This window comes from Homo sapiens, chromosome 18 (genome assembly GCF_000001405.40).
Source record: "Homo sapiens chromosome 18, GRCh38.p14 Primary Assembly".
Classification (NCBI taxonomy): Eukaryota; Metazoa; Chordata; class Mammalia; order Primates; family Hominidae; genus Homo; species Homo sapiens.
This window is the reverse complement of record NC_000018.10, coordinates 63,697,589-63,819,484: the sequence shown is the minus strand read 5'-3', so window position 1 is coordinate 63,819,484 and position 121,896 is coordinate 63,697,589. Positions and strand designations below refer to the sequence as shown.

At 38.4% G+C, this 121,896-nt stretch overlaps 2 protein-coding genes and 1 long non-coding RNA gene across 11 annotated transcripts; 1 reads left to right on the top strand and 2 right to left on the bottom strand.

The window, feature by feature from the left end:
- On the bottom strand, positions 14,115-66,428 carry SERPINB7 (serpin family B member 7). 5 transcript variants are annotated; one of them, NM_001040147.3, is made up of 8 exons: positions 66,365-66,428; positions 36,945-37,130; positions 27,042-27,092; positions 26,208-26,324; positions 23,102-23,219; positions 20,739-20,881; positions 18,473-18,619; positions 14,115-15,248 (listed from the first exon to the last, which is right to left on the bottom strand). In NM_001040147.3, exons 2-8 carry the CDS (start codon positions 37,110-37,112, stop codon positions 14,850-14,852), a joined length of 1,143 nt encoding a protein of 380 aa, NP_001035237.1. In that variant the 5' UTR covers positions 37,113-37,130; positions 66,365-66,428; the 3' UTR covers positions 14,115-14,849. The 5 variants fall into 5 exon arrangements, with proteins under 5 accessions (NP_001035237.1, XP_024307046.1, NP_003775.1 ...); XM_024451278.1 differs by lacking the exon at positions 66,365-66,428 and adding an exon at positions 44,708-44,731; NM_003784.4 differs by lacking the exon at positions 66,365-66,428 and adding an exon at positions 43,769-44,067.
- Positions 81,651-94,575, top strand: LOC124904318 (uncharacterized). Of its 2 annotated transcripts, none has more exons than XR_007066401.1 (3): positions 81,651-81,712; positions 92,122-92,224; positions 94,500-94,575. It is a non-coding gene; the product is annotated as an uncharacterized LOC124904318 (long non-coding RNA). The 2 variants fall into 2 exon arrangements; XR_007066402.1 differs by lacking the exon at positions 81,651-81,712 and adding an exon at positions 91,929-92,016.
- A 1,016-nt stretch (positions 94,576-95,591) lies between these two features.
- On the bottom strand, positions 95,592-117,181 carry SERPINB11 (serpin family B member 11). Of its 4 annotated transcripts, NM_080475.5 has the most exons (9): positions 117,108-117,181; positions 116,479-116,634; positions 109,124-109,306; positions 108,091-108,150; positions 106,792-106,920; positions 103,333-103,450; positions 99,330-99,472; positions 98,499-98,654; positions 95,592-96,490 (listed from the first exon to the last, which is right to left on the bottom strand). In NM_080475.5, the coding sequence occupies exons 3-9, from the start codon at positions 109,289-109,291 to the stop codon at positions 96,086-96,088; spliced, it is 1,179 nt and encodes a 392-aa protein (NP_536723.2). In that variant the 5' UTR covers positions 109,292-109,306; positions 116,479-116,634; positions 117,108-117,181; the 3' UTR covers positions 95,592-96,085. The 4 variants fall into 4 exon arrangements, with proteins under 4 accessions (NP_536723.2, NP_001357404.1, NP_001278208.1 ...); NM_001370475.1 differs by lacking the exon at positions 117,108-117,181 and having other exon boundaries at positions 116,479-116,525; NM_001291279.2 differs by lacking the exons at positions 103,333-103,450; positions 117,108-117,181 and having other exon boundaries at positions 116,479-116,525.
- Positions 117,182-121,896: the final 4,715 nt, after the last annotated feature.

Genomic DNA, 121,896 nt, shown 5'->3' with positions numbered 1-121,896 from the left:
ATCTGTCTTTTGCTATGTATGTAGCAACTTACTTTTCTGCACCTGTACACATAAACTAGGGATAATAGAAGATACCTTACACTTTTACAAAGCTTGTTAAATGGTGACTAGAAAGCCTCTAAAGAGAAAAGTCACTCAATAATGTTATCTTCCTTTGCCCTTCTAAGAAATATAGATTTAACCCAAAGAGGAGTCATGGATTTGAAAAGAAAAGTGTCTACCCCCAAATCCTACAAATGGAGAAACTGAAGGGAGGGCTACCTGACTTGCTCAAGTCCACACATCCAGAAAACACCAAATTCAGAATAAAAAGCTAATTTTCCTCTAATTTTCCAGTACCTTTCCCTCTAATTTGACAGATAGAGACAAAATGGCCAGCTAAACACAGCCAGGAAACATTGCCCCCACTAAGAGAGAACAAAATAGTCGGTAAACCGACATACTTTGAGGAGACCTCTGGAGTGGCAACACCAACAGTTGATAGAGAAAAGATGCAGACACCAAGCCTGAAGAGGAGGAAGCTAGGAACCCTGCGTGGGGTTGCTGAATGCTAGGGCTAATTTCTAGGCCTGAGCAGTTTCTAGGGAAGGGGTGAGTGTAGGGTTGGAGGGGCTTCCCACTGTTGCCAAAGACCTCTGAGATATTAGCTACAAGAGATCTCATGCTCCTCATAAACATTTCAGCTGGCAGGAAGATCTCCCTGGAGAGTAGGCAGAGACCCAGCTCCAACCTGGGCAGAATCCAGGGACTTTGGCACATGTTGCAGCTGTAGCAGCATGCTGTCAGAGGTCCCCATCCCCAAGGGCACCCCATCTCCCTCTGAGTAGCTCTAGCCCCAGCAGACTGCAGGTCCAAGAGAGAGTGGGACCAGTTTCTCAGCAGGACTGGGGTGCTTCTGTTCTGCAGGCTCTCATGCCTGACAGGCCCTCCCAGGGACGCTGCCTGGCCACTCCCACAGAAGCCAGTGCACAACACAGCCTCCACTGCTCAGTATGAGTGCTCTACCAGAGGCTCTACCTGAGTACTTCCCTGTGGCCAGGAAGCACTTCACATCCCCCAGCATAACTGTTGCCTGATTCCAAGAGTCCAGAAGACAGAGCTTCAGTCCAGTCCTGGCACTCCAGGGCTGCAGTGTGCAGCTCAGGAGTGCCAAGCAGAGATCTATGGCTAACACTCAACTGGAGGAGGACACCCCCACTCTCAGAACACTGAGAGGGGTGAGACTCATGGGTTTGCAGACTGGCATGGGAACAGGATGTGCCTCCCTACATAAGACCAGACCAGGAAGGGTGTGGCCTGTCTCCTAGCCATGGCATCTACCTGAGGGAGCCCCACAGAGGGAGCCCTGTTAACCCAATAAAAGAAACACAGACAGTGCCAGTGTTTGGAGGGGGCTCTCCTGAGGCCCAGGAGTGAACCTAGTGAGGGGATCATCTCTCTGCATCCCCACCACAGAGCATGGCTACAAACGTGTGGAAATACAAAATAACCATGCAGCTGAGTAAGGGCCTATCTGCTAGCCATTACTCTTAAGCAACATCCACTGGATCACAGCCCAAATCACATAAAAAATTATTCTTCCAATAAACATTCCTATGACACTCAGGGCAAGAATCCAATCACAAATAAAGATCTTGTACAGAGACTTAGCCCTCTGAAAGCATCCAGAAATAAAGCCAATTGACTATACTCAACTTATGCCATAGTTAAAGATACATCAGCCCTTTCAGATGAAAAAGAATCAGTCCAAGATCTCTACAACTCAAAAATCCAAAGTATCCCCTTATCTACAAATGATTCCACTAGCTTCCCAACAGTGGTTCTTAGGCAGATTGGAATGACTGAAATGACAGACATAGAATTCAGAATATGGCTGCCAAGGCAGTTCATTGAGCTTCAGGAAAAAGTTGAAACCCAAACCAAGGAATCCAAAGAATCCAGTAAAACAATCCAAGAGCTGAAAGACAAAAATAGACATTTTAAGAAAGAACCAAACTGAACTTCTAGAATTGGACAATTCACTACAAGAATTTCATAATATAATTAGAAGTGTTAACAGCAGAATAGAATAGACCATGCCAAGAAAAGAATCTTAGAGCTCAAGGACTAGTTCTTTGAATCAATGGAGCCTTACAAAAATAAAGAAAAATAATTTAAAAAAATGAATAAAACCTCCAAGAAATATGGGATTTTGCAAAGAGATAGAATTTATGACTCACTGGCATTGCTGAAAGAGGGAAGAGGGTAAGCAACTTGGAAAACATATTTGAACATATAGTCCACAAAAATTTCCCCAATCTTGTTAGGTTGACATACAAATTCAAGAAATACAGAGAACCTTGGTGAGATACTATACAAGACCACCATCTCTGAGGCACATAGTCATCAGATTCATCAAGGAAAACATGAAAGAAAAAAATCTTAAAGGCAGCTAGAGAGAAGGGGCAGGTCATGTACAAAAAGAACTCCATCAGGCTAGAAGCAGAACTCTTAGCAGAAACCTTAATAAGTCAGAAGAGATTGGGGGCCTATTTTCAACATTCCTAAAGAAAAGAAATTCCAAGGCCGGGCATGGTGGCTCACGCCTGTAATTCCGGCACTTTGGGAGACAGAGGTGGGCAGATCATGAGGTCAGGAGATCGAGACCATCCTGGCTAACACAGTGAAACCCCGTCTCTACTAAAAATACAAAGAAATTAGCCAGGCTTGGTGGTGGTTGCCTGTAGTCCCAGCTACTCAGAAGGCTGAGGCAGGAAAATGGCATGAGCCCAGGAGGTGGAGCTTGCAGTGAGCCGAGATCGTGCCACTGCACTCTAGCCTGGGTGACAGAGCGAGACTCTTGTCTCAAAAAAGAAAGAACGAAAAAAGAAAAGAAAAGAAATTCCAAGCAAGAATTTCATATCCCACCAAACTAAACTTCCTAAGTGAAGGAGAAATAGAATCCTTTTCAGACAAGCAAATGCTGAGGGAATTCATTACAACTAGACCAGCCTTACAAGAGGTCCTAAGAGAGTGCTAAACATAGAAATGAAAGAATGACACCTGTTACCATAAAACTACACTTAAACACACAGCCCAGAGACACTATAATGCAACTACACAATCAAGTCTACAAAACAACCTGATATAAACACAATAACAAAATAAAACTCTCAGAAATCAATATTAACCCTGAATATAAATGGTCTAAATGCTGCACTTAAAAGGCATAGAATGGCAACTGGATAAAAAGGCAATACCAAACTGCCTGCTGTCTTCAAGAAACCCATCTTACATGTAAGGACACCCAAAGGCTCAGAGTAAGGGGATGGAGGAAGATCTACCATGCAAACAGAAAACAAAAAAAAAAAGGAGCAGGAGTCACTACTCTTATATCAGATGAAACAGATTTTAAATCAACAACATTCAGGAAGGACAAAGAAGGGCATTACATAATGATAAAGGGTTCAAGTCAACAAGAAGAGTTAGCTATCCTAAATATATATTCACCCAACACTGAAGCACCCAGATCTATAACCAGTCCTTCATGACCTATGAAAATATTTAGACAGCCACACAATAATGCTGGGAGACTTCAACATCCCATTGACTCTGTTAGACCAATCATTGACACAGAAATCTAACGACGAAATTCTGTACTTGAACTTGACACTCAACCAATTGGACCTAAAAGACATGCACAGAATGCTCTACCAATCAACCACAAACTATACATTCTTCTCATCTGCACACAGAACATATTCTAAGATCAACTACATGCTTGATCATAAAGCAAGTCTCAATAAATTCAAAAAATTGAAATTATAACAAGGACAATCTCAAACCACAGTGCATTAAAAACAGAAATCAATAGCAAGAAGATCTTTCAAACATACACATATACATGAAAATTAAACAACTTGCTTCTGAACAACTCTTTTAAGGCAGAAATAAAAAAAAATTGTTTGAAGTTAATGAAAATAGAGGCACAACTTAACCAACATCCTTGGAATGCAGCTAAAGCAGTGTTAATAGGAAAGTTTATAGCACTAAAATGCCTACATCAAACAGTTAGAAAGATCTCAAACTAACAAACTAAAATGGCACCTAGAGGACAAAGAGGAAAAAAAAAGAGAAAAAACCCCCCAAAGCTAGCCAAAGAAAAGAAGTATCTAAAACTATAGAGGAACTGAATGAAATTGAGATGCAAAAATCCATACAGAAGATCAATAAAACCAAGAGTTGGTTTTTTGAAAGAATACATAAGATTGCTAGACAACTAGCCAGATTAACACAATGAAGACTGAAGTAAGTACAACCAGCAATGACAAAGATGACATTACAACTGATCCTACAGAAATACAAAAGATCCTCAGGGGCTATTGTGAATGAGTCTATGCACACAAATTAGAAAATCTAGAGGAAACCAATAAATTCCTGGAAACACACAACCTTTCAAGACTGAATCAGAAAGAAAGTGAAAACTTGAACAGACCAATAACAAGTTCTGAAATTGAATCAGTAATAAAAAGCTACCAACTAAAAATAGTCGTGGGCCAGATAGATTCACAACCAAATTCTACCAGATGTACAAAGAATAACTGGTACCAATTTTATTGAAACTATTCCCAAAAATTGAGGAGGAGGGGCTCCTCCATAACTCATCCTATGAAGATAGCATCACCCTGACAGCAAAAGCTGGCAGAGACACAATGAAAAAAGAAAACTTCAGTTTAATATCTCTGCTGAACATAGACACAAAAATCCTCAACGAAACATTAGCAACCCAAATCCAGCAAAACATCAAGAAGTTAATACACCACAATCAAGTAGGCTTTATTCCTGGGATGCGAGGCTGTTTCGCATACACAAATCAATAAATATGATTCATCAGATAAACAAAATTATAGCAAAAACAGATAAATCTATCAAAAGTGGGCAAAAGACACGAACAGATTGCACAAAAGAAGACAAATGGCCAAAAAACATATGAAAAAATGTTAATCCTCACAAATCATCAGAGAAATGCAAATCAAAACAACAGGATACCATCTCACACCTGTCAGAATGGCTATTATTAAAAAGTCAAAAAATAGCAGATGCTGACAAGGCTGCAGAGAAAAGGAAACACTTATACACTGTTGGTGAGAATGTAAATTAGTTCAGCCACCGTAGAAAGCATGTTGGAGATTTCTCAAAGAGCTTAAAACACAGCTACCATTACCCAGCCATCCCATTATTGGATATATACTCAAAGGAAAATAAAGTGTTCTACCAAAAAGACACACACACTCAAATGTCCATCACAGTGCGATTCACAAAAGCAAAAACATGGAAGCAACCAAGATGACCAGCAACAGAGGACTGGATAAAGATTCCATGGTATATATACACCATGGAATCCTACACAGCCACAGAAATAAACAAAATCATGTCCTTTGCAGGAACATGGATTCAGCTGGAGGCCATTATCCTAAGTAAGTTAACCCAGAAACAGAAAACTAAATGTCATATGTTCTCACTTATAAGTGGGCACTAAACATTGAGTACACGTGGACATAGATGGGAACAATAGACCTTGGGGACTTCTGGGGGTAGTGGGGAGAAGGGGAGAATGAGTTGAAAAACGACCTGTTGAGTACTATGCTCACTACCTGAGTGATGGGATCCATACCCCAAACCTCAGCATCATGCAATATATCCATGTGATAAACATGTACACATACCCTCTGCATCTAAAATAAAACTTTAAGAGAAAAAAAACAGAATCTAAATTTTGGTACTGCATGGTACAATTTCTCCTTTGGGTATTCATAGGCATTTACAAAATTACTCATTCAGTCTTAGTTCTATCATCCTTTAAATCCTCACATTAACCTGAAAATGAAGATTGGCAACAGGAACAGCTCTCTACAGTATTGGAAACCATGACATCAACAAGCTCATTCAGTAACTTGAAAGTGAAGTATGCAGCATTCTTATAAATTTGTGTCTCCCTCTCCACACCTATAGCCCCCCACACCAGGTGCCTCACATTGCCCTTTTCCTTTGATTACAACTAAATATTTTATCCTGTATAAAATCATCACCAGTTACAAAAATCACCTCAAAGAAAGTACAATTTAGTGCTCACATTTTTACTTCATCTTCAAGTTTTCTCAAGTTCTGCTTGGTGAGCCCAGAGTTGAGTCTGAAATACACAGCTACACCAGCACTCAGCTGGCTCCTCCCTTGTCTTCTTAGAATTTGGTTCCACAAGTCTTTTTTCCTTGCATTGTGAAGCGATTTAAAGTATTTGTACAACGGGGTAGAGCATGAGCTAGCTGACGCATACATTGTGAGACACACAGTTTCCCTGGGTCAAAACAATGGCCCAAAAGATGTAGAAGAATATTAATGAAACATCTAATGTCATGCATTCTATACAACAAATCAAATGTTGTTTTATAATTATAAAATATATTAGGTGTTAAAAATTAAATGTGATACATACACACACAGAGACACACACATATTACATTATATACACCCTCTGACTATGACAATAAATTACTGGTGTTTAAAAGCCAGAGAGGAAGCACTTTGTCTTGGGAACTGGTAACAAATTGCTTTCCCTGAAATCTTTGTTGCATAAGGGTTTCAAACATATCTCACAACAAATGTAGGCAGGATTCCCACTTAAAGCAAACTACAAATCAGCTGCAGCCCCAACTCAGAGACCAATACTGTGTCTTCAAATATTAGAACTAAAGGCCTTAGAAAGCATTTCTTCAGGGATTTGGGATTCCAACTAAGAAATTCCAACAGTGATCCAGAATACATATTCAAGTGTTTTACAAAAAAACTTCTGCTAACTACTACTACTAATGCATTCTGATATTTCCTTTTCTACTGTATTATTTTATATTTTTAAAACACTGGTGGCAATTCTCTAAATTGTTTTTACAACCTACAGATAGGTTCCATCCCAACATTACAAAACACTGATATGGCCCAATTACCTCATGTTTTTTCGCTTATTATTATTATTTATTTATTTAAAGATGGTATCTTGCTCTGTCACCCAGGCTGGAGTACAGTGGCATAATCATAGCTCACTGCAGCCTTGAACTCCTGAAAGCAATCCTCCCTCCTCAGCCTCCTGTGTAGCTGGGACTACAGACATATGCCACCATACTCAGAGCACTTTTCAAAATGTTTTTTTTTTTTTTGTCAAGATGAGGTCTCTCTATGTTGCCCAGGCTAGTCTCCAACTCCTGGCCTCAAGCAATCCTCCTGCTTGGCCTCCCAAAGTGCTGGGATTATAAGCATGAGACACCATGAACAACTTCATTTTTCAAAAGAAGAATTAAGCACTAGGTAAGTCCTTTAACATAGTGCATGGATAGAAAGGATGGCCTGGTGTGGTGGCTCACATCTGTAATCCCAGCATTTTGGGAGTGGATGGATCAACTGAGGTCAGGAGTTCAAGACTAGCCTGGCCAGCATGGTGAAACCCCATCTCTAATAAAAATATAAAAATTAGCCAGGTGTGGTGGCACATGCCTGTAATCCCAGCTGAGGTAGGAGAATCACTTGAACCAGAGAGGCAGAGGTTGCAGTGAGCCGAGCTTGTGCCACTGCACTCCAGCCTGGATGACAGAGCAAGACTCTGTCTTAATAAAAAACCAAAAAAAGAAAAAAAGAAAAAAAAAGATTAGTCTTCTCAAATTGTTCAGTGCATAGCAGTTAACTTCTATAAGGGATAATTTTGTGTGTTTGTGTCCAATTGACCAACAGAAGATCCTATCTGTATGTTGATATTAGGCATCTTGATTGAGTTGTTTCATTTCATCTGTATTCCTTAAGAAGTTTTGTCTTTCATTTGACCCCTGTAAATTAAACAACTATATCCTGAACATATTTTTCTCTAAAATTAAAGATACATATTTTTGACTTTCTCATAAAGAATATCCCCAACAAATTATTAGCTAACACTAATTGGGTGTAATTAAAATCAAAGCCAGGCACTCATATTAACTCCTTTTAATCAAATTGCGCATGTATAAACATATACAGAAAGAAAAGCTTCTACTTTTTAAAAGGGAATCCAAACTATGGACATCTACAGAGGAAGAAGAGGTTAATTAATGGAAGAAAAAGATTCATGGAAATAAAAAGTAAAGAGAAAAGGCAAGATTTAGATATTTGTATTTTCATAAAATGAGCCTGATTTGTATAAATAATGTAAAAATAGGCACAAAGTATAGTTACAAAGGAAACTAACCCAATAGTTTCCTTTATAAAACTTTATGTAACTTGATAGTAAATATTACAAAATTATTGTACACACAAGAGTAAAAGCTTAAGTTATGGTTTTCAGAAAACAGAAATGACAAATGCCTTCCCTCTCAAACAATTAAGCACTGTTTGGCTTTACCCTAAGGAGTGTGAAAAGAAATGGCACAGAAGCCAGTAGAAAAATGCCTAATGGTTCGCTTGTTTCTGAAATTTTCAAAAGGGGAAGGGAAAAAAAAGGAAACAAACTAATCATTTACGACGTTAGTGAGAGACATCCAGGATGCATGGTCTATATTCTCAAGAAGACCTAGCTCTTTCAGAGAGCCAACTCACCTCACTGAAACACTCCAAATACCAGTACCCACTTCTAGCAAAGGAGCCATTTAAAACAGAGACAGGAGGCATGGGATCACTCGTTGAGGAGCTAAGGACTTGTGTGGAAACACTTGAGTAAGAAAAGGGGACAGTATTCATCTTGCTCTGGAGAGAGATGAACTATAAAACAACTATTAAAATCGTCTCTAGGCTCAAAGAAACACACCTTGAATCAGTCCAGCAGTTTGAAGAACCTGACTTCTCTCATCTACAGTCTTAAGGAGGATTTGGATTCAAGGACAAAGAGGGAAAAAAAAGGAATTCATAATGAAAGAATAAATGCTATCAACTTCTCAAAGACCCTGATGCCTCTAGAGACACTGTTCTCTGATAGACCCAAGGAACAGATACTTTTTAAAAGGTTAATATTCACTAAATGTCTAGTCACAGAACCAGAGGTTATTTGCAAAGAGGTGGCTGGGTGTGGTCAATGACATCTATGGTATTATCTTTAATGAAACATTTACCGGTTTCTCTTGCCTATAAAGTCTATTGTCTATAAAGACTCTAATTAATAGTTACGAGTGAGGTGGTGCATCCCTGCCTATTGTGCAGGATGTTTAAAGGCACAGATCATCCTAGAGCCCTAGTCCCATAGAAAGTGCATCTATCTAGTGGTCCATGGCTCTTACACTTCACTTTCTTTGTGCTACGATGGATGGTTCCCATCCGGTATGCCCTAATTTAGGTATAAGTGACAGGGATTTGTAACCTAGGGAATCTATGAATGGGATTCAGGAGCTCTTTGAACTTCTTAAAATTATATACCTAAATTCTTTCGTGTGCATTTTTGGATACCCCTAAATCTGATTTTCAAAAGGAGTGCTTAGTTCAAAAGTAAAGAACCGTTACAATAACAGCTCCAGTGGCCTTACAGGGATGCCCCTGCCATCCAGCTTCTCCCCTTCTTCTGTCTTCCCCTCCCCTCTGCTCTGGCTGGTGATGTTACAGTTGTTTAAAGATTGTGAAGTTGAATCTTGAGAAGTCCTCCCCTTTTACTGCCACATTCATCCAGTCGTTCACAGAGTCCTGACCAGTCAGGCTGCCTCCCAAATCTGTCACCTTCATTCACTATGCGCATTCCCAAGACCCATCTTCTAGGTTAGGCCACCATCGCTTCTCACCTGGACCACTGTCCATTTCTCCCTGTCAAGTCTCGTAACACTCTAGCCCCATGCCCACAAATCAGCAAACACAACCCTTCAGAAATTCAAAGCAGAGAGGTTCACTCCTCTCCTTAGAGCCCTTCAATGCCTTTGCAGTCATCTTAGAACCAAAGCAAACTCTTCATCCTACTGTCCAAGGCCCTCTGTGGCCTGCCTACTGCCCCTCCCCAACCCACCTTTCACTGCGCTTATGCCCTCTACATCCTTGCAGGAATCCGAGGAGACTGTATTCTCTCACTGTGGGCCCTGGATCATGCTGTTGCACCCACTGGAACCCTCTCTCCTTCTCCTCCCATTCCTCCTACTCCTACTCATTGTTCCACATCTGAGCCACAGCATCCCTTCCTCCAGGAAGTCTTCCCAAACTTCGGGAATAGTGTAGAAACCCCTGCTTCACATGTCCATAGCTCATCTGCCCTCACTCATCACATTTATTTCCCTGCTATGCCTGTGGAAATTGTGACCACTCCTTCTAGCCTAAGACTAAGACTCTTAGTCACACTGAAGAGTATTGTCTGAAGAGGCACAACCATGGGGTGGGAGAATGGTATAATGTAAAATAGATTGTTTTTAAAATATCTAGAAAGAATTTCTGCTCCATCCACACTTCCCTTTCCATTCGGATCACTTTTTCTTTCTTCTCAATGAACTGATAATATAGAGTTATGTTATTTTGCTTTGTTTAAATTATACAACATTCATTAAGAGTCAAACTATTTGTAAAGGTTTAGTCACTTTAGTTTCACTAAAGTATTCTTATATTTCAAGGACAGTGGTATTCTTGTTTTGGTTCACAATGCTATAGGCAAGGAACAAAGAGTAACAAGGAATGTCCAACTATGCAATTAAGTTTTGTTAACCAGGCTGTTACCTGTTTTATTAGGTAAGACTTCTGTGGCTTTCTCTTTTGAAGGTGCTGATGATATCTAACAGGAGGTTTAGGTTTATAAATACTATTCTAGCCATGGGTTTTCACACATTCTAGTTTTGTCTGCAGGAATAGAAATGAAACATTAGTGTCAAGAAATGTCCAAATGATTAAAGATACATATACTGCCTTTCCCTGGATAAGTAGCATCAATCAGTCAGTGAAGTTGTCTACAATGTGCCAGAGATTACAAAGGGAGCAGAAGCTGTCTCTTCTCTCAGTGAGTTTATACTTAAGAGTTTATTATTTGGAGAGTTTACAATATTATTCCTGTTATAGAAACTCTCAGGAAGATTATTATAAATAATATCAAGCCAAGGGAAATCACCTAAATGTCTAAACTACCCAAACACGAGAACACATAGCCATTATGGACTTGTCCAAATTTGTAAGAGGTGCGGTGTTCCAAGAAAATCTGAGGTCATCAACGATGCTTGATCAGTCAGTACGAATGCCAGGGAAGAAGTGAGCCATGTGACATTCTGGGGCATGAAATGAGAGGACTCTGAGCACAGCTGAGGCATAAGTAAGATTTGTAATGAAGTCCACAACAGCATGTTATGAGGGAAACAGCACACATGATCCTGGGAAATTGCCTCTCCTCTCTGAACATTATTTTTCTTATGAAATAGAAATAACAATAATAATCATAATAACTCCCACTTCACACAACTGTACTGACAATTGAGATGAAGCCTGGGAAATTGTTTTGTAAGTGATGAAGCAGGAATGGCAATGAAGAAAATGATTGTGAAGATGATGACAGTAATGCTTCGCCTGGGCATTGAGAGATGAATGAAACACACTTCCTCCTACCCCTCTAATAACAGAAGATCCAGTAGTGCTCCTTCGCCCACCTTAGAGATCAAGATTGTGCCTTCATATGGGCTTTGGCATATGACTAGCAGAACATAGAAAGTTCTCAGGAGCCCCTGGTGGAGGTGGGAATTAGGGCTGGATACAGTCTGCACTTGTACTCTGACTTTGTTCCTTTCTTAGGACTCTAAGGGAGTTTTTTCATTTGACATTTGAAAGGGATACCTACCATATGCCATTTTCTGTCCTTAAAGAGTTTGTTAGCTAGCGAGACACCACACAACATACATGCACATACATACGCATATAGACGTGCACACACACAAACAACACATAGCAAGAAATCTGAACACAGCTCTCATACAAGGATGCACAATGTGTTCTTTGAGTCCAGCTGAGTGAAAAGCTACACAGAGAACATGAACATGGCCAGTTTCTTGAACAATTAAATGAGTCTTATCAAACAAAGATAGAGAGAGCATCCCAGTCAGATGGGACAAGCTAAACAATGTGAGAGTAGTGGATTTGGTTTCCAAATAGTACAAGTTACCTCAGGTTAGAGTCTTTGGCAGAGAGTGGCAAAACAAATAGGAAAAGGAAGGTAGAGTAACCTTGTGGGAAGGCTTTGAATGTCGTATTAGAAAGTTTAGACTCTATCCTGAGAGGGTGAAGAGCTGTCAGTGTTTTATAAGAATATGAACTTGATCTGATCTGTGTTTTAGGTAGAAAACTGGCATTTATAGATGAAAACATAGAATATCTTCACAACTTTAAAAGTGAGAGAAAAGTAAGAGTCACAAGAGACAGGTAGAACAGATACGAGACGAATCCAGAGAAGAAATGCAGCCTAAACAAGGTCAGTGTTAATGAAAAAGAAGAAAACAGGATATATTCAAGAGTCATTTTCATGGTAACACCAATAAACAGTTCCATTGTGAAAAAGGAGGAAGATACAAGGATCATCTTGATGTTTCGTGTTTGAGTTTTAGTCAAAGGACCACAATGAGCACCGAAGACTGGATAACAAACTCAAGGAAAGGGGTATGTGTTTCCTCTTAGATGTGTTTAGTTTCACCCTAGGACATTCAGGTGGATTTATCAGGAGGCAATTGTGAATCAAGATGAAGTTAAGCATATAGATAGTTGTCACCAGCAATTATTGAAGCCATGTGACTGGATGGAATTATATATAGAAAGAATTTTGAAAAAGAGGAGAAGAACCCTGCAAATAACTGTGGTTAATAAACAGATTAAAGAATTATGAACCTGAAAGACGAAAAGTCATCTTTGTATAAAAAAGAATCCATTACAAGGTCAGTGACATGTCCTTATACTAAAGTGGTCCCTATGTTCTTCTTTCCAACTCAAATCATGTTCTTGAAACGAATGACTATATTTATTCTAAAGATATACTGAGTGCCTACCATATGTCAAGTATTGCTCTGGGATTGTGAGGATACAAAAACAAATCAGACACGAATCCTGTCCCAGGAAGCATGAACTTCAATGGTAAGAGAGGAGCTGAACAGATGTTACCTTTGCTGCTGTTGATCCTGATGTTTGACAACATTCAACAGAAAAGATCGATGATTCCACAGGCACCACAGTTTCAGAAGCTGTTTCAAGCTTATGAAAGTTCCACTAAACTAAAGCCTAGATCATGACTACACAATATAGCCATTCTCTGAATAAGTTGGGACCCTTAAACATGAGATGGACATATGGGCAGGACGAACCAACCAAAATTGCAGAGAAATTTTGTATTTAGTTTGTCTATAGTGCTACGTGTGAATGTTTGTGATCTCCCCAAGTCCGTATGTCGATACCTAACCCCCAACACAATATGGCCACCAGCCGAATGCATGTTCCCATCGCCTATTTCCTGAGGTCATGCTTTGAACGGTCATAGATTGGAATGGTGATCAGAAAAATCAATTCCTCTCTCAAAACATGCCACTGAAATTCACTCTCCATAAATGTCCTGAAAGCTGTAATAGTTCGGGTGCCACAGGTTAGTGGTTAAATTATTTTGGTCAAGAGATTTTCTACATATTTCAAGTCATGTCATATTTACTCATTTATATCATATTTTTAGATTCCACAATATTTGTTGAAAATTAGGTATCTGCCAGGTCTGGTATTAAGCACTGCAGAGACATGCAGTAGGCTATCATTGATTTATACAGTTCCTATTCAGGTAAAAGTGTTTTTTGATGAAAATATAATTCAATGGACTCATTGTTTACAAACTCATAAGTAAGTTCAGCATGATCTACTGATTCTCAATTTATTTTTCTTCTGTTTATAAAATTACAGATGGCTTATTATAAATATTCATATACACAAATCATTTCCCTCATGAATTTAAATACTACTGCTTAAAATTAGTTCATCAGTCTATATATCTGTATAAGCAATTTTATGTGTAATAAACGAGCCACATTGAATCAAATCAAACATATTATAAAAGAATTCTTGCTTGCTTGCTTGCTTGCTTGCTTTGCCTAGAAAACAAAGAAAGCCCTAGTTGTCCTACAATTGGTCAGAGGAAAACAATCACACTGTACAGGTATGTTGTATTTCTTTATTCTGATAAATAGAGAAAAAACTTATAAACTACACAGCATATGAGATATGATTCTGTAGATAACAACTGCCAACAGTTAAAAGATCTTTAATATTTGAAAAAACTATGTACATATTGTCTTATCAAAGAAAGACCAAAATTTGTCAATTGAAAGCATTAATGAAATATTTTGGTTGGTCCCTAATCCCAATTTCACATTTTTTACCATCTAGATTATACACTGATTTAAAATCAAACATATGAAGGTAAACTCTAAAATCTTCATAGGTCAACAAAGAAAATTTATCCTTCACACTTATTTCTAGAAAGCAGCAGGGCTTATTTCCTAGATTGCTTACAATGAAGCTAGAATATCTGCGATAACTGTAGAGTTTCAAAAAGGATCCCTAGGGCTACTTCTACGTTCTCCTTACCAGTTGAGCACTCTCCATAATTTCCAGACGGGTCATGGGGGAGAATGATAGAAATGAGCGTGGGAAGAAAGACAATGAAATTAGAAATGGGTGAGACACATGGTGGTAGAATGCTAAGAGCAGGGATCAGGACAATCAACCAGGTGTCTAGGAAGGGTCAAGTCACCAGTGTCATCTGCTGACCAATGTTAGGAAGAAATAAACTCAAAGGAAACACCACATTTTTCCAATTAAACTCAAATCTATTGACTTGTGGTGGTTCTTTGATGTTGTGGGGACTGCTATAACAGAAACCAATTGGATTTTCAAGGGCAAGAAACTTTGCCACTGAATAAGATGATGTCATCCTTCCTGATAACAAATAGGAATGGGTGGTCAGCTCTAAACAGCGTGGACTGAGGGAGTTGCTTTTCTACAATATTACTTCCTGTGGCAGCAGTAGCCTCGGTGCCCTCCTCAGTGACCTCTATGTAAGATTTGTGCATCATCCTTGATATATACAGACGACCCCCCGAAGCAATCCCAGAGAGATCTGCTTTGGATTCATCAAAGATATCTTTCAGCCCTAGGGCTCTCAAATATTGTTTCATTTCATAATTCTTCTCTATCTTGAACTGAGGAAAAAATACCTCAACATACTTAGAGGTCATTCGCCTTGGATTGGTCCATTCCATTAGATTCTGAAAGGTCAGTTTGTTTTCAATCTGTAAAAATAATTCAGAGATAATTTAGAATCATATGGTCAAGTGATAGATAAAACAATAGCTACAGAGATACATAGTTTTCTATAATTATCGCTTCCTGGATATTTGTGTTCAAGTACATGAATGTGTCTTGGGCAGTCTTGAAACAGAACATGAATAAAATGAATAGCTCAAGTACTTTTAAACAAATCCCATGTTTAATTTGCTCTACTATGAGAAGGCATGACTTATTTGCACCTTAGGGCAATTCCACTCTCTGCTCACCCATGAGCAGATACAGCCAACGTGGAGCAATAGACAGGTGAAGGAACCTGGGAATTTGAGACCATTAGAGGGAGAAAGGAGCCCAGTGGTCATTTAAATCAATATTTCCTAGCCATCTCCTCATCATGAAAGACAGATAAAATAATGTTTGCACAGCTTACTGGAGTAAACCAAAGGAACCCCACGTGGCCTGAGGCAAGGAGGCCAGAGCTCCAGCCTCAAAGGTTTGGGTGACCAATATCTCCCAGTGCAGTTACCCATACTGTCTGGGAAGCTTGAATTCAAATCAATTTCTTGTTCTCAACAGATGAGGCAACTGAAGTGCAGGAGGATGTAGCTGGATATGCCTGAATGCAAAGCAAGCAACCTTAGTTACACAGCTAGAAGAGTCCTTATCTCTCTCTCCAACAGCATCGCTGCCCACAAACAATTCACAAAGCCAATTCACCAGCTCTTGAATACTGAGAATTGATCATAAATTCTCAATTTAGAATAAGAAGATTTTTCATAAACATTGTTTAGAAATCTTACATAAGGACATTTCTTCCTAAATTCAGGCTCAACTTCAATCCTAAACAACTTTTTACTGATATTAAATTTAACTTGTATTCTTATCAAGGACCTAAATTTATACAATCAAATTTAGTCTAATTTGAATTTTTTGTTTTAGTTATCCAGTTTTGTGGTTAATCTGTAATATATTTTTACCCTGTTGGAATTTTTTTTTTCATTTAGTGCACTGAGATCCAACTTCCTCATCGTTATCTGGTTATGAAAGATTATGCAGGTATTTAAGATTGTATAGTATGTAGGTTTATAATAGTCAGATTCAAACATTATTAGGTAAATCTATTACTGAAAAGGAAAATTCAGACAGTAAGTGCAAGAATAAAACTATATTGTTAGCTTGCTTTATCTGGGCTACTTTTTCTGTTGCAGATTATTTCAAGTTAAACTAATTGCTGTATGCTAAAATCTGACTGTTATGAAGATTATCACGTGAATTATAGGTTTAATATGAGGACCAATATTTTATATGGTCATACTTTAGATTTAATAGTACCAATTTTATGACATTTCTCTTGCTTCTCATGTCAAAATAATTAAGATGAAAACGTAATGAAAGAAAGTTGTTGCTAAAATTCCGTAATCTTTGTCTATGCAGAAAGTGTCATTCCAAAGCTTTAAAGTCATGTTTTTAAATCATACTAATGCCCCTTGGATGGTAGGCATGTCTGTTTCTTTATATTCATTCCCCTGTCCTGTTATTCCACAGCAAATATTCATTATTTTCCAAGTCAAAACAAAACAAATACTTTTAAGTGTATGTAACTTTTCAGTATAGCTGACATACATATATGTGTGTGCACATACATACACACAAATATGCATATCTATACATATGTATCTATCAGAAAAATTGACCAAATTCTGTCAGCCTCCCTTCCCTATCTCACATGCTTGCTATAAACATCAAACAAGGTAATATAAATGAAGCTCAGAGCACATGGCCTGGGATGTAGTAGGTGCTCAATAAATGGCACCTATTATTCCTTTTTAATGAGAGAATAGAGAAGGGAGATGAGTCCAGGCCTCTGAGATTGCAGATCAAACTCAAAGAGCCAAGTTCAGGAGGAGGAAAAGCAGAAAAAGGGCTGAAAAAAGATCAGGCTCTGAGATTCAGTGGTGGTGTCTGGCTTGCACGGCCCCCACCGTCTCCCCATTGCACTGTGTTGGTCCATTTCTCCTGCCACATCAGTCACAGGGCAGTCCCTAAACTGTGCTTTTCACTTGAGACACAGCAGCATGGAGTGATGAAACTGCCTTTGCAAAATTATAACAGTAGGAAATCTGACATAGTTGACTTGATCTTGCTGCTAACCTCCAAGATGTTGTTGGTCATTATTTGGCATAGGCTAAGATAACTTTGGAAGAAATTTAGTTTATAGTTTGAATGTAAAGCAAGGATCATAGTAGCCCTTCCCAAAACTAAACCACCTTTGTAAAACTAATGAAAGACCACATGATTATGATTATGAGAGAGGCCTGAATTCCGCCACGATGTAGAGATAGTAAACATTAACCAATCATTGTTATGGAGGCCATAAAATTTGTAACCCCCTCAATGACTCTTGTAGATACTATCACTATTGTAGAACCTAAGACTGGCCTTTTGAGATGTCTTTTCAGACTTTTACATTTCTGACACTAACTCCACTTGGACTCATGACTCATGACTAAACCGGTCCTCTGGCCCCCACAGAGTCCAGAGGTGGACTCAGTGCATGAGGACAGTTTTACACACGCTTGTGACTGCATCCCCACCCAATCAACAGTGCTCATTCCCTAGACCGCTGCCCACCAAACTATCCTTGAAAACTCCTAACCTCCAAACCTTCAGGGAGATTGATTTGAGTAGTAGTGACTTCATCTCCCATGTGGCATGGTCGGCCTTGCATCAATTAAACTCTCTTTACTACAATGCTGTGCCCTCAGTGAATTGATTTTGTCTGTGCAGCAGGCAGGGAGACCCTCTTGTCCAATTACAGTGAGACCATACATTTTAATTCTAAAAGGCTCAGGACTCTATCATATCATACCTGCCTAAAGATGCTCAGTCTAGCAAAATTTCAATGACACGTAGAAGACTGTATTCATGGCCAAACACCAAAAAGGCCTAAACTCATGTCTTTTTAATTCCATAGCTGACATTTGAGAGAGTTCCAATTTGATCACTACTCAACTGAAATTATGCTAAACTGAGTTAAGTCAATCTCAGCAACTATAATGATGTCTGGCTCATACTAGGTACCCCTTAAATATTTGTCAAATAAATTAATAAGCAGGTAAGTCTCTAGTATCTCAATACCCTGAAATCTTACAGTTTATCAGTGAAAACTCAATCAACAGTATCCTAAAAGTCTTATTTCCCAATAGTGAAAATGACAGTCGTAACTTACTTCAGAGAGGTCATTCTCAGGCAGCAGAACGTACATGTTTATGCCACCATTGTATCTGAGCTCAAGAATCTTCATTGATGGGTCCTCAATAACAGACAAATTGAACTTCCGTTCCTGATGCATCATGGCGACTGCCTTCCCAGAGCACTGAAAGTCAAGTCACAAAAAATTATTTATGATCCCACCTCATTTTACTTTATTAACCAAATACATATAAGAATATTGTACTTGGTCAATAAATTTTTGCTCAGTTGACCCTGCAGATTTTTTCCTGACATGTTACCAATAGTGGTTGCATTGGTGCAAATCTTAGTGGTAAAGCCAAGACTTCAAATTTGATTCCTTGAGTTTAAAATTTCCTAACTATGTGACCTTGGGTGAGTTACTGTTCCTCTCTGTTCCTCCATTTCCTCATCTATAGAATGGGAATGACTATAATCCCTGCTGTACAGGATTGTTGTGAGGATTATGTGAATTAATATAGCTAGCACTTGGAACATTGCCTTGTACTTAGTATTTTAACTGAAAAGTCTCTATAATAAGTAATGAAAATTTACTAAATAACATTAAAATGAAAAATGAATGCTATAGGTTTTTTTTTCTTCTCAGAAGTAAAACACAGACTAGTACTAACAAAATTACATGATTTAAGACCAGGCGCTGTGGCTCATGCCTGTAATCCCAGCACTTTGGGAGGTCCAGGCAAGAGGACTACTTGAGCCCAAGAGCTCAAGACCAGGCTGAGCAACATGGCGAGACTGCATCTCTACTAAAAATAAAATAAAATAAAAAACAGCTGGGTGTGGTGGAACATGCCTGTACTCCCAGCTACTTGGGAGGCTGAGGTGGGAGGACCACCTGAGCCCAAGAGGTCAAGGCTAGAGTGAGCAGTGAGTTCACCACTACACTCCAGCCTGAGCAAGCTTAAGACCCTGTCTCAAAAAAAAAAAAAATACGCTATTTAAGCATGAGGTCTCAGAAAAATAGAGATTCCTGCAAGGTATTTGATAATGTCCCTCAAATTCACTAGGGCAAAAAATAAGTAGCTCTTATCTTGAGAATATCATTTATAGATTTAGAGACAACACTGAGGTGCAATAAATTTTCTCCTAGTAATATTACGATCTGCAAACTTGTCAACATTTCTGTAATATCCCCTTTTAGGAAAAAACATCCTACATGGGGAGGACAGATAATTCTCTGTCCTTGAACCAAAGGTCCTTCTCTGGAAAGGTTGCCTTTTTTGACTTAAAGTCCAATCCTCAGAAAGAACACACATGAAATCTACCTGCTTAGTGAGACAGGTCCCCAGAATTGAGCCTGATACACATGGGGACTGGGATGTGATAGACAGGATGTCTCACTGGGGCAGGGAAAGAATCACACATCTGGGTTATGCTGGAGAGATTATGTCACCAATTTTTAATATGATAGAACTAACATTGATATCAGAGATCTAGATTCAACAGCATATTACATTACAAGCTGTCTGCTATAGCTACATTACATAGGGTGTGTGGACTAGCAGGAAGAGTGTTTAAAACAATATTATGATATAGTAATGCTTTTTAAAATAAAAAGAAATTAGGAGAAAAAGAATAACACATGAAACAGGAATGCAGCTTCTGTGAAGCAAGGCAGGGGCCCCAATACAACATTCCTGACTGCAAGAGCTTTGTTGTTTCTGCTGTACTAAGATTACTGTGTACAAATTGATTTTAAAACCCAAGAATATATGTTTTATAAAGGTTGGCAATAAGATGTTTTAGATCAAAAACAGAACTAAATGAAGAAATACATATGGCTTGTACTTGGAAATGCATAACTTTACTAAATATAACTTTTCCCCTTGCAAAAGAGAACACATTCCCTGCTGTGACTCAGGAAAATCATTGATGGTAAATGATTTTAAGTATAGACCTCATGGTTAAAAAAATGAAAAATGAAAAATACACTTTTGTCATATATTTTCTTATAGGTCTCCAATTATAATATCTTAAGATACATTCATACCACTTCTTTCAATTTTGAATGTATTTTAAAGAATACCAATTTACAAGACACGTTTGGTGGTGTTTCATAGCCTGCATGACAGGGAAAATAGAAAGTTTGCTTTATAAAGCAACTGACCATATGATATTGGTAATGCAAAAGAAGAAATGGGTTTAAAACGGTGAACCTAGAGTTTACTATGTAACTATCACAGTCCTGCAAAGGAATACGATTGTGGAAAAGTTCTAAATTAAATAGGAGATTGACGACATACCTTGGGAGATTTGAAATGGCAATTTATGGTTTCGCTCTTGGTGAAGGCTGATTGCCACTTGCCTTTGAAGTACACAGCATTCACCAGCACCATTACAGCAGATGAGCTTATGCCACCTTCACCAATCACGTTCTTGATTTTGCCTTTTGAAAAAAAAATTGAGGGAAAAATGTTTATTTTAATATAATTTTAAAAATGATTTAAAAAGACCATTAATTGGTATGAAGTTTTTTTCTTAACACATAATAACACCAATAAGAATATTAAGAATAACCTATGAGCAATTAATGTGTCCAGCACTTTCTAGGCCCTTTAAAGGCAATCTTTGGTTTAATCCTTACATAATCCCTGTGAGGTAGGCACTATTATTGTTTCCATTTCCTGTTGAGGAAGCTAAGGCACAAAGAGATTAAGACACACAACAAGAAAGTGATAGCAATAGGATTCCAACCCAGGGAGACAACCCCAGGGTCCCTGCTCATAGGTACCAAAGTGCCTTTACTGCATTGACTAGGCCACCTTTTGCTACTACAGTACTTCAATCCATTGAAAGGTAATGCCCTCCTTCATTCCACATAAATGAAATTTTTGCTGGATGCTATGCACTATTCTGCATATTTGAATTACAAATATGAAAGACATAGCCTGTGCCATCATTGAGCTCCCAGTCCAGCACAGAAGAGTCAACATCCAAAGAGCAGTTGTAACCCACCAGTAACATAGAGGTCTGACCTCAGTGCACTGTGGGAGCACAGATTAAAGTCACCCAACTTTTTCTGTGGCTATCTGCTTTAGCTGAAGAACAGTGGGGAGCAGGAAGAGCTTCCATAAAGCAGAGACTATTTATTCAAAGGCACAGAAACCTGAAAGAGCAAGGTGTATTTGTCGGGGAGAATAAGGTTGGCAAGATTGGAAGCAAGGGCCTGATAATGAAGAGGCTTGAATGTCTGGTAAGAATTGTGGATTATTTTGAAGATGATGGGAAATAATTGCTCAGGATTCATTGAAAGACAAGAAAGGTCATGGTCATGATGGATCTGATTTGCCTTTCAAAAGGATGGCTCTGATATTGTGTAGAGGATGTGGGCTTCAAGACCTGGGTAGGGTTGTTTAGAATATTGGCAACATTTTAAAGTGCTTCCTCAAATAAATATTGAGTAGATATGCTTATGAAAAATTAGAGTAATTATGCATAGATTTACATGAGAAAGGAAGAGAAATAAATAACTAGTCTAAATAGAAAAAGTTGTTAGCAATCTGACACCCTTATGTTAAATATTAAATAGAATCCCACCTAGATTTTAGAAGAGTAATAATTACATAGTTTGTCTTGATTTATAAGTGCTATATATGAAACAGGTGATGGCTAAACATCAAAGTAACCCACTATGAATATAATGAGGAATGAATGAATAAAAAGAAAATTTATACACTGCATTCTTAGTCCCAGGACTAAGTGTATGCTGCTGAAAGTTTGCATTTAAAAGTGCAAGATATATTATATCATATTTCTGAGGCACAGCTAGGCTTAGTAAATACAGGTACAATATTTAGAGTACAAATCAAGGCCAACCCTTAGGTAATGAAACAACTACTAGCTTTGGAATTGGTTGATGAACAAAGCAAGGATTAATAAATTTCTTTATTTGCTTTGCACTAAACCAGAACATTAGCTGGAATTACGTTTTTAGTTGTGACAGAGACTTACCAATAAAGAGCTGTACTTTTTCTGGAAGGTACTACCTTTGTTACATAAATTATTTTGGTAAATAAAGAACATTTTTAAATGAGAGATATACTATACATCCTTGGAAAAAGCAATATCATGAAAATACATTTCTTTGACAGTAGAATGTTATAGCTTTAATAAGATTCAGTCCATAAAGCAATTATAAAGTATGAAAATCAGCCCTATCTTTAAAAAATAGGTTGATTATTAAATGAAATGTTATGCTGTGGTCATTGAAAATAATAATGTGGTCATTGAAAGTAATAAGAAAATAATAACTCTTAGTTTTTGTTCACTAACGAGGGTGAGATATTGAGGTTAATTTATCAAATTAACTCAGCTTGTTATTCATATATGAAGTGGTCACAATAATATGTTTGTCCTGCAGGGTTTTGCCAATTAAATGAGATAATGTAAAAGACTGAACTTCTGAAAAGTACAAAGCATTCAAATTATTAAGATTATTCCAAACCACATTGCAGACAAATACTAAAGCAATTTTAAGTAGCAGCAATCATTACTTTGAACTAGGAGGAGCTGTTCCTTGTATGTACAAAAGACTCCCAGCTTTTGTTCCCAGTATTCACATATAACTGACAAATCTTGTAGAAAAATAGGGTATTTCAATACTCACCATGTGTTTCATTTTCAACCCACTTATTAATATTACGTCTAGTGTCTTCTAAATGATTCGTAAAGTCAACTCGCTCCACTTTGGCATCGTATAATTTTTCGGCACACTCAATGTAGTCCTATAAAGAAGAATATAGTTCTCGTATTTACAAATCATCACCAACTAAGTATATAAGAAATGTATTTTTGAACTTTTAATTTCGACTGCTTTATTCAAAGGTTCAACTCTGCCTCAAAAATGAGTATGTAAATATAGGGATATATGGAAATGGGACTGGAAGGGGATCTGGTGTATCTGAAGTTGAATTTGTTCAGCAAATACTCTGTTTAAACTTAAGTTTATCTGAAATGGATTTGAGGAGGCTAATAGAGAATGGATAAAGCCCACCCTTTTACCACTGCGTTCTCATATTAAATAACTCAATAGCCTCCTAACCAGTCTCCCTTGCCTGTGTCATCCCTTCCTGCTGCAAATTTTTCAAGGCTACATTATTGCACTCAAGACAAAGCCCAAGCTCTTGAAACTTGCCGACAAGACTCTGCTGATCCCCACCCTGCTTACGTCATAGCCACTTTCTCCTTACTCTGCTGTCCCACGATACTACATTCCTGACAGTTGCTCAAAAATGCCATGTTTCCTCTCTCACTAGAGGTGTTTGAACAACATTCCTTCTGCCTGAAATGGCCCATATAGCTCATGATTATGTCTTACCCATTTTCTAGTTCCAAGTATGGCTGTCTCTCCTGGACAGATATCTTCTCTAGGTTCCACCCACACTTTCTTTTCTTTTCTTTTTTTTTTTTTTTTAATTCTTTTTTTGAGACGATGTCTCACTCTTGTCCCCTTGCAGGCTGGAGTGCAATGGCGTGATGTCAGCTCACTGCAACATCTGCCTCCTGGGTTCAAGTGATTCTCCTGCCTCAGCTTCCCAAGTAGCTGGGATTACAGGTGCCTGCCACCACGCTGGGCTAATTTTTGTATTTTTAGTAGAGATGGGGTTTCACCATGTTGGTCAGGCTGGTCTCAAACTCCTGACCTCAGGTGATCCTCCCGCCTCAGCCTCCCAAAGTGCTGGGATTACAGGCATGAGCTACCACGCCTGGTCCCACCTACATTTCCTAACAGTCTGTTTATCTTGATTTCTTTTCTTAACAGCTGTTATCATAATGCATCCTTTTTACCTTTGAGATTGTCTGAGTCCTTCACAAAACAGCAAATTCTGTGAAGTCAAGACTATATATGCCTTGCTTATTATTTTATTCCCAGTACCTAACACATTGCCTTGGACATAATAGTTGCCTAAGAAATACTTGCTGTTCTTAATACAAAAAAAGTCATAATGATCTAATTTATCAACACATTAGTAATTCAATGAATATACACAAATATATTTTTGTGGAAAGATGTTCAGAATTAGAAGAGAAAGATGTATTACAAACCATGTATTGTTAGTGGATTTCCTGTTAAAGTTTATAGGATTTTCATCCTAATAATGAAGATTCACTAGTTGTCCTTTGTCTATCTGCAGGATAAGACTAGCTCTCTAATGCAAGCTTTGTGTGTGATTTCCTTGGATACAGCTCTTTTCATCTACTGATTAATTCATTCTTCCATCCACACATCCATTCATCCATCCACTTTGACACAAAGAGTATTTTTTTTTTGTTTTTTTGTTTATTTGTTTTTTGTTTTTTGAGACAGAGTCTCGCTCTTTCGCCCAGGCCGGAGTGCAGTGGCGCTATCTTGGCTCACTGCAAGCTCCGCCTCCTGGGTTCATGCCATTCTCCTGCCTCAGCCTCCCGAGTAGCTGGGACTACAGGCGCCTGCCACCGCGCCCGGCTAATTTTTTGTATTTTTAGTAGAGACAGGGTTTCACCGTGTTAGCCAGGATGGTCTTGACCTCCTGACCTTGTGATCCGCCCGCCTCGGCCTCCCAAAGTGCTGGGATTACAGGCGTGAGCCACCGCACAAAGAGTAGTTTTAAGTAGTCCATGGCCTAGGAAGGTTGAAACATGCAAGAGATTGATACATGCAAGATGTCAGCAAGGAATAAAGATAGCAGTGGGGAGGGACAGGATAGTTATATAGATGTTGCTATTCTCTACCACTTCCAAGAAACTCAGGCCAGATGTAGTGGCTCATGCCTGTAATCCCAGCACTTTGGGCGGCTGATGTGGGCAGATCACCTGAGGTCAAGAGTTTGAGACCAGCCAGGCCAACATAGCAAATCCCCGTCTCTACTAAAAATACAAAAAAAAAAAAAAAAAAAAAAATTAGCAGGATGTGGTGGCACGTGCCTGTAATCCCAGCTACTTGGGAAGCTGAGGCAGGAGAATCGCTTGAACCCGAGACGCAGAGGTTGCAGTGAGCCGAGATTGCGCCAGTGCACTCCATCCCGGGCAACAGAGCTAGACTCTGTCTAAAAGAGAGAGAGAGAGAGAAGCTCTAGAAGAGCTAGAAGCCACTAAGCATTTATACTTTTTTAAAAAGTCCAACTAGTATGTCATGTTGATCTCCTTCTAAGACTTGTCTATGTCCTTAAAAAAAATACATAAAACTTAAGTGACATAAAAAATAAAATTTGGCCAGGCAAGATGGCTCATGCCTGTAGTTGCAGCAATTTGGGAGGCTGAAGAAAGAAGATCACTTGAGCCCAGGGGTTCAAGACCAATCTGGGCAACATAGAGAGACCCTTTCTCAACAACAAAAAAATTAGCTGGGCATAGTGGCATGCACCTGTGGTCACAGCGACTCAGGAAGCTGAGGTGGGATTATTGCTTGAACCCAGAATGTGTTTCCTGCCATGGACACCCCTAAATGGGCTGACTGCTCCTCCATTCCATTTACAGCTCAGCATCCCTACCAATAGACACGTTCTCTTCTGTTTTGAAGCCTATCAGTCTAATGAACCTGAATATGTGGATTAATTGGGTAAAAAGTTGAACTTTGGAAATGGTGATGATATATTCAAGACATCTGAGAACATAATAAGTAGCAATGAGAAACAAAACCATCTTTGTATTGCTCAGTAGAAAGACACAAGCCTTTGTTCAGATAATGGATTTAACAAGATTCAGGTCCTTCTAACAAAGGCAGTTTCACTTACCTTATGAAAGCCATACACTTTTTCAGCAAAAAGCCCATTCACAATGCTGAGATCATAATCCTTGTGGGATGCATTTATATCAGAAAAAACTCTTTTCAGTTGAGACTGGAGCCCTGACTGTTATTAAAAAGATGTATAAAAATTTATTTTTGGACTGCAAAGATATGCATAATCTCACTTACACATAAAACAAAACATGCAAATTATACCATAAAAGAATTTTTTTAAATACTATAAAAATGGCAAACAAGGCCACATACATCTATGTCTTACCCTTTCTCAAAATAGTGTCTGTGATCAAATGAAATAATTTACTAAATACTTGGACTTAAAATTGTTAACAGAAGGTAATGATTTTGCATAACATATATATTAATTAATTTTACCAATGTAAGTTGTCTATGAATATACAAAGAAAAAGGCAAAACATTTAACTTCATCCTTTCTTGCCCAAATATGGCCAATATGCAAATAAAATATTACTAAAGTAATAAATAACAAGTAAATTATCAAAAATTTTACTTGAAAAATTCACAATCTGGAAATCTGAATAAAGCATGTTTCTTTGCTTTGAAAGGATAGTTCCACATTCTCCAACTTCCATCTCTTGGGTTTAAGCTAACCTCCCACCATAGCCCCCCAAGTAGCTGGGATTATAAACTAATTTTTGTATATTTTGCAGAGATGGGGTTTTGCCATGTTGCCCAGGCTGGTCTTGAACTCCTGGGCTCCAGTCATCCACCCGCCTCAGCCTTCCAAAGTTCTGGTATTACAGGCTTGAGCCCCTGCACCTGGCTCACCTTCTCTTTTTCTAAAAGAACATATTGTCTTTACCTGACTATTAGAAGAGTTTCCATATCCTGAGGCAGTGTTAACATGAAGCAACTGTAAACAGGGCACAAGGAAAGCAATCATTAGAATCAGAGGTTACGAGAACAGTTTGCAAGAGGTTTTAAAAATAAAAATATTCTTTCCCAATAAATGTGTCTAATTGCCATTCCAAGTTCATTAGTATCTTAGAGCAGATTCTCCCCATGACTCTGAATGCACATCAACAGGCATACTTGGTTTTAATTTTTATTGCATTTTCTTTCTTTACCACAACTTGATTTTCTCTTAGGTTTACTAGGATTTTGGAATTTGTGCCAATTTACATAAATGCTATGGTGATATCGCTTCCAATTAAATCATGCTTGTCTGGTAGTCAGTCCACACACGGATATTAATGCCTCAGTGCACAGCTCTCCCAGTCTGACACTGAATGAAAAGCATATTTCAGCAGCGGAACTCTACAGTTTTCAATATAGTCAGTGAAATGTGACCACCTTCTTCACTATACAATGATGTAACTCAGAATACCTGTGGACTGGCCGGGTGCGGTGGCTCAGGCCTGTAATCTCAGCACTTTGGGAGGCCAAGGCGGGCAGATCACGAGGTCAGGAGATCGAGACCATCCTGGCTAACACGGTGAAAACCCGTCTCTACTAAAAATACAAAAAATTAGCTGGTTGTGGTGGTGGGCGCCTATAGTCCCAGCTACTCGGGAGGCTGAGGCAGGAGAATGGCGTGAACCCAGGAGGTAGAGCTTGCAGTGAGCCGAGATAGCACCACTGCACTCCAGCCTGGGCAACAGAGTGAGACGCCATCTCAAAAAAAAATAAAAATAAAAATACCTGTGGACTATTTTGTGATTTATGGAATGAATAAGCCTCTTTCTGAAGTGACTGGGCAGCTATAATTTTAACATTTGGGCCAATACAAATTAGGTCATCAATTCATGTGTTAATTTAATATTTGTTAAGTTTTACCTACCAGATTTTCCTGTTATTTTTTGTAATTTTGGAATCATGGAACCTATCAACATTTCCCACCAATGATTATTCCTAAATTTCTTGAAATGTCATTTTATGCAAAAAAGCACTGTTTTACTTAAATAGGCTCTAAAACTCTATGTCATCACCATTTTTAAAAAATATTTATTTATTTTTATTATTCTTTAAGTTCTGGGATACATATGTAGAATGTGCAGGTTTTTTACATAGGTATACACATGCCATGGTGGTTTGCTGCACCCATCAACCCATCATCTACATTAGGTATTTCTCCTAATGCTATCCCTTCCCTAGCCTCCCCAACCCACTGACAGGCCCTGGTTTATGATGTACCCCTCCCTGTGTCCATATGTTCTCATTGTTCAACTCCCACTTAAGAGTGAGAATATGCAGTGCTTGGTTTTCTGTTCCTGTGTTAGTTTGCTGAGAATGATGGTTTCCAGCTTCATCCATGTCCCTGCAAAGGACATGAACTCATCCTTTTTATGGCTGTATAGTATTCCATAGTGCATATGTGCCACATTTTCTTTATCCAGTCTATCATTGCTGGGCATTTGGGTTGGTTCCAAGTCTTTGCTATTGTGAATAGTGCTGCAATAAACATACGTGTGCATGCGTCTTTATAGTAGAATGATTTATAATCCTTTGGGTATATATCCAGTAATGGGATGGCTGGGTCAAATCCATATGAACACTTAAAACTCTTTCTTTCTCCCCTTCCCTCCCTACCCCATGTTTTACAGTGTTTTCAACATGTGGAGCTTCCCCTAACTTTCAGCTTATCGAGAATACAAACTCATAATTAGAATTTGTACTATCTCTAATATTCGATATTATCCCTTATATTTCTTTCTTATTGTTTATAACTACACATTGTCTCACACAAAGGAGGCACTATACAAATTGAGTTAAGGAAATCATTTGTACCAACCAAATTTAAAAACTATATTTTGTGTATCAGGCATAATTTTGACCATATTAGTCTGATAGAGGATTTTTCTCATAGCAGTGTATATACAGAATAACAGTGATTAAATGCTTCCTCCCCAAAGCTGACTGTTTTTAACTAATCCCACCATCATTGTTGTCATCAACCTCACCATGGTGGCTTCTGACAAAAGAAGAGAACTTTTCAGCACTTGCCCCCTCTGCTCCTTTAATTCAAAATTATTTTACGGAGGTTTATAAAATTTAAAATGTGTTTAATTTGGGGATTTTTATATTAAGTGGGCTTAGTTTAAAGAAAAATTTGTTAAATTCATAATATAATAAAACTGGAAAGCTTAATATTTTTCAGTTTAGAAACGTCCATACTTACAATAAAGCTCAAGAAGTCATTGCTGTTATTAAGTTGTAGTTTTTATCACCTAATTATTTGCAAGTGATTTTTATTTCAATAGTGACTATGCATGGCATGTTTTCACCTATGGAAAAATTCAAAATCCAAAATTTTGAACTAGAACCTGCAGTGACTGAGTGACAGAGACCCTTGAACAATTCTGGTTCAACAGCCTGGGAACATCAGCATTTGATTTATAGAAGAGCTTTCTTAGTCTTTAGATAAACTGTCACTGTGAGCATATGGTACTGAAGGACCTGTCATATCAGTCTATAAGAACATTTATGCATGTTATGATAAAGAAAAGATGATGAAAGCATAAGTCTTTTAATTTTCAACCTTTCACTATATTTTGAGAATCTTGCATCTTTGCAACATCTCTACTTGAAAATAGAATAAGCTCTTGGCCAATGTGGATTTTCAATACCTTTAAAAATATGGCAGTTATCTCTTCCCAATTGAGAGAAAGAATTCAGAGAGAGAATATACTGGGTACTCTGTATCCTTAATCCTCCCTCAGTTTTTTAGTCAATTTTATTGCAGCTGCGACTTCATTGGTGAGCAGTGGCGAACAGTGGAGTTGGTCACTTGTTACTAGGAAAGGGAGGTTCAACAGGGACCTTCCACTCCATGGAATTATTTATTTGGACTACTATAAGAAAGGAAATAAAAGCATGTATCTTTATACTTTGGACTACATCATTATAATTGTTTCATCCTATGTCAGAAAATAGATGAAGTTTGTCTCTCAGGGCTCCCAAAATGAAAAGTTTCAAATGAAAGTCATTACTGTCCATCATCTCAGTATAAGATGGAGAGAGAGATGAGCAGTGGCCAGCTTGAACTTAGGTGGTCCCTTTGTATCCTTCTTTCCTAAAATGAGGGGTCAGGAGTTGATGGGACCAGCTCGCTAATCTTTGAAACAGTTCAAGGAGGAAAGTTTAACCAGTAAAGGCTGAGAACATATTGGAAGTCATATTTGATTATGACATAATGTCTTGAGAAAAATATAAATGGCTATGTACATTTATATAAATATAAGTTATAAAATATAATTTGACTGATGTCTGCTCTTCAAAGTTTTAAACCTTCTACTTATTACAATCATGCATCACTTAACTACACGGATTCTTTCTGAGAAATGTATGGTTAGGTGATTTTGTCATTGTGTGAATGTTACAGTGTGTACTCATGCAAACCTAGATGGTATGGCCTACTATACAACTTGGCTACATGGTATAGCCTATTGCTCCCAAATACAAACCTGTATAGCATGTTACTGTACTGAAGACTGTAGGTAGTTGTAACACAATGGTAAATATCTGTGTATTAAATACATCTAAGAATAGAAAAGGTATAGTAAAAAACTGTATGAAAGATGAAAACTGGTAAAACAGTATAGGCACTTCCCATGAATGGCACTTGCAAGACAGGAAGTGGCACTGGGTGAGTCAGCGAGTGACTAATGAGTGTGAAGGCCTAGGATGTTACTGTACACCGCTGTAGACTTCACAAGCACTGTACACTTAGGCTACACTACATTTATAAAGAATATTTTTGTTTTCAGTAATAAGTTAACTTTGGCTTACTTTAACTTTTTTACTTTATAAACTTCTTATTTTTTAAAAACATTTTGATTCTTTTGTAACAACACTAGTCTTAAAACACAAAGACATCATACAACAGTACAATTATATTTTTTCTTTATATTCTTATCCTATGAGCTGTATTTATTTAATTTTTTAACTTTTTAAACTTTTTTGTGAATAAGTAAGACATAAACACTTTAGCCTAGGCCTACACAGAGTCAGGATTGTCAATATCACTGTCTTTTTCCTTCACGTCTTGTCCCACTGAAAGGTCTTCGGAGCATTACCACGCATGGCACCATCATATCCTATGATAACAATGCCTCCTTCTGGAATCACTCCTGAAGGGTCTGTCTGAGGCTGTTCCACAGCGAACTTTTATTTTTCGTAAGTAGAAGGAGTACACTTTAAAATAACTACTAAAAGTATACTGTTGTAAATGCATAAATCAGTAATAGTCACCATTATCAAGCATTACGTACTGTACATCATTGTATGTGTTGGGCTTTTCTACAACTGGCAGTCCAGTAGGTTGGCTTATGCCAGCATCACTACAAACACATGAGTAATGCATTTCGCTATGATATTATGATGGCTGCAACATCACTAGACAATAGTAATACCTCAGTTTCATTATAATTTGACGGTACTGCCCTCATATATGTGGTCCATCATAGACCAAAATGTCATTATGTGGACTGTGACTGTACCTCGTAAAAAGAATGTAGTAATTCATGTGAAGCCTTGCAGAGAAAGGAATCTCCCCTTCTCATTAGCCAAAATTTTTCTTAAGACAGACTGTAACTTTTTAACAACTCCCTGCAATTCTTTTTTGGTTTTTGTTTTGTTTTGTTTTGTTTTTAATAGTCCTAAAGCTACCATTGGAAAGAATTATTTAGGAATATGTGCATGGAACAAAAATATAAAATACCATGTTAAAGTGATTCAAACATACTAACATCTTTTCTGAGATAATGCTTGTGGCACCCAGGCAATAATTTTAAAATTATATAACTATCCAGAAGTCATTCTCCTTAACTTTTTGAATAAAGTTTTAATAAGTTTAAATATTTAACATCGTTCTTTGATCATTACTAATATTACTCTCTTTTGATATGAATTTGGTTGATTTTCTGATATTCCTAATTGAATCTTAGTAAACAGAAGTGTCAAATATTGAAATGATACATATCTGTTTTTATCTTTACAAAAATCCAAGAAATTGTAGATTCAACAGTAAAACTACCATGACTAAAGACACATAATGATGCTACAGGTGGAGCATCCTAATCCAAAATCCAAAATGCTCCAAATTCTGAAATTTTTGAGCATCAACATGACGCAAGTAGAAAATTCCATATGTGACCTCATGTGATGTGTCACGGTCAAAACTTTGTTTCATTAATAAAAAGATTTAAAATGTAGTATAAAATTACCTTCATGCTATATGTATAGGTTGTATATGAAACATAAATGAATTTCATGTTTATACCTGGGTCTTATCCCATCTCATGTATAAACAAACTTGCTGAAATCTAAAAAAATCCCAAATGGGAAAAAATCCAAAATCCAAAACACTTGGTCCCAGGCATTTTAGATAAGGGATATTCAACCTACAGTAAATATTTATGTGTGATAAATATTAGATAAAACTTCAAAGGGCTTGTTTATCACAATTCTTCCTCTTCTTACTTTTCTTATCTAATTCTTTGGTGTTTCTATCTGAAATACAAAGTGTGCTATACTTTCATGTTCCCTCATGTGCTTATGTAGGGAAATCAGAATTTTTCTTTCTGATAAATGGTTTATGAATTCAGATGATGGCAATGAGGAAAATCATGAGTCTATACAGTCTAAGAAATTTCAGGACATTTGGATTAAGGATTTTTTTTAAAAAAAAAGATACTATGAATCATCCTTGGGCTTCTACCTGCATATTCATGCCAAATTATGAAACTATTATTTCGTCTTAGAGAGTGGTAGAATACGTAATATATTATAGTGATTATTTTTAAATGCTTTTTGTAAAACTCAGTTGCATTTTAGAAAATACAAATTTGTACAACTTTTAAATAATATTGTAATCCAAACATAACTTTAGAAAAATATATATATGCGTGTGTGTATACGTATATATTTCATAATGTATTTCAATGGAAACGTTGAGAGAAGGAAGTCCAAACATATGGCTCTCATACATATATAATCCAAACGTGTAATCCAAACTATATATAATATATAAAATAATGCATTTCAAAGGAAATGTGTGGATGTGTGTGTGTGTATATATATATATATATATATATACACGTATGTGCCATGCTGGTGTGTGTGTGCCATGTGCCATGCTGGTGTGTGTGTGTGTGTGTGTGTGTATATATGTATATACGTATATATATACATATATACATATATATACTTATATTATATGTATATATGTATATATAAGTATATTATATATACATATATTATATATATGTGTATATATACGTATATTATATATGTGTATATATACGTATATTATATATGTGTATATATACGTATATTATATATGTGTATATATAAGTATATTATATATGTGTATATATACGTATATTATATATGTGTATATATACGTATATTATATATATATATAAAGCATTTCAATGGAAATGTCTTGTGAGAGAAGAGAGGAGTAAGTAGCTTACGAAATAGGAAAATCACTTTTTAATACTTTTATATTCAAACACTATAAGAAAGAACAGCATTATTAGATCTAAATGAAAATAAAAACACACACAAAAAAAACAAAACACAACAACAAAAAGAAACCATGAGTCTGAACCCATGACTTTGTCAGTAAATACGCTTTTCCAGCTCTTTCACTCAAATGGTGAGCAGCCTTCATGGCACTTCAACTGCATTGAACCTCAAGCACACTGATTCTTGACTTTAATCAAGTAAACATATATATTTACTCTATACTATATATTTAATAGAGTAAATGAGCCAGAGTTTCATGAGGAATAGCTGAGCTCCTTTTGGAGCTAAGATAACTCAAGACAAGCCCAGAACGTCTTGTCAGAAAGCAAAAATATTTTAAAGTTATTGGGAAGGATTGTTTAAAAAGATTGGGTTAAAGAGATATCTACTGGCGAAGCTATGACACTTTGAGCATCAAAAAGAAAAAGAAACACAGATCCATGGGAATGCTTAAAAGAGACACACAGATGGAAGCCATAAATTGAGCCGGGATTCATTTAAAATAGAAATGTGTGATTTATGGTGACAAGGGTCGAGTGTAGTAATGAGAAACCAACTGAAGCAGGGGAGAAGCTGAAAATTAATTTCCTAGAAGACATTTACAGAGGATTAAAAATGTGTGCAGATAAATTAGATGAATGTTTTTGTGTCTGTAGTTGCCTTTTCTCCTCTTACATGTTTCTTCATGCAAGATCATAATAGTAAGAGTTATAAAAAGTCACACATGAGAGTAATTGATGAGGCAGTAAAGAGTACAGAGCAAACTCCAGCAGAACAGCAGCTCTCTCAGTTCACCATGACTCATGAGCTGTTGACCCTGGCCCACCAGGCATGAGGTGCAGGGCAAGGAGACTTCAGAAGGTGTACCAGACAGGAGCTGAAAGATTGCTCCTGACATGAAAGCACACAGTAGGTAAGAGCCGTGTGTCTTCTGTTGCATTAAAATCAAGCTTTAGTCATAGGCATGGTGCCTGCACATCATTGTCTAACACATTGAACAGTGACAACTGTAAGGTTTTTTTCTTTATTTGTTTTATCATCAAATCAGCATCCTCCGTGCACAGGTGAGGACACTAGTGCCCACAGAGATGACATGATTTTCCCAAGGTCAGATCTTCGACCCAATCTTCTAACTCCCAGACCAAGGCTATGTTTCCATGATACCAAATCATCTCACTTGGTTCTGAAACATTATGCATTTTTATGAATGAATAAATTTTTATTTGTTGAATGTTTTTCAAGGGCTTTATATTTATTTATCAAAATACCCACTTTAAAATACTGAAGCTTCACAGTGATGTACTTTGAGCTATATTTCAGTTTGGTGGCTTCAGAGCAGTTCTCAACTGGAGACTGATTTTGCTTTTGAGGGCATTCTTTGGAAATATCTGGAAATGTTTTTGGTTGTCATGATGGGGGAGGGGTATGCTGCGGGTAGTTGTTGATGAGAGGCCAGGAATGCTGCTAAATGATGCATAGGACAGCCCCTCACAACAAAGATTTATCCAGCCAAAAATGTCAATAGTGCCAAAGTTGAGAAAACCAGTTGTAGAAGATCATCCTGAGTTTGAATCTCAGGTCCGCCATCTACCAGCACACAGTATGGTCACCCCTCCATAAAATCAGGGTAATATTCCCACTTCAGTGTGTCAATGTGAATATCAAATAAGATCATATTCTTAGGGCTTATCCCAGATCCTGAACACTGATTAAGTTCTCAGCAGATAGTTGTTACTATCATCTCATTAAAGTGTTGTATCCTATGTACTAGGTTGTAAACCGCTCTAGCGCTTGAAAAAAACAGCAGTCTAAGACTCTGTAGTTGTTCTCTAGCAATTAATATTTACTGAGCTATTCAGATAAAGGAAGGAATTATTCTAGCTTAAATTATCCCATAAATGGTTTTCCATATGACCTGAGGTATGACAGGTTACAACAGGCACCAGATTCCTCTGGCAAGCCCTTCAGAACTAAAATAATGGGAGGAATAGTGGGGCAAGAGGTGGGCACAGGGAGGTGGGGGCAGAAAGGGACGACATCAAGGCCTCTGCATGCAGCCTGGACCTGGCATCTCACCTGCTGTTGAGCTACTGAGTTTCAGTGGCAATTTTCTGAGAAGGGAGGGAAACGACCATTCCACTTCCCTATAAAGTGCTCCCAGAGCTGTGTGCACGGGTGTGTTAATAAGCACTCCCTGAAGGTGGCGGTGAAGGTGGTGATGATGACAATGTGAGGACTATTCAGGTAGGCTGCTATTATCTGGAATGTACTATGATGTTTTTGTGCCCCGGTAACCAGTGCTTAAACTGGGATGTCATTGGAATCTCCTTCTAACTCTCCTATCTCAACTGTATCTACTCAGGCAGTGGTTTTCAACCCTTCATGTGCACCTGGAGAGCTCATTAAAACCCAGAGTGCTGGGTCCAACACCCATAGTTTCTGATTCAGTACTTCTGGGGTAGAGCCCAAGCATTTGCATTTCTTTCTTTCTTTCTTTCTTTCTTTCTTTCTTTCTTTCTTTCTTTCTTTCTTTCTTTCTTTCTCTCTCTCTCTCTCTCTCTCTCTCTCTCTCTCTCTCTCTCTCTCTCTTTCTTTCTTTCTTTATTTTCTTTTTGTTTTGTTTGATCGTTTGTTTTCTGAGACGGAGTCTCGCTCTGTCGCCCAGGCTGGACTGCAGTAGCGCTATCTCGGCTCACTGCAAACTCCACCTCCCGGGTTCATGCCATTCTCCTGCCTCAGCCTCCCGAGTAGCTGGGACTACAGGCGCCCGCCACCATGCCCGGCTAATTTTTTGTATTTTTAGTAGAGACGGGGTTTCACCGTGTTAGCCAGGATGGTCTCGATCTCCTGACCTCGTGATCCGCCCGCCTCGGCCTCCCAAAGTGCTGGGATTACAGGCATGAGCCACCGCGCCCGGCCAGCATTTGCATTTCTAACAAGTTCTCCAGGCGGTGCTGATGATCCTGGTCTGGGAAACACACTTTGAGAACCACTGCACTGAGGGAAAACATCAAAGCTGCAGTACTTGGAATATTTCTGCTGCCTCTTGGCTCAAAAACAAGTACTGCAAGCTGTGTGCTTTCTTCACACCCAAAGAGGGCCTCGTGGAGATGTGTGAAGATGTGACACCTTGTGCCTCATGATGACCTCCATTAACATGGGGACCATTGCAACGAAATGTTCTCGTGGGAAAAACAATTTGTCCCAGTGATTAACTGCAAAAGCTGAGACTGACCTTATCAATCTGAGAGAGGGAGTCATCTTGAGCGCCCAAGCGGACCAGGGCCAGGGCAGCGAAGAGGCTCAGAGAGGAAAAGAACACATTTCCATTTCCTTGATTGTCATCCATCTCTCTGAACAGGTTGAAGCAAAACTCTGCATTTGCTGCAGCAAGGGAGGCCATTGCAAAATGGAGTGCAGCCTAGAGGACAATGAGAAAATGAAATTAGTTCCCGGTACATTTTCTAGGAATATTATATTTTTAGATTTATTTATTTTTTATAATTTAAAGCTTCATTTTTTTTCAGCCTTGGAGGTAATCATCAAATAACTCTAACAAAAAGGGAAAAGTTCCCTTGGCCCAGTATCCTTGTCACTAATACCCTAAAACTATCTCTTCTCGTTGGTGGACATTTCTGTCCTCAGTGGCCTGTGAGTGGCCTGTTTCCAACCCCCAAGCAGACACATTCATGGGGCTCACTATTTCTCAAATCACCCCAGATTTCTGAACTGAAATAGAGCAAAAGTAAATATTACAATATTAGACAGTCTATTTGAGGCACTACAGCCTTTGCTTTCTAAACCATCTGTAATTCAATACAATGTTAAATTTTTGAGGTTTAACACATCATTTTTAACCCATTCTTTCCATTAAGGCCTCTGTAAATTCTTAGAACAATCATACATTCTATTTTTTTTCAAAACTGTCCTAATTTTAAGTATTATGCATCATTGGTCCCATAAGTGCATTAATTTGTTTAAAACCATTTTCTGATTTTTTTGGAATGCAAAGTGTGATTATCAGAGTATGTATCAAGAACATGTACAAGACTTTTCAACACATAGGCCTATTTCTTCCTAGAGAACCCAGGGTGCAGTAACAAAGTGGAGATTATCTTCAAATTCATGATGTTGTTTCTGCAATACAGACGGTTGCTACCACCATGGAATTCTTCAGGGATCCACTTGGGTAATTTTTTTTGCAGAATTTCTCCTCAACTCAAATTGATCTCAAAATAGCAGTTGGGGTTGTCTCAGACTACATGAACTTACATGAATTCTCCAAATTATTCCTCATGAATGTCCAATGATATTACATCTGATGGTGTGGCAGGTGCCAGGTGTTGCAGATGCCAGGAGTCACAAACCCTTAGGGGACTTCATCCAAGTCTCAACCCTGTTGCTAATAGTTGTGTGAACTGGGTCAAGTCTTTAATTTCTCTGAACTTCTAAGTTTCATCTTGTTCAGTGAGATGATCTATGTACAGGATCTAGCATAGCGATTCTCAACAGAAAATCATGCTTCCTTGTACCTTTTGCTCCATAAGAAGAGCACACATAGGCATCTGGGGACTGGCATGTTGTGGGTGAGGAAGGGGGTCACAAGGAGGGAGAGCCATGCAGTCTGAAAGAAGAACATTCTAAAATTGCCATTGTGTTGGCTTTGTCACAGTTGCAAATACTTAAGGCCTTTTAAAATTGTAAATGAAATTAAAATAAGTTTTTTAACTTTTATTATGTCAAATGGGAGTTTGAGTTAAAAAATTAAAAAAAAACTTTTCTAGTACAATGCATGATCCAGAGTAGACGTTCAATGAGTTGAAGCTGCTGCATTTACTATTCTCTGTGAAGTGGTAATAGCCTGTTCTGTCCTAAAAGACAGCAAACATTTCCAGAAAGAATGTCCCTGAGGGACCCATACTCTGCTCTTTGGAATTCCAAGCACAGAGAACACCACTGAGGCATGACACCCTACATGATGCTGTTTTTCAGGGTCAAATTCAGCTATATAGAATTCGTTATAAGTCATACTCCTCAGTTACACCCTAGGCACATAAGGTGAGAAAATCATTCACACCCCACATATCTTTACTCTAAGAAAGAACACCTATGTTCTTTCAAAAGTTACCCAGAAAAAAATGTATGTTGATTTTATATCTAATCCAAGCAATCCCGGGTAAAAAGTTGTGGCAATTGTGATTAAAGCTACAGGAGAAACTCTTTGCAACAAAGGAGACGAGAAACAATGAAAGTTAGGACTAGGTATACAGGATGCGAGTTGGCAGGAAAAGGGCAGCTTTATACAGTGAGTGATACTAGCAGTGCTAAAGGCCCTCAAATGTTTAAGGGATTCAATTCATATTTTTGACCTAAAGATAAGTATTCCTTCTAAAATATGAAAAAATAAGATCAAAATTAACAAGTTTACAATTAAATATATGAAAATGAAATCTATGCTGATTTTTCTATTTAGTATTCATAAGAATTTCATTAATTTTAGAAGGAAATTGTGTGCTAGATTCTCTCCATCCTAAAGAATTTCCAAGGCTTCATGCTGGTTGCCGAAAATCAGACAGTAGTAAATGAAATGAATTGTTCTTGGGAAAGTAACTTCAAAAGCAAAGTCATATTAATCCTTTCAAAGTATTTACAGTGAAAAATATATTTAATAGAAGATTGGGTGTATTTTAATGTTTTCATAAAATGTGAGTTAGAGTTTTTAAAATAAGACCTGAAAGGTTTTTAAATGACCCTGTTTAGAAACCTGCTTGCACGGGCCAATGGGGGTCTGGAAGCTATCATTTCCCAAAGTGCAAAAATATACTTTAAGATACATTTTTCTTTGTTCAAGTTCCAATTCTTCTTGTTGTTTTACAAATTATGCCTTACTATTTTATCCTTTGGGGCAAAAAAAAATTATACTTTTGAATAGTATTCTTTAATTACTTTCTAAGCACCAATCACAAATTTTCATTTTCTAAAATTTCAGGCTTCCTATTTCCATGGTAAATTATTGATGAAATTATAATCTTATTGAACAAAAGAGAAGCTACACAAGAATGTATTCATTCAGGATACAGAGTACATAAATGTTTAGCTTAGGTAAGTTTTATGGCAGAGAAACCATACTAGAAAAAAAAAATCACGACAGAGAAACATGAGCCAAGACATTCCTAGATAATTATGAATTCTCAAGTCATAACTCTTAAAATGATAGGTGATACTAACTAGCATATACTTTAACATTCTTGTACAGACATGTTCATGTATGCTTAAAATAAATACCAAAAAGTATGTTCCATTTCACATAATTATTTTTATTATCTTTCTCTATGCAGGTGCACTGTTTAAGTTCCAGGAATAAAAGTAAGATTTGTTTCTCCTCTTCTGATATAAAGTCTGATTCTTATTGGCAAATAAACAATTATATTTAAGACTGAACTGATTGTTTTATACCTCCAAGTTTTCATCAGGTGACACATAAATAAAAATTAGCATGAGACCAAAACTGTGATTTTTCCTTTCCCTATAAATACTTTCAAAGCAACTTAAATAGATAAAACATTAACAAAAATAAACTAAGTTCAGGCAAGCCACCAACAGCCACCAACAGCTACCAATTGACTTGAGTCCCAGTTAAATAACTAAGGAAATTGAAAAGGAAAACAACCACATTAAAGCTACCTAAAGAAGATGTCAGTGTGACACCACCCAGTATTTCATTGTCTGGACATGGCAATGCAGGAAAGTTCTTTTCAAATCATAAAAGAACTTGGTTTTAAAGTCTGATTTTTCATTTTGCTAAAAATATACTATATTCTTATGTTTCTTGCATAAATATTTTAGCTTAACAAACAAGCATGCAATTAATTTATAATTTTAAAGTTAACACAAATTAGCACGTACTCATGGATGTTTTTACATCCCAAACTTCAGACTTGAGGGTCTAAAAGTCCATGGCAGCCTGAAGCCTATTTGATTCCTTATGGTCTATTTCAATCTGAGAACTTTTTTATCCCTTTCATCCTTTAGCTAATATATTATTAGCATCAAAACAACAATAAAAATAGATATTTTCTCACTAAACCTTCTTTTTAAAGTTTAATAAAAAGCAAAAAGTAGTTTTTAAATAAAGCATAAGAAAATTCAGGCACAAAACACATTCAATAAAACATAAAGTTATGATACTATTTTATGGACCTAAACTTATTACACCTAACTGATAAATTATGTGCCTTAAATGCTTGATAAAAGTATTATCTAGTCTTAGGATACTTTTGCCTGTATATAGAAAATTAATTATAGTTCATGACACATTATTTTTTAAAAAAGCTTTTATATTTACTGAATTAGGATATACATATAGGAAAGAAATGAATAATCCCTTGAATGTGATTAATTTTTATTCTTATCAATAAGTCAAATACGATGCTATACAGATACTCTTGGAAGAAATATTTTAAAATCTTTGTATTTCTTTTAAAAACATAGTTTCAAATTTTGATCAACCTCTAATCAAATTAGTATATTATGCACTTAAAAGAGTTCAATTCTAATCTCAAAATCTAGTATATTCCAACCTATAATGCCTTAAATAAGAACACAGGAAATATAGAATCTAGATTTGCACATAATCCCTACTTATCTCTTCAAAGATGGAACACAAATTTTTCAGCTGGCATCCGATTCCCATGCCATTCTCCCATGACACCACTTAAATCAGTCATAGACAAGCTGTAAGGTGGAGAAGCAGACAAGAGGACCATTATCCGATCTGGATGTTGTGTGATGAGTTTAATGTCTCAGACACAAAGTAACCAAGATTTATTTCTCTCTCTCTCTCTGTGTCTGTGTGTGTGTGTGTGTGTGTGTGTGTGTGTGTGTGTGTGTGTGTGTCTTTTTTCAAAGGATCTGGCCAGACTTTAAATTATGGACTTCAGAAGTATTTACCTTACTGTCTTCATAGAGGAAGTTGGCCGCTGGTTGGGTGAGTCTGAAAGAGTTCTTTGCATTACTCTGAAATATAAAGCCTCTGACTCAGACACTCCCTACTTTTTTTTTTATGATGGCCATGATAGTTTTAAATAATGTCATTAAAATAAATATATTCAGATGCTTTATAGAGCAATTTAAAAGAAGTCTGTAGAATATTAGCTATAGCTCTAATTCAAAGTAGTCAAATAGATATTTTTAATGAATCAAATTTTAGCATGAAATGTTATTTCATTTGATATTTAGTATCACATAGTATTTTTATGTAGTAAATTTAGATATCCTTACATTAAGGCACAACTGGCACTTCTTACATGTGGAAATGTAGTTACTGATTTTTGTTATTGTTTATTTGATTCCTCCCTGCTCTGATTTTGGTATTTGATGAATATGACCGAGCCCCACCTGGAATAATTCATATTCTGACATCTATAAATTCAACTGTCATAGAGGAGTAGCACTGCAGTCCCAGAGAGGTGAAGAAAGCAAAGTGCTATAGAATAGAGTGGGCCTTTTCTCATCCATAAAATAAAAATTCACACCAATTACATTTTCATTAGTACACACACACATATATATATGTGTGTGTTGCTATGTATGTGTATAATCACTAACATGGTATTTATGCTGTATTTGGGGAACATTGTATTTAAGGGAGGCAGGTGAGCTGTCCCTCTCAAGAGAAGTAGGGTTGTACCTCACATAGTGTTTCTGACTTTATCTTACACATTATTTCCCACAAGTGTTTGCCCATACTGCCTTTATTTTCGTTGTATGATTAATGCTAAAATTGAGTATGCTGACTGTTTGAAGCTCTCTAAGGTGAATATGCTATCAGAGAGAGAGATGCGTTAGAATATATTGAACACATGGAGAGGGATATCTACCCCCATCAGAAAAGAAATACATTAGTGATAGGAACTTAGAAACCAAATAAATATCCAAAAAATGAGCAAATTTGATAATTATTAACTCCAGAGAAAGCTTACATTGTGAAAAGTATATCATAGTACACTTTATAGATCAACTGTGGATAAAATTATCATAGTCTTAATGATTTAAACCCCCCAGTCCTTGTTAGACGTCCATTGGGACCCACTTCTTCCCTTTGTCTACCAGAGCTTCTCACAGACCTTGGTTTATCTAGTATACCCAAAAACTATGCTTCATACCAGGACATGGTCTTTCAATTCGCACTATCTTAAGGCACACAAGAAGGTTTCTGACCACAAAACTCTACCCTCATCTTCTCAAGACTGTCTGAAATCACCACAGCAGTAGCCATCAGCTCCCACGCCACTGATAGAAGTAAGGTTTAGAAGGCAAATAAATCAGGCACGAAAGAATACACACAGTAAGATGCCCTTCATGAAAAGATCAAACCAGACAAAACTGTTTTTTAATGGATGCTTACATGGGTGGATAGACTAAGCCACGGATATAACTGCTTTAGTTACCCCTAGTGGGTGGGGAGGTTTTGTTGGTGAAAGAATGGGGAGGGAGGTTTTAGAGGTTCTGGTGATGTTCTATTATTAAATTGTATGCATCTATTGAATTCATCTTTATGTAGCTACATTATATTTCATTATTTTAAAACTCAACAGCAACAACAAAAAAAACATGAAGCCAAATGACCTAATGCCTCTGGGATAGGGTCATGGCGCATTGTGTATAACTGATAATTGATCTATTCCTGATAGCAGGTTTTGATGGACAATGGGCTGGGACACCAAGCCAAGGATACACAGGCATCAGTGAGGTAAAGAATAGGATGCAAAATAAGTCCAAGACTGACTGACATGGCCCAAGGAAGAGACCACGGGTCACAGTGTTCTCTCCAGCAGAATCCAAACCCAAGCACATTTGTGTATGGTGATAAAAGCTGCCCCACCAGAAAAGCATCCCTCCAAGGAGGCGACCTGGAGAGATTTCAGGCCTCTGAGCATGATCATTGGCCATTTACATCTTCCTTGAGATTCGTTAGTGAACTTACCTCTTGCCTACAACAGAAGATAAGAGCAATAATGTAAATCAATAATTGGATAAGCAAATCAACAGTGTACTCACGCTAGCATCTGATACCCAGAAGCAGTGATGGGAATCTGGTCTCCTTTCTCTAGGTGATCTGTTCTCACTCACAAAGAAAATGTTTCCACACTTCTCAAGACTGTTGAGCCCTAGGTATTTTCCCCCATGCACTTAGGAAGGTGATGAAGGAGAGCTTCGAAGGGAGCCTGTTTTACCACTACCTAATGAACCAAAGTCAGCATTTCTAGACAAAAATTTGTTCTAAAATTCTGAGAATTCAGTTTTAAAGGCTGTCCAAAGGTGCAGCCTGCACTCTGCACAGGCAGCTGCTTATTGATGAGTAGACCTGGCTTCTGGGATGGCTTCCCTATGACTCAGAGCACAGCACTGTCTCTCAAGAATCTTATAAGCATTTAGGTTTTGAACCAGGTTTCAAAATAGTATCTGACTAAGGTGGTTGTTATGTAGTTCATTCAGTTTGTATGTGAATCAGATTTCAGGAGGCAATATTCCCATCTCTGTTTCTTATAATGACAATGGTTTTAACATAACCATAAAAACAAATTTCAGAATCAACAGTATCTGTCAGCCTGGGTCAAAACATACTCTTCTGTGAGAAACACACAAATAGACTAACTAGACATCAAATCAACTAAGGCAAGATAGCAGTGACAACAGTGACTTGGTGAGTTTAGGGTGCCATTTTATTGCAACTTGCCACTCATCTTATAGCCTAATTTCTTTCAACCCTATCCTGTGTAAATTTCCCTAGCATAATGACCTAAAATAGAATCTCACACAATGTTTTTTATCATTCTCCAATCTCAGATTTTCATCTGGACCTCTAACCTTTTGAGCTGGCTTCTCTTTGTACTGCTTTCCATCCTTCCCTCTTTTTCTCAATTTTCTCTGGCTTGGAATTTTCCAGAGAAACATTTGCCCTGTTAGTTATTGCAACTGGCTTCTCTAAATGCTTACCTGAACTGAGCAGCTTCAGATAGGAGCTGAAACTTGGTGTGTTCATTCATTCTTGTCATCCTGCCAGCCTCTCCTCCACCCTTCTGATCTGGCAATGGAAAGCCACGTCTGCACCACCCAGATCCTTCCTCCTATAATACAGGCTAGAGTTTGTTAAAGTGGGTTTGCACTTTGAAAAGTGACCAGGTGTAGGGAAAGGTAGGTTGGGCCCAGTTGGTTGCCTACACCTTTGCCATCAGAACATGCCACACAGGGGCAAAAACACATTTCAGTTTCTGGCCGTAGCATCATGAGGTTGAGCTGTATGTTGCACCTACCTTCACCTGCTATGCATGGAAATGACTGCAAGCCTGGTCCTTCTGCCTGAGTGTTTTCAAAAGTACAGCCAACATTTATCCAAGTAACTGGGTTCTCTATTGTAAAAAGCTATTGGAATTAGAAGGTACCATCATCTTACAGTTGCTCGCCTCTCAATTTTGTGCAATTTTGCCTCTTTCCCAGGAAGAAGGGGGTCCTGTTAACTTATCCAAAATCGAATAAAGTAGTTATTGCTCACCTCCATGATTGTTTATGAGTAGAATAATCATAGAGAAAAGTAAAGTTGCAGAAAATCCCTGAAATTTAATTTTGATTTAGCAGTTGTGGTGAACTTTCTGAAGGAGAAGGTTGTTGTTAATATAAAAAAAAAATGAGCCTACAAATGGATTCCCTGTTCTCCATATTCTAATTGCAGTGTTCATAGGCTGAATATTTTGAATCCCATATCCTTTCTATTTCTTACCTACTGAGGATATAAAGTACTTTCAAGTGGTGAAATGGTCAATAGGTAAAAGGCAAGGGACCCACGTGACACACATACTGGATAATCTTCTTGGAATTACCAAGAGTCATCCATAATTAAGGCTCTACTCACCATTGTTTTCTTCTTCACATTAACTCAGACATCCCTCCCACTACTGTGTTTGCAACAGTTGATTTACAATTAACCAATCCCAAAGTGACATAAGTATGAGAAGAAAGCAGTCATGTGGACTGGCGTGTTACATTAATTATTCTCCCTTGCCATACAATGATAATCCAAATTTCCATTGGCCTTGCCAGTTCATGCATATAGATGAGGAAACATGAACTGTAATAACCTACATTTTACTGTCTCTTGTCCTCACTTACCCAGGGCTGAAGAGGGATTTAAGGAAACTACTAGGGATTAATTCAGGATTACACGAGGTGTCAGTAGAGAAGGCTGTGAACTCTGGTTACATAGAGCTCTGTAGTTAGGCTGAAGATATAAGAATTCTTTGGTGACCGAATACTAATGGCGAGGGCATGGTAAGGGGTGCTAGATTTAGTGTAGTGCCCAGAAAATGGAAATGACCTGGGAATACTTAATGTTCCAAATTAGGGATATTCTTTGCACATCCTAAAAGATATAAACCTATTCCCTGGAAGCTGATGTCATTTGTGTTTTATTTGTTTGCTTGATATGGTTTTTGTTGGTCCAAATTCCAGACATTGAAATTTTTATATAAACTCTGTTTACCAAATCTAACCTTTCTAATCTATCTATTTGAAGAAAATCTTGTAGTGGCAAGTTCCATGGCTTAATTGCAGATTCTATCATGTGAATTCATTCTAAGTGATTGCATGTTAGGTCTATTTTTACTTCTTGATGTATTCTTTGTCGTTTTACTGTGGGCAGGACACAAAGGAATTCAGTTACTCTATGTCTCTTGTTTACATGTAAATATTTACCCTCTCTTCTCTTTTTGCTATAATTCCTCCTCCTTCTTCTGATTCTCTTTTACTTTTGACATGAATAATCGCAGCTTTCACTTGGCAATAAATAACATGATATAATATTGTCCTTATGCATTTAAATGAATGCAATCAGCGGAACTTCCTATCATCTCTCTGATCAGAATTCCAACTGCAGGAGGCCTTGTTGGTTTCCACTTATTTGTGCTACATCATTTCATCACGTTGTCGTGGCCCCAACCAACATAATAATAAATGGAAAATTCTTGAAGAATCACTATTGTTATCAGTGCTACCTTTTCTAGTTAAACCTTTTAGTTCTATGAGATTCATGAACAAACACAGGGAGGTTTTCTAAACAAAATCCAAATCTAATTTTAGAAGCAAATTAAAGTTCACTTTCTACCTCAGGATTTCAACTTCCCAAAGAAATGCAGTAATTGGTCCCATTTCACCTCCTAAATTATTTTATCATCACGTTTTGAATGTCATTATTTGTCATGAAAAAGTAAATATTCTAAACCTTTAAATTTATTAAGCTTTACCTTGACCAGTTTCAGTGGCAAAGTTAAATATAAATGATGTATCTAATTTTCCTACAAGCCTCTATTTTCTTATCCTTTAAAATTATTGTTGGGTTTGTAAATGGGAGCTTTAAAACCTCTACCTATATTCTTCCATTTGCAGAGTGATGCTTAAATCCTCACTTTAATTTTAATTAAATATGCAAATTCAGTGGCCTTGAAAGTAAATATATATCCAATTTTTTCCTTTATTAATAGATAGATAGATAGTAAGCTAAAGGAAACTTTAGACATTATTTAAGTTGAAGTCTCCCATTTTACAAATGAGAAAAGTAGGACTCAGAAAGTTTGTGTTGTGTCTTTCTCAAATAAGAAGCAGTTGATCCTCTCCCTTCTCCCGCCCTCCAGCCTCAAGTGTACGCTTATTACCTAAGAGAGGAAATAATCTCTATACAACGTCCCTGCCGACATGCAGTTTACCTGTATAACAAACCTGCACATGTATTCCTGAACTTAAAATAAAAGTTAAAAAAAAAAAGAAGCAGCTGAAATAGATCCTAGGGTGCCTATGATTTTTTTTTTCCTTTTTGAACCATGAAGCCTTCCTGATCATTTCTGGGCTTGTCTCCCACTACATCCTTTTAAACTTATCCTTAGAAGTCAGAAGACAATATGGCTACTATCTTGACTTATTCATAAATATCCCCACAAAATCTGCTTAAAAAAATCACAGTCCATCTGTTCTCATAAGGGTCTATGAGAAACAGAGAATCCCATATATAACCTTATCAAAAACAAAAGTAAACCCTTTCAACTCAGAGTAGTTTCCTGACTATTTTTGGAGTAATAAATTTCCAACCCGTGCGAACCCTTAGAAGGATGCCTTTAATTTACGGGCAGAGGTTGCAATAGCATGTATCAATTCTGTCTTTAAGAAAAAAACAATATGTTCTGTGTATGTGAAACATATAAGAACACATGAAATAAGTATAAGCTAATGGGAAGTCTAATAAGATTAGGAAACTATTAAAAGTTTATCTTATTGTGGTCATTTCATTTACAATTCTATCAATCATTATAAATAAGATATAAAATAAAAGTAAAACCTGAGAATAAAAACTGGGAGCCACCAGGATCCAGTCTATGCAGGAAACCATATTCAAAGAAAACACAAATCCCATTTCATTCACTTAGGCTTCCTTGAAGAGACCTCCCTAAGGATTTCACAAAGCATGCCAACATCGAAAGTACTTCCTACATTCTTTTAAAATATTTCTTCCCATCCCCGAACTTTCACTCACATCAGCAACTAAATACCTTTCGTCTCTCTTCAAATGCAGTTTCCTCACAACAATTATGCCTCCCTTTCCCTTTTGTCTCTTACTTTCTTGTACATGTTCACATTATCCCCATTCCTAAAGCACCCAGTGCCATGTGACCTACCCACCCCACCCCACCCCACCACGCAAACTGCATGCACATCTTTTGGAAGTTCAGTTTTTCTTCCACTCTGGCAACATCTCAGACTATCAGCCCCCTTTGTTCCAACGAAGATGAATAAAATTTTATGGAATCTCTCTGTGTGAGTGTGTGAGTGAGTGTGTGTGTGTGTGTGTGTGTGTGTGCATGTGCAGACTGGAAATAAAATAAAGTAAGGTTGTAAAAGATTTAAACAACATAATCATTATGTTAAATATGAATCTATTGAACTCTATACCCTAATAGTAGAGAACACATTCATCTCAAATGCCCATGGCTCATGCATAGAAATTCATCACATATAAGTCACAAATAAAATATCAGTAACTTTAATAAAGGAAAAATATTACAAACAATACTCTCTGATCACATTTAATAAAACTAGAGTTTACTATCAACAACAGCAGAAAAACTCACATGTTCCTTCACATGGACAGTAAAAATCCTGTCATTAATTCCTGAGTAAAAGTTAAATAGAAACTGAAATTACAAGAATTTAATAATAATAATAATGACAATAGCTTCCAGTTGGGGTCAAGATATGAAAAGCACACTCCACCATATTCTTTCCTGCTAATTACAACTAAAACTTCTGGACAAAAGCCATAGAGTAACTATGAGAAAACTCTAAAAGGGGAAGAAAAGAAGGAAGACTGGCCAGGAATCTCAGGACTTGAGGGGCCACTTAGTATTACATTTGTTGTTGTTGTTGTTGTTTTCCTTTACATTCCAGCCTAGGTGCTATTGCCAACCACACCCTGCAGCTATAATACTAATAGAGGCAGGGATAAAATCTCTCTAACCAGAGGTCCGGAAAGAAGAAGAATCCTTTGGATGATAATAACCCCACTACAAGCAGATGCCACAAGAGAAGCAACACCCTCTATCCTCCCCACTGGCCTGGTTGCTGTAAAAACTGTAGGGTAGAACCATAATGACAATCCCACTCTACACTAAGCAAACACAAGCAGAAGCGGCAATGTCCTGCCTCCATCCTTTGATGGTGACTGCAGACACAGATAACAAAGCCCTTCCCCTTCCACTCACACTGTGTGCACCAAGTCGTGAGGTGGGATCCTGTCAACTACCACCCTGAAGAAAGTAGACACTAGCAAAAGTGTAGCACCCCTTCCCCTCCCAGGTAGAGGGTTTGAGGACAATCATAAAGAAGTGAGAGATGGAGAAAAGAATGATTTAAATTTGTATATGAAGTCCTGAGTTCACCACTGTTCCATTAATCTGTGAAAATGAACAGAATCAATAGAGCAAAAGCTTTGTTGACTAAATTATGATACAGTTTCAGATTGACTGCTGGGTAGTGCAAAAACAGGGCAGATGAGAGTAGGACTACAAAGATTTTGACAATTAAATTGCCATTAAAACCAGAACTCACCAATTATCATTAAAACCATTGCTGTCTATTTAAAAAGTAGATTTAAACAGGAACCAGAGTCTCATTATATAATACTCAAAATGTCCAGGACATAATACAAAATACTTGTCAAACCAAAAACCAGGAAAGTCTCAATTCATATGGCAAAAGACAATCAGCAGATGTCAACACCAAGATGAGACAGATTTTAGAATTATCTGACAAGGATTTTAAAGCAGCTATTTTAAAAAGTCTCTAACAAGTGGTTTCAGACACTTTTATAATAAGTGGGAAAATAGAAAATAGATAGTAATAGCAAATAGAAATTTTAGAATAAAAAATACAATAATAAAAATCAAAATGTAGTAATGAAAATGATGGAAAAAATAAAGAAACTTTTAGAGAGATCAACAGAAATTTTTCAATCAATTTTTCTTTTTCATTTAATTTCAAATTTTCTGTTCATCTCTCTTTAAGAGCTTGTGAGACACCAATAAAACATCTAACATTATGTCATTGAGTTGTAACTCCAAGTTATTTACCCAAGGAAAAAGAAAGATTATTTGCACAAAAGTGCTTGTACATAAGTGTTACAGTACCTTCATTCATTCACGATAGCTAAAAACTTTAAACAAACCAAATATTCCTCAACAGGTGTTAAATAAAATAAAGATAAATTGTGGTATAGCCAAACAATGGAATACTAGTCCTTTTTTTAGAAGAGCAAATTATTGATACATTCAAAACTGTGGATGAATCTCAAAATCCCTAAAACAAAACCATAATCTGATTTATGGTAACAAAGAGCTTAGTAGTAGACTGGGGCCAGGGCTGGAGGGAGGACAGATGGCAAAGGGACCTTGGGGAGTTTTGGGGGTGATGGAAACATTCTATGAATTGATGGTGGCAGTGGTTTCCTGGGTGTGGCAATTTTTTTTGCATTTGTCAGAGCTCATTGAATTACATTTTAAATTGATGCAATTTATTATGCATAATTGTAGTTCAATAAAGCTGACTTTTCAAAACCTTAATAGGAAGAAAGACATGCAAAATGTAACAAAAATATCTAATTGTATCACAAATGTATGAAACAAACTCACTGAAAGGGAAAAGGCATGAACCTAAGTGACTTTGGAAATGAGTGGAGTTTGTAAGACTAAAGGCAAAAGAAACTGCACATAAGCACTGTGGTCCAGTAATAAAGGTGTTTCTCACAGGAGTATAGGTAAATAATTCTGATATCATTATACATGTATAGTGGAATGGAGTGATGAAATAAATGGATGAAAGATGGTGCGAGTCAAATTTTCTCACTATTGGAGCAGAAGGTTATAGATAAGCAAGAAAAAAAGGGTAGAATGATCTACAGAATAAAAAAAAATGAAGAACAGTCTCAAACCAATAATCTATACTTTCACTTAAAGAAACTAGGACAAGAGCAAAATAAACCAAAAACAAACAGAAACAAGAAAATCATAAAGAAAAGAGCAGTAATCAATAAAAACAATACAGAAAATCAATTAATCCAAAAGATAATTTCCTAAATTAATCAATAAGATTTAACCCCTAACGAGACTGTCACTAAAAAGAAAGAGAACATATAAATTCTCAATATCAGGAAGGGAAGAGACCTTCAGACTTCACAGACCTCACAGATATTAAAAGAATTTTTTTAAAAACACTAGGAATAACTTTAAGCACATAAATTTAACAACTTAGAAAAGCTAGACCAAAGCTGTGGAAAATCTCAAACTACCAAAACTCACCCCATATTAAACAAATCACCTGAATAGTTCTATACCTATCAAAATTAAATGTGTAGTTTTAAACTCCAAAAATAGAAATCTCAAGTCCCAGATGGTCTTCTTAGAGAATTCTACCAAATATTCAGAGAAGAGATAACACCAATATTACACAATCTTTTCCAGAAAATGAGAAATAACAGTTTCCAGCTCATTTATGAGCTGGAAAATCCAGAATAAAATATTAGTAAATCAAACCAGCAATATATAAAAATTATAATACATCACAACCAAGAAGGATTTATGTTAGTAATGCAAGGCTGGTTCAATATTAGAAAGCATGTTAGTATAATCTATTAACACTCCAAGGAAAAGGCGAGGGAGGAAACACAGTCTTTCTTTTATTTCCCACAGACTCAACTATAAGACCTGGACAGAATGTGTAGATGGATATTTGAAAACTCTAAAAAGCAAATATCAACAGATTGATCTGGGAAGAACAGAATTCTAAATACAATCAAGACAATGGTGAGCTTAACTTTTTTCCCCTCTATTATTCCCATCCTGAATAAATACATTTATTTATTTAACTTAGCCCACCCCAGAACTCTGAATTGAGTATTGTGAAGCAGACAGAGTGAAATCCAGGAGAAGCCCTCTGGTGCTGGCTTGAGTAGCAGAAAAGAGAGCTCTAAAAAGTTCGGCGAATGTGTGAGAAATCTCTGCATATTTTTTTTTCTCTCCATTGCCTCTATTCTTTCACATCACAGTCCCCAACTGGACCTGTGTAGGTCCATGGTTATCCAGCAAGAGTGGCCTGGAATGACAGCCTCTACTCTTACTCAGCATAGGACAGGAGAAGGCTAACCATGCTGTGAACAGAGATGTAGCAGTGGAGATGGAGAAAAGTAATGGATTTATGCAAAGTTGAAAGTGTATTTAGCAGAACTTGCTGATTGGATGTGGAAGGTAATGAAAGAAGTAGAAAAAAGAATCACTTCAAGTTTCTTTGGTTTATGTAACTAGTTGCCTTGCTTTTTACCAAAATGCAGATGACTAGAGGGAATTGAAAGTTGTTTTGATAATGGTTTGAGCAGCCTTTAGATGGTAATGTCAGACAGATAGTTTTATCCAGTTCAGGAAAGAAGTCAGGGCTGGGTTGGGAAGGTAGCAATCAGCATATAGATATATCTTTTTAAGTTGGGAGATCATAAGTCATCTTGTTTGCTTTGGGAATCATCTAGTGGAAGAATAATAGACGGTGAAGGAGAAAGAGAAAGACAATTTCAGAAGAACATTCCTGCAAAATGATCCCCAAGGGCATGAGCAAAAGTTTAGCCTTCAAGTGCAAACTAGACCACCTCAACATAGAACTGGAAAGTTCAGGAAGTGCTATGCCACGATTCTCAGTAAGTTTTATTTGTCGAACAATTTATTGAATGCTTACCCAAATGTAGGCCATGGGTATATACATTTTTGGAAAAAATAAAACATGATTTCTTCTTTTAAAAGTTAGGAAAAACAGGAATTTGGTAAACAAACATACACACTGTATCCAAGAATGTTAATACCCAAGATTCATTCTCCCTCTTTTTCTTTTAAAGGAAACTAAATTTTGTTTAGTTGAAAGAAAACTAATGGGAAACGGGAGAAGCCATTGTGCCCAGTTTAAAAACAAACGAAAGAATTCCCTCCTCCCTTGCAGATGGGGAGGAACATGTGTCTAGATTCTGACAAATAGTCATGCAAGTAGAAGCTTCTGTCTATGGCTTCCAGGAAACTTTTCCAAGAGAGGAGTTACACAGTTGTTAGGTGCCCATTTTATCCTATGCTCTTCACTGCTCTTCCCTGGAATGTAGGCTGCAGGAGGTAGAGCAGCATCCTTGTGATTGGGGACAGAGACACTGAAGGAAAGAACAAAGGTATTACAGAGACATCTGCCCTGATAGCCTTGAGCCACTAACGGCAAGACCAGCAACCCCTTACCTAACTCTAAACTTCTAATTACATGAAAAAATGCTGTTTTTCAGCTGCTTGAAACCTGTCAAATTAATCCTAATACATTAAACACACGCTATAAATAATAAGTGCTATGAAGGAAAAAAATCGGTTTCTAGAAAGAGAATAATAGGATGGGAATCACTTATTTAGATTGTAATGTCAATCGAGGCATTTCTAAGGAAATAAATCTAAGTCAGGATCTAAAATATAAGAATGGAGCTGCAGTATATGAGCAGGAGAGGAAGGGAGAGAGCATTCTAGAAATAAAGAACAGCAAGAAGAGTGGCATAGGATGAGGAAAACCAGGGACTGTGTAGAGGCTATAGGCCATCAGAAAGAATTTGAATTTTATCCTAAATGGGAAGGGAAGCTAGTGAAATATTTTAAGCAAGAGATGGCTTATTCTTATCTTACTTTTTAAAAAATAACACTCTAGCTGCTCTAGAAAACAAATCAGAGATGGACAAGAGTGGAAACAAAACAAACAAAAGACAGGTTATTTGAACAGACTAGGCCAGAAATAATAGTGATGTGGACCACGGAGTGCCATCAGAGATGGAGAAAATGTACTCCAGATAAATTTAGGAGGTAGAATCTTCAGGCTACACTGACGGATTTTATAAGGAAAGGGAAGAAAATGAAAAAAACAAGATAACATCTGGACTTATGGCTTTGGTAATTGAACAAGAGTTTGTAACATTTTTCTAAGATGTGGAATATTGCAGAGAATGAGATTTGGGGACTTAAGTTTGAGGTGCTTATGGCTATTCACACATAGTTGAATCTACAATTGTGGGAGGTGACTATGAAGGAAAAAACAAAGGAATCACAGAGAGCTCAGAAGATTTTATTTGTCATAAACAAATTCTGCAATTTGTTTATGGTCTTTTAAATTTCTGTTGATAATTTTAACATAGATGTAATTTATATGTTTACATAGTGAAAAATATATCATTTTTTCTGTGGTTTATGTTTAGAAACTCCTTTCCTACTCTGTGATCCAATGCCTAATTACTCACCTCTTCTGGTAGTTGATTTTGTTTTATTTTCTTGCCTTCTGTAGTCTTTAGATATGAGGTGATGATACACACATGTAATAATAATAATAGTGGTTAATCAAATATACCACTATTATTTCTTTAAGCTCTCTTTTCCCAAAAGATGTGTGATACCCATGCATCACAAGCTGTTTTAACTTTCTAACAGTCTATTTCTGAGTTACACTCTGCTCCATTCATATGTCCATTTTTTTTGCCAATTAAAATTGTTTAATAAGAGTATATTTCAGTGTTTATTTTTCGAGAGAAATACCTGACTGGAGAGTATAGTGGAATTATTAATTTCTATGATTTTAAAAACACATCGAGTCACCTGTTACCTAAGAATAGCCTTGGTGCTTGGGAACAGCCCCTCCTGAGAGATGAGTGAGAAGTTTCCTCTTGACTCTCCACTCAGCAGCCACATGGATAGGGACAGTCAGAGCTCAAATAAGCAGAAACCTGAGTTCCTTCAAGAAAGGGCCAAACCACTTTGTCACTCATATGTTTATTTGAATATGAATTAGTCAGAAAACAATTTGTTTTTGAAATCCCCAGACACAGTAATTGGGCTAAGGCCCACAGAACAGTAGAGTGGTAACACCTTCTTAGTTTAGCAAACCAAATCCCACTGCCCTCACATAATCCTACCCAAGATATTGGGAACCACGGCTGTAAGTGATAGAGAAAAATTCATCCAAGCCTATCAGGTTAACAATCACTTATAAGAATTCAACTCTTGGGAAAATTTGTTTCTTTACCCTGAAGGTTGAGTAAGCTTCACTCTAGGGCCTGCCTCTAATTTAGCTCATACCATAGAAATGGCATGCAGAGTTTCTGTTTTCATAACTTGGGAAATACTATACAATTGTATTGTAATGCAATTCTCTACAGTGACCCATTTAGTAACACAGGTCGAACTTGTTCTTTTCTGGGTTCATTGGCCTGAAATGCATTCCCAAGTCATGGAATTCTCAAAGAATAGCATGGTGAAATGTTAGGATTTAAGACATTAGAAATTTCCTTGATTTAGTAAAGTAATTAGTTCATGTTCACAGGACATGATTTTTAATAAAGAAAAGTAGCTACAATATTATTTACCCAATGGCCAATAATTTCTGCCTTATTAAACCCAAGTCAAAGGCACCAGTGAAAGCTGAAACTCATTCTTTAGCCTTTAACTTCATTCTCTGACTTTTTATTATTTAAGGTACTCTTTGTAAGTGCTTCATATTTCCATAACAGTTTAACATCAGATATTTAATTTTTGGATTAGTATCATCCTTTAGGCAGCACATGATGAATTTGACCACTACCAAATTTAGCTTCTGGCTGTGACTTCATCAGAATTATTTTAAAAGAAGACAAACCTATTTTTAGATTGTCTCATAAATGAAAGGTGGATTACTTACCAATTTTTTAAATATTACAATATTTAGACCAGCTCCAACATAAAACCATGTTAGATTGAAAATTATTAAATAGTTACATAATAACAGCAGAAATTCTAAGAACAGTTTATTCTAGTAACTAAATTACTTTCTGGACGATATATTAGTTGTTTCCATTGGTTAGCATAGTATTTCTGCTTGTTAAAAAAATAGTAGCAGGAAAGTTGAAGCACAAAACATGGTAGAGATATAGAATTTTCAACAATTTCCTGTAATAACTCAGAAAAATTATGTCAGCACTTTGATTACGAAAAGCAGAGGCTCATATGATATCAGCAATGGTGCCCAATCTCAGTCCAGAGCAAGATTTTCATCTACCTTGTAGTCTAACCCCAATTCACCCAAATCCACAGTTAAAGGAGTATGTTTTATGCTACACTATAGTAGCTGAAACCCCCCTTTTACTGAGGTAATCTAAAAATAGGAATATGACCTAACCTCAAGGCAAATGTCATCTACGTCTTAATCCACAATTATCTGCTAATATTAAGAACATGCAGGTAATTAAATTTAATGTTTACTTTAAAATATTATCTTGTTATATTTATATAACTCCTGTTTTATGATCAAATAGTGGTGATTGAGAAATAAAAATGAATCCAGAAGGCATTGCTGACTCTCATGAAAGATGTCATCACATTAAATGACTCTTCTCATAAACATTTGTACATGGAAAGTCAAAGATTAAAAAACTGCTCAAAACCACAGAACAAGTGAGTATCAAATGTGTCAGCAAAGATCAGGCCTTCTAACTCTTGTTAGTTTTCTGCTCTCGTCACTCCCCCAGAGCTATCATGGGGGGGAAATAAGGCAAATCAGATCCTTGGCATATGCAGTTCTCCTGACTGTGCCTGCAGCTAGAATCCTCAATACATATAATCTCTTCCCATTTCCTTTCATCTCATAAGCATATCCAGGAGGCCTCAGTGTCTTCAAGCACCTGATATGCATACCAATGCACGTAATCTGTAAATCAGACTCAATAATAGTGGAATGTTCTGGGCAAGTGAGTTCTGAATCAACCTACAAAGACTGTCTCTGCAGAGATAAGAAAAATATGACAATCTTATTTTAGAGACCAGCCTGCACATTAAACCAAAGAAGATAAGTGTAGTGGAATTAATTTTAATAAATTTGCCCTTTGAAATCCTTCATCCAGTGGCCTTTTCCCCCTCCAGTCAATAGATTCATTCATCCACTCATTGACTGAACGAATTTTCTTCACAGGCCTGGTGGGTGCTGGGCTTGGCACCACATTGCAGGGTTACTGTGGAGCAGAAGACCCAGTTCTTGCCCTCCATGGTCCCACAGTCCACTAAGGGAAACAACTCACAAGCAATTACGAGGTGGCATGAAAACTACCATAAGTGATGCTGTTTGGACAACATGGAAGTAGACGTCACTGAGTCCTAGAAGAATTAGAAACTGTTTTCCACAGAAATGTAGACCTGAAAGATAAGTTGGATCAGGTCAGACCTAGAAGACAGAGAGGTGGCCCCAGCAGGACACGCCAGGTGTATTAGTCTGTTTTTGCACGGCTGATAAAGACATACCTGAGATTGGGAAGAAAAAGAAAAAAAAGTTTAATTGAACTTACAGTTCCACATAGCTTGGGAGGCCTCATAATCATGGCAGGAGGTGAAAGGCACTTCTTACATGGCGGCAGCAAGAGAAAATGAGGAAGAAGCAAAAGCGGAAACCCCTGATAAATCCATCAGATCTTGTGAGACTTATTCACTATCACGAGAATAGCACAGGAAAGACTGGCCTCCATGATTCAATTGCCTCTCCCTGGGTCCCTCCCACAACATGTGGGAATTCTGGGAGATAAAATTTGAGTTGAGATTTGGATGGGGACACAGTCAAACCATATCATTTAGTCCCTGGCCCCTCCAAATCTCATGTCCTCACATTTTAAAACCAATCACGCCTTCCCAACAGTCCCCCAAAGTCTTAACTCATTTCAGCATTAACCCAAAAGTTCACAGTCCAAAGTCTCACTTGAGACAAGGCAAGTCCCTTCTGTCTATGAGCCTGTAAAATCAAAAGCAAGTTAGTTACTTCCTAGATACAATGGTGGCACAGGAATTGGGTAAATACAGCCATTCCAAATGGGAGAAATTGGACAAAACAAAGGGATTACAGGGCCCATGCAAGTTTGAAATCCAGCAGGGCAGTCAAATTTTAAAGCTCCAAAATAATCTCCTTTGCCTCCAGGTCTCACATCCAGGTCATGCTGATGCAAGAGGTGGGTTTCCATGGTCTTGGACAGCTCTGCCCCTGTGGCTTTGCAGGATACAGCCTGCCTCCCAGCTGCTTTCATGGCCTGGTGTTGAGTGTGTGTGGCTTTTCCAGGCGCAAAGTACAAGCTGTCAGTGGATCTTCCCATTCTGGGGTCTGAAGGACAGTGGCCCTCTTCTCACAGCCCCACTAGGCAGTAGCCCAGTAGGGACTCTATGTGGGGGCTTCAACCCCACATTTCCCTTCTGCACTGCCCTAGCAAAGGTTCTCCATGAGAGGACCACTCCTACAGCAAACTTTTGCCTGGGCATCCAGGAATTTCTATACATCTTCTGAAATCTAGGCAGAGGTTCCCAAACCTCAATTCTTGACTTCTGTGAACCTGCAGGCTCAACACCACATGGAAGCTGCCAAGGCTTGGGTCTTCCACCCTCTGAAGCCATAGCCCGAGCTGTACATTGGCCCCTTTCAGCCACTGCTGGAGCAGCTGGGACAGAGGGCACCAAGACCCTAGGCTGCACACAATACGAGGACCCTGGGCCCAGCCCACAAAACCACTTTTTCCTCCTGGGTCTCCAGGCCTGCAATGGGAGGGGCCACCATGAAGGTCTCTGACATGGTCTGGAGACATTTTCCCTATGATCTTGGGGATTAACATTAGGCTCCTTGCTACTTATGCAAATTTCTGCAGCCAGCTTGAATTTCTCCCCAGAAAATGGGTTTTTCTTTTCTATCACATAGTCAGGCTGCAAATTTTCCAAACTTTTTGCTCTGCTTCCCTTATAAAACAGAATGCCTTTAACAATACCCAAGTCACCTCTCGAATGCTTTGCTCCTTAGAAATTTCTTCCACCAGATATCCTAAATCATCATTTTCAAGTTCAAAGTTTCACAAATCTCTAGGGCAGGGGCAAAAAGCCACCAGTCTCTTTGCTAAAACATAACAAGAGTCACCTTTGCTCCAGTTCCCAACAAGTTCCTCATCTCCATCAGAGATCACCTCAGCCTGGACTTTATTGTCCATATTGCTATCAGCATTTTGGGCAAAGCCATTCATCAAGTCTCTAGGAAGTTCCAAACTTTCCCACATTTTCCTGTCTTCTGAGCCCTCCAAACTATTCCAACCTCTGCCTGTTACCCAGTTCCAAAGTCACTTCCACATTTTTGGGTATTTTTTCAGCAACACCCCACTCCTGGTACCAATTTACTGTATTAGTCTGTTTTCACGCTGCTGATAAAGACATACCTGAGACTGGGAAGAAAAAGAGGTTTCATTGGACTTACAGTTCCACATGGCTGTGGAGGCCTCAGAATCATGGGGGGAGGTGAGAAGCACTTCTTACATGGTAGTGACAAGAGAAAATGAGGAAGAAGCAAGAGCGGAAACCCCTGATAAACTCATACGATCTCATGAGACTTACTCACTATGACAAGAATAGCATGGGAAAGACCAACCACCTTGATTCAATTACCTCCCTCTGGGTCCTTCCACAACACATGGGAATTCTGGGAGATACAATTCAAGATGAGAATTTGGGTGGAGACACAGCCAAACCCCACTTCAGGGGTAGGAGAGAGCATGGGAGCCCTTCCAGTTACCAGATGAGCTACTGGTAAAAGGCAGAGAGGGAGAAAACAAATAGAAAGAAAAAAATAATAATGGAAGAGGAAAGCCTGGTACTACAATAAAAAAGAAAAGAAGGATTCTTAAAAATTGGTTTTGGAAGGAAAAAAACCTACATATGCACCCAGAGAGGCCTGTGTGCTCTCAGTTAAGCTCCTTTGTCATGTTCTTCTGTGAAGGAAAATAGACATTATTTTCCAATTGTCAATTTTAATTGGAAAATTTTTGAACAATTTTAATTCTTTAAACAGCAATGCTCCAGGTAATGGCATTACTGACCCTTGCCTACTCACTTTTTTTTTTTTAATTCAGATTACAAATCACTTGGAAAAACACAATACATTTAATAGTTAAACACCAGCTTTAAAAAACAAAAATGAGATGCATTAAAATATAAGATAGGATAGGATACATCAGAAGAGTAGAATAGAATAGGATAGACCATGAAGCCTACTCATAGCAGGAGCAAATATTCTTTTGTGTGTATGCACCCATGCATATGATCAAGTAGAAACGTATTAGGAGGTCATTATCAAAATTACTTGACAGCCACTCACCAAGAAGTGGGTCCACATTTAGTGATGATTCCACTCAAGGCTTGACATCCCTTTAAATTTCTTCTTAAACATTTAAGGCTTAATATGAAAACTCTTGGACCCCACCACTCAGCACAGTTCTTGCTCTTCACGCTTTAGTACACTTGGACTCTGTGAGGATGCTGTAGTGAGCTGGGCTTTCTGCCAAAGCAAAGAGTATAACTCTCAGAGTATTCATTCTTCTTGGTGAGGGGGTAGAGGGCTAGAAGGAGGTGGGACCATCACATGCTATCACCAAGATTGTCGTGAGGATTTCCTTTTTAAGCTTTATAGCAGAGACCCAGATAATATGACCTTCTGGTCATTGGAGGGAGCAGGGCCTAAAGAATTCTTTTCTTATTATAAAAAATATCCCTGAAATATCTTTCTACAGTCAACTGCTACCTCTCCAGGGGCCAGATACAGAGGATTTGAGACCAGCTGATAATAGACACATTATTCTTATTTAGAACCAGTTTCTACACGTGGGTAGATTTCCCAGTGCTTCAGCGAATCAGAGAGCATCTTTAAGAAAAGGGTTCATGAATTTTTGCTTCACTTTATATTACCTGATCTTTTCTAGACAGTAAAAAATTCAGTCACTATAAAATTGAAGTCCTATCAGGCAGAAAGTGAACAAGCATCTGAGGAAAAAGATATCTGTTCCATTGCTGTTGTTGATGTCTGCTTCTGGCCATAATTAGTTATTGGGATAAGTCATGGTAACAACGCTACTAAAAATTTCTGGGGGTTTATATCTTTTAACATTTTAAGATCACATTGATCATGCCTTTGTTATCTGCTATATAGGCCAAAGTTGGCAATGACAATGATACAGTATGTGTGTTTGTGCATGCATGCATGTACTTTAGAGAGAGAAAGAGGGAGAGCAGGAGTGATAGAGAGAGAGACACAGAGAGATACAGAGAAGCTACGCACCATGAGAATGTGGCAATGTGATAGTAACACAAAGTATGAAGAAATGCTTATTAAAATGGAAGGACAACACACCCTTCTGATCCTCCTGATGAAGCTACTTGTACTTGAGGGAGCAGATTAGGGATTCATAGGCAATCAAGAAAGGAACCCTTGGCAAAACCTAGGAAGGTAAACTAGATTCTGGACTTGAAGGGGTGCTCTGCTATTATTTTGTTTAGCATACTGCCAGTGCTTACAGTTAAATGAAAGATTAAGCAATGCATTGTAGAAGGTTACAGAATGTGTTTCATTAGGAACTCCCAAGAGCAGAGATTGGTCAACTTTTTCTGCAAGAAGCCAAATAGTAAATATGTCTGGCTTTGTGGGCCATGCATTCATCCAGCACAACTCAATTTTTCAGCAGTGACACTAAAGCAGACATAGGAAATATGTAAGCAAATAGACATGGCTGTGTTTCAATAAAATTTTATTTATAAAATCAGGTGTCCAGCCAGTTTTGGACCAATGACCAGAGTTTGCCAACCCCTACCCTAAAGTCCTTGGCAAACAACACAGTTAAATCTTGACAGATCTGTAACTGACCTTACAACTTTATTGCACCAGCTAAATCCAGCAACAGATAATAGCAAATTAGCATCTCTCTTGATTTTCACAAGCTTTGATATTATTAATACTACTTAGTTTTTGATTCCCATTTTGCAGCTGAGGATTGAGATTTCAAGTTATTCAATTGCTTTCCCAGGGCTATACATGTTATAATGGATGAGAGAGGATTTACACACCATTTTTTGGCTTTATAAGAATCAGAAAACCTGAGCTAAATTTTCATTTTGTGGCTGATTGAATTTCCTAGACAAAGAATGTGAAACTCAGAGTGAGAGAAAATTTTTGCAATCTATCCATCTTACAAAGGTCTCATATCCAGAAACCACAAGGGACTTTAACAAATTTACAAGAAAAAAAACAAACAACTCTATTAAACAGTGGGCTAAGCACATGAACAGATACTTCTCAAAAGAAGACATTCATGTACTACTAACTCTTAACATGGAATGGAAACTTTCAAAAATGGTGATAGCGATTGAAATAGGAAAAGGTATAGAATTTGAGTGAAAGAAGGCTTTTAATTCACTTTATTGCCAACTACAAAGAAATTAGAGTCTTTATAAGTTTCTTTATTTCTACTCACAGAACACACACACACACACACACACACACACACACACACACACAAGCTACCCCAAGACCCTGGAAACAACTGGCAAAACCCAAAATACACAATAGAAATATGGGAGGAAAATAAAGTGCCAGGCCTTCCCACCCTAGATGATCCAGATGCTTATTAATGCCCTCTAATCTCACAGAATCTTCTTCTCAAGCTCCTCAAATAATGCCGAGCATGAAGGTGGGAACCTCTACCTATCCTCCACCCTGATCTCTACCAGGATGGAGTGGAGACCTGGGCCCACTCTGTTGGATAAGAGTGAATGGCTGTGTGGCTTTAAAAAACCTTTAATAAGAGACTGGTTTGGGCTTATTGATGCATTGCTGTGTCCTCATTTGATCCCTCTGCTGAGTCCTGCACATGAGTCTGGAACTAAACCACTCACAAACTGGTATTCCGTGTTCCATGGACAGAAAGACAAGTTACTCTGTGATATCCAGGAAAATCCATTCCAGTTTGCCCAAACATTTTACACACCCACACAGTCTAATGATTTTCTGGTATCTGGTACATGGTAGAGTTTACAATTTCACATTGAAACAGGTAAAAACATGTGGAAGAAACATTTCTGGCCTTGGCTTTGTGTCTGCTAAGGCATGTTCTTGTTAGTTAATACCTGTGCACATTGAGGAAAAGCACCTACTTTTAAACCTCAAAAGTTCATGTGTAAACACTAAATATATTACATATATGAGTGTGTGTGTGTGTGTGTGTGTGTGTAAACCCTATATATAATATTTATATTATATTGTATTATGCTGTAAGTGATGTATATATATATTTATATATCAATGAACATTGTTACTATTTGTTTCCACCGTTCTTGACTCACTGTAATGACCTTATATAAGAACTTTATACTTTTTATTCACAAAATGATTCATTTAATGTCAACAGTTGAATAGAAGTTTTTGTTTTAGAGACAGGGTCTCACTTTGTTACCTAGGCTGGGGCACAGTGGCATCATCACAGCTCATTGCTGCCTCAAACTTCTGGGTTCAAGCAATTCTCACACCTCAGCCTTCCAAGCAGCTGGGACTACAAGTATACACCACCATATCTAGCTATTTTTTTTAATTTTTTGTAGAGACAGGGTCTTGCTATGTTGTCCAGGCTTGTCTCCAATTCCCGGGCTCAAGCAATCCTCCCACCTCAGTCTCCCAAAGTGCTGTGGTTACAGGACTGAGTCACTGAACCTGGCCTAAATAGGGACTTAAAATATTCTTCAAATTGCAGATCTGTTAAGCATAGCTTGCCTCACTAATTCACCTTTTAAAATGATACTTTTTCAAGCGAATTTTGCTCAGCTAAACCTCAAACTTCAGTGTCTGCTACTGAAACAAACTAGTTATGAAAAAAGAAGGCCAGTAGAAAGAAACTAAGCTCAGTTTCATGTTTGTCTTTAATTTTTGTCCCTATTCATGCCTCCTGCAATCCAAAAATTGCTCTTGACTTCTCATAAAGAAAAACTGAAAACAAGGAGGACACGAAATGAAAAGAATCCATGAAAAATGTATTTTTCATCCATTTCAGAAGAAATAGAAGAAAAAGAAAGTAAAGGCCTCTAACTATAGCCTGAAACACCACCTCAACTTAAGACCTCAGTTTAGGCCGGGCGCGGTGGCTCACGCCTGTAATCCCAGCACTTTGGGAGGCCGAGGCGGGTGGATCATGAGGTCAGGAGATCGAGACCATCCTGGCTAACAAGGTGAAACCCCGTCTCTACTAAAAAAAAAATACAAAAAATTAGCCGGGCGCGGTGGCGGGCGCCTGTAGTCCCAGCTACTCGGGAGGCTGAGGCAGGAGAATGGCGTGAACCCGGGAAGCGGAGCTTGCAGTGAGCCGAGATTGCGCCACTGCAGTCCGCAGTCCGGCCTGGGCGACAGAGCGAGACTCCGTCTCAAAAAAAAAAAAAAAAAAAAAAAAAAAAAAGACCTCAGTTTAAACAATGCTGGGCACTAGAAAATTGTTAGGACATTTTCCCTGCCTGTCCCTTCAAAGTCCGTGATCTAGAAATAAATTTGAAAATCAGACTACAGTGTGAAAACAGTGATGGTGGAAGTATTTCTAAAGTGCTTGAAGAAGTGCTTGAGAAAGCTTCGGAGTGGAAATGATGCTGAAACTCCATCTGGCAGAGGGAAGGAGAGAGACTAGCAAGGTCTGCTGGGTGGAGGGTGGGGCTCCAAGGGAGGGACTGATACCTGCGTGTCCTGCCCACCCTCCTAACCTGAGTCTCTCTCGGGACCACCCTAATGACTAGTGTTACCTCTGACCAGCGTCTTTGCTCCTCTAGGGACCACCCTTAGACGACAGGGCTCGTACCTACTAAATGCCTCTTATGATTATCTGTTTACCGGTGTTCTCCTCAGCATTACCTATGGCAACGAGACCAAGTTCAGACAGGAAAACATAATCTGATTAGTTCTCCAAGAATGAAGAAGACAATCTGTTTTCATTTTGTAACAAACCCGAACCCAGCCTTCATTCATTCAACATAAATGAAACTACATATTCCCTTGGCGTGAAATTTATTTCTTCCTAATTCTATCCTCTATCAATCTCTAAACCACATTTCAGACAAATGGTAGACTTCATAACTCTTTAAAAAATCTTCCAGAATAGATTTATTTAAACTCTGTCAAGAAATCAATGCGATTTTATTTATTAACATAAGTAAACTACTATGCTTATATATTAGCATTAAAAACCCTGCCAAAGACTTTGGATGAAAATCTTCCAGATACAACTATGATTAAATACAAGATGTTCTGCTGTTACCATTTCTGTTCCATCAGCCACAGGTTTTAGAATCTTTTCCCTTCCCATGAGCAGCCCACACTCTAGTTTGTTTATATTGAGGGCAAAAATATTAGCAGAGATGTCAAGGTTGTAAGTCATTGTAGAAGACAGTTATAAGATGGAGTTATTCTAAAGCTCAGCTATACATAGTTTGGGATTTGTTGGAGAACCTCTGATTCTGAATCATTCTATCAAGTACTCAAAAGTGCCTCATATTACTAAAAAATTTTTTTGAAACCTCAAACCTCTCAAAATTGTTGCTAAAGTTGCCAAATATCATTGATTATAATCAACAAGGAATGTCCAACACATAGAAGACCTTTTAGGGAATTATCATCATGGTTGTATTGTGATCGACCTGGGAGTTGGCATGTAACTTGTCACCTGGGTTCTGGATCATTTGCTTAACAAAAAAGTAAAACTAGCTTGTAAATATCAATTCATTCACTCACATATATTTAATCAGTAGGTCTGTGACACCAGAGATAGAAAGCCCAGACACAGGTAGTAGATATAGTTGGTGTATGAGCTATCTTGTATAAGCTTAGGGGTCTATTCAGCCGTCAGTAGGCACTTTTTTTTCATAAGGTAAGGAATAAAGCTGAATTTTCTCTATTAAATATGTTGGCCAATGTTATAGATGCGGCCGTCAATTGTCATTCTAATCCCCAAGATTAGTCTACAACAACCATGTGGAGAACAGAGATTGGCTGTGGTTACCCTGGAAAGGGGTATGTGTCTGCCAGAATCCCAGATGCCAGAGGTAAAGCTGTTACTTTGACAGCAGGTAAATGCTCAGGGCATGCAGCACCTCAGGCACTAGGGGCTGTCCATCCATCTTAGGGAATCTAAGCATACTCAGAAGCCTAGAATAACCCAGCATAAGCACTCACCTCCTCTCACTGCAGTCTGCGGCCTTCACAGCTGGGCTTCAGTTCCTCCTGCCTCCTACCTCCTAAGACTTCTCACTCCTCCCAGCACACCTATACCAAGGTTCAGGGAAAATTCCCAAGACTTCCCTTTGGCTCAACTCCCAAGGGAGAGGTTGATGACAGCAGCAGCACTGGTGACAGCACTGAATGAAAAGTCCCTCCTTCATCCCAGACTGCACAAAGAGGAAAATCATGGAGGGAACATCAGGAAGGGACTCCACAGGGGCTTTCCTGTCCAGCTCAGAAAGGCACTTGTCATCTCCCGACTCTGCAGGAAGCACAGAGGAGTGCCCCATGGTGTCGTGTTGCTCATCCTTCCATTGACCAACAAACCAGAGAAGTAAACATTCTAAAGATTGTCCTTTCACATTCCCTTTCCAACTGTGTGTGCCTGGACATATGGCAGGTTGTAGCCTTAGAGTCAGGAATCAGGGCCAGCAGGTTAGAACCAGGGAAGGACCCAGGAGGGAGCCAGAGCCAGGAGAACAGACTTTGGACAATCCAATCCTCCACCGAGGACCAAGGTTAGATGCCTGGGTTTTATCTATTTCCATGGCAGTCATTGACTAGGGTTCAAATGGTCTCCCCAAAAGAGGAGGTGACTCAAGTCACAGATCTCATGATAAGTTTGCAACATACAGATGGTTTTTACCAATATCAAGTGGCAATATACAGCTCTGGAGAAGCACTGACAGCCCACATACACAGCAGAGACCAGATATTCTGAGACAGACTCAAGATATACCTTCCAGAAAGTATGCCCTTGGATGCAAAATACATGAGGTGGGGTGTCACAGCTAAGGCTTAGAGCCACGCAAACCTGGGTTCCAATTCCAGCTCCCCATCTTGGACCCATGTGACCTTTGAGAGGCTCTTCAACCTGTCTGTATCTTGCTTCACTTGTTTGAAAAATGGGGAAATTTTTCATAACGTCATGGTTAAGAGTATTATAGGTAACATGTAAAGTACTTAGTACACAGTAACCACTTGATAAGTGTAGCTATTATTATAATAATAAGTTGAGACAGGAAAATCCAGGATGTATGAGTACTCCACCTATCCATATATTGCCTATTACTCAAGGCCACCCAAACTTCCACCATTTCCATCATCTTCCATATTATTATGAGCCTATATTGAGTTCTTTATTTCTTAATAATATTCTTTTATCATATGATTTTACTAAATATTTCCACTGCTGTATAATTTTAGATTGTCACTCATAAGTCACTACTTACGTCACTTATAAGTCATTTAGTACAAAATCCTTTCCTAAACACAAAAACCAAGCCATGCTGTTTTAAAATCTACATTGTGTTGAACATACTACAAGAAACCTGGTAAGCACTTGATAAGTAGGTGCTTAATTAATTGCATTTTAGGTACTATTTTGGGTTGGTCATGATGATAAATATCCGTTGTAAACACCTTAACAGTTCCTGCATTACCTTTCAGAAAAAGACCTTTCATTTTTTGCACTCCTCCATCATCTGTATGGAAAATACAAATTTTATCTATCTTATTAAAATATTGCCATTTTAACTTTGATATTGAATATGGTCATGGCTTCGTGAGTATGGAGACATAAATATGAATCACTATACTCTCATATATTCACTAGTAAAACCATTTCAAATTGTGGGGGGAAGATGAGTTTTGGAAACACAAATGTAATTCTCACCCACCTCATCCTATTCCTGATATAATGTTATTAGAAATGACATAAAATTTGTAATAAGGGAAACTTCCATCACTGTTGATAAGGGAATAATGTCAGTACCAGAAATTTCATGGAAAGATAACCAGAGTTCACTTGCAAATCACCGTTACAGTAAGCAATGACCTTGAGGGAGCAGGCGATGGAAGCCCTGCCCTCCACACCTGAACATGAAAACAGAAGGATGGGCGTGTGGGATGGTGCAGGCAGCAAGACCGACCGAGAATAGCTTCATATGGAATCTCTTTTGCTTATAAAGTGATGGGATTTGAAGGCAGAGTGACAAGGGATCCTAGAAATTCAGATAGATATAAAGGCAAAAAGCCCCTGAAGAGGGATTTCCTGAGATGACAAGACATGTCTTTATAGTGAGTAGTTGACTGACAAAAGTGGCCTTGAAAACCAGATGTGCAAAGAAATTCATCATTGACAAAGTTTTGGAAGAATGAATTCCCAATGTGGCTTATTATAAATTAGTGAATAAAGCAGGGTTGTTACAGCCAAAAGTGAACTGGATGACTAGCTACAGAGGACTCTGCACCTAGATCAAGGGTTTGGAAAACAACCAACACCACAAGAAAAAAAGGAAAATAAAACAAAAACAATCAAAACAGAGAAGTGACTGCACAGAAACAAATTCTCCCTACTAGGCTTGCCCATGACCCTGAATCTCTTCTTCTGTCCCGACATTTGCAACAGTGAATTAATAAAGTTTAATTACTTATGACATTTATAAAGTGATCAAAAAAAAATCAAAGTATGTGAGAGACCAGAAAAAAAATTGAAGAATATAATTAACAAGAAGAAATGAAGGAACACTTAAACAGCAGGATAGATATATCATGTTTATGGAATGGAACACTCAATATTATAAACATGTCAATTTTCCCAAATTTTCCATCTTTTTTTTTCTTTTTTGCTATTCCAATCAAAATTTAGCAGGTTTTTTTGTGTATATGTGTTGTAAATTGCCAGGTTGATTCTAAAATTTTTATCAAAAGAAAGAAGGCCAAGAATAATGAAGACAATCTTGAAGTTTAAAAATGAAATTGGAGCCTTACATTAGCAGATGCCAACTATAAGGCTACAGTAATTAAGACTATGATATTGGTGCAAAGATAGGCAAACAGAGCAGCAGAATAGAAGAGGGCGGCCAAAAACAGACCAGCCAATTTCATGTTGCTTTCAAACAAAGTCACCATTAAGTAAAGGAAGAGGGACAGAGAGTCTTTCCAGTAAATGGTCTGGATCTACTGGATATCCATACCTTTTTCAAAAAATGAAGTTTAATCCATATTTTACAGGGGTCACAAAAATAAATTTCAGATGGCTTACAGATCTAAAGTAAAATGATTAAACAAAAAGACTTCTAGAAGATAACAAAGGGGAATATCTTCATCAACTTGGTTTAGACAAAAATGTTAATGGATCACAAAAAGCATTAACTATAAAGAAAAATATTAATAAACTGATTTCATTAAAATTAAGAACCTCCAGTCATCAAAAAAATCTCCTTTAAGAAAAGAAAAAGACATACCACAGAGTGGTAGAAAATATTTGTAGAGCTCCCAGATAGCTTCTAGATGGTGGAGGTTCCAGGAGGTTGGCATGCCCAGGGAGGACATGGAAGCTCCGTGACCCTTCCTATAAATAAATAAATAAATAAATAAATAAATAAATAAATAAATAAATAATTTGCAATAAATATTTCTGAGAAAGATCTATTACCCAGAATGTATCAAGTAATTCCACAAATCAATAATAAAAGAAAAGATAGCCCAGTAGAAAATGTCAAGCAGGAACTTCACAAACAATTTGAACAGAAACTTCACAAATGAGAAAATCCAAATGTCCAAAAGCTTATGAAAAAATTCTCAACATCATTAGTCACCAGAAAAATGCAAATTAAGACCACAGTAAGGTACCACTGCACACCCATTAAAGTGAGTATTTTTAGTAAGACTGGTAATACAAGTGTTGCTGAGGATGTAGAGGAACTGGAACTCTCATATATTGCTGATAGAAGTATAAATTACAGCAACTACTTTGGACTACTCTTGAGAAGTATTTTCTAGAGCCAACCTTAGGTCTATGTTATAATCCAGTTGTTTCAGTTCTCAATAGAAATGCGTACCAAATTAGCTGCATATTCTGCTTCTTTCATGGTTTGCACCTGTATACTGAGTGTCAAATTTCAGAAATGGGAAGAACTAGTCTCCTTAAAATTCAGTATGTGCAAGCAAAATGTTGACTTTCTTTTTTTAAAAATTATACTTTAAGTTCTGAGATACATATGCAGAATGTGTAGGTTTGTTACATAGGTATACATGTGCCATGGTGGTTTGCTGCACCCCTCAATCCGTCATCTAGGTTTTAAGCCCCACATGCATTAGGTATCTCTCCCAAAGTTATCCCTCCCCTTGCTCCCCACCCCCCAAACAGGCCCCAGTGTGTGGTGTTCCCCTCCCTGTGCCCATGTGTTCTTATTGTTCAACTCCCACTTGTGAGTGAGAACATGGCGGTGTTTGCTTTTCTGTTCCTGTGTTAGTTTGCTGAGAATGATGGTTTCCAGCTTCATCCACGTCCCTGCAAAGGACATGAACTCATTCTTTTTTATGGCTGCATAGTATTCCACAGTGTATATGTGCCACATTTTCTTTATCCAGTCTATTATTGGTGGGCATTTGGGTTGGTTTCAAGTCTTTGCTATTGTAAATAGTGCTTCAATAAACATACGTGTGCATGTGTCTTTATAATAGAATGATTTATAATCCTTTGGGTATATACTCAGTAATGGGATTTCTGGGTCAAATGGTATTTCTAGTTCTAGATCCTTGAAGAATCACTACACTGTCTTCCACAATGGTTGAACTAATTTATACTCCCACCAATAATGTAAAAGCATTCCTATTTCTCCACATCCTCTCCAGCATCAGTTGTTTCCTGACTTTTTAATGATCACCATTCTAACTGGCGTGAGATGGTATCTCATTGTGATTTTGATTTGCATTTCTCTAATGACCAGTGATGATGAGCTTTTTTTTCATGTTTGTTGGCTGCATACAAAAATGTCTTGTTTTGAGAAGTGTCTGTTCGTATCCTTTGCCCACTTTATAATGGGGTTGTTTGTTACTGTTTTGGAAATCTGTTTAAGTTCCCTGTACAGTCTAGATATTAGACCTTTGTCAAGACTTCCAAGACTATTGACATGACTGTGAGTCTAGAAAATTGATTAAGAAACCTCAGTAGTGTCTCTGTTCCACATCCTATACACTTTCTTCATGAAGACAGTGTACATTGAAAGCCTAGAAGGTGGATATGAAGAATCAAGGAAGTAAGTAACCCTCAAATATTATTCCTAAATTTTGTCTCCTGCATTTCAATTTTAAAAATTAAGCAAATAATAAATATACATTAATAAGGAATTATTTATATAAATCCTGCTGTATCCTGTAAATGAATACAGTACAGCGCTTAATAATTATTTTATAGAGAATGCTTATTGAGAGAGATATGCTCAGAATATGTTAAATACAAAAAGAAACTTAACATGGTATATATAATATGATCCTTTCTAAAATACAAATTTAGATATATGTGAATATACACATAGGAAAATTCTGGGAGAATATTTGCATAATTTTAACAAAGTTTAGAGTTGAGGGAAGAATTATTAATAAGCTATTTCTTTGAGGTTTTCTGTATTTTTACATGTTTATATCACTGTATAAATTTTTGTAAATAGGCCTCTTTATATTTTCAATGAAATTAAGAGTGTAGAACCTATTCCATTAATTATTGTTGGCATTTTCTCCCAGTATTTTCAGAGCATAGCTTCTCACTTTAGAAATATTAAAACTGAGGTGAAGAAAGCTTTGGTCTGGGAAAATAATTAGCCATCAGTAAAAAATATTATATCTAAAACTGGTCAACAGATAGTAGATGTAGAGTAGATGTACATTCTTGATCATCTAAGAATGAAAAATGAAGCCAGCAGAATAGCAATTTGGCCAAATAGATAACACAGCATAATTATAGAGCAAAAATAGAACCTGAAGTTTGAGGGCAAGAGGAAAAGCAGAATTAGCATTGTCTCAGAGAATCTCCTCAAAGGTATTTATTAACTACAAAGTTGGGGGGAAGTAACTTGGCACTGGAGAAATCAGCAATCATCAAACTGACCAAGTGATCGAGTTAAACATCACCCACCATGAGACACACCAACATTGTAAATACCTTGATGCGGTGCACTGAGGACACAATATTATGTCCTGAGTTTTTACCAAAAATGCATACCCTCATTTATAATTGGATAAGTCAATACTAATGGACAATCTATAAAGTGCCTAATCAGTACTCTTCAGACTTGTCAAGGCGACAAAACACAAAGACCAAGGAACTGTTAGAAAATGGAGGAGACTCAGAAGAAATAGTAACTAAATGTAACGGGAAATTCTGGGTAAGATCCCAGAACCACAAAGGCGGCATTAGTTGGTGGGTAGGGGGCACAAATGGGTACGATTCAAATAAGGTGTATAGTTAAGTTAATACAGTTGTACCAATAGTATTTTTTACTCTAGATATTTGTACTATGGTTATGTAAGATGTTAATGTTTTGGTTAATGGGCTGAAAGATATAAGGCCACACTTCATACCATGCTTGCTTTTTTGTACGACAAAGACTCTTCAAATTAAAATAGGCTTTTAAAAATGATGTGCTCAGAACATGAAAAAATAAAGCGAATAAAATTTCAAATATCTCGGGCCCCTACTGTAGGCCAGATACTGTTCTAGATGTGGTCATGAATGAGATGGCCAAATTTCCTACTCTGTAATGTATACTCCTTTTATAGATTTGGCAAACAATGAATATATAAAGGGGAAAAATGGAGCTCTTACATTCATACTGAAAGAAAATTTAATCAGTAGAAATTTGTAATGATAGATATTTATAATGCCTAAGTGAAATACCCCACAAACTATTTTACCAGGAGAATCCAAGATAAGATTTAGAAATTAAATACCATATGCCTATCACATCCTCCTCCCCCTCCTACAACTGAGTCTGCTATCTAGTGTTTGGATGGTAAACTGCCATCCATAGTTCACTAGAATCTGTACAAAATCTTTCCACGGGTTTTGACCTGCCAGTTAGCATGTATGAATTAAATATGTTCATTTTCTTAATCAGAAATATCAAGTGTTCTCTACAGCTTTCAAATAACATTCAAATTTATCGATGTGGGATTCAAATGAGTACACAATCTGGTCTCTGTCTATCGAGTGTAAAGAAATAAGAACTCTGGGCTGGGCGCAGTGGCTCATGCCTGTAATCCCAGCACTTTGGGAGGACGAAGTGGGCAGATCATCTGAGGTCAGGAGTTCGAGACTAGCCTGGCCAGTATGGTGAAACCTCACCTCTACTAAAAATACAAAAAAATTAGCCAGGTGTGGTGGCGGGTGTCAGTAACCCCAGCTACTTGGGAGGCTGAGGCTGGAGAATCGCTTGAACCAGGGAGGTAGATGTTGCAGTGAGCCAAGATCGTGCCATTGCACTCCAGCCTGGGCAATGAGAGCGAAACTCCAGCAAGAAAGAAAGAAAGAAAGAAAGAAAGAAAGAAAGAAAGAAAGAAAGAAAGAAAGAAAGAAAGAAAGAAAGAAAGAAAGAAAGAAAGAAAGGAAGGAAGGAAGGAAGGAAGGAAGGAAGGAAGGAAGGAAGGAAGGAAGGAAGGAAGGAAGGAAGGAAGGAAGGAGGAAGGAGGAAGGAAGGAGAGAGAAAGGAAGGAAGAAAAAAGGAAGGAAGGAAGGAAGGAGAAAGAGACAGAGAGAAAAAGAATTCTGGAGTTTCTTCACCATTATATTTATTAACTTCCTATGTGATCTTGGACAAATCTTTCAAATTTGTTGGGTTTTAGATGATTTATGTCTAAACAAAGATGCTTAGACCAAATGATCTCAAAGAATTGTCATGGCCATAAGTATGATAAGCCCATATCTCTCTGAGCCCTTTTTCTCCTTCCCTAAGATCCTCCATTTGGGGTCTGACGCCCTCAACACCATCATCCCCTGTCCTAATGATGTCCTGCTATGTTTGACCTCCTAATCCTCCTCATGCATCAAAACTAGCTAAAGTCCTAACCCCTCTACAAAGCCTTTCCTGACAAAAACTTCTTTTTCATCTAAATTCCTATACTTACCTTGACTATATCGTTTAAACTCAACAGTAAGAAACATGAATTTGCAAAGAATTCTGACTTGTAAATATTACATAAAATATTTTAAAGGGCTAAGAAAGAACAACTTTTGGATATACAGTTAACCAATTACTTTAACTTCATTAAAAAATACTATGATACATCAAAGCTAGAAAAATCAGTGTGTGGCTCCTGATGCCCCTTCAGGAAAATGATACAGCCTGGCGGTTATGTACCTAGGCTTTGGACTCAAAAGATCTGTAGTAGATGTATTTTTCAAAGACATTCACAACAAAATTTCCTATCCTACACAGTTTTCTAGAATTCTGCCACTTGCCCTTAAGAGTTAGAGTCTAATTAACATCCCCTTCAATCTGAGCAGGTTTGGGATTTATTTATAACCCATAGAATGTTGTATAATTGGAGCTGCTGCATGATTTCATATATATATGAAATATATATGAAATATATATGAAATGTATATGTGAAATATATGTATGAAATATATATTTCATACATATATTTCATATGTGAAATACATATTTATTTTATATATATTATTTTATATATTATATATATTTTATATATATTATATATATTTCATATATATTTCATATGTACATATTTTATATATAAAATATCCCTAGCCAGAACAACCAATCAAGCCCTTCACAAAAAAAAAAAAAGAGAGAGATAATGAAATGACTGCTGCTCTCTTAAACCACTAAGGTTTGGGGTAGTTTGAATTGCAGCAATAGTCACTGAAACGAAACTTGAGTTTAGATTCTGGTTCTTTGACTTACTGTGTGTCCTCAGGTAAATTGCTTAATCTCTCTGAGCCTGCATTGTCTAAACTTTAAAATATGGTTGATTGTATCACCTACCCTGTTGGTTGCTGTTGCAGAACAAATGACAAATAACTATAAAACACTTAACACAAGGCAAGCACAGAGTAAAACCTCAATAAATATCAACTATTATTATTAATAATTGGTATTTTTTATGATTCTCTGATGTAGCCCTTAGGATATTTGAGAACCTATGTTTTCCTTGCTTTATTTGGCCAAAAACTTAAGTGACAACTGTAAGTTATACAGCTATGATCTCCTACTGAGCAATAGGCACATGTCTTTGGCAATTGCTGTTACTTCCTCACTGTACCTTTTCTTTTATTTTAAATACAAATAAAATTTTATTTGTATATCAAAGACTCTATGAAATGATAACATAATGTTAACAGAGTTGATGTCAAAACACCAATAGGTTTGAAGTTATAGATGATAAATCACTTTGTTTCATTCAACCTTCCCTCGATTACATTATAGAGCATCCCTGGTATGCTCCCAGTTGAATCTTAAGTATGATGTATCTCACTGTGTCTTTTCTACCCTGCTGCTGGGGAACTTATTTCCAAGGCATCGACCTCTGCAGCCACCTGCATAAAAGGGCCAAAATGGTTGTAATTTCTTTGAGGAAGCCTGTCCCTGGAGCTAAGGTGTAGCTGTTGTTCTCATCGGCCCAAGCCACGGCCAATGGTGTTCTTGCCTGTCCTCTCTCCTGGGGCCCTTTCCCCTGGAGCTGTCTACATAATGTGGAAATAAAAATCTTCAAAGGGAGCTATCCCACTTGGCATGGTATAGCTAAGCAAACAGGTTTCAGGGTACATTACAGGCTCCCCACCTTCTCAGAGACTATTTAAACCCTATCCCATTCCTGACTTGCTTGTAGACTAAGTCCTCCCCAGATCTACCCCAGAAAACTCCAATTCCAACTTCATCCTATAATAAAATATAGATGTAATAATGTTAAATGGGACTTGTCTCATTTCTGAGTTTGTCTGCTGGTCCAAGGCAGATATTAGCAGATAATAAGCATGCATCATGCTGTAAAGAGGGCTACCAGGGCATCCACTCAAGATAGGCCAAGACACCATGGGCCTGGTCTGATGACCCTGACCTCAAGGCTCACATCCAAGATACTGGAGAGGATGCTGAGGATTTTCCCCTGGAGGTTAGAGAATGGGGGTTTCTTGGGAGGAAAAGGGGAAAGGGATGCTGCTTCTCTCCACATGAAGGAGAGGGGGATAAATTCCCCATACCTTATACCATAGGCGGGGGAGCTGGATTTAAGAGAAAGAAAACACACATAGAGAGGGAGGTACTTGCCACTAGGAGAAATCGACATCTCCCGGGCAACTGGATGTCTGCTGGGATGCAGAAACCTTGAGCCTTGTGAAATAAGGAGTTCAGGGCCGGGCACGGTGGCTCACACCTGTAATCCCAGCACTTTAGAAGGGCAAGGTGGGCAGATCGCTTGAGGTCATGGGCTCAAGACCAGCCTGGCCAACATGGAGAAACCCCGTCTCTACTAAAAATACACAAATTAGCTGGGCATGGTGGTCAGTGCCTATAATCCCAGCTATTCGGGAGGCTGAGGTACGAGAATCCCTTGAACCCAGGAGGCAAAGATTGCAGTGATCTGAGATCATGCCACTGCACTCCAGCCTGGGTGACAGCAAGACTCCATCTCAAAAAAAAAAAAGAAAAAAAAAAGACAGAGAGAGAAAAGAAAGAGACAAGCACTAAGTCAACAATGACCTCCCAGCACAAAGGCTAGAGGAGTACTATCACACACAAAAGCTGAAACAGAGAGGATGCATCTGTATGGTGGGTGAGAAAGTTTGTAAAAGTCAAAGGTTCTAGGACCTGAGCCAGGAAAAAGCTTAGCCACAGGGAGGAGCTGATTTCTGCAGTGAGCAGTGCAGTGCTCCATCTAAACTAGTGTCGTTCATCTCAAAGGCTTAGTTGTGGGACTGAAGGAGAAGCTATAGAGAATCAGAATTAGAACTCAGTTCTCTAAACTGCAAATTTAACCCCACCCACAAATGTACTGGGTGTTACTACAGCAATAGCATGGAGGACAGGACATTGACTCTGAAGCTGGGGCTTCCTAGGCTCAAATCTTGGCTCTGCAACTAACACTGATCTAGGCAAACCACTGACATTGTCCAATTCTCTGTCTTCTCATCTTGGACTGAAAATAGCAATAAGACATGCCACGTAGAGTTATGGGACCAAATTAGTGAGATATGTACAACGGTGCCTGGCATGAAGTTATAATACTGCAATAAATGTTAGCTCTTGTTTCTGTTGTCATCCTGGGCTTCCACAAGGACAGATTATATCTTTTATTCATCCCGTGTTACTGTCTCATCCACAAGGAGGAGCTCAATACACACTGGTTGACAAAAGGATTATAACTTTAATGTAAAAGCTGAATAAAATTTCAATGAATAATGGGCAAAACTCGTTACCTTATTTAATATTAGGAAACTTCATTTTGGAGATGTCAGAAGATTCTTGATCATCCCTAACAATTCTTTTTTTTTTTTTTTTTTTTTTTGAGACAGGGTCTTGCTATGTCACCCAGACTGGAATGCAGTGGTGGGATCTCGGCTCACTACAACCTCTGCGTCCCGGGTTCAAGCAATTCTCCTGCCTCAGCCTCCCGAGTAGCTGGGATTACAGGCACCCGCCACCATGCCAGGCTAATTTTTGTATTTTTAGTAGAGACAGGGTTTCACCATGTTGGCCAGGCTGGTCTCGATCTCCTGACCTCGTGATCTGCCTGTCTTGGCCTCCCAAAGTGCTGAGATTACAGGCGTGAGCCACAACGCTTGGCCAATCATCCCTAACAATTTTACAAGATTTGAATCGTATCCTAACAAATCAGCAACCACTAAACAGATAAGCTCTCTGTTATCAACACCTTGAATTCAGTTAGACAGTCTGGGCTTCCCCTTTCTAAACTGTAGCTTAGATCTTCTGGGAAACCAGCTCAACACAAGTTGTATTTTTAACCATCTGATATATGTAGTACACAGGCTTTTTCATCTCCTTGCTAAGAAGAGAATGTGTATGTAGAAATAAAACATTTTTTTCTACACTGTAACCTGAAGCCACCTTAACTTGCTTATAGAACAATCTTATTAGAATTGTCAGTGGAGCTCTGTCATGGGCCAAGTTCAGTGCACTAACTCCACCCAGCTTATCTCACTCAGGCCATTGCTCTTCACTTTGCAATTCTACAACATAGTAGGTACTAAAAGCATCAAAACAGTTAAAGAATGAATTCTGTCATTCATTCAACTGATATTTATTGAAGATCTACCATGCTCCCGGAATTGTTGTTGCTGAGACAACACAAAAATATAAAACCCCTGCCCTCATGAAACTTACATTCTAGTAGGGAGATATTGCCAGTAAACAAGATAAATAAGTAAAGTGTATGTCAAGAGAGAAGTAAATGCTAATGAGAAAAGTAAAACAGCAAAGAGGGATTGAGAGTGTGTACTGAGGTTGCAATTTAGATAGAAGCTGAAGCTCAGAGTCTGATATCTCTAAGTGGGAATTACGAGCATGGCCAGGGTCCCAGATGGACCCCTGTGATTATGCAGGAATTCGGGTGGCATGGGAGCACATGAAGAAGTGGTGAGGGAGCCTAATGGAGATTATTTGAATGAGGAAAAAAGAAACATCCTGGAAAGAATTTATGCTCAAGTGCAGAGTCAGAGTCAGGATGTCCATGACCAAAGGACGTGGTTCAGGCTGGGAGATGAGGGGTGATTATGCAAGCAGCCCACCTGTCTGCTCAGGTCATGTTCCTCTCCCCACCACAGTCTGAATCTCAGAGAGAAAAGGCACCATGGAACAGTTCAAAGAACTTCTGCAACATCTGAACAAGACTGGGAGGTCAAGTCAGCCCTGATTAGAATGACAGAATGGGATTACAGCCAACAGATGGTGAGAGTCTTGCCACCCCAGCTTCTACAACCAGCCCAGAAATACCTGACAACATCAAATTCTCAAGCCCTATGGGCAGGAGCAGCAGCTCCAGGAACTCAGGGACATTTGGCCAGAAGCAGTTGTAGACATGGCAACATCAGGAGGGTCAGACCTTCATGAACCTGTCAGCTAAGTCATAGGCTTCACCATTGTTCTGTGAGCTCAGGACATGGGAGCAGATTTTACACTGAGTAAAGCACGAGGAGTTCAGGAAGAGTGGTGAATCTCAGAGAGGGTTTGGGGGAACCAGAAGAAGGAGGAGTGGGATTCAGAAGAACACACAGTTATCAGTGGGATCTAATCCAGACTATTAGTTTGTTGTCATCTGGAAGACACAGGCTATAAGGGTGATACAAACATTTAATTAACAAAAAGCAGAATTTACAAAAACAAATCTCTGGCTCGGATATAGAACCTGGAGTCTCTAAATACTGCATGTTCTCTTATAAATGGGAACTAAACAATGGGTCCACGTGAATGTAAAGATGGAAATAATAGACACTGGGGACTCCAGAAAGGTGGAAGGGTAAGGGGGCAATGATTGAAAAATTACCTATCAGGTACAATGTTCACTGTATGGGTCATGGGTACATTAGAAGCCCAATCCCCCAAAATTGGCAATATACTCTTTTAACCCCTGAATCTGAAATAAATTTTTAAGAGAAAAAACCTGGAAACCCTGCCAAATCCCAGTCTGGTAAATTCCCACCCAACAGTTTGCTTTTTTGTTTTGTTTTGTTTGTTTGTTTGTTTGTTTGTTTGTTCTGAGACAGAGTCTCGCTCTGTCATCCAAGCTGGAGTGCACTGGCGCTATCTCGGCTCACCGCAAGCCCCACCTCCCAGGTTCACGCCATTCTCCTGCCTCAGCCTCCTGAGTAGCTGGGACTACAGGCGCCCACCACCACCCCGGCTAATTTTTTGTATTTTTAGTAGATATGGGTTTCACCGTGTTAGCCAGAATCGTCTCAATCTCCTGACCTCATGATCTGCCCGCCTCAGCCTCCCAAAGTGCTGGGATTACAGGTGTGAGCCACCGCGCCCAGCCCCCCAACAGTCTTATTACCTCTTAACAAAGAGACTTTTTAACAATGATGGTCAAAGATTCTCCAAGACCGTGCTGGGGATTTCTTGGCATGGTCACGTCATGGTTATTGTGGATGACTATGACTCATGTCCAAATTACTGGACAATTCCATCACCCAGTTAAGCACCTAATGGTGCCTGTCACTGTGACACCTAAATTGTCAGAGATGCTGTCTACACATAACCAAAATAAACCATGAATAGGTATTTTATCCCCACCTTCAAAATGTTCTAGTTCTGCCAAACTGATTACTAGCATGTAAAATGCTCCTCTGTGATTTATTTCATGTAGTTTATAATGTACCTTTCCCGTTATAAATATGAGCATCTGGAAGCCCAAATGACTTTTCTAGAATGCAAATCTGACCAAGTCCCTATCTTAGGAAGAGAACCCTCACTCTTTGAAATTGGGTCTACTAAAAGGACCCTGCCTATAACAGTCTTCTCATGACACCGATTACCCTATTGTCATTACTACCCTAAAGCTGTCTTCTCTGCCAAAATATAAATCCTCGCCTTATAAAGACAAGGACTGAGGCTTTGTGTTATTCACTGTATATCTCTGTGACTTAACATGGTATCTGGGCCAGAATTGGTGCTCAATAAATGTTTGTTGAAGAAATTAATCTGCTGGGTAGGGTGGTGCACACCTGTAATCAGAGCTACTTGGGAGAATGAAGCAGGAGGATAGCTTGAGCCCAGTAGTTTAAGACCAGCCTTGACAAAATAGTGAGCTCTTGTCTCAAAAAATAAATGAAATTGAATAAGGGTGTCAATGAATTTTTAAAATGAGAATCTTTTAAAGTCATTTACTCTTGAGCAGTAAATCTATTGTTGGCTAGAGGTGTATGTTCCTTTTTGGGTCCTGTTGAGGCCAAGCTGGGTACCTCATTGATCTCTGCTTTCTCTGTTGACACAAAGAAGGAACAAGTGCCATCAGTGGATAGGATAAAAGGGGAAGTTTCCTCTACAAAACTAGGGTACCAGAGGAAGAAGACAGAGGTCAAGAGAGTGTGATGTGTAAAACTACATCAGTTTTCTGCATAAAGTGTTTCAAAACATGGAAGAAAATAATAAAAGTGGAGAAAAATTAGAAAATCACTCATGTGTATAGATGCTACTGGCCTGAGTTTATGACAAAATGCGGTGGAGAACTGAGAAAATAAAGACTCCTAAATATCCTCACTTGTGTTATTGAGTTAAACGGAAGTTGGAAAAGATTCAGAATAGCCAAGATAATATTGAAGAAGAGCAAAGTCAGAGGATGCCACAACCTGATTTCGAAACTTACTATAAAGCTTCCTTATAAACACTGGCGTAGAATTGGGTGACTAGTAGAGTGTCAGGGGGCTGCTGTTGCCAAGATACCTAGGGCTTCTAACTAGCAGCCCTTTTTCCTGCTGCCTTTTGTAACCGATGGCCAATAGATACAGCAGCCTCCAACCATGGCTCAATATCCAGTAGTATTTAGGTAAGGTGACCATATCATTTATCCTCCAAATATTGATCTCCTCCAAATATATTGATCTCCTTTCTTTTGGGTAAATACCCAGTAGTGGAATTGTTGAGTCATATGGTAGCTCAATTTTTAGTTTTTTGAGGAACCTCCAAACTGTTCTCCATTGTTGTACTAACTTACATTCTCACCAACAGTGTATGAGGATTCCCTTTTCTCCATATCCTTGCCAGCATTTGTTATTGCCAGAATTTCACTTTTGAGAGTGAAATGGGAAGCTATTTATCATTACACCAGGACAACAGGAGTAGACCAGACGGAGGCAGGAATCCCAGGCATATAGTCACCTGTTAATTCAGATATTTCAAGGGACAACATGTGGGAAAGTAACTAGATTTTCCAAAGGCAGGATTTTCTGAGGTTTTAGTCCCCAGAAAGTTCTCCCCATTAAGTCCTCACTTTTGCCATTCTATTCTGCTCCTGAAAATTTCTGAGAAAAAAAAAAGATGACAGATCTAGAAGAAGTAGAAGGAAAAAACTAGACTGAGCAGTAAGTACACAGACACTGTGCCACTGCCCAAATGGTGACTTCTTTTCCCTTTGTCTTTTAAATTTACATCAAGTTACCCTGGAGGAGCCTCTGAGCAGAAACACCTCATTAAAGTTACCTTTTGTGTGCACTATGCCCTTTCCATGACCCACTGGTGCCCTGTGGCTAAGAATCTGGTTTGATGCTGCTGACTGCCTGTGGGAAAACACAGTGCTTCCTGTCCATTAGAGGTGTGGGTATGAGTGCTGTCACAGGGAAGCAGCAATTTTCCTGAGTCACTATAATATCATAGGTACCAAACATGGATTTGGGGGCTCAGTGTTTGTCCAGTAAGAAGGAAAAAAAAAATTTATTAATCAACTCAAAAACTTTAGGTGTCAGAAGAAGTAAGAACAATAGAGATAAAAAACAAATACTATCCATGAACAATGAGGAAAAAAATAAAGACTTGTCTTTTGTTTTTTGAAATCCAGGTCAAGGAGACCTTCTCTCCACTTTCTCTCCAACTTCCTTTTCTAAATTTAAAAAAAATTGTGGGTACACAGTACTCATACGTTTTTATAGGGTACATGTGATATTTTGGTACAGGCATGCAGTGTGTAAAAATCACATCATTTTTATCTGTCCCCTCAAGCATTTATCCCTTCAATGCATAATGGATAAATGCACTACAAAAAATCCAGTTATATTATTTTAGTTATTATAAAATATACAATGTAATTATTATTGACTATAGTCCCCCTGTTGTGCTTTCAAATAGTAGGTCCTATCTGTTTCTTCTAACTATATATTTTTGTACCTATTAATCATTCCACCTCCTCCCCAACCCCCCACTACCCTTCCCAGCCTTTGGTCACCATCCTTCTATTCTCTATCTCCATAAGTTCAATTGTTTTGACTTTTAGATTCCACAAATAATTGAGAACATGCAATGTTTGTCTTTCTGTGCCTGGCTTATTTCACTGAACATAGTAACCTCCTGTTCTATTCATGTTGCTGCAAGTGACAGAATCTCATCCTTTTTTATAGCTGAATGGTACTCCATTGTGTGTAAGTATCACATTTTCTTTATCTATTTATCTGTTGATGAATGCTTAGGTAGCTTCCAAATCTTGGCTACTGTGAACAGTACTGCAACAAACATGAGAGTGGAGATATCTCTTAGATACATTGATCTCCTTTCTTTTGGGTAAATACCCAGTAGTGGGATTGTTGAGTCATAAGGTAGCTCAATTTTTAGTTTTTTGAGGAACCTCCAAACTGTTCTCCATTGTTGTACTAACTTACATTCCCACCAACAGTGTATGAGGATTCCCTTTTCTCCATATCCTTGCCAGTATTTGTTATTGCCTGAATTTTTAATAAAAGCAATTTTAACTGGAATGAGATTTGATTTGCATTTCCCTGATGATCAGTGATGTTGAGCACCTTTTCACATGTCTGTTTGCCATTTGTATGTCTTCTTTTGAGAAATATCTGTTCGATTCTTTTACCCATTTTTAATCAGAGTATTAGATTTTTTTCCTATAGAGCTGTTGGAGCTTCTTATATATTCTGGTTATCAATCCCTTGTCAGGTGGGTAGTTTGCAAACATTTTCTCCCATTCTGTAGCTTATCTCTTCACTTTGTTGATAGTTTCTCTTGCTGTGCAGTAGTTTTTTTAAGTTGATATGATCCCATTTGTCCATTTTTGCTTTGGTTGCCTGTAGTTGTAGAGTATTAATCAAGAAATTTTTGCCCACACAAATGTCCTGGAACATTTCCCCAATGTTTTCTTGTAGTAGTTTCATAGGAGCATATTGTTTAATTTCCATGTGTTTGAATAGTTTCCAAAATTTCTCTTATTATTGATTTCTAGTTTTATTTCATTGTGGTCAGAGGAGATGCTTGATATTATTTCAATTTTTTTGAATGTTTTAAGACTTGTTTTGTGACCTAACACATGGTCTGTCCTTGAGAATAATCCACGTGCTGAGAAGAAGAAAAATGTCCTGAAGCCATTGGAAAAAGTGTTCTCTAAATATTTATTAGGTCCATTTGGTCTGTAGTGCAGATTAAGTCAGATATTTCTTTGTTGATTTTCTGTCTGATAGTCTGTCCGTGCTGAAAGTGGGGTGTTGAAGTCTCCAGCTATTATTGTATTGGAGTCTATGTTTCTCTTCAGCTTTATATATCTGGGTGCCCCAGTGTTGGATGCATGTATATATTTATAGTTGTTATATCTTCTTGCTGAATTGATCCCTTTACCATTATATAATAAGCTTCTTTGTCTCTTCTTAAAGTTTTTGTCTTGAAGTCTATTTTGTCTGATATAAGTAGAGCTACTTCTGCTCTTTCTTGGTTTTCATTGGCATGGAATATCTTTTTCCATTCCTTTATTTTCGGTCTATATGTATCTTTATAGGTGAAGTGTGTTTCTTGTAGGTGACAGATCATTGGGTCTTGTTTTTCATCCATTCATCCACTCTTTTGATTGAAGAGTTTGGTTCTTTTACATTCAATGTTATTATTGATAAGTAGAGACTTAACTCCCACCATTTTGTTACTTATTTTTGGGTTGTTTTGTGCTCTTCTCTTCCTTCTTTCTTTCCTTCCTGTCTTCTTTTAGTGAAGATGATTTTCTCTTGTGGTATGCTTTAATTTCCTGATTTTTATTTTTTGTGTATTCATTGTATTTTTTTTGAGGTTACCATGAGGCTTGCAAATACTATCTTTTTTTTAAATTATACTTTAAGTTTTAGGGTACATGTGCACAATGTGCAGGTTAGTTACATATGTATACATGTGCCATGCTGGTGCGCTGCACCCACTAACTCGTCATCTAGCATTAGGTATATCTCCCAATGCTATCCCTCCCTCCTCCCCCCACCCCACAACAGTCCCCAGAGTGTGATGTTCCCCTTCCTGTGTCCATGTGTTCTCATTGTTCAATTCCCACCTATGAGTGAGAACATGCAGTGTTTGGTTTTTCGTTCTTGCGATAGTTTACTGAGAATGATGATTTCCAATTTCATCCATGTCCCTACAAACGACATGAACTCATCATTTTTTATGGCTGCATAGTATTCCATGGTGTATATGTGCCACATTTTCTTAATCCAGTCTATCATTGTTGGACATTTGGGTTGGTTCCAAGTCTTTGCTATTGTGAATAACGCAAATACTATCTTATAACTCATTATTTTAAATTGATGACAAGTCAACACTGGTTGCATAAACAAACACCCACAAAAAAAACTAATAAAACTCTACACTTTCACTTTGTCCTCCTGCTTTTTAACTTTTTGTTGTTTCTATTTATGTCTTATTGTACCACCTATGTCTTGAAAAGTTATTATTTTTGATTGTTTGATCATTTGATCTTTCTACTTAAGAGAAAAGTGGTATACACACGACAATTACAGTGCTTTACTATTTTGGTTTTTTTTTTCTTTTTTTTCCTTTCTTTTCTTTTTTTAGACAGAATCTTGCTCTGTTGCCCAGGCTGGAGTGCAGTGGCACAATCTCAGCTCACTGCAACCTCTGTCTCCCAGATTCAAGTGATTTTCTTGTCTCAGCCTCCCAAGTAGCTGGGACTACAGGCATGTGCCACCACCCCCAACTGATTTTTTATATTTTTAGTGGAGACAGGGTTTCACCGTGTTAGCCAGGATGGTCTCAATCTCCTGACCTCCTGATCCTCCTACCTCAGCCTGCCAGAGTGGTGGGATTACAGGTGTGAGCCACTATGCAGGGCACTATTCTGTTTTTCTTTGTGGTTACTATCACCAGTGAGTTTTGTGCCTTCAGATGATTTCTTCTTGCTCATTAACATCCATTTCTTTCAGATTGAAGAACTGCCTTTAGTATTTCTTGTAGAACAGGTTGGGTCTTGATGAAATCCCTCAGCTTTTGTTTGTCTAGGTAGGTCTTTATTTCTCCTTCATGCTTGAAGGACATTTTCATTGGATATATTATTCTAGAATAAAAGATTTTTTTCCTTCAGCACTTTACATATGTCATGCCACTCTCTCCTGGCCGGTAATGTTTCCATTGAAAAGTCTGCTGCCAGACATTTTGGAGCTCCATTGTATGTTATTTGTTTCTTTACTCTTGCTGCTTTTAAGATTCTTTCTTTATCCTTGACATTTGGGAGTTTGATTATTAAATGCTTTGAGATAGTTTCCTTTGTGTTAAATCTGCTTGGTGTCTATAACTTTGTACTTGAATGTTGCTATCTTTCTGTAGATTTGAGAAGTTTTCTGATATTATCCCTTTGAATAAACCCCTATCTCTTTCTCTACCTTTTCTTTAAGGTTAATAACTCTTAGATTTGCCCTTTTGAGGCTATTTTCTAGATTGGTATGCATGCTTCATTCTTTTTTACTCTTTTTTTTTTGTGTCCTCTGACTGTGTATTTTCAAGCAGCCTGTCTTCAAGCTCACCAATTCTTTCTTCTATTAAATTGATCAATTCTATTAAAAGGCTCTGATGCATTCTTCATGATGGCAATTGCATTTCTCGACTCAAGAATTTCTGCTTGATTCTTTTTCATAATTTCAATCTCTTTGTTAAATTTATTGGATAGAATTCTTAATTCCTTTTCTAGACTATCTTGGATTTCTTTGATTTTCCTCAAAACAACTATTATGAATTATCTCTCTGAAAGGTCACATATGTCTCTTTCTCTAGAATTGGTCCCTGGTTCATTATTTAGTTCATTTGGTGAGGTTATGCTTTCCTGGATGGTCTTGATGCTTATAGATATTTGTCAGTGTCTAAGCAATGAAAAGCTAGGTATTTACTGTAGTCTTTATAGTCTGATCTTATTTCTGGTTGTCCTTGAGGAGGCTTTCAGGGTATTTGAAGGGATCGGACCTGAAGCCCCATAATGCTGTCAGTTTTGCAGACTCATAGAGGTACCACTCTGGCAGTCTTGGATAAGACCTGGAAGAATTCTCTGAATTACCAGACAGAGGCTCTTGTTCTTTTCCCTTACGTTCTCCCAAACAAACAGAGTCTCTCTCTGTGTGTGTCTCTCTGTCTGTCTCTCTCTATCTACCTATCTATCTGTCTCTCTCTCTGTCTCTTTCTCTCGCTCTCTTTCTCTCTCTCTCTGTACTGAGCCATCTTAAACTGAGGGTGTGGTGATGCAAGCATCCCTGTGGCCACCACCACTGAGACCGTGGTGGGTCAGCACCTGAAGCCAACATAGCACTGGGTATTGCCCAAGGCCCTTTCCTTCACAGCAACAAGTTCCTCCAAGCTGCAGGCATGTCCATGGATGTTGTCTGAGAGCCAGAGATTGGAGTGAAAAACCTTAGCAACTTACTTGATATTCTACTGCTGCTAAGCTGTCATTCAAATCACAATACAAAGACTTTCTTTCTCTTCCCTCCCCTTTCCACAGGCAGAGGAGGAGCCTCTCCCTGTGGTGACCACCACCACTGATCCACACAGGTTCTGCAAGGCCACTGCTGATGTTCACTTAAAGCCCAAGGGCTCATTTGTCCACTTGTGATAAATGCTGCCAAGCCTGGGACTCATCTTTCAGGGCAGTCAAGTCCTGCCTGTCCTAGGGTAGATCCAGAAATGGTGTCCAAGAGCTTAGGCCTGGACTCAGGGACCCCAAGAGCCTACTTGTTGTTCTACTCCACTGTGGCCAAGCTGGTACCTAAGGTGCAAGACAAAGTCCCCCTTTACTTTCCCCTCTGCTTCTCAAAAAGATGGAGCCTTTCACTATAGCCACCACAGCTGGACGTGCTTGGGCTCACCTGAAGTCAGCACATTTCAGAGCCCAAGGCCCACAGCGTACTACCTGAGTATTGCTGCTGGTTATTCAGGAACCAAGGGCTCCTTAGTCAGCAGATTATGAATTCTGCCAGGCACTGGTCCTTCCCTTCAAGGTAGCAGGTTTCCTTTTGGCTCAGGTTGTCTCTAGAAATGTCCAGGAGCCAGGTCCTGGAACGGGGGCCTCACAACTCTGCCTGGTGCCCTATCTTACTGTGGCTGAGCTGGTATCCAAGATGCAAGACAAAGTCCTCTTTGCTCTTTGTTCTCCTCTTGTTAAATAGAAAGAAAGAATCACTTTTATTGCTGTGAGCTTCACTGCCTGGGGTCGGGGGAGGGGTGACACCAGCACTCCCTTAGAAGCTAGTGTCTCCCTAGGTCACGTGCCACTCTAGAACTCTGGCTCTGAGCCCAGCTTAGCACTAGGAATTTCCTAGGAATTGCAGTCCTTGTGTCCTACATTGTCTTTCAAGCTTATCTAAAACCCCAAAGCACTTCAGCCTGTGGTGGCAAGGCTTTGCCAAGAAACTCGAGTTCCAACCACTGGGATGGGTGAATCCCCTCTGGCTAGGGCTGGTCCAAATGCTCACTTCGGGCAAGGGTGAGCTGGCTGAGCCCAGCACGGCCTTATTCTCTGCTAAGCTTTATTCTCTACTGTGATAGAGCAGTACTGAATTCAATGTAAAATCCCAAGTTGCTGCACTCTCCCTCCCTCAAGGGCATAGACTCTTTCTCCATGTTGCATGGGGAAAGGGTGGCATCGACAATTCAAGATTGTCTCTCCTGCCCCCCTCAATTCCTCTTTCCAGGATATGAAGTTAAAACCAGTTACTATGATTGCTCACCTGATTTTTGGTTCTCGTGACACTGCTTTTTTTTTTTTTTTAGACTAAGTTTCACTCATGTCACCCAGGCTGGAGTGCAATGGTGCAATCTTGGCTAACTGCAACCTCCACCTCCCAGATTCAAGAGATTCTCCTGCTTCAGCCTCACGAGTAGCTGGGATTACAGGTGCCCACTACTATACCCAGCTAATTTTGTGTATTTTTAGTAGAGATGGGGTTTCACCGTATTGGCCAGGCTGGTCTCGAACTCCTGACCTCCGGTGATCCACCGGCCTCAGCCTCCCAAAGTACTGGGATTGCAGTTGTAAGCCACCACACCCAGCCATGACAGTGCTTTTCTATGTGCAGATAGTTATTAAAATCTGGTGTTCCAGCAGGGGAAACAAGTGGTATAGGCTTCTATTCTGACATCTTGCTCCGCCCACACAAAACTCCCAATTTCCTTCTTTAAAAATCAATGTTCTTGGCCAGACACGGTGGCTCACGCCTGTAATCCCAGCGCTTTGGGAGGCCGAGAAGAGTGGATCATTTGAGGTCAGGAGTTTGAGACCAGCCTGATCAAGATGGTGAAACCCCGTCTCTACTAAAAATACAGAAAAATTAGCCAGGCATGGTGGCACACTCCTGTAATCCCAGCTACTTGGAGGCTGAGGCAGGAGAATCACTTGAACCTGGGAGACGGAGGTTGCAGTGAGCCAAGAATCATGCAACTGCACTCCAGCCTGGGTGACAGAGTGAGTTCCATCTCAAAAAAAAAAAAAGAAAAGAAAAAATTAGTATTCTTAATTTTTTTGAAGAAGTTTTAGGTTTAAAGAAAAATAGACCAGAGAGTATAGGGTTCCCATATACTCCCTTAGTCCTTCCCTCCCAGTTTTTCCTGCTATTAACATTTTTCATTAGTGTTGTACATTTGTTATAATTGATGAACTAATATTATTATTAATTTAGATAGCTATTAACTAAATACAGTATTGTTGACTAAATTCTATAGTTTACATTAGAGTTCAATCTTTCTGTTGTATATCCTATGGGTTTTAACAAATGTACAATGGCGTGCATTTTCCATTACAATATCATAGAAAATAGTTTCACTGCCCTATAAATCCTCTGTGCTTCACCTATTCATCCCTCCCTTCCTCTCCCTAGTCCCCTGACAACCACTAATCTTTATATTGTCTCCACAGTTTTGTCCTTCCCGAATGTTTTAAGTTGGGATCATATAGTATGCAGCTTTTCAGACTGGCTTCTTTTACTTAGTAATATGCATTTAAGTTCCTCCATGTCTTTTCATGGCTAGGTAGTTCATTTCTTTTTACTGCTGAATAATATTCCATTGCATAAATGTACCACAGTTTTTTAATCATTCATGTATTGAAGGACATTTGGTTGCTTCCAAGTTTTTGGCAATAATGAATAAAGCTGCTATAAACATTTGTGTGCAGGTTTTTGTGTAGACATAAATTTTCAGGTCATCTGGGTAAATACCAAAGAGTGAAACTGCTGGATTGTATGGCAATAGCATGTTTAGTTTTATAAGATACTGACCCAAAATACCACCTTTTATACCCATAAGCTATGAGTGACATAGTTTCGGTTGCTCCACATGCTCACCAGCATTTGATGTTGTCAGTACTTTAGATTTTAGCCATGCTAATAGGTTTTAATTCGCAATTCTCTAATGACAGATAATGTACAGCATGTTTTCATTTGTTTATTTGCCATCTATGTACCTTCTCTGGTATGGTGTCCATATATTTTGCCCATTTTTAACTAACAGTTTTCTTATTGTTAATTGTGTGTGTGTGTGTGTGTGTGTGTGTGTGTGTGTGTGTGTGTTTAGGGACTCTGTCTCCTGGGCTGAAGTGCAGTGCTGTGATCTTAGTTCACTGCAGCCCCTACCTCCTGGGCTCAACTCATCCTCCCACCTCAGTCCCCCAAGCAGCTAGGACTAAGGCAGGTACCACAATGCCTGGCTAATTTTTTTTGGTGGGGGGCGGGGGATGGGAGACAGCGTTTTTCTCCTTGCCCAGGCTGGTCTCAAACTCCTGAGCTCAAGCAATTTGCCTGCCTTAACCTCCCAAAGTGCTGAGATTATAGGCATAAGCCACCATGCCTGGCCTCTTATTGTTGAATTTTAAGAATTCTTTGTATATTTTAAATACCAGCTTTGTTTTTATTAGACATATGTTTTGTAAATATTTTTTCCACTCTGTTGCTTGTGTTTTTATTCTCACGGTGTCTTTTGAGAGCAGAAGTTTTTAATTTTAATTAAGTCCAAATTATCCATTTTTTTATGACTCATACCTTTGGTATTGTATCTAAAAAGGCATTGCTAAACCAAAGGTCACCTAGATTTTCTCCCATGTCATCTTCTAGAAGTTTTGTAGTTTTGCATGTTATACTTAGGTGAATAATCAATTTTGAGATAATTTTTGTGAGTCATGTAAAATCAGATTCTAGATTATTTTTGACATGTGGAGATCCAGCTTTTCTACCACCATTTGTTGAAAAGATTATTCTTTCTCCATTGAATTGGCTTCGCACCTTTACCAAAGACCAATTGATTGTATTTGTGTGGGTCTCTTTCTGGGTTTCTTATTCTGTTCCACTGACCTATTTGTTATTCTTTCAACAATATGACACTGTCTTGATTATTGTGGCTTTATGTAAGTCTTGAAATCAGGCGGTAGCCTTCCTCTGGCTTTATTCTTCTTCTTCAATATTGTGCGGGCTATTCTGAATCTTTCCCGGCTTCCTTTTAACTCAATAACGCAAGTGAGGATATTTAGAAGTCTCTTTTCTCAGTCCTCCACTTCTCTTGTCATGAACTCAGGCCAGTGGCATCTATACACATGAGTGATTTCTTAATTTTTCCCCATTTCTATCATTTTTCTTCCATATTTTAAAAGATTGTATCCACAAAACTGCCTTTGTTTCACAGATTTGCTTCATCAAAGATATCTATAACTTCTGGTCAGAGATTCCAATCAGCATGAGATATCATTGTTACTGACGATTTTGATATGTCTGCCACAAAAGTAAACAGCATTATGCAACCTAATGCCAAGTCTAACGTGATGCCAAATTAAGTTTAAGTGAGGCACCAAAATAAATTAGGTGCTGGCTTCCGAATGAGACAGTGGACTATATGTAGGTAATCCAACAAAACTTGGTATGAGACTCCTTAAAACTTGTGCAGGTCATAAGGCAAAACATACTTCAATAAACTCTTACCTTGTCCCTCCCCATTTGCCCATAGGCCATCTTGGGAGGTGACCCACTTTGTGCCCAGCTGCCACCAGCTGGAAACATTTTTGGAATGAAGAATGACCTGTCCAAGGACTAGGGACCAGGTGGGCCAGGTAGGCAGGTGGGAAGGGGTGCGACCACCTGGGTCAGTTTCTCTCTCAGCCCCAACGACATTCAGATCTTTTCTCCTCCTGGAGGGTGTGGTTGCCTCTGGTAAGTCACAGGTTCATAGACTGAGATTCTGCCACATAATGTGGTTCCTGAGGAAGCAGGCACTGGGGATGGGGAGCAGAGAGGAGAACTGAGAGTGGAGGGAACACCAGAGTGTGTCTTAGCAGCTCACAGTGCTATTCCTTCCAAGTGCTGACCACTGGCCACACAAAACCAGTGGTAGCTTCAAAACCATACAAAACTAGGTGGAAGGCAGGACTTGGCCGTCAGGCTGCAGTGTGCTGGCCACAGCCGTCAAATAACAGCTGATCTAGATCCACCCTAGCAAAGCCCCAGAACCATGCTTCCATGGGATCAGGCTCTGTCGCCAGTAAAATATTTTTAAAAAGAAAAATGTACTTAAGTTGGTGCAAAAGTAATCTTGGTTTTTGACTTTAGCAAAAACATACGTACATACACACACATGAATATATTTAAGGAAATAATGACTGAATGCTCTATAAATCTGATGAAAAATATTAACCAATAATGCCAAGAAATTCAAAAAACCTCAAGCCAGAGGAAGAGATCCTGCCAAAAAGAGAAGGGAACTTAATCATTACGGTTGTGGGGAATGTTACTGGGGCCAGCAGCTCACCAGCAGGAAGAGAGCAGAGAGGCCCTCTGTCCAGGGAACCCACAACAGCTCCTGCAGGCAAAATGTCAGGTCCAGAGCATAACACCAGCTTGTAAATCTGCAGGACTGTCTCATTCCCTTGTCAATTTCTCCCTTACTGCTTATCCTTAGGAGTCAGAAATAGCAGGTGGGTGAGGGAACAACCACCCCTCTCTTCTAGATCCCAGGCTTCTCCCTGCACCTGTTGCAGTTGGTGGGAGGGAAGAAGATACACTATTAAATTAGGCTTGCAGTTAAGATCAGTGCTTCTCAAACTGTCGTGTGCACACAAATCAACTGGGGAGCTTGTTAAACTGCAGGCTCTGATTCCTTCTGTGGATTTGGGTTGGAGCCAGAGATTTTGCCTTTCCATTTCTAACAAGTTCCCATGAGACCAGCATTATGGTCCCCAGACCACCCGGGGAATGGTAAGGGTTTAGATTACTATCTGGGCCCAAATGTTTTAATTCCTGAATCTCATTATGTTTGTGATATGGAACAATCACAGATTTTCTAGATTTTAGGTGTAACCAGAAAGCCATGAGGACTGCCAGAGTTTTCATGCTGGGGCTAAGGATGGGCCTCCCTCTAAGCAGCTTTATAGGGACAATAGGAGGGGAATGCAAAGTTGCTTTTGTGGCTTATTTCCATGAGTCTTGCTGGTTTGTTACATTGTTTATACTGGCAGAGGCAGAGCTTCTGTTAGCTCTTTGAAGGGTGAAAATTCACCTCCCTGCCCCCTTGGTGCCTGTGATGGTTAATTCCATGTGTCAACTTCGCTAGGTCCACAGGTATTTGGTCAAACACCAGTCTGGATGTTGCTGTGAAGGCAATTTTTGATAAAATTAACATTTAAATCAGTACACTTTGAGTAAAGCAGATTACCTCCATAGTGTGGGTAGACCTCATGCAATCAGTTGAAGGCCTTAAGAGAAGATAGATTAAGGTCTCTTGAGGAAGAGGGCACTCTGCCTCCAGACTGCCTTCAGACTCAAGCTGCAGGATCAATTCTTCCCTGGGTATCAAGACTGCCCTGCAGATTTTGCACTTGCCAACCTCCACAATTGCATGAGCCATTTCCTTTAATTAAACTCTCTCTCTCTCTCTCTGCCTCTCCCCACCCCTAATATATGGAGATAGATAGATAGATAGATAGATAGATAGATAGATAGATAGAGAGATATATGAAGATATATAGATATAGATTATATAAAGATATATATATATGTTTTATAATTGACAATGGTGAACATACATATAGTGGGAACTTTAAGAAAAAGTCTGACATAATAAAAACCACAACACAGGACTATATGGGCTGTTTTCCAGTCAGGACAACCCACATCTCTCTTAGCGTGTACTCTCATTCAATAAACTCTCTGGTCTCTTAGCTAAATTGTCTCTTGGCCAAATTCTTTCTCTCAAAAAAGACAGAAACGGAGGACCCCCACACTTCCAGGTGACATCCTCAAGATGTTTAGGGTGAAAAGTAGATATCAAAAACCATTCTTACTTTTCCTACACCCATCATTGTTGCTTCATGTCTCTCCATGTTACCACAGTTAAACCCACTGTGCCTGTGGAGTCTTGGGTTATCCTGTGATGTTGGCCAAGACAGCTTCTTGTCTTTATGCCATGTGACGAATGGGCCTGGTAGACAATCACTGGGACAACCACGTGCAACAAGACAGCCATTCAGTGCAGCAAGGAAGTTGCATGCTATTATAAGTAGGTACTCTTCAGTCTTACACTTTGCTGAGATTGTTGCTTGCTTGCAATTTTATAATATTTTTATTGAAGATTAAAGTAAGCCACATTCTTCAATGCCCCAAGGAGAAAGGAAAAGATTTCATTAGCTGCCACCGCTGTCTATCCTAAAAGAATGTTGCCCTGTCACCTAGGAGGGAAGCAATGGCTGACCTCCAGCCACCTCTTCTAAGATGGGGCTAGGGAAGGTAGAAGTGGGGGACTCCTGCTCTACTCAGACTTCTGAGGAAGTTCCAGGAGAAAATATTCACAAAGAAGGCACTGAGAAGGCAGTAAATGTTTAATAGCCACTCTTATCTGATTACTGCTCCATGTTATCCTGAGTATAAAAGGAGGCTTCCTTTAAAACAAAAATCTTCTGATTGACTTATGCCTTTTTCTGTTTTGAACCTTTACTTGCTGAAGAATAAGATGGGTAGGAGAAGGAGGGAGAGAAGGAGGAGCAGAAGGATGAGGAGGATTGGGGAGAAGAGGAAGAAGAAAAAGAAGAGGAAGAAGAAGAGGACAGAGGAGGAGGAGGAGGAAGGGGAGAAGAAGAAGGAGGAGGAGAAGAAGAAGAAGAAGAGGAAGAGGGAGGAGGAGGAAGAGGAGGAGAAGAGGAAGAAGAAGAAGAGGAGGAGGAGGAAGAGAAGGAAGTAGAAGAAGGGGGAGGAGGAGGAAGAGGAGGAGAAGGGGAAGAAGAAGAAGAAGAGGAGGAGGAGGAAGAGAAGGAAGAAGGAAGGGGAGAAGGAGGAGGAGAAAATATTATTCAATTGAGTAGTATAATTCAATTCAATTCAAGCAATTAGCCAAAAATTCCACTGAAATATTGACTGAATTCAATTTATCCACATTCAAAGTATCCTTTTATAAGCCATTTGATTGCTGCCATGTTACAAGTCTTCACAGAGCTTTAAGGTATTTCATGCATTTATTATTCTCAACAGAGAATTTTGAACTAAAACTCACCACATTCTATTTACATATGCAAGGAAAATATTTAAAAATCCAAGCAAAGTTGAAGCCCTTCAGCTGGTTTTCTTTAAGCAGAGATGTCAGGTCACTTATTCAAGATCTCACAGATACATACAAGTCAAGAAAATCTAATCCCTTAAAATTTTACTCATTGACTTGATCATGTCACTGGACAGCACTCAAATGAGACACCACAGATAAGAAAGCCAGAAAGGCTTTCTGCATAAATCTACCTTTTTCCATGATTAACAAAGCCTTAGCTTCACAACTCATGAAATGGTTGGAAGAAATCCTAGACCTATTTTGCAGATGAGCAAACTGAGGCACAGAGGTGTGTGAGGTGTGAACAGCTTTTTGGCCGTGGGAAAGTCACAGGATTGTCTCTGCACCTCATCTGCAACTCTGAGCCTTGCTCAACCCCATCTGATTAGGGAGAGGCAAGCTTGCCACAGAATAGGATCGTGTTGGTATGAGTGTGCCTTATAAAGAAAAGGAAGGGGTGGTTCGCCTTGAACTGAGCTCTCATTGGTAGGCTTTTTACAGCGATGCTGTCCCCAGTGGCTGCTGCTGCCTCCGTGCCCTCTTCGCTGACATCCAGGTATGACTTGTGGATGGCTTTTGATAAATATAGGCCCTTGGTTGGTGACATTCCAGAAAGATCAGCTTTGACCTGGTTGAAGAGATCTGTCACCCCTAGAGATTTTAACAGGGAATTTAGCTCATACTTAGTTTCAAGTTTGAATCGGGGGAGGTGTACTTCAACTTCTCTTTCCATCATGTTAGAAGAGCTTGTCCACTCATGAAACGTCCCCGAATTCAGCTGCTTTTCTATCTAAGAGACAAAACACAGACAAGCCCACATGAGTCAAACACACGACCTCTACATTAAATATCATATGTTTTTATAATTCTCAGTGTGAGTGGTTCAACTTCATCACTTTTTCTACCTTTAATACAGTCTACTTACCTGGGAACAAAATCATACCATTAGCCACATTTTCCCTTTTCTGTTGTCTGTTTCTCATCTAAATTTCATAATTAAGCTTCTCAAGTAGGTATCCTACAGTCTTTTCCCTCAATTCCCTCAGCATACATGCTTCACTGCACTTCTCCCACTCTCGCCTGTGAAGTTGTCATGGTCCTGTTTCGTGGATGGACTCAACCATTTCTTCTGGGTTCTCATATCTGAAACATTTCATGATACCCTCCTTTATGAGCGTGATTCTTGTTTGGCATCCCTGATGCCAGGATCCCCATGCACTCTGATAGCTTTCATCCTCTCGTGCCCTTCTCTGTCACTGTTTCTGGTAGCTGCTCCTGAAGCTGAACTCTGGGCCACCTGTGCCTCTGCCCAGCATGTCAGCTCCCACATCAATGCTCAGCTTTCCCAAAGCAGCCTCAGCACACTGACTTCTCATTCTCCATCCAGTTTCATCATTTGTTTGTAAACCTTTCAAACGCCTCCCTCGGGCATTGAACTCTCCAGCCAGCCCTGTCCACAGCTGCAAACCACCATGCTGTGTCACATCCCATCTTTTTAATCTGAGAATTTAAAACAGTTTTGACAACTACTGCCTACCATGACAATATAAAAGCCACCAAAAAGCAAAGGTGGTTTTTCTTCCAAAGTATCTTTTCCTTTTGTCATTTTCTGCCCACATCCAAGAGACTATGACTTCATGCCACAGCTCATGCTGCCTTGCTTCTAAGGCATTTGCACTGCTCTTTGCTCTGCTCAGTTTAGCAGGGCCCCTGTGATTCTCCTATTCATCCAGCAAGGCTCGGACTGAAATTGCTGTACTAGGAATTCCTTTCTGACCCATTCATTCTAATCCCATAGTCTACTTCCAGAAAACTTTCTGCAGAATCTAAACTGCTCCCAAACTGCATTATGCCTCCAAATGTCTTTCACTCCAGTCAACCACAGGCCCTTAGGGACCTGATTCCCTCTGACTTAACCACAACCGTAAGCATACCTGTTATGGCCACCGCTGCACTTCTGTGACTACAGCTCCTTTTCAGTTGGCACCCGTCTCACTTCTTAATCCAAATGCGTACGTCCTGACCCTGCTCTTTCAAGAAGCCTTCCCTACCACCCGACACACACACACTTTGCTCACCTGTGCCACAGTGTTCCTTCCCTACCACCCAACACACACACACACCTTGCTCACCTGTGCCACAGTGTTTTCATCTCAAGCCAGCACTCCCTGGCTTAGAAGCCCCTAACTGTTAGGCTATATCACCCATATGTGTGTCAGCTTCTGCAGGCTTCCAGACGTCCAGCTGTTAGAAGCACAGCCTGCTCTATGCTGGGCAGCTTTGGCTGCAGCTGGGGAAAGGGGGTTGGATCCAAACTCCTTTCACGGCCATGACCACTTCTTAATGTGTGTGGTGCCCATTTCTCCACAAAACTGAGATGTTAAAAATGGTTAGCCTGTGAAAGTACAATTGGCTCAGAAATACTGCCCCCAGAGTAAAATGGCTTAATCAGATTTCTGCACACTAGGAGCCCAAATAGCATTATAACTTCATTACTATAGAAAGATGTCCCCCGACTATCAACCAACCAGTACTTGTGTGTATTTGTACAAAATATCACTTCTGCTTCCATGTGCCTTTCTCATGTAAGAATAGCTTGTTCTCCATAAACACACTGTCCTGAAAGGCAGAGGCCATGTGTCTCCCTGCTACTTTCACACCCCCGGGACAATCCTACTAAGGCTTAGATTGTGAATCAATGACTACGCTAATGTCATGAGATACACAGTGTGTCTGTGTGTGTGTGTGTTAACATGCACACATGCTTTAACTGCATTATAGCATTCTTATAATTTTACCTGTTTCAGATTAGCTATGCCTACTGGAAGCAGAATAATCATGCTTAATTTGTTGTTAACGTAGGGCAGCTCAAGAACTTGCATCTGCGGCTCCTTTACAAAGGCCAGTTTAAATGTTCCAATTTGATACATCATTTCCACAGTTACATTTTTACCCTGTTAAGAAGAAAAAGATTATAGTATACTTACATATGTGAGTGCACATGTGTGTGTACTGATTACCTTGCATAACACGGATATCTGCATGAACACTCTAAAGGCATGGGTAAAATAGAAACTACAAAGTAGATTCCTTATTACTTCCCTTTGCAAAGGTTATCCATTTTTTTAATTTAAAATAAGTCATGGTTAGAGACTGAATTGTTCTAATAATATATAGAGATAGCTTGGTCTACCAAAAACAAAGTCAGGATTTTTAGCTAACATGATTTTAGTGGGAAGAAAAAGGATATATCATTAAATCATTTTCTTTTTAATCTTTCCTCAAGAAACTCTCTAGAAAAAAAAATAACACAGATAGCCTTAGTGTGCTGCTGGAGAACATAACCACAGTATATATGGAAAGAATAAGCCAAGAGAGCATTAAGAAAAGAATGGGTTTTCTCCTCTGCCAGAGAATCTTAGTATCCCAAGTCTCCAGTTAGGTGCTCTGTGATAAAAGTTATTGTCACTTAATAAAGGAAAAATGAAAATCTGTAGAAAATACAATAAAAAGAACCAACAGAAACCTAGACCAATATTTTCACTAAATCACTACATCTTTCTAAATTGTCCTTAAATGATTATTGTATCCTCCAACATTTGTCATGAGTCTGAAAATAAAATACTTACCTCACTTAGCTGAAAAGGACTTTTAACTGTCTCTCTTACTTGAAATTTATTTTGCCATTGTCCTTTGAAATATATGGCATTCACCAGGACCATTACAGATGAAGGGTCAATTGTGCTCTTTCCAAAGAGATTTGCGACTTTTCCTTGTATAAAAAATAAGATAATTATATTTGGATTTGAACTCCTGATAATAGAGAGGTGAAGAGTCATGAGAAATTTAGAGCCATTTCTTTTTTAAGACTAATTGTAAATTTGAGATACCAGAAGAACTCCTTTCATCTCCTGGCCATGGAGCCTTCTTTGTCAAATGAAGTTTATTTCAGGGAATATTTAATGCTTTATTATTTAATCATAAGACGGCACCCAGGAAGTAGCCAGCATATTCGTGATGGATCAATTTGTCTTATGCCTAGTTACATCGAGTAATTTCTTATACATCACTGCTTATTTAGATATTATGTAATCATTTCTTGTGGCTTACTTTTAATATTTACAAGACTTTATACTTACCAGCAGTTCACTACACACAAATATATTATTTTAAAATATTTATTCTTTCAATGCACTAGAATTAGTGTATTACAAATATATATACTAAAGCACTTGAAGTAAACACATATCTGAAAATCAAGATTCATAAAATTATGCCAGGAATTGCTTTGTAAATAAAACTGATCAAAATTAAACATCCAGCCCTCTTGGTGCATTTTGGTACATTGCAATTTATAAAACCTTTTTGGAATGGAATCTGTTATACAATATGAAACATAGGAATATCTGAACATCAGCTTTAAGCTTCATGAAGGTTTTAATTTTCATTGAAATTCTAGGCCTAACACAATCCTAGCATGTGATAGCAATACCTAACCTTAAGCATACAATGTATATTTTTGGATGAAACAGTAAATAAAGATATAAACAAAAGATGAAATAACATTAATATTCTACATAAATATATAACATGTGGATCCCTAATGCACACCCATGACAGACAACACTAATCATCTTTTCATTCGTGCCAAAAAATTTTAGGCATTTTCTAAATGCTGGGCACTGTTCTAGGCACTGTAGCACTAAATTCAGACTATAACACAAAACTAAACAGACAAAAATCTCTACTGTCACAGAGTTAGTGTCTACTGGCTCAATTGTGGGCTTTTTCAAGTAACCTAAGTTTAAGCCTCAGACTCTCAATACAGATTTCCCAAGCAGTCACTACCAGTGGATTAGAGTTAGCACAAGAGAGAGGCATATTTTTACACCACTGTGCTAAGTAAATTAACAGATATGAAAAAAAAATACACCTTTCAAAGCATTTTCTGACTTAATACAAATAATATAATGGATATATATTTTAATCTGGTCACCTATTACTAAACTTGACATCTGTCAGTTCCTCAATCAAAAAGATACTATTGAGAGCTCATCACTGTTAAGTGATATAATGGGAGAAAAATATATTAGAAAGCATTGTCCTTATGCTAAAAGAAATCTAAAATAATATAAAGCTAAACTAGAATTATTAAGTGAATTCAGCAATGTTAATATACAAAAGTAAAGTATATACTTATACATCAACAACAAATAAACCAAAATAATAGATACCAGCTAAAATTCACCAAACACCTCAAATACCACCTAGGATCAGTTTATCAAAAAATGTACAAAACTTCAACATAGGAAAATACAAAATGTTATCAAAAGAAAAAATTAAGGAAGACCTGTATAGAGGTAAATTTCATGGTCATGGATTAGAATTTGAATAAAGATGTATTTTCTCTCCAAATCTATAGATTCTATATAAATCCTATTAACATTTCAACTGATATATTCTATGGAAGTTAACAAGCTAATTTTAAAACGTATATGGAAATACAAAGGATCAAGATTTGGCAAGGCAACCCTAGAAGAGATCAACATTGGAGGGATTACACTTCCAGCTTCCAAGAGTTATTATAAAGCTACTATAATTGTGGCATCATCATGAGAATAAACAAATTGACGAATGAAAGAGAATGGAAAACCTAGGAGCAGATTCACACACATATGGTCATCTAATTTATGATAAAATTTACATTGCAGTGCAATAATGAAAGGATTCTTTGTTCAATAAGTAGTGCCATAGCAATTAGACATCCACATGGAATGAAACTAATTTTAAAATGAATCCTGACTTTAATAAAACAATAAAACTTCTAGAAAATAACATACGAAAATATTTTCACAAACTAGAAAATACTTTCACGACAAGATTTCTTTAAAATCGTCCAAAAAATGTGTGCAAAGACACTAACTATAAAGGAAAAGATCATAAATTTTATTCCTTTGAAATTAGAAACTTCCATTCATCTAAGACACCACTAAGAGATGGGAAAGATAAGATGCAAAATAGTAGAAGTTACTTGCAACGTAGGTATCCAGTATGTGCAAAGAACTCCTAAAAATTTATCAGAAAAAAAAACAGACAAACCATTCTTACAGGTGGGCAAAAGATTTAAACAGAAACTTCACAAAGGAGGATATGCAGCATATGAAAAATTGTTCAACCATATAATTCATGAAGGAAATGCAAATTAAAATTAAAATAACTACAGTGGCTAAAGTTAACAAGCCTTACACTACCAAGTGTTGGCAAGGAGGAGGGACAAATGAAATTCTCATTTCTTGTTTGGGCAAATAAATTGACACAACCACTTAAGAAAATTGCTTGGCATCTACTACAATTGAATGTATATATGCCTTATGACTAGCAATTCCATTCCAAGGTATACACCCAATAAAAGTGCATACATATGTGTACCAGGGATATGTATCAAAAATATTCACAGCAGCACTATTTATAAGAGATCCAAACTAAAAATGTCCTAAGTATTTACTAACAGTAAAATGGATAAGTATATTTGGAATATTCTGAGAATGAAATGTATATTAATAAAAATGAACAAACCATGCAATGTGTAACTACATGGATGACTCTCACAAATTATTGACCTAAAAAAAACCCACATAACTTATGATTCCAATTACATGAGATTTAAAAACAGGCAGAACTAATAAGTGGTAACAGAAGTCAGAGAAGCCTTAACATTTGGGAAAAAAGGGGCTTATTTCCAGAAGAGGATTTAAGGGGGACCTTGCAGTGCCTCTTTCTAACAACTAATGTCTTATTTTGCTGACCTGAGTCATGAGTATATTCACTTTGTGATAATTTATCAAATAGCACACATACAATAATTTACTTTTCTATATGTATGTATATTTAAATCATAAAGTTTATTTTTAAAATCAAGATTTAAGGGATGTATTAACTAATTGTGATATGTCAATGTTATTTGGTTCCTGATTCAAACAAAAAAAAAAGAGCCAACTGGGGAAAAATGAAAACACACTGAATATTTAACATTAAAGGATTATTTTTAATTTTTCAGAAGTAATGAATTGTAGCGGTTGTATTAAAATTGTCCATATTTTTAGAAAAACAAAGTGAAATATGTGAAGGAAAATGATAGAATATCTAGAATTTGCTGCAATATAATCTTAAAGAAGTGTTGGAGAAAGGGTGAGAGATTACATGAATAAAGCCAGCCATTAGTGAGAAATGTTGCAATTGAGTGATGGATAAATAGGGTTCATTATATATTCTCTTTACCTTTGTATATCCTTAAATTTTTCCTTAACCAAATGTTTCTAAGAAACATTTAAGAAATGTTTAGCAATATATATGGGTTTTTAATTGTGAAAAGTAAATTTAAATTTAATTAATTTTAATTGCAGAATGTGCCACACATTTATGAAACAGAAATGGTGTTCATTCGCAGAGTCACTTTGTATAGCTTCTAGAACAACTGATTGTAAGGGGTATTCCAAAATATGGCCCCATTCCTTTCTTGCTGATCTGCCTATGTCAGGTGCAGACTTCAGCCAGCTTCCTCTTTAGCAAGTGGACTCAGGTTGCTTATCAACACAACACAGAGTTTAGAGACACATATTGACTTATCCTTACCATTAGTTTTATTTTCAACCCAAGCATTAATCGTTTTCCTCGTTTCTTCTGTAGACTGTTCAAAATCCACAGTTTGCAACCTGGCTTGATACCATTTCTCAGAACAGCTTAAATATTGCTATGAAAGACATGATAATTGAACAACAATTCAAAAGCAGTGTAAGGAAAACAAAAATCTACAGCTCAATGTATTCTAAAATTCTAATGCAGAGAAAAAAGCAGTTCCCATAAACAAGTCTGAGAGGAAACAGGATCCATATGTACTTATTTTTAATAAAACAAATAAATTTAACAAAATCTGAAACCCTTCCAAAAGGAATGTTCAGAAATGTTTTGTTGTTACTTCTGTCATATGATTGGCTTTCTTAGTTTTAAAGTGTTCAAAGCAAAATGACAAATTGCAATACATGAGCACCTTCTGACTCTATTCCTACTCTTTCCTCTTCAAAGTAGACATGGAAGTTACTGCTCTCAGATTATAGACAGGAAAACTGAGAAGCAGAGTGGTTAAGTGACTTGCTTTTCTGAGGTCTAACAGAAGGTTGCTCCCATGATATATATCAATCTCCTCACAAGCTGCCATAAATATAATTAATAATAAAAACATTCTGTGATGTAGATAGTTGGCATTTCTGTCAAATTTATGTAAAGTGTGAACAAAAATATCTTAAGAATTTATTATTTCGTTCACCTATAACATATTATCTAAGTGAAAGTGGTGTGCAAACTCAGTATAAAGAACTTACCCTTTCTTTTAACCAAAAATTTTTACTCCGGAGGCCCTCCTGTGTAGCATTCTGGAGCAACAATTTATGACCACCCATGGCCCTAGATTTCTATAGAACTGGAGACTTTCCGTTGTCTTTCTGCCAAGACAACAGTGATATCTACATGGACCCAAATGAGTTTACCATGATGCAATTCCTGAGACCTAAGGAGCATACCTCCACAGCCCAGTGGGACTCAATGCCCCAACATGAACTGAATAGAACAATACAAGACTTTGAAATATGGAAGATGTGCCTAGCGTAGAAGAAAAACAAAGCTTAACTAATGTTGGGGGAAGTCAGGGACCCCGAACGGAGGGACTGACCTGCTGAAGCCGTGACAGAAGAACATAAATTGTGAAGAATTCATGGGCATTTATTAGTTCCTCAAATTAATACTTTTATAATTTCTTACACCTGTCTTTATTGCAATCTCTGAACATAAATTGTGAAGATTTCATGGACATTTATCACTTCCCTAATCAATACTCTTGTGATTTTCTATGCCTGTCTTCTTTAATCTCTTAATCCCATCATCTTCGTAAGCTGAGGATGTATATCACCTCAGGACCCTGTGATGATTGCGTTAACTGCACAAATTGTTCGTAAAGCATGTGTGTTTAAACAATATGAAATCTGGGCAACTTGAAAAAAGAACAGGATAACAGCGATGTTCAGGGAACTAGGGAGATAACCATTAGATCTGGCTGCCTGAGAGCCAGGCAGAACAGAGCCATATTTCTCTTTTCAAAAACAAATAGGAGAAATATCGTTGAATTCTTTTTCTCAGCAAGGAACAGCCCTGAGAAAGAGAATGCGTTCCTAGGGGGAGGTCTCTGAAATGGCTGCTCTGGGAATGCCTGTCTTATACAGTTGTAGATAAGGGATGAAATAAGCCCCGGTCTCCCGTAGCACTCCCAGGCCTATCAGGACGAGGAAATTCCTGACTAGTAAATTTTAGTCAGACCGGTTGTCTGCTCTCAAACCCTGCCTCCTGATAAGATATTATCAATGACAATGCATGCCCGAAACTTCATTAGCAATTTTAATTTTGCCCCGATGCTCTGCCCCCATTTGCCTTGTGATATTTTATTGCCTTGTGAAGCATGTGATCTCTGTGACCCACACCCTATTCGTACACTCCCTCCCCTTTGAAAATCACTAATAAAAAATTGCTGGTTTTGCGGCTTGGGGGGCTTCATGGAACCTGCCGACATGTGATGTCTCTCCCGGGCACCCAGCTTTAAAATTTCTCTCTGTTGTACTCTTTCCCTTTATTTCTCAGACCAGCCGACACATAGGGAAAACAGAAAAGAACCTACATTGAATTATCAGGGCGGGTTCCCCCAATATACTATGAGCAAAATCTGGGCCTCAGAATGAATCTTGTCCTGAGCTGGATCCAATTGTGGTTGAAACAACCTTAAGTAACTCTCCATAGCCCAGGAGATGGACTTTTTCCCAGCCAGAATCCTGAAATAACAAGGTCCCTCTCATGACATAGTTCAAGACAATCTTCATGATGCTAATGAGGACCTTCTCACTTCTGGAACAGATGTCATCATGATCATCCCAAATCCACATTTGTCTACTGTTATATCTGGGTCACTGTTTTGAGAAGGCAAAGTCAAGAGAGCGGGCATACCAGCTCAAAGGACCGTGATTGTTAATCCCTGCCACTCTAGACACTCTCCATACATCGTTCCCTATATGCTTCCAGGGCAGTAAAAGAAAATACTCTCTGAATGTCTATAATACCTACCCCAAGTTGCAAATATTCTGACTATCAGAAGCTCATCACATAGGTTATCCAAGACATAACCTGATCTACCAGGCCAGGGAAGAACATTAGAAACTCATGTTTTCATCCAGCTTCACCCAGATAGCATTTAAATAACCCTGGTCAAACAAAAGCTTGCATTTCACCTCAATCACAAGATGATGTAGCAATTAAAACCAGGAAGACAGATTTGCATAGGGGTTAAATCCAGGTTTTGCCATTTAAATATGTCTGTGACCCTTATCAGCCTGACTTTTCAGAATCTGCTTCACAGTCTGTAGAATTAATGGAAATTTTATACCAATATCTTAGCACAGTGTGAGGATTATAGGAGATAATGCTTGTAATGAGCTAAGCAGAATGACTGGCACAGAGTAAATACTCAATAAAACTACATAGGACCATGGTGTTGGGAAAGGGCATAAATGGTGTTAGAATATTGGAGCTACAAAGAACTAAGCCTAATCCTCTCATTTTAAAGACAGAAGTGACTTGCCCAAAGTTATATATTCTAAATGGAAACAGAACTCCTGTCTCTTGGCTCACAGTCCAATGTAATTTCAACTACTTCTTGATACTCCACTATTAAGAACCTCTGAAAAAGATATGAAAAATTGATTTTGTTTTTCTTCTGGTCCACAGGGATGATTCTTACCTACTTTGTTTTGTGCTTCATCCCTGACCTTGGTTCTTAGACAGCATTAGGGATCTTGAAGAAGTCATTTTTATGTGATATTTGGGAACTTTACATGAGAGTTTCAATAAATCCATTTCACTGAAACTGTAAGTTAGCACAAAGTCAATCTCTTAATGATAAATGTCATGTGACTCTTCTCACTCTTCATCAATTTTGGGGTATGAAATTCAGAGGACGCCAAGAAAGTTGTTGATCACTCTTCCAAATGGACTTACCTGATGAAATGCCATCGTCTTTGTCCCGTAGAGCCTGTTGGCAATGCTGAGGGTACAGTTAGAGTCTGGCTGGTTGATTTGAGAGAATTCGACACCAAACTCGGAATGAATTCTTCCAGCTTGGCTGCACTGAAGCATCAGTAAACAAAGAATGATGTATTAAATTGCTTGATTTTTGCCATTGGAGAATGATAACTATCTAGAGAGCAAGGTGTTTGCCTCTGAATAAAAGGGCTGTGAATACAAGGAAATTAGTTTAAAGCATTTTCTTCCTTGGATTTTTGCTAGCACATTAATTTCACCACTCTGTAACTTTAGTTGCAGTCTGTGTGCAGAATTGTAAGTTACTGCATAATACATGTGTACTTGTTGGTCCTAATGATTTAATTCAAAGGCAGTTTTCATAAATAAAGAGATCCTAGTGGGGTATTCAGGGCAATAATTCCAGTGTTATTGCTGCCTTTGTACTTACAGAATCGTTTCTCTTTTCTTTCACACTTTTTTCTACATCTCCATTTTTCATGTGGTCATTTAATCAAATACCTCAGCCCTTCACTGAACTGACTTCACACACTAATTTGCTTCTCAGTGGTAGCAATTCTGCTAAGCTGCAGCTTTGTTGCATTTGAAAGATGGCTAAGAATTTATGGACATTATAGGCAATATTCCTATATTCCCTAAAGCATTCCCTAAAGCAAATGGTTCCTAAACTATGGACTTTGAACTTTTAGTAGTAAGTTGGGTTCCGTGAAGCTGGTATTCTGTGAGTCTATATGCATTTATGTATTTTCTCAACCAATCGTAATCAAACAGAACTATTTTCATGTAGGAGTTCTATATAATTTTGATGTCAAAATGAATCCTTCTACTGGAAAAAACTAGAGACCATAGTCCCAGAGCATGTGGATTGGGCAATATTAGGCCATGTTTTCCCAGTACATAATTATATGCCAAGCATCAGGGTCCTTTCTCAGTCCCCACTCTAGACAGAAAAGTCTAACACCACATAGACAAAACTGGCAAACTCAACACAGGGCACCGTCCATAAAGGAACAAAAAAGTTTGAGTAAAGATGGCAATAAAGCAGGTAATAAAATCTAAGAAACTTTACTATTGTTATTATTATCATTATTATATTAAACTCTACAGGCTGTAGTTATCATCAGGAAGGTTAAAGGGGGACACATAGCTGGTTCCCTCATGGGCAAAAGAAGGAGCTTTTCTACTCAACACCCAGACTATTATTTCATCCTTCTCTTAGGTTAAAGAGCATTTGACAACTCAGTAATATTATCATACCTTAGGTGAGTCCTTGAACCCTGGTTTTAATGAGTCTACAGTATGACTAAAATGAAGCACCTAGAAAAGAAAAAAAAGGGATCTTTTGGCATCAGAAGCAATGTACAGTCTATAAAGGTTGACAGTTGTAAGTATCTATTTTTCTATTTTAGATCAAGATCAGTAGTGATAGCTAACATTTAATAATGTGTTCCAAGTCCTGAACTAAGTCTTTACATATCTTATTTAACCTTCCCAACAACTTTATGAGTAGATACTATTACCCTCATTTTATGTTAGGGAAACTATAAGTTTAAGAGAGATCAAGCAGCTTGCCTCAGACCATTGTCAGGTTCCAGGGACTAATCTCTTATCCCCTGGACACTTCTGTCCCTACTGTGCTTAGGCTGTTAACTAAGACAGTACCCATCTGGGGCTGTGTAAGACCTTACATGGTTTCCCAGCACGAACAATAATAAGATTTGCAAGTATCCTAAGAGTTGTTAAGTGATATTCTTCTAGACTTTCCACTGCAATTAAAATATACGTAATGGGAAAATCTCTAACGTTAGCCTATATAACCTGAAAAGTCACCTTTCCTTTCTGAGTCTCAGTTTTCAATCCATAAAGTGTGGATAACAATTCCTAACTGTTATGAAGTTCAAACATAATCATGAAAATTTTTTAACTTGGTAATGTCTAAAATAGCATTATGTTTATTATAAATTTAACCTTCTAGAGGACAATAATAGTACCTTTATCACATTTAAATCACTGAATGAAGGGACTCTAAAAGTAAACTGCAGAGATTTATTTGTGATACCACTGATAGTAAAAAAGAGACCACACGTTGCTTGTATTACATTGTTTGCATTACAGCATACTCCATTAATCAAACCATTATCAATTTTTAAGAAATATGATTTATTCAATGTGTTTTTTCTCTCTCAAGATGGCAATTTTATTGGTATAAAGATAGAATTAATTTTGCTGACCCAGAGCGGGAGCATGAAAGACTTCTGGGTTCTGAACAAACCTCTGAGGAATTCCATACCTTCTCCAATTGCTCTTCAGTCTCTCCCCTGGCACCAAGGAGGACCATGCTTAGAGCATAAAGCAGACTCAGCGAAGAAAAGAAGATGTTATCTCCTATGTTGTTACTGTTCAGCTCTTTGAACACATCAAGGCAAAATTCAACGTTAGCTGTGCTGAGAGAACCCATTTTTATGCCGACTGCCTGAGAACAGAAGGGAAAAAATTCTCAGAACATCACTTGAAGTTACAGATAGTATCTGGAGTTCAGTTATTGTATTTCATGAGTTTAAGTATCAGGGCACACTGCTTCATGAAAAACTACATACCCTTATCACAATTTCTGAGAAATGAGTAAATGCTAGACAGGGGAATTCACATTAGTTTTACATTCCAATGAACAGAAGATTTACTATTCCTTCAGCCAATGGTTAAAATCTATCTTACTATCATTTGTGTATATTTTTAAATAATCTATAATAGTTCTGGAGCAAAAGATTAAAAGGAATTGAATCTTTGTATTCTGAATTTCCATGCTTTAAGACATTCCTCATCCTGGAATTTGTGCAGAAAAAAATCTTGAGCTACACACGATCAGCCAGTCGAGATATTTTCCCACTAGACTACCCGCTTTTGCAGTGTCACAGGAGAACATCTCCATCTCAGTCATTTTTGCACAAACAAGTTGACAGCACTCGCAAAATTTCCAGCACATTTTTTATTTTTATTTTACTTTTTATTTTATTTTATTTTATTTTATTTTATTTATTTTTGAGACAGAATCTCGCTCTGTCGCCCAGACTGGAGTGCAGTGGTGCGATCTCAGCTCACTGCAAGCTCCGCCTCCTGGGTTCATGCCATTCTCCTGCCTCAGCCTCCCGAGTAGCTGGGACTACAGGCGCCTGCCACCACGCCCGGCTAACTTTTGTATTTTTTGGTAGAGACGGGGTTTCACCGTGTTAGCCAGGATGGTCTCGACCTCCTGACCTCGTGATCCACCCACCTCGGCCTCCCAAAGTGCTGGGATTACAGGCGTGAGCCACCATGCCCGCACTTCCAGCACATTTTTATCTCCTCAGTGGGACCTCATTCCCTGTATCCCTCCATGAAATAAGACAATACTAACAAGTAGGACCTGCCATAAGAAAGTGGTCAGAGATCTCAGCCTGGAGGCCACAGCCATCATGTTTATGAAAATAGAAATGGAAAAGGAAAATCCAAGAGAAGAAAAGATGATGCTGGAATATGTGTTATCTTAGGACAAGAATATGTCAGGAAAGAAGAGTTCATTCTATTCAGTTCCACAAACATTGTTTGAGCACCGCTAACTGTAGAGGGCTATGGATATAAAAACAATCAAGAATAGTTTCTGATCTCAGGGAGACGTCATTCTTCAGGAGCCTCATTGCCATCAAACACTTCCTTCCTTTAACTTCTGAGTCATCATTCTCTCTCAGTTCACGGCCTGCCTCCTTGACTGCTCCTTCTCAGTCTCTTCTGCAGAATCGTTCTCAATTCTCAACCTCTAGACATCACAATAAAACAGAATTCAGATCTTGAGCCTCTTCTCTATGAACAGTCATACCCTGGGTGATCTCATCCAACCTCATTCCTCCAATGTCACCAATATGCTATTAGCTCCCACATTTATGCTGACCTTGAATTCCAAACCCACATATCCAACTGCTTACTCAACATCCCCACTTGGATGTCTAATATATATCTCAAACTTAACATGTCCAAAAGCAAATGCTTGATTTTCTAACCCCTCTCTCCAGCCTGTGTCCCTCACAGCCTTCTTTACCTCTGTAAATGGCAATTCCATTCTTCTATTCTTTCTCAAGCTAAAAACCTTGTGATCATCCTTAAGTACTTTCTCGTTCTTATTCTTATTCTCACTCTTAGTCAATCAATGAAAAAATCCTGTTTTCCCCATCTTTGGAAATATTCCCCATCTGCACATTTCTCATGCTCCCCAGTTTTAACAGCATGAACGGTGCTCCTGAATTACTGAAATAATCTCCTATCTTCTTTCTACTCCAGTCTTTATCCTCCTCCATAATATCTTTGATAGACTAGTATTTTTTAAATATCAGTTGGTTAGGTACTCCTCTGCTCAAAAACTCCACTGTCTTCCCTTTTACTCAGAGAAGAAGACAAAGTCCTTACTGTGACCAGCAAGACCCTCTGTGATCTGGCCCTGGCCACCTGTCAGACCTAATCTCCTACCACTCTCCCCCAAGCTCACTCCAATTTAGCCATGTAACCTCCTTGCATACCTTCAACATAACAAGTACATTCAACCTCAGGGCATTTGCACTTTCTATTCCTCTTCCATGAAGTTCTTCCTGGAGATATTTGAATGGCTCATTCCAGCAGTTTAATCATCTCTGTTCCGATAGCATCTCATTACTAAGGCTCTCCCTGACCATTAATTCTGTTTGAAATCTCAGCCCACATCCCTCCATTCCATTACCATAGCACATACCACCACCTGGCTTACTACATATGTATTTATTATCTGATTCCCTTCCCTGTATAGTACATTACACCAAGGTCTTTGTTTTGTTTTTATGTTTTATTCCAGCATCTAGACAAGCTCTATCCATAGAGTAGTGACCCAGTACATGTTTGCAGAAGGAAGAAATGAAGAAGAGAATTTCAATCCAATAAGTACTGTGTGATATGCTGGTATGCACATAATCAAGTAGAGAGGAGAGACACAGAACCAAACTGAGAATTATAGTTAGCCTTCCTGGAGGAGATAATATCCCTGCTGCTTCTAGAAGAATGAAATAAGCATCACCTAGGTATATACATGTAAGAAGAGCACTCCTATCAGAAGGAATAGCATGAGCAGAGACTCAAACACCTGAAAGATAAATTTTATATTACAAATGCATGAAATAAGAGTCCAAAAGTGGTGGGCAGTGGGATTGAAGATGGGCAGGACTGTGGCCTTAGAAGCCTTGCATGCCCCTTGATGAGAAATCAGAGATCACACCCCACATAGCTCATGATGGAGTTGGGTCTTCATGTCACCTAGTCAGAAGTTCATATCATCTTTCTGATAATCAATTTCTAAATCTCTCTCCTTCTCTTCTTCTCTCTCCCCAGACAGCATGTTAAAAAATGTTGGTTGCCCACCATTCAGCCCTTCCCTTTCACTCCCTTGTTTTGGGCTAAGAGAACTTGCTTTAATGCAGATTTCATGGAGTCATGTGCTTCAGAGGAGGCTTCACCCTTCTCAGGCCCCAAGAGCAAGCCTGGATTAGTCTAAGCCAATTGAGGAAATTCTATGTCCCAAGTTTCTAGTGTAGGAGTCAGAAAGTGTCATAATTCTTACGAGAAAGACAGGAGAGGTTGCTGGAAGGCTTCTAGAAAAGGCTTCTAATAAGAAGAGATCCACAAGAGGAAACCAGCCCTCTTCTTCCTCTAACACTTGGGTTATCTGCATGTGTCTACTACTGCAGCTGCTATTTTGTGTCCGTGAGGTAGCTAGTCTAAGAGGATAACCCAGGATTTCAGAGAAGAAGGACAGGCAGAACTTGCGTCCTCGATAACACACCATTGAGTGAATTGATTACCCAATCCTGGATCTGCCCTAGCTTGAGATTTCTTTTCATGAGAAATAATAATTTTTGCTTATTGTTTAAGCCATTTTAGTTGAGTCTTCTGTTACTTGCAGCTAAAAGAATTCTAACTCACTTCAAGGGTTTTTCTATACACCCTTGTTCACTAGGGCCAGTTAGCCCACTTACTCCACATTCACCTTTCTGTAGCATAGTTACATTATTCCCTTGTTTAGTCCACCTGGAATACAGAAATATTTGATTCTTTTACCTCCTATCTTCTAGATTACAGCTTTGCCCTCTTTTAGAATCCAAGTCTAAGCATATAGGCTATAGGACACTGTGACAAAGGCCAATACATACCCCTGCCAATACATATTTATCCTAGTTACTAATGTATCTTATTTCCAGTCAGTACGTATCTGAGCTGAGCTTTCTGGAGATGTGTTCACTGGGATATGTCCTTGTTTGTCATCAATTTAGGCATTTATGTCATGCTTTTAATCTTTTATCAGGCAGAGACAGACCAAAAGGGAATATATGTCACTTGTGGACTTTCAAAATAATGACCCATGACATTTATATAGGAAAATTCACAAATCCTGTAATCAAAACCAGTTGCCCTAAAATAATCATTAAGGAGTAGATGCTGTGCATTCCAGTTCTCAGAAAGCCCAGCACAGTGTAATAGGACCCAGTAGTTATACAGCACCAAGCCTGGACCACAGTTTTCTTTGCTCTTGACAGTTTTTAAAAAATATAACAGAAGGGTTTTACTCATCTTATTTTGCTAAAATACAATTCTGTACCTTTGACAGGATGTTTTCCTTTAAGGTGATTTTAATACAGCTCTCTGTATTATGTGTGGTAATAACAGTGTCTTTGACAGCCCTTTGTTTAGTTACTTTAATAATGAAAGCACTTCCAATCGTGAAGTATATCCAAGTCAGTTGCTCTTCACACTATGTTCTGCATTTTAGTGAATTAAGTAAGCTAGTGGAGTTGCATTCTGGAAAGTAACGTGAATTTATTTATCTTAAATTTATGTCCTGTTGTTGTTATAAAATCGCCTATTCACATATCATAACTATTGTAGCCCTGCAGTTACTAGAGCACCTAAGAAAAGAGTTTGGAATACACTGATAGGCCACTTATTGTGTGCCAGACACTTTTATTAGTCTGTTTATTTGATTGTTTCTTCTTTTATAACCACAAGTACACAAGGTTGAGGTCATCACATGCTCTGGTTCTTGGCATAAGCCATGACTGGATTAGAAGGCCATTCTCTTCTTTACTTATGGCCTTTGACCCAGTTCATTTCCTTTCTTCTCCACCACCATAGACACCACTTATAATTTGTTTAAAGCATATTCTTTTATGTATATGTGCTCCTGTAAAACATTGATTTCTTTATCTTACGCATTTTTAAATTTTCATAAATGAAGTTATGTTAGATAATACTTAACATCAGCTTTGGGAGGCGGAGGCAGGTGGATCCCTTGAGCCCAGGAGTTTGAAGCCAGCCTGGGCAACGTGGCGAAAACCCCGTCTCTACAAAAAAATTAAAAACATAGCCAGTCACAGTGGCACACACTTGCAGTCTCAGCTACTCAGGAGGCTAAGGTGGGAGGATTGCTTCAGCCCAGGAGGTCAAGGCTGCTGTGAGCAGTGACTGCACCACTGTACTCCAGGCTGGGAGACAGAGTAAGACCCTGTCTCAAAACAAAACAAAGAAAAACAAAAAAATACAAGTTTTCACATACTTTTCACCTAGTACTATATTTTTAAGATTCATCCATGTTATTCTGGGAATATAGTCCGTACCTTCTAACTGTTGCATTCTTCTGCTTCCACCATATTAATTTGCCCATTCATTTGCCGATGGCAGATGCCCAAATGGTTTCCTTCCTCATGCCACCACAAACAGTGCCATGATGAATATCAGCACACCTACTCCCTTACACAGCTGTGTGAGAATTTCTTTGTAAAGGAAATGGCCAACTTACAGGGTTCATGTATGTGCCAGTACTATATGTGTATTATTCAGAATCTTGAGTCTTGCAGGGTGAGTGATGATGTTCGCCTCACTTCACAGTTGGATCTTACAGCTCTTCAAGCATTGAACTCATAGTACCAAGAAAGAATACTTCAGGTTCAGGTTTTTCTCAAAAATCATTGGCAATACATAATTATAGTTAATTCAAATGAACTTTGTATTAATGATAGTTTGAATTAGAATAATTCAAATTCTAATCAATAATATTAAAACTCTGTCTTGCCAATAGACATGCTAAATATCAAATGAACTTTGTTTCTTGGCAAGACAGAGTTTTAACTATAGTATTAATGTAGTGCCAAAGTGCACGGGCTTTCCTCATTCATTTTCCAAAATTCTACCTTTCTGTTTGCAGAGATCTTTCACAATGGAGTTTCTATGTTAACCATATATTTAACTAGTTTTATTGACAATTCCCTCTACATCTGGGTGATTGTCTTTTCATGTGCAGAGGTGTGTATGGATGGATTTATAGATTTTGGTTCATTTAATATGTTGGTATTCCTCACTACATTGAACATTCTGTAAGGGCAGAGAAAATTCTTCTGTGAAATTGTCAGTGTCTTCCACATTCACCCAGGAATCAATACTTGTTAGGGAAACCAATATTCTGGATATTTTACAGCTAGTCTAATTAATGTTGCTTAGCCCATTTCAGGGAAGCAGAACTTATGGAAGGCAGAAGTCCCAAGTCACCCAGAATTTTATCAAAGATGCATATGGACCCCCAAAACAGCCCACTCACGTGGTAAGGGAATGTTGGCTGTGTCTTGGAAAAAAAAAATCTTCAAGCAAATGAGTTGTGTCATCTGGAAGTTGTTATGACAGAAACGAAGAAAAGAAGGATATCTGTCACTGTAGCCCTTTGAGGTTGAGAAGAGGGATTTCCAGAAGAGACAACTCTATTTGGGATACGTGTGGAAGGGAACACATCTTATCTTATCTGAAGGGATACTGACACTGAAGGACTGCAACAGACGGAGGGTCTGGTTCTGTCCTTTTGGGGGAAATACATCTCCAAGGGTGGCTAAGACACCAGTATCTTACAGTATGTACCATACCCTGTGTACATTCTTCCCCTTTCACAAGACTCTTCTCTCATGACCACTTATCTAGCACCTACCTCTCTTTCCCTAAATCAGAGCTATTCTTTTACTCTTACTCTCTGCCCTACAACTTTGTGAATTTCACATATGCTCATTCCTAAAAATAGTAGGAATTTCAGAATGTTCACATAAACATAAACCATTATATTTTACCTGCATGTACAGAATACACATATTACTTAGGAGACTAATTTTAAAGCTATAAGAGGAAACTGAGAGGCAGAAAAAGAAAGAAATTGTCTCCAACACATAGCAATTAATAAGGCTAGCATAGTAAGTTAAGATCTTCTAAGGAGCTAAGAAGTGTGTCAATACACAGAGGCCACAGCATGCATGACTAGCTTGTGTTTTGAATGAAGATTAGTAAGTAGAAAATATCAACGGAGTTCCATTTTACTAAACAAAGATCTGAAATCAAGTCAGCCTGCCTCAAAGATTTTTAAATGCACACTATCAATGGCATCCAAGTATGCTAATGTATTTATCAAGGGGTCAGCAAAAGTCATACTCAATTAAATAATAAGTTGCCCCTTCATTTGGTTCATTATGCAACCTGTCCAAATGCCACAGTTTACTCTTATTTATTGTCCCCTTTGACAACAAGCACAGCTGAGATAATAACGTACAGAAACATTTCTCTTACCTTTGTTGCTTTCCAGTAGTGAAGTTCACAGAGTGGCAAGTTAGACTGGAGCTGCGTCCCTCAAAAGGAAATATAAAGCCTTCATATTTTGCCCCTCCCTTTTCATTTGTGCCCTTAGTGATTCAGCTCTTCACCTGCTGGTTGGAAAGTACAGCCCTGAAAATGAAGTCCATCAAGAGCTTCTTTAAATCCCCAGAGCCCAGCATGGTGGCTCATTCCTGTAATCCCAGCACTTTGGAAGGCTGAGGTGGGAGGGTTACTTGAGGCTAGGAGTTTGAGGCCAGCCTGGGCAACATAGTGAGACCCTGATCTCTATTTTAAAAATTAAAAAATAAAAATAAAATTTGTAATGAGATCCCCAGAGACTCCCAAGATGACCAGTGCTTTTCAGAGAAGTGCTCAGTTCTTTTTCTATTTATTTATTTTGAGATGGAGTCTCACAGGCTGGAGTGCAGTGGTGTGATCTCAGCTCACTGCAACCTCTGCCTCCTGGGTTTAAGCAGTTCTCCTGCCTCAGCCTCCTGAGTAGCTGGGATTATAGGTGTGCACCACCACACCCAGCTAATTTTTGTATTTTTAGTGGAGACAGGGTTTCATCATGTTGGTCAGGCTGGTCTCAAACTCCTGACCTCGTGATCCACCTGCCTCAGCCTCCTAAAGTGCTGGGATTACAGGCGTGAACGACCATGCCCGGCCCTGCACCCAGTTCTTAACCTCCTTCTGTTTTACTAAGGGAAAACATTAACAAGCCTGGCCTCTATTCAAGAAAAATACGCTGTCTGTCAAAGAGATTGCCATCAACCCAACAAGTTAGCAGTGCCCTATGCAAAATTCCAGGGATCTCCAGTGTCAGTGCACATGGTGCAAAGCTACTCAGTAGGAAAGATCCCAGCTGTGGCAGATGCTTCCTGGCCTGAGGAACACTCATCCCAAGATCTTCTGGGCTCTCTTGCATGCAGCATATGTTTTTATGTGGAGTTTCAGCAAACTACTAGCAGGTAAATCCTGTCCCACAAAAAAACACAAGAGTTATCGAGTTAGTAATAACTCAAGCAAGAGTTATTCTGTGGTTTCAGTTTAAAAGCTTGGTGGGAGCAAGAAGCCAGCCCTACCTAAAGTGAATTCAGAGGCTGAGTAATGATTCAGGAGCCAGGAAGAAAAATTACAGATTAGAGGTAGGAATGAGAGTTAGAGACAGATCATGTTTGGGGTGTGCAGTAGGCAGAATCAGTATTACGAGAAAAGCCCAGCTTCTCAAAGACCAGTCTTGACCATGCAATCCACAGTCCAGCCTCCCCAGGTTGTTACCCCTGCCAACCAATGATGGCAGACTGTACCGCACTCAAGACAAGAAATTCCTTTATGGCCAGTGATTTTCTCTTCATTTTCAGTGCACAATATTTCTTCTCTTAGTTGAAACTAAACCGTTCTACAAGACAAGAGAACCAGAAAACATGGTTCTAAAATTATAGTCCTAATACCCATTTTGCCCACAAGGTTATCATAAAAATAACTGTACACAACCAATCACACAGAACTAAAAGGGATCCCAAATCTGTCCAGTCTTTTTCTGCTCAGAGCACATGTTTTCTGACATGAATCAATTCCAGCTGGGGGCTTTCAGAGCTTAAAAACCTCATATCTACCATTAGGGCTGATCTTCTACCTTTCGACTTTGTTTTCATCTCTCTTTAGATTCCATAAAAAGGGGGTTGAATTTCTTAGCTTTTTTTTTTTCTGTCTAAGCATTGGGGTCATCAAAGAAGGTATTTTTATGCCTTTGATCTAGATTGTACTCCTGTTATTTTCCCTGTCGCAGAGGAAGTACTTATTTCTGATTTTTCCTTCCAGTTGGAAGGACATCCATTAGCATAACACTCTTTGCCTCTCTTTACCCTCAAATTTACTCCTGCTCCCCAATGTCTTAGCCTGGATTCCCTGAAAGCAGAGCCCTAGATAAAGGCTCACATGCATGTAGTTTATTTAGGAAGTGGTGTCAGGGAATAAAAGCAGAAGAGAAAGAGGGGTGGAACAGAGATGGAAAGAAAGTTAATACAATTCTTACAAAATTGGCCACTGGTATCTGAATCCATGGACTTTCGGAGGAATCTTACAAAATGTGCATCAGAGCTGTCCACCGAGAGGAAGAAGAGGGGAAGCATGTATCTACAGGCTTGTATCCCCATAGGTCAAGGAAGGTCCCATGGGTGTTAACTCGGATCACACTTGAGTGTCAATTATGCACATTCACACCAAAGCATCATCACAAAGCCCTGGAACTGGAAGCAAGGTGTGAGAGGAAGTGCTGCCAGTTTGCAATGCACAAAGTTATTTAAAGCCTATGCAGAACTGGTGGCCTCAGCAGCAGCTAGATTAAGAGGTAGGGCAGCAGAATATGAAGTGACTAACAAAAGGCGTCTAACACATCTAACCTATGTTGGTGGGTTTGGAGAGGAAATGCCCTCAAGTTTTGTTTTGTTTTGTTTTGTTTTGTTTTGTTTTGTTTTGTTTTCACAGGTTGCCAAGCGTCCAAAGGAAGTATGGATTCTCATCTATTCCTTCTGCCCTAAGTTTTCCCAGGGCTAAGCCCAATTTTGAAACTCCAGTAATCCCTGTGACTAGATTGTACACCAAAGAATTAGAAAACCTATTATTGGCTCATGCCTAATCCCCAGCCTCCAACCTATCATTATGTAATGTATATTTTTATTCTCTATCTGTCTGATTTATTTGACTTTATATTCATTTTTTCAGGACTCAGGTGAGGTGAGGGGAGTTATTTATTAGGGACTTCATAACCTAGGACAGTGATCATGGGCTGGAGAGCAGAGGATGGACTAAATACTGCCCCCAGCCACCCGCCTTGTCTTGGGTAGGACACTTACATCACCTGTAACTGATGGCCCTTGTCACAAGTTAGAGGAGGAGGAGGATTTCAAGGAAGAACTTGGAGGCAATCTGGGGGAATAAGTAATCTTAGCAGAAGTTGCTTTAGTAGAGTACTGAGGGAAAAATCTAGGCTGCAGTGCATCATAGAACACGCTAGAGAAGAACACACCCTTTCCCAGAGTTTGGCAGTAAAGTCGTGACATAGGTGATGTTAGAGGAAGCCAAGTTGAAGAACCCTGTTAAGCATGACTTTACCCTACTCTGACAGGGAAAAGCAATGGACAATGTGTATTGACAATGTGACTCCTTCCGCTGCCCTCTCAGAGGAAGGAGATCACAAGAGCTGAAGATCCAAGACCACCTCTGTGGTTTCGTTAGTGATATGGTTTGGGTCTGTGTCCCCACCAAAATCTCCTCTCGAATTGTAATCCCCATAATCCCCATGTGTTGAGGAAGAGACCAGGTGGGAGGTGATTGGATCATGGGGATGGTTTCCCCTGTGCTGTTCTCACGATAGTGAGTGAGTTCTCATGAGATCTGATGGTTTTATAAGGGGCCCTTCCTGCTTCGCTCTCTCTCTCTCTCTCTCTCTCTCTCTCTAATCTGCCTCCATGTAAGATGTTCCTACTTCTCCTTCTGCCATGATTGTGTTTCCTGAGGTCTCCCCAACCATGTGGAACTATGACTCAACTAAATGTCTTTCCTTTATAAATTACCAAGTCTCAGGTAGTATTCTTTATGGCAATGTGAAAATGAACTAATACAATTAGGGGTGATGGGTAAAGGGAAGGTGTGGGTACAAAAGGGAAAAGAAAAAAAATTACTGTAGAATCAAGATATTCTACCAGATTTTTTAAGAATAAAATTGGACAAAGAGGAATCTGTTTAGACAGCATTAGCTGTTCTTGGGAGCTTGGGGTGGGAGTCGGGATAAAGAAGACTCTGGGAGCATCTGCCCTATGTGTGGGAGATAGAAAAGGGTAGAGAATGATGACTTTCAGGAGTTTTTACGTGCATTATGGATGTCATCCTGCTTTGTAGGATTGCAAAATTTAGCAAATAAAAATACAGGATGACCAGTTAAATTTGAATTTCAGACAAATGATGAATATTTTTATAAGTATATACCAAATATTGTATGGGACAGATTTATACTACATATGGGGCATATTTACATGAAAAAAGTATTCATTGTTTATCTGAAATTCAAATTTAACTGGGTGGTCTGTATTTTATCTGACAACCTTACCTCTTTGGCATTTTCTTGAGAGATTGTGATAAATACTTACATTTGCTTACATTTTTTTTATCCAAACACAAGAATTAAGAAAAGTCTATAAGGCAGCTCAACGTTAAGCTCTATGCTAAATTTGTATGAGGAAGGGAAGAAAATGGACCACAGGTTCCTGCTGTTATAGGTAAGAAATGGGACAATTGATGGAGAAAAGCTTCCCAAAGAGACTAAGGGAGCAAGAACAATGCAGGTTGAAGAACCAACTTTCCCCAAAATGAAAGACAACTCTTTCCAAACATAAGAGTAGAGAAGTTTGGATACATATTTAAATACATTTTTATATAGGAGATTTCAAAGTTTTGCCTGGATTGTCAATTTCTCATGGACAAGTATCGTGCTTTTTGCTAAGTTTCGGGCATTTAGTAAGCACTTAATTATCATTGGCTAAACTGAACTGAGCATCTTTTTATGAGGTTAGGAGTTGTGTTTTAGGTTGGGATGAGGCAAGAGATGAAGATTTAGAATGGCAATTGGGAAAATTCAAAAGGAACTGATCAAGAACAGACAAAAGGTTTCCTCACTGACTACCTGCAAAGGCTGGAGCCACACATTATCAGTAACGTAAAGTGAGAAGGATATGCTAGCAACTGCGTTTTGCTGTGATTTGCAACGTTCCCACCTACCAGGATTCTCAGATCCTTGGAATGTGATTGCTGCAACCAACTTCCATTTTTTGCAAAAGTTTAACAATTTTCTGACAGGAAATTTTCAAAAACACATTATTTTTCAATAAGATGCCATAATTCTTACTTTCCCAGACATAAAGCAATTCTTCCAAAAGCAGTCGTGTCCTGTGAAAACCAAGAATTTTTCAAACAATACCCAGAGCACTTTCCATTAGTCAGACTAGCTCTTGATAGAGACCCAGATATGCAATGAAATGGAAAACGTGAAGCACAGACCCAAGAAAAACCATCAACAATGCTTCTCTTTTATTTTTCAGGAGGTAGAGAGAGAGCCTTTCAACTACAATGAACAATTCTAAGTACAGGAAGCATGGATGCTCCAAGCCTTGTATAGACATCTTTACTTTAGTCTATTCACTTGGAAAATTTTCCTCAGGCAAGTCAAGAGGAATCTGCTACTTGAAACAAACTAAAAGAAAACGGGCTATTTATTTAAAAAAAACTATAAAACTCATCAAGAGATGCAGTTAAGAAACTAAGCAAGCCACAGGCTGTGAGAAAATATTCACAATGCAGGCCTAAAAAAAGTATTTGTATACAGAATACACA

Coding starts and splice junctions, on each gene's coding strand:
- SERPINB7 (NM_001040147.3), bottom strand. CDS start 37,112: ATGGCCTCCCTTGCTGCAGCAAATGCAGAGTTTTGCTTCAACCTGTTC. Junction 23,220..26,207: donor AAGTGTATGGCTTTCATAAG/GTAAGTGAAACT, acceptor TCTTCTTTATAG/GACTACATTGAGTGTGCCGA. Junction 20,882..23,101: donor GGTTGAAAATGAAACACATG/GTGAGTATTGAA, acceptor TTTTTTCAAAAG/GCAAAATCAAGAACGTGATT.
- SERPINB11 (NM_080475.5), bottom strand. CDS start 109,291: ATGGGTTCTCTCAGCACAGCTAACGTTGAATTTTGCCTTGATGTGTTC. Junction 106,921..108,090: donor GGTTCAAGGACTCACCTAAG/GTATGATAATAT, acceptor CTGATGCTTCAG/TGCAGCCAAGCTGGAAGAAT. Junction 98,655..99,329: donor GTCCTTTTCAGCTAAGTGAG/GTAAGTATTTTA, acceptor TCTTCTTAACAG/GGTAAAAATGTAACTGTGGA.